This window comes from Pleurodeles waltl, chromosome 4_1 (assembly GCF_031143425.1).
Source record: "Pleurodeles waltl isolate 20211129_DDA chromosome 4_1, aPleWal1.hap1.20221129, whole genome shotgun sequence".
Lineage (NCBI taxonomy): Eukaryota > Metazoa > Chordata > Amphibia > Caudata > Salamandridae > Pleurodeles > Pleurodeles waltl.
This window is the reverse complement of record NC_090442.1, coordinates 784,992,125-785,136,303: the sequence shown is the minus strand read 5'-3', so window position 1 is coordinate 785,136,303 and position 144,179 is coordinate 784,992,125. Positions and strand designations below refer to the sequence as shown.

The 144,179-nt window shown below is 47.7% G+C and overlaps 1 protein-coding gene across 3 annotated transcripts; it reads left to right on the top strand.

Annotated features, from left to right (window-relative positions):
- The first annotated feature begins 60,097 nt into the window (after positions 1-60,097).
- On the top strand, positions 60,098-134,776 carry LOC138288172 (zinc finger protein 208-like). Of its 3 annotated transcripts, XM_069229491.1 has the most exons (4): positions 60,098-60,210; positions 81,031-81,116; positions 98,401-99,711; positions 126,253-134,776. In XM_069229491.1, the coding sequence occupies exons 3-4, from the start codon at positions 98,427-98,429 to the stop codon at positions 131,805-131,807; spliced, it is 6,840 nt and encodes a 2,279-aa protein (XP_069085592.1). In that variant the 5' UTR covers positions 60,098-60,210; positions 81,031-81,116; positions 98,401-98,426; the 3' UTR covers positions 131,808-134,776. The 3 variants fall into 3 exon arrangements, with proteins under 3 accessions (XP_069085592.1, XP_069085591.1, XP_069085593.1); XM_069229490.1 differs by lacking the exon at positions 81,031-81,116; XM_069229492.1 differs by lacking the exons at positions 60,098-60,210; positions 81,031-81,116 and adding an exon at positions 60,537-60,634.
- Positions 134,777-144,179: the final 9,403 nt, after the last annotated feature.

Below are 144,179 nucleotides of genomic sequence, written 5' to 3'. Positions count from 1 at the left end.
CTAATCAGTTTTTACCCTGCTCCCCTTTGGAAGAGTCCAGCCTTAACTGCCACGCCAGGTCCTCCCTGGACCGGAAACAAGCATCCTGGGACCGGTTTCAGGGTATCACCCCTAATCAGCCAGGCTAGCTTGAATCTAGTGACACTGTGAGCAAGGGACCCACTTCTGGGCATACCCTGGCCCCATCGGGCGTGAGGGGAACCAGGGCAAAAGTGAAGTACCAAATTGCCCAGAGAGCTGAAATTCAGTCAGTCCCAGTGGCAGACGTGCAGGTCTGAGCCGGTTTGTAAACTGCACAACGGTTCACATGGGCAAGCGAGGAGGGAGAAAGAGGACTGCTCCCTCACACTGCAAAGCTTTCTAAATCCTCGCTCGTGCTCCACGCCAACATTCAAAGCGGGATTGGAGTCCTGATACAGATGAGGATAAGAAAGAGCAGAGGAGGTAGGTAGCCCCAAAATTGTGTAGGCCGGGAACCTCAGTATCGTGGTGTTAAAGGCTGCGTCGATGTTGTCTAGGACACGTTCCCAAAATTGGGCCAGTTTTGGGCAGTGGCAAAGGAAATGCAACAAAGTGCCTGCTCCACCGCAGCCTCTTAAGCATGTTTTGGAACGCTCTGGGCTCCAGGAGTGGAGCCGTGCAGGGTTAGGTACCAATAGAAGACTATCTTATACTCCGTTTCAATACTGGTCATATTGTGGGTGGAGTGCTGTTCACTGTGGTAAATGACCTCCCATTCTTGAGTAAAAAAGGGTTCTGCCTAATTCTGCCTCCCATCTAGTCTGTCCCAGGGTTGTAGTTACTGGTGCCCCTTTGCTTATTATGGTATAAAGTTATGTGATAAGACTTTTATCGTCCTTTTTGAGGAAAACCCCTTTTTCAAAAGGCGTAAGGGGTCTCTCTGCATGTGGTCAAACTGAAGGTTACATTACCCATTGTCTTACATCTGGTTGAATGAGATAAGCTCTTTGGCATCAAACAGGCTGCCTATGCGCTTGCAGCCCCCTCCATCCAGCAAATAAATTGTTCAATTTGCAGCCATGGTGTAAAGTCTGGGTCAGACAGGATAGGTGTCATGGGGAGGGAAAATAAGTTTGACCTACTTGAAGACCGAGCTTGTCACTGGGGAGGAATACAATCCTGAGCCCGGTATTTATGGGGGGGGGGCGGGGCAGGACTCTTTCCATATGTGAGAGCCTTCTACTGTCTGTTTCATGAAACATCAGTGTTTCTCTGGAGTTGGGCAACCCCTTTCCACAAGGAAGCAAAGCTGTGAGGCCTGGTAATAGCGTAGGAAGAAGAGCACTGCTAGTACCTCATCTTGCATGGGTCGGTAAAGAAGGTGTGTGTGTAGGCGAGGCTTCTTCCCATCCCAAATATACTTATTAAGGTCTGTTTACACAGAGCACAGGGATTGCACAGGGATTGCAATGATACTCCATTGACCTGCACCACGCCCTGGCTGCACCATAAATGCAGTGGACCTATCTACAGAATATGTTGCTAAATACAAAGCGCCTGAGGGTCTCAAATAGGTATGGCCGGTGGACCCTGTCAAACGCTTTTTCAGCGTTGATCGAGAGGAGGAGGGCCTCTCTCCAGGATCTATGGACCTTATCCATGAGGTGGTTTAGGCGTTTTTGCTGTCCCCACATTTGCGAGCTGGACTGAATCCCGCCTGGTCCGTTTCTATTAGGCTGGGCATTAGAGGGTTAAGGCACTGGACCAAGATGCTTGTAAAGAGTTTGGCATTGACATTCAAAAGGGATATGGTCCTGTAAGACCCGCATAGGGCAGGATCCTGGCCAGGGTTTAGGATTACAAAGATGGAGACATCGAGCATTAGTAAGAGAGCTAGTGTCAGCGAATGAGTTGAAGAAGAGGCATGTAAGCAAAGGAATCATGTCTTGACAGAAAACTTTCTAGACGAGTGGCATAAAACTGACCGGACTAGCACTATGATAATGTTCAGACATGCAATGGCCGAGATGACCTCCTTTGCTCGGATAAGGTTGTCCAACCTTTACAAGTCATGGTATGGAAGGGTAGTAAGCGATATCGACCCAAGGTACTCTGAAGTCTCCCTGTCTTTTACACCTTAAACAAGCTAGGAAAGCATTCTAGAATACCCTCCCCTCTGTTATGAAATCAAACGCTGGCTGTACTTTCTCTGCATCGAAAACACGCATAAAGAGCTGGCCACACTCCCAATGCTTGTTTTGAGGCAGAACTGTACATTCCTCTGATAAGACATTCTCAGCCTTGTGATCTTGTATCTAGACCGCATCCCACAAGATGTGTTCCAGCATGGTGAAGAGAAAAATATGTTTTTACTTGTGCTTCCCTACACCTGCAGCAGGGCACAAAATGAAATCACTCGCACAAAATGGAGTCGATAGTCAAACATGGAGTCGGTGGTTAAATACACAGCATTACACGCCACCCGTTGACCATTGACTCTAATAGCATACTGGTTTAAATTCAATTCTTTTTGATCGTAGTATATTGATTAGATTAGGTATGCATTGTACACAGCAACATATCATTTTAATAACCAGTCCCACCACCCGTTATCTACATCTTGCCTCACCCCCTTCACCAATTCACGTAAGGCTCCTGTGTGAGACTGGATAGATTTCAAATGATCTGATAGGTTAAAACAACACATTCCTTCAAATTCTGAGCAGCCGTGGTCATGCTTTAGAAGCAAGTAGTCAATGGCTGCCCTGTTTTGCAAAGCAGCTTTTCTAGTGCCTCATATATCTAGTAATAGTTCTGTCAAAGCAATAGATGTATGATTAATATTATTAATTATCAAACATGCTAGTTTGTTAATAACTTGAGTATTATAAACAGCTAATGCTGGAATTCCTACCATAGAAACACCTAAGCTTACATATTTTGATCTAGATAATACCTGCAGATTATAATTGCAAATGTTCCACAACCCTGTCCAACTGAGTCTGCACCTGTTCTTGTGTTTCTCCCTGAATCATCACGTCATCAACATTGTGAGACTGCTGCACCCCTGGCATGACAGCTACTTTAGCCAGGTGCTCTGCCACCAGCCGGTGAAAGATAGTGAGGCTGTGTACATACCCAATAGGCAATTTTAAGTATTTAAATTGTCTCCCAAACCACAAACAACTGAATTACTCTTGGTTCTCAGGGGCCAGTGGTATAGTGACAAAAGCATTGGCAATATTAATTGTCTTATCCTATGTCCCTTTGTGTTTTTGTATCCTTTCAATCAAAGTGACGGTGTTGGAGGCTGCTGTGGTCAAAGGGGGTATATATTTATTCAGTTCTCGATAATCAACGGTCATTCTCTAGCTCCTATCAGGTTTGTGCAAGGGCCACAAAGGATTATTCCACGCAGTGGTGACTGGGGCCACCATCCCTGCTTCTACTATATTCTGTATGGTCTTACTTATCTCCTCATGCCCTTCTGGAATTCTGTACTTCTTTAAGTTAAACAACATGGTGGTTGAGTGAACCTTTACTGGGGGTATCTTCAAATGACCCCACCCACTGCTGCCGATGAAATGTATCCCTTCGATCCAAATTGATAACACCAATCATCCAAATATAAAATCATTCCCTTCAAAATATCAGTTCCAAGAATATATTCAAAGAGGGGCACTATTAAGACAGTGTATTCTCTTTTTGGTATTCTTCCTATTTTCATGTAAACACTGGTTTGCACAGTGGGGGTTTCTTTTTCACCAGCTCTGTAATGGTGTAACACTGTCCTTTAAACTTTTTTGGATTTCCAAATATCAAAGAGGCGTCCGCTCCAGTGTCCACGAGGGCCTGGGCCTGGACCTTCCGGACATTTCTGTTTTTCCAGTAAATTTCTAAATCAACATGGGGTCTATTATCCTTGCAAGCCCATCCCTGTACCAGAGTTTGACCTATTTCCTAATCTGATTTAAACCTGTTGACCTTCGCCCAGGTAAAGTCCAGATATATGCTTTCATACCTGTGAGGAGATTCCTCTCCTTCCCTGATCTCCTCAATCATCCAATCAATATTCATATCCTCCTCTTCCTCCTTCACCCTTCCTCCTGAGTCTCTGACTTGTTTGCTCTGACTCACCTGCTTCTTATCATGCTTATTCACCTTTCTCCTCTCCTTTTTGTCCAGCCCTCACTTTCAATACATCTCCCACAGACTCTTGGTGTTCATTCCATCTATCTGTTCTTTCTTGACACCTTCCTTCAACAATGCCATAAACATATCTCTTCTAGTTACTCTATTATTATCTGTGCAGCTTTCACAAAGGGAGGTTCTTTCAGGTTTCATCTGCTCTCCCACCTCACCTTGCTCATTAACTGCCTTAAGTACATCTTTTAAGGGATTACCTGTATGGTTTATTAACAGGGTCATTATCACATGTTTGTCGGCTGAGGGAGCCAACCGAATCATTTTGTTTCACACTGACTGTCAGCGATTCATCCAACAAACGGTGAGCATCGTCCAGAAAAATGGCGGTTTTCATACCCTCTTCCTTAACTCTCTGCAATGCATCTCTTAAGGTAAACAAGGGCTTGTCCTTTTGTGGTCAGTCTGACTTTGTAGGATATTTATGATTACACCCTGTGACTGTTAACTGTAATAGAGTAATTTGATTGTTTCCCTGATAACCCCTAAACTGCTCCTGTACAGTGGGGTCAGTGCTAAGTATACAGAATTTTGGTGCGTCTGCTACATCTAACATCACTCCAGAAGCTCCTGTATCAAATAATCGCACTATCCATGTAAGCAGTGAATCCCCAGGTTTCTGCCAAAATCTGTCTAAGGTGTCATTAATCTCTTGCAGAGTTAAATCCTCCAGGGAGTCCACCACATCCCCCTGAGGGTACTGTGGGCCAGTTTGTATCTTTCATCTGTGTATGGGCTGCGCACGAACCACTTTCCGCTCTTCTGTCTGACCCTGACCAACCACTGTTTTGACAAGACTCTTCTCCAGAGTCAGAAAACTCAGAGGAATCCCAAATATTTCCCTCCTACTCCTCCGGATTCCAGTCTACCCTGTTTGGCAATAGCTAAATTAACCTTCTTCCTATTAAACCTTTATCGTCTCTTCTTGTGTTTATACTGAGCCACACGCACCACGGCGCTCTCAGCTACTGTTTGGTAAGTTTCCAGTTTTTCCAGCAACAATTTATTCTGACATAACACTGTGGAAGTATTTTTGGCTTCCACTTACTATTTTTCCAGCTGTTCACGTTCCTGTTCTAAATTAACACATTTCTTATGCATTTTATGATAAGCAGATAAGAGGAGCCAACGTCTGCGTCCTAAAGTAGTAAGCTCCCTGCCTTTTTCTCCCTCAGCACTTTCTGCAAACAAGTTAATATATTTGCTGGCTCAGCTTCTGCTATACATGCATTCCAATTCTCACACAAACCTGCACATTGTGCCCACCCGTGGGCAAGTATATGATACAGGACTATTTCCAAACAGGTATTTCACTTGGTATCTGGGAAGCTCCCTACGCCTTTTTGCCATACATTTTTCACTTTAATCTTGTACTTTGTATCCTGCAAAGTGACTCCAAAATGTTTTGATCTCACTTAGACTAAGAAGACACAATGGCAAAAGAATGCAACACTCTTAGTCTAATGAATTTATTAAGGCACTTCCCAAATACCAAGTCACACAAATATATGAGAACATGCATATAGCTCAAATTCAGCACAACGTGTATACAAGATGAAAAATATATTTAGTGGTCAAGATTTAAAAAGAAATATGCAATATATCAAAAGAGCTTGAATGCATAAGCTAAATAATCAAGATTTAAAATGCATCACCATGGGGGTAAGCACCATTATCCTCATCCGCCAGACTGGAGGAACCCTTTCATCAGCCACGGCAAGAAACCCCCCTCTCCCTCCCAAATGGAATCAAGCGATCCTGGGCAGGGGGGCCGCTCCCGCCTTAGCACCAAGTCTCCCTCTCTTTTATACCTTAAACAAGTTAGGAGAGCATTCTAGAACACCCTCCCCTCTTTTATGAAATAAAAGGCTGTCTGTACTTTGTCTATGTCAAAAAACACTCAAAAAGAGCTGGCCACACTTCCAATGCTTGTTTTGAGGCAGAACTGTACATTTCTCTGATAAGACATTCTCAGCCTTGTGAACTCGTATCTAGTCTGCATCCCACATGATATGTTCCAGCACGGTGAAAAGAAAAACATGTTTTATGCTTGTGCTGTCCTGCACTTGCAGCAGAGCACAAAATGGAATCACTCGCACATAATGGAGTCGATGGTCAAACATGGAGTCGGTGATTAAATACACTTAGCATTACAAGGCCTCCGTTTTTTGTGCATCTGTGTAGACCACAGTAAATGGGGTGGTACAGATCGCGTGAATGGAGCCTGTGTGTATTTTGGTCCACAGACAATGTGCAAGCATCTTACCAGAGCGGTTTCTCCCTAAGTAGAATTTGTGTTTGAGATGTGCCATGGTGTATTCCGCACGGTCGAGATCTAACCTTTTAAGGAGTAGTCGGGTCTTTTCTAGTTCCCTCCATACTCTAGTGACATTTATGTTTATTCTCATGTTCAAGGACTTTCTGTTCTAAATTTTCATGTTTTTCTCTTCGGTAACGGTTTTCGGCTGCTGAAATAGCAATGAATCTCCCCCTGGGGAACTGATGTCAATGCTTCCCAGATGGAGGCCCGGGGCGTCTCCATGGTGTCATTATTCTGTAGGTAGTCAGTTATCACTTGGCACAGTACTTTGCTAGAGGAGGGATTGCAAAGCAAGCTATCTCTAGGGCACCAGTGTGAGAGCCTGGTCTGGGGAGACCTAAGCCTCATTACCAGGGATTGGGGGAGGTGGGGGCGGATCGGATAGATTTCTATGAGTGATTGAAATGTCATGTACTAATGTCTGAATGACTGGAGTTTCTAAAAAATTAGTCAATCTGGGCATAAGTTTTGTTTGCTACAGAGAAGTAGTTGTAGTATTGTGCCATGGGATATGCTGTGCGTCAGACATCTCTAAACCCACAATTTGCTGACTGGGTTAGGCCATGGGCCAAAAAGGCTCCTGTTTGATTGTAACGTTTTGCAGAGTGGTCGAGGTTTGTGTCCGCCTCTCAGGTGCAGCAGTGATTCCCGCAGTCAGGTGCAACCCAATCACGAATGGGTGAAACCCCACTCCCGTGTTCAGCCATGATGTAGGCCTCACATGCACAAGAAGTGTCTGGCATCAATGACGTGAGTCTGAAAGAGTTAGTTGTTCGTTGTGCAGTTCAATGCACGCTGCAGCTGTTTGAGGATTCAGATCTGTTTAAAAGAATGGTGCAGCAGCGCGGATCATGGTGGGTGTTGAAAGATCGTGAGTCTAACACCGGAGCTGTCTTAAAACCAAATCGCCATCTTGTAGAGCCTGTGTCATCCTAGACAGTTTGTCTGAGGCTACCATCTTCGCCAGACACTTTTTGAAGAATGTGACAGGGTCTGCTCCTTCACCTCCCTCTGGAAAGCCTACTATATGCAAATTGTTGTGGCAGGACTACCCAGTTCCTGAACCTTAACAGTGAGTGAGCAAATTTGACCACTGAGTCTGTTACCAATGGCTGCAGTTTCTTAATCACACTTTAATTCTCAGTAACGCAGTCCTGTAAGCTTGTCTTAATTATCCTGCATCAGGCTTAGTTCAACTACCACAGCATCCACTCTGGCACTCAGATCTTGCCTGCTACTGCCTCTACAATTTTGTCCAGCATAGTATCAGTGTGTTTCGGGGTTCCGGTGACTGCTGAGGTCTCTTGGTCAGGATGAACCATCATGGCTGCACCACGACAGCCCTGCGATTAAAGTCCCATTCTACCCTTTCGTCCCACGGTCAGCTGCCGCTAGCCGGTCGGCCAAGTGGTTTGCTTCAGCCCCTCTGTTCGCATAGCGCCTTTAACAACTTTCAGTTGGGATGCCACAGATCCACCCAACCCCCCTAACATTGTCATCAGGTGTTGTGGCAGGGTGGCCCGAGCAGTCCATGCAGAGTGTTATTGGAAGTATTCAATCATTGTGGTGGGTTGCAGTCCTTCTTTGCAGTGGATCTCCTCTGTGCTGTCTGTGGATCTTTCCGCTTCATGCACCTCTACTCAAAGTCTCAAGGAAGCACTTTCACCTGGGGGGCACGAGCAGTCCCACAGTGCGGCAAGGAAGGTGCTGAACTATCCGTAGTCAAGGGGACCTTTGAAATCCAGTCCATCTACAAAGCGACGCCAGTGAGCTCAGGGGGTAGTTCACTATTATGTTCTCACTGAGTCACTAAGCTTGTGTTTGTGTCACACTTTTTTTTTTTTGATAAAGAGATTTTATTGATTTTGCATGAAACCATAAAGTGTACAACTCAACATGATGCCAACGGGTATTAAACAATTATGGCCGAATCCTAAGACCCCGCTACACATTGTTAAAAAGGAAAATATCGTACACAATCAAGAAACCTAAAAACCTGCCAAGCCCTCCCACTTCCCCCAGATCTTGTTATGTTTATTTACGCAACCTCTGGCCTCATATACAAGTTTCTCTCGTTGCGCACACCAGTCCACTCCCCGTCTCCATTTAGTCAGTGTCTGTGCATTCCTGGCCTTCCACACTGCCATTATATCCCTCTTGGCCACCAGGCATGCCACCCCTAAGGATGTCCGGTCTGCTCTTCGCAGCCCAATGTCTCCCATAACCCCCAGAAGGAGGGGCAACGGCAACCTCTCCACCTCTTCTTGTAGTACCCCAGAGATCTCCTGCACAACCGCTTCCCAATAAGCCGCTATTATCGGGCATACCCATACCATGTGGAAGAAGTCAGCTGTGGGGCTCCCACAACGGGGGCATTCCGCCGAGGGGCGGAGGCCCGCTCTGTGTAGTTTGTTGGGCGTGAGATATGCAGTATGAAGAAAGTAGGTTTGTATTAATCGAAGGCGCGTGGCCATAGTAAGAGAGCGTGGAGCCATCAGAGCTTCTGTCCAGTCCATTTCCTCCATGGGACCCACCCAATCCTCCCACCTTTGGCGAAGTCCTCTTTGGGGGTCCGCCGCGACGGTAGTTAAGGTGCGATATATCTGGGAAACCCCTCCTCTACCCAGGTTTCCCATCAGAGCCTTGGCTTCCATGGGACTATGCTCTGGTATGATGTCCCCTGCTTGTATGTGGACTAGTAGGGCGTGACGCACTTGAAGATACCGGTGGAACTGTGTCTTGTTCAAAGCGTATTGTTTCTGGAGGTCCTGAAAGGATCGCATATGTGACCCTCCCCAGATATCACCCAAAGTAGAGATTCCTATGTTGTCCCAGTTCTGAAAGCCCTCCAGGCCTGCCACATGTACCAGCTGCATCCCGTGCCATAGTGGGGTCTGTTGGGTAAGACGACTCCACCACCCCGTCACTTTCTGAGCCGTCCGCCATCCCAGTAGTACCACTTTGGTCACGTCTGGGACATCTCGGGGGATCGGATTCCCGTATAGGGTGCCGAAGATCCATGGGTAGCCCATTGTCTGTAGTTCTAGTTGATATGCGGGGTCTGTCCACCCACCCCCCACCCAGTCATTAATTACGAGTGTGTGCATCGCTAGGTAGTAATATTGGATATTGGACAAACCCAAGCCCCCGTCGTGTATGTCCCTCTGACATGTTTTAAGCGACAATCGTGCCCGAGTGCCGCCCCATATGAATTGGCGCGCTAAGGAGTCCATCTCCCTGAACCATCTCGTGGGGATGGGCAGTGGAAAGTTCTGCAGGAGGTATAGGAGCCTGGGGAGGATCATCATCTTGTACAGCGCTATTCTGCCGAGTAGATTCAGGGGAAGCGCCTTCAAGCGCAAGAGATCGGCTTTGACTTTCTTTGTTAGTGGCGTGATATTAAGTTCCCACGCCAACTCAGGAAGAAGTGAAATATGTATTCCTAGGTATTTAAAGCTGTTTCTCCAAACTGGGATGTTTCGTTGCCAGTCTATACAGTCTCGAGAACGGTGTAGGGGAATTAGCAAGGACTTGGCCGGGTTCAGGGTCAGTCCTGAGGCTTCTGCGAAAAGTCTCAGGATCTCCAGGACGCGTGGCCCGCTTTTGGGTGGGTTAGAGATATATAGAACATCGTCCGCGTACAATGCCACTCGGTCCTCCAAACCGAGAGGCCAGTGCCAGCCCTCAATCAGTGGATCGCTTCTCAGTAGTATCGCCAAGGGTTCTATTACTAGCACAAAGAGTAGAGGGGATAGCGGGCATCCCTGCCGAGTGCCGCGTCCAATGGGGAACGGGTCGGAGACTACTCCGTTCACCCGGACTCGGGGAGTCGGGTTAGAGTATAGGAGTTTCACTAGTCTCCGGAATTTAGGTCCGAGCCCGTTCTTATGCAGGACCTGTTCGAGGTAAGACCAGTCCACTGTGTCAAAAGCCTTTTCAAAATCAAGTAAAAGTAGTGCCAAGTGCTTGTGTGACAGAGTTTTGTGGTGCGCCAAGGCCAGATGCAACCGCCTGATGCAGTGCCTAGTACTACGGGTAGGCATGAAGCCACACTGGTCAGGGTGCACCAGCGTGGGCATTACCTCCTTCAGTCTGGAGGCAAGGATCGAGGAGAGTGTCTTGATTTCAACATTTAGGAGTGAGATGGGCCGGTACGCAGAGCAGTGTCGTGATGGGGGTTGGGTTTTGGGGATCACTACAATCGTCACTTGGTCAATCTCAGTGGGGAAACGGCCTTGGTTTTCAGCTTCGTCATACATATTAAGTAGGTGGGGACCCAGGATTTCGCTGCATTTACTATATAGTTCTGCTGGGAAGCCATCTGGACCTGGGGTTTTGCCCGTTGCCAGGCTGGATATTGCATTGCTGATCTCTGCGAGGCTAATGGCCTCCTCCAGTCTGTTTCTCGCCTCTGGGGACACCCTAGGAAGGGTAATATCATTTAATAGTGGGGTCTCTCTCTCAATGGCGGGGCGCGGGTGCTTGGCATATAGACGAGTATAGTAGGAGGCGAAGCTATGTGCAATTTCTGCAGATGTTTTAACAAGAGAGCCTGAGTCCTCTAGGATCTCGGGTATAATTCTGTTGGCCATGGGGCGGGTGGCTAGCCAGTGCAGCAGCTTCCCGTTTTTATCCCCCCATCCATAAATTCGGGCTGATGAGGCTCTCCACATGTGTTTGGCGGTCTCCAGCATTATGTGTTTGATATCCTCTCTCACTCTAGTCAGTTGCCTCATGGTAGAGGCCGAAGCCAAGTTTGCGTGCTGGCGTTCCAGTCTTAGGGCCTTGGCTTCCATTTCAGAGATCTGGGAGTTCTGGTCTCGTTCACGGGACCGAAGGGTGTGCTTGGCGTGCCCTCTAAGAGTGGCCTTACCAGCGGCCCATATTATTCCTGGGGATCGAACCGAACCTACGTTTAATTCAAAGTATTGACTAAGGTGACTCCAGAGCTTCTGCGTGTAATCTGTTGGGTGTGGTCTACTCCGCCCAGTCGGATATGTATTGGCGCATGGTCCGAGACCCCTCGAGGGAGAATCTCCGCCCCCGCAACGTTTAAGAAGTCCAGGGCTGGCATAAACACAAGGTCTATTCTGGATTGCGTCTGGTGGGCCGCCGATGTGTGTGTGTGTATTGGCGCTCTCTGGGGTGCCAGGTGCGCCACACCTCGCACAAGCCGAGGCTCTCTGCCCAGCTGCTTAGGGTTGAAGCCCTCTTAGATCTACTGGTGGTGATCTCCCCAGATACGTCGAGAACTGGGTCAAGAACCGCGTTGAAGTCGCCTCCCAGTAGGGTGGTTCCTTGGGGAAGTCCTGAAGTCACTCGGTGGAGCGAAAGTAGGAAGGTGTCAAGACCCCCTGGAGGGGCATAGGCGCATACAAGATTTAGCGGGTGTCCCTGAAGAGTCCCCGTGACCACTACGAATCTACCCTGCAGGTCGGACTGTGTGGCTGTGATCACCATAGGTAGAGATCGGTGAAGTAGGATGGCCACCCCTCTAGAGCCTCTGGAGAATCCCGCGTGATACACTCTATCATATCCTCTTCGCGCAAGCATTGGGCATCTGGACCCAAGGAGGTGGGTCTCCTGCAGGAGGACCACGGAGGGGGAGTATCTACGGAGAGTGTGGAATACGGCTGACCTCTTGATCTTGTCTAATAGGCCGTTTACATTCCAGGAAAGGACCTGGGTCATTGAGGGCCAAGCGTGGGATGTGCAGGTGCTATACAAGGTTTAGTGTGCGGGTGTGAGCCTAGGGACGACCATTTCAAACAATTCGGTGGAATCTTAAGATTACAAACCAGGCTAACTAACTTATAGCCCTTTAAAACTAAATCAAACTTCCTCCACCCCCCAAAAAAAAAACCTCCCCATACTCCCACCCCGGAAGCATCTTTCGCCCGAATACCCAACTGGAACCTGACAGCCAATAGAGCTGTCATTGGGGTGGAGTGGTGGACCCCTCCTTTCCTTCGGATCAGTTGCAATTAACGGTCACAAATCGAGCATCCGACACCATACATTAGGAAGTCTCCGGTGTCGTCAATGGCAGTCCCACCGGGGCCTGCCCGAGCACACCAAGTGCGGCCTGTCTCCCCCGCGTCTAGCGAAGGCATTGCACATACCCTGTCAGCCGAGCATCGGGGATTGACTTAGGAGACCGTCCTCTGCCACCTGGGCCGGTGTCTGAGGCCCCGGGAGAGCATCAGAAGCACCCTCAGTCTGTGGGTCCGAGTCTTGGGCCGCCTCATTGTCTGCAGGAGTGTTCAGGTCTTTCCGCCTGCCTCTCCGGGATCTGGTGCGCCGCCGGCTCCTCCGGGGCCCCTCTGAAGAGGAGGGTTCGACACATGGGGCTTTCCCGGTAGATCCTGGGGGACCTTTTCGGGCCCCGATGCCCTCTTCCATCAGCCAGTCCCATGCCTCCTCTGGTGATTCGAAGAAGTATGCTTTCCCAGCCATGAGAACTTTGAGGCGTGCGGGGAAGAGGAGCATGTACGAGAGTTGCATTGCCCTGAGTTTTTGTTTAACAAGCTCATATGACCTGCGGCGGGTTTGAACCTCTCTGGTGTAGTCCGGAAAGATTAGGATTTTGTGATTTTCCCATTGAAGCTCTTCCAGTCTCCTCGCTTCTTTAAGGATATTATCTCTGTCTTTAAAATTGAGAAATCGTGCGATCATTGGGCGCTTCGGGCCGCCCGGAGGGGGGCGAGGTGCGAGCGCCCTGTGGGCTCGTTCAACTGTGAACAAAGGCGAGAGGGATTGGTCCGGCATCCACATTTTGATCCATCTCTCTAGAAACTCGGAGGCCTTGTCATCCTCTATGCCCTCGGGGAAACCGATGAAGCGTAAGTTGTTGCGTCTTGCCCGGTTTTCAGCATCTTCTGCACGACGGTGAAGCTCGCTGTATCGAGTCTGCAGCTGAGCCACTTTGGTTTTGAGGTCAGACAAATCTTTTTCATTCTGAGAAACTCGGGATTCCACCTCCGTGATTCGGTTTACTGCATTTCTAAGGTCTTGTCTGATGAGGCCCATATCCACGCGCACTTCTCCGATTTTGGTTTCCACGGCCGTCTGCGATGATTGGATAGCTTGGAGGATGGCGCTCACTCCGTCTGGGGCCAGACCCCCGCTAGCTGTGTCTCCCCCTCCCCGTTGGCCCGTCGTCGTCGTCGTGAACTGATCGATTTTTTGCTGGGAGGGTGGAGGTTGTTTGTTCGCCTTGTCCTTTCCCATCGTGGCGCCTGGGGTGAGGGTCGAGTGCATCGCGCTCTCCGTACTATGTTTTCAAGCCCAAGATTTCAGTTTGTCTTCAAGTATCTTGGACCAGGGAATGTTTTACCGCGTTGCTCCGCGCAGGGACGGTAGGATGCCACTGCCTCAATGGCGTCCCCTAATATCTTTTACTCTCCCTTGGGCTCTGTGGAAGTGTCTCTTACTGGCACCTTTGGAGGGCCGGGTCATTGGCTCTCATCCGGTGCTCACCCCCTCGTCCCCTCTGCTCAGATGGGAGGGACTCGCCATAGACCAGGGCCCAAGTCACCCCATACACAGGATCTAGTATTTCAGTGGAAGGTCCCGTCTCGCCACACGTTGGCCTCTGGTTTCCAGATCTGTTTCGACAAGGGTCAATTTTCTATTGTTCAAGGCCTTAAATTTCAGGCTGTTCTGGGATGTGTTCCTCCACTACTCGGATCTTGGTCTGCTCCTATCTCTTGCTGTGGGCCTTGGCGAGCCCCCTCTGGGTGAAGGTCTGAAGGGGAGCCGGAGGTGGGCCACCGCGTGTCCCCTTCGCTGTGACAGAGACTGGAGAGGGGGGTATCACAGATCACCGACCCCCCCCCTTTCCTCCTTCTCTCTTGGGCCTTTGAGGTGTGTCTTTGTCTTCCTGGGGGTCCCCGCCCGACTCCCAGCGGGGTCGTGGTCCCTCGCGCGGCCCCAGCCGCTATTACGTGTCAGAGGGGGGCTGCGGGGGGAAGGGCATCAGCCGCGGTGGCGGTCTTCTCGTCTTCGCCTGGCCGCTTCACCTCCGTTTCGCGGGCCCGGCAGGACAAATGGGGGGTCTCGGCCCCTCTGCCCGTTCCTGCGGGACAGCACACAGGGCAGGGCCACTCACCCGGCGCTCTCCCCCTCTGCCGGGGTTTCACTGGCCTACCGGCTACAGGGATCCGCGGGGGAAGGGCATCAGCTGCGGCGGCAAGCTTCCTGTCCCCGCCCGGCCGCTTCACCTCCGTCTCGCGGGCACGGCTGGACAAATGGGGGGGTCTCGGCCTCCCGGCCTGTACCAGTGGGGCAGAGCACCGGGGCAGGGCCGCTCACCCGGCACTCTCCCTCTCGGCCAGGGTTTCATAGGCCTTCAGGCCACAGGGATCCATCGTCGGGGCCCGGTCCAGGCTCCCCAGGGGCTCTCGCCGTTCCCTCAATCCGCCTCGTTCGCCATCAGCAATGCGATCGGCCCGATCTCATCCCAGCCGGGTGCGTCGCGTAGTGGTCGCCATCTTCTTTTCCCTTCCCGGGATCGGCCGGATCTCCGCACGAGCGTGGGATGCAGGATCCTCGTTCGTTAGCCGTATACGACTCCCTATGAGACCCAGGGTCACAGGGGAGCCCGAATCGGCGTCTTTCTGCTCAATTGGACCGCGTTGGCTATGGGCGGATGACGGAGGGGTCCAGAGCACTCTCAGAGTGCGACTGCCATCTTGACGCCCGAAGCCACGCCCGTTTGTGTCACACTTAGTCTCACTCAGAGTGGGCTGTTGGCATAGGCAGATAAAATACTGTAGTGAGCAGATGCTAGCAGGTTAGGCATTCTGGGGGCCTCTAATTGAAGGGGTATTGTGACTTGTTAACATTGTTCCTCCATCAGGGCCTACCATGAGCTTAGTGCAGGTGTAATGTGGCTACCAGCATGATGCCCCCTGCATCATAATTCTCACTCATCCTGCTTCAGAGGTTATGCGGAAGCAAGTGCTAACTCAGCTACAAGAAAGTTCCTCATATTTTGCTGCAATCTGTGCATGCGCCTCAGCAACATTTACAAGCTCCGCCGGGTGTCCCACACCAGCAGCTTCAGAAGCCACAGCCACTGGTGCACACCACAAGGTCTGGGTGACTACAGCACCCAATTCAGTCTCCATGAGAGGGTAGGGGTCGGGCTTTCATGCGTCCTCTGTGGAGGTAAGACCCACTCCGCTGCAATCCCCATGTTCTTAAGGCCGGCACACCACCTCTCAGGTGCAGTGATGATTCTCACAGTCAGGCACGACCCAATCTCGAATGGGGAGGGGAAGCCGCACGCCCGCGCTCAGCTACGATGTAGGTCCCGCAGGCTCGAGAAGTGTCTGGCACCAATGACGGGTGTCCGACGGGGTAAGCTGTTCATTGTGCGGTTCAATGCGCACTGCAGCTGCTTGCAGATTCAGATCTGTTTAAAGGAATGGTGCAGCAGGTGTTGAAAGATCGTGAGCCTAACACTGGAGCCATCTTAAAACTAGACCGCCATCTTGCAGATCCTGGACCTCCCCCCCACAAGTGGTTGATTATTAGCTTACACGTGCTGTTTGGGTTTTTTCCATTTCACACTGGCCCACATCTATGCCCTTAACGAAGGCCAAGGTGCCCTCAAACCCATACTTCAATCCCCGGATGCTGTTATTCCGATTGGGGGGGATGGTACATGAACCTTGTAAGGTACACAGGCCTCCACCACTCTGCACAATGCAGTCAAACAGGAGCCTTTTCGGCCCATGGCCTAACCTGGTTAGCGGATTGTGGGTTGGGAGATGTCTGGCGCACAGAGTATCCCACACTTTCTGGTGGATCACGTTCATTGTGTCCTGGCACAGTGACCATCAACAGGAGCGCCTCCCCAACCTGTAGTGGCTCTAATTATGAACTACAGAGGCAAGGAGGTTTTTGCTACAGGTGTCACGCACAGGAGCCCCATACCATTACAAAAATTTCCATATCTTTATTTTGCCAGATTATACACCATCTGTGCAATGCCGTGGAGCCTCCTTTCTAAGGGTAAAGTGCAAGCTGCGGCAGGCCAGACTAACCTATCCATTTTTCTACCCAGTTAAGCTTAAAGAAATGGTGGGTGGCATTAATTATTTCTTCACAGAACCAGCAGATGCATGGGACTGGGTGGAGCAGCGCTGCTATGATCCTCTGTTCCATCATCACTGACACAATGATCACACCCAGCTCAACGTGTCATCCTAGAAACACCTCCCGGCAGGCCTGAGGCACCTTGATCCAGGGAGCGCTGACCCCAGAGCAGGCAAGAGAAGAACAGACACAGTCTCTGTTGCTGCAAGTGCGATGTGGAGGAATCGTAGGCCCTCACAGCCCAGAGTCTGGAGACCAGAGCCTCAAACACAAAGGGCCTCATTCTGACTTTGGCGGGCGGCGGAGGCCGCCCGCCAAAGTACCGCCGTCAGAATACCGCTGCGCGGTCAAAAGACCGCCGCGGTAATTCTGAGTTTCCCGCTGGGCTGGCGGGCGACCGCCAGAAGGCCGCCCGCCAGCCCAGGGGGAAACCCCCTTCCACAAGGATGCCGGCTCCGAATGGAGCCGGCGGAGTGGAAAGGGTGCGACGGGTGCAGTTGCACCCGTCGCGATTTTCAGTGTCTGCTATGCAGACACTGAAAATCTTGGTGGGGCCCTGTTAGGGGCCGCCTGCAGTGCCCATGCCATTGGCATGGGCACTGCAGGGGCACCCAGGGGCCCCACGACACCCGTTACCGCCAACCAGGTTCTGGCGGTCAAAACCGCCAGAACCAGGCTGGCGGTAAGGGGGTCGGAATCCCCATGGCGGCGCTGCCTGCAGCGCCGCCATGGAGGATTCCTCAGGCCTGGAGAAAACCAGCGGGAAACCGCCGGTTTCCCTTTTCTGACCGCGGCTTTACCGCCGCGGTCAGAATAGGCCTGGATGCACCGCCAGCCTGTTGGCGGTGCATCCGCGGTCCCCGGCCCTGGCGGTCCATGACCGCCAGGGTCGTAATGACCCCCAAAGTCTTATCATTCTACAAGTAGTAAGTCCTCGATGATACTCTCAGAAGTAACACCACAGAGGGCAGACAGCTGGTTGTGAAGGACTGGAAGAGACCCAATATGATCCTTTTATTCAAAGGTGCTTGCAGCCGGATGGGAGCCCAGAGTGTGGCTTGCGGACACTGACCACATTAGTACTATGCTTCTGGTAGACACTGAGAAGACATGAGTATCCCACACCAGTGTACTGTTAGCCACGATGTAGCCAGTATACCAGCCCAGAAACAACACAGGCTATTATGAAGCTGGCTCTTCCTCCGTGCTGCTCCTGGGTGTTCTATGTACTATCCTACGTAATGTTAGAAGTACCCAATGTATGGGACTGTTTATGCACTGTTTGGGCGACCTTGTGTTTTGTGGATGCTCTGGGAAGGCAGTTGAGAGTTCTGGTTTTGCAATTTATAAAGTCATGTACTGGTACAGGGTACTGTTTTGTTTTTTCACGTGCTGCTTCATGCAGGGATTGGTATGCGGGAATGATTGTGCAAATCACTGCTAGAAGCTATGCTTGCGTTATGCCAGTTCCAACTAATGGTAAGAGTTAGCATATTGACGTGGAATATCCATGGAATGGGCACGACATGCAGTGCAACAAAACATCTGAGGGGTTCATAGATAGCACTACTTCAGAAGTATCGTGGGTGAGGAGGACACTAGGTTACAGAAATGCTGGCAAGGTCAATGTTACTGCACTACTTGTTCCGGGTTTGCTAGGGGAGCTGTCATAGGGTCAGGCCATGAGTCCCCTTTCGCTGTGTGACAGCAGAGATAGACCCTGAGGGCCGCTATGCACTAGCTGAGGGGAAATTAGACGGCATGCCTATCCTATTGTGGAGTATATATGCACCCAACATAGCAAAACCAACCTTTTTGTCCTGCCTCTCAGAGACACTTACAGATTGGGCACACATACTGTGGATAGTTAGTGGAGACTTCAGTTGTGTGCTAGAAATCCACTGAGACCACTCTTATCCTCCTCTGCCAACCTCCCTGGTGGTGACTGCCGCTGCACACCTGTCTCAGTGCGTAGCTTACTGGCCCTTAATTGATTGCTGGCAATCGCTCCACCCTACTGCCCGAAAATACTAATATTCAACCCCTCATGACTTGCAGGTAAGGACCAAATACTCTGCGACACAGCTACAAGATCTCAGGCAAGGGGCACGGAGTATCTGTAAAAAAAACCTTTTCTGATCACAACGACTCACAGATATAGTTTGAATGGGGTCTATCCTTGTATCGCCCACTGTATATGCTGGGGTTGGATTACAAGATTCTAATTCAGAGCAGGTTGTTTATATGAATTTATGCCATGATTGGTCCATACCGACCGAATGGTTTCACACCTTGGCGGTCCACCACTCTCAATATTCGGTGCCTGTACAGGGTGATGGAGCTCACGCCGGTTCAGTGGCCATATGTGGCATGCATCCTGCTGGACTTGGAGAAAGCTTTTGACACCATCGACTGGGACTATTTGTTCTCTGTACTGACCAAGATGAGTATTATAGGCAGACTGCAAAGACTTAACCGGTTAATTTACTCAGAGAGTATCACCAGAGTAAAAATCGGCCACTGTATATCACAACTCTTTCCTGTAAATAGGGGCACGCAGCAAGGTTGTTCCCTGTCCTCACTACTTTTCACCCTGCGATGGAACCACGCACACAGCAGCTTCAGCACAGCGGCCAAAACTGGGGAATTCCGCTGAACGGAGAGATGCATGTCGCTTTGTTATACGCAATGATGTTCTGATTTATATCCATGATATCCAAGAGGGTATAACTGACATTCACAACATCTTACAGGCCTTCCAAGATGCTTCAGAGTAAATTGGACAAAGTTCTGTTTATATCCCTTTAATTCACACTGTCCTCCACAGCAGTTCACAGTAGACAAACAGCCTTTACGTTGGGAGGCACATACATTTTGATATTTGGGGGTACACATATATCACGAGACACAGGAATTGATAGATGGCAACCTCACCAAGACCCTTACATTGCTGCACCCCCAAATGGTGTTTTGGAGTATTTACTACTTTTGGTACAAGATAGGGTGTCTATCGAAAATGGTGACACTCCCTCATCTATTGTACTACTTCCATAATCTTCTAGTACACATCCCTGGGTCCACGTTTCACACACTGCATTCCGCCCCGGGTAGCTTTTTCTGGAACAAGGGGAGACAGCGGGTGGCGCTTTCCAGGCTACAGCTGCCCACAGATAGAGGAGGCCTAGGAGACCCAAATGTTGCACACTATTATTTAGCACTATTATTTAGCGGCACAATTCCAATGACTGGCTTCCTGAGAAATTAGGACTACTCACCCTGAGCAGACACTGAGTATGGTTCATCAGACTTTTCTCACTCACGCACGACCTTCAGGAGACACCATTAGGCTAATGAAGGTGGCACGTTTCTGCTTCCACTGTAGTCTTGGGCTAATGCCACAAGTTCCCCCATACTCTCCTGAAATACCCGTAAGTTCCATCGCCCCATTCACTGACTTGATCAGGAGCAAAGGTATGGTGGTATGGGACGATGCAGGAGGACCCTATTTGGACCCTAATTGGGGACCCTCTTTCAGGACGTAGTGTTCATACCTTACAACAGATTACAGGGTGAGAACGGATTATCAGGTGGTCACTTTCTGACTTATGTCTGATTAGTGGCAGAGCTGGGCAGGCTATTGCACATCACAGACACAGAACCAGATCAACACCCACTTGTACATACCCTGTATATCATGGGCAGAAGCCATAGATTCATCATGTGGTTTGTCCGAGCCCTAGCATACACTACACAAGACTCTTTAGCTGCAGTTTGCTCCAACTGGGAAACCAACATGGGCAGAGAACTTACACAGAAAGAATGGTATAGAGCACTCCTAAACCCTAGAAAGCTGTCAAGAAATGCCAAATTTCAATACATACAACACACCATCTTACACTGAGCATATCTCACTCCTAAAGCACTTCACCAGATGTTTGGCTCACCAGTTGGCTGCCCACGCTGCCACCAAGCAGAAGCAGATATGATACACATGTTTTGTTGCTGCCCATCAGCCACTGGATTGTGGAACGCTGTTTCTGAAGCACTGACGGAGGTGACTGGTCGCATAGACATCTGCACGATAGAGGGCTTGTTACTAGGTCTATTCAAATGCTTGTCGACCGCAATAGCTGTGAATCGTTTTATTGACCTTGCACTACTGAGGGCCCGAAGACTCATTGCCATGTATTGGAAGGCTCAGGTATCGACAGACGTCAAGCATTGTTGTGTGGCAACGATAAAGTGGAGTAGAGCGGAAGCACCTACTCCCCACTGCAGGAGACTGGGAAACACTATTGCAGGGACTCCATACATAAAAAGAAGGGCTAGCTGATTGGAAATGGGTACGCAATGGCACCTACACCAGTATCCCTGAAAGCTTGGACTTGATCTTACTCCTCCCACACCAATGTAAATTATAGGGCTCCCCTCCAAAAGAATATACTAGGTCATTTGCTGATAGACATATCGTTCTATATCCAACTGTAGTGACTCTGCTGTGTGTGTAGCAGCATGCTGCATACAGGTAGGAGGTTAGAGATTACTTAGAAAGATGCCTAATGTTGGTGCAATTTATATTGTGTTGATACCACTGCATGACTAGTTTGTACACAGTGTCCTAATGTTTGGTTGTAAGATCTGAACCAAAAGATTCCTGTTGACACCACCATTCTGTAATGCAGTTCTAGAGGCAAGTATATATCCCTTGTATGTATGCTGCACTAACGTTATTACAATTGCTTTACACTTGTCACTATGATGAAAACTAATAAAGTTGGTCAAGAAAAATACTCGACTACTGTGCTCCACAACCTTAGTGAGAATTTCGCCTTTAAAGCCTTGGGATAAGGGCTCGGCACCCTGTACCCCCATTCCGTAGAGGTAGTTGAGATTTTATTTATTGACATCTCTAGTGAGTAGGTGGGTGTCTTATAAGAGGCATATATCACTGGCTGAGCTTTCAAGAAGTGGGGGGATAGTTGATCGTTTGGAAGGGTTATTAAGGCCTCAACACTGAGGCTTGTTACTTTAATATCTAAGAAAGTAGGCAGGAGTATGGTATGGTGTTGTGGCAGATTGGTTAGGGCCCACATTTGGGCTGAGTGTGGGTGACCTGTTGCTCTAGTAGGTAGTACATCCCAGTCATGAAGACTGAAAGAAGTTAAAGAGCGTGAAGGAATACCAACAACAAAAACAATCCCCACAACAAACAAACAATCAAACAATAAACATGTAGAGTCCATTGGGAACAGCAGGAACTGTGTTGGGCTTAGAACACCAGACAGGCAAGTACTGGAAGAAGTCAATACCCTCCGCCGCCACAGGCCAAGGTGAAAGGAGGATGGCTGGGCTTAGAGTGTGTTATGGGGACGCCGTTTAGGAAGCCGGTGCAAGACAAGAGGCGGCTTTGCCTGTCCCAGAGGATAGACTCTCCAGCACTGCCTAGCGTTCCTGAGCCCGCTCCTTCACTCCCTTAACCCTATAGGAGGATGTTTCTTGTGTTTGCTAGATTTCTGCCATTGTGAAGGCCTGGGTGGGGAGGCCCATGGGGAGCTGGGTGCTGAGCAAGGGGGTGAGTCGTCTGAGATGGAGAAGAAACGGCAGACATCTTTAAGTGTCTTCAGCTGGTGGAGCTGTCCTCATAGAAAGACCAGCCTGAAAGGGTACCCCACCTGTATGAAACGTCCTTGGAGCGTAGGAAATCTGTGATGTGCTTGAAATCCCTGAGATGCAGAAGGGTGTGAAGGGGAAGCCTGAAAGAGTCCCATTGTGTGACCTCGAAAATTAATAGGTTGTTTGGATCTGGCCTTTTTTAATATATCCCCTTTAGTTTCAAAATCATGGACACAAAATCATGGTCTGCCGTTGGGTCCATCAGGCCGACCGCCTCTGCGTCCCCTATCCTGTTAAATACCAGCAATGCTCTGCCAGTCCAGAATGAAGCCAAACAGTGCTTGGGTGCAGTACTGTATGACTGAGCCTTCCGATCCCACAGGGACACCCCTAAGATGGATGTTATTGTGGCACAAGTAGTTTTTGAGGTCCTCTGCCTGGGCCCTGAGGTCTTTGTGTTGCCTGCAGAGCTGGATGCAGCATCTCCACTTCCTCACCCCGCATGGTTTTGTTGTCTTCCAGAGAAGAAACCCACTCGCCAACGAAGGAAAGGGCTTGGCTCAGCTCTTGTATATCTCGAGATAAGTCTTCTTTAAGATCTTGGAGATCCGTTTTCAAAGAATCTAAGAGGAAGGCCAGGAAGCCTTGGGTCATTGGTGTCAGGTCCAGGTCAGATGAATCTCTCGGGCCCGGCTGCAAGAGTGACGGTGGGGTTACTGCAGGTCTTTGACAATGGATGAGGTGGAGCAGGTGAGCATCTCCCTCACCGAGGGATCCTGAAATGGTCGCAGAAGGGCAGGAGTGAAAGTCTGCCTTAGGAGCTAGGGGGTCCCTCGTGTCTCTACAGAGGACTGCAGTGAGGCCCCTATGTATAGGGCTGGAAGTTGCCAGAGCTGTCCAATCCAGTGTTATACCTAAACTCCGTGTGGGGGCGGCTGCAGCCCTGATATGCGCTGCTTCGTGGTTGCCCAGCCAAGCTGCCAGCAGTACCCAGGGCCCTCACCACCCGGCCCTCCGCGTGCGTCAACGCTTTATTACCTTGCCCTCGGAGTACCACCCTTTTCCAGGTGCGAGGGCTGTCCGGTTGCGTGCTAAGGGTCCTGGCCTCTGAGGGGGGATGGAGGGAGGGGGTGGCACAAAGACAAGGAGCCACCAGTGCTCCCCTTCGGTCCCAGCACAGTGGATCTTCTGTGTAGAGCTCTGCAGATGCACCCTAGCCTCACAGGGGCCTGCCCCTCCCGCCATTACAAGCGCAGTGGGGTTTGGGGGCCCCCTATTGGACCCTTGCTGAACATGTGAGTCACCTTAGCAGGGGATGGTGGTTTGGGAGGTGCTCTCAAAGGTCCTCACACTGGGGTTCAAGCAGTAGTGCTGGGGTGTACACCTCTCCTGTAGCGCTGCACCCCCCAGGGATCTTGCTGCTTGTTGGGGCCCCCTGACTCACCCTGTTGTCGTGGGCTGCTTCAGGGTTTTGCCACTGTGGTGAGAGGCAGTTAGGTTGTAATGTCCGGTATGGGGGAGGGGGGGGGGAGAGAGGGGGCTGTGCGGGCTTCCATGGGCCGATTGGGACTCTCCACTCTACGTGGGTCAGAGAACAGGTCCCAGCTCTCATGTGGGAGCCACACTCCCGGCTCACTTCATCTTGCCAGCCACACCGGGTTACCATTTTTCTGTTCAGCAGAGTGTTCGTACGCTCAGGAAGACGAGCTGACTTTGCAGGTACCAGCGAGCAAGGTCGGTGGGGTCTAGGGTGACCACCCGTCCGTAAATTTCATGGACTGTCCGTAATTTCGCCCTGCTGTCCGTTGTCCGTGATGAAAGCTTTAACGGATGGCATTTGTCCGTAATTTTAGCCTTTCACCTTAAGGGCAACGGAGGCAGGGCGAAATTAGGGGCAGAGGAGTTTCCCCAGCTGGGCTGGAAGGCAGGGGGTCTCCTGTGCTCTGAGGGAGGGAGGGGCAGACAGATAAGAAAAGGCCTTCTTGCCAGGGGGTCTCCTTCCCTAAAGACATGCAAATGTGGGCAACTGGTAAATCTGCAAATACAAAGGGGCTTGAAAACCTGCATTGACTTTACTAAAAGGAGTCACTTGAAGTTTTCTGGTGGCAAAGATATTTCTTTCAGAGAGGTATTGTAATGGTGTTCCAAGGTGAGCTGTGGAGTGGTTTTAATGTAGTGTTATACAGTTTATACCTAGTGCAAAAAAAATGTATATTATTCAAATCTGTATTTGAGAAGCACTTTTTTTTTATTTATCCAAAATGTATTTGCGCATTTTGTAGCAGCTTTTATTATGATGTAATTGTATTTTTTACAGTTCTTTCAGGTACTTCGGTACCTCATAGTACTAACAAACATTGACAAAGCAATAGGTCTCATCTACGAAAGAGTTACTGGCTTTGCTAATGTGTTTTAGCCATTAGCCATGTTATACACCAGAGTAGCTGCTGTTCAGCATGGCTTAAAGCTAGTGGCATAGTGGTGTGGAGTGGAGTAGAGTAGCATAGGAGCAGTGGCGTAGAGCCCAGTGGTGCAAAGTACAGTGCAGTGGGGTACAGTGCAGTTGTTTGGAGTGCGTTAGCGTAGAGTGCAGTGGTTTAGAGTGCAGTGGCATGGGACAGAGTAGAGTGGCATAGAGTGCAGTGGAGTAGAGTGGCATACAATAGAGTGGCAGAGAGAGCAGTAGTGTAGAGTGGTGCAGTGGCATAGATTGCAGAGTAGACTCACGTTGCAACGAGTGCCGTGGTGTAGTGTAGAGTGGTGCAGAGTAGGGCAAAGTGCTGTAGAGTGGAGTGATGCAGAGTAGAGTGGCATAGAGTGCAGTGGCATAGAATGCAGTTGTACATAGTACATTGGTGTATAGTACGGTGGTGGAGAGTGCAACACTGCAGAGTAGAGTGTCAGTGCAGTGATGTAGAGTGGAGTAGAGTGGCACAGAGCAGTGGCGTAGAGTACAGTGGTACAGAGTAGAGGGCAGTGGCGTACAGTGCAGTTGTTTAGAGTGCATTGGCGCAGAGTGCAGTGGCATAGAGTGGCATGGGGTAGAGTGCAGTGGAGTAGAGTGGCATACAATAGAGTAGCAGAGAGTGCAGTAATGCAGAGTGGTGCAGTGTCAGAGTGCAGAGTAGACTCATGTGGCATAGAGTGTAGTGGTGTAGAATGGTGCAGAGTGGAGTATAGTAGAGTGGTGTTGAGTATAGTGCCTAGAGTGCAGTGGCATAGAGAGAGTGGTGTAGAGTGCAGAGCTGCAGAGTAGAGTGTCAGTGCAGTGGTGTAGAGTGGTACAGAGAACAGTGGCATAGAGTACAGTGGTGCAGAGTAAAGGGTAGTGCAGTTGTTTAGAGTGCACTGGTGTAGAGTGCAGTTGCATAGAGTGGCATTGGGCAGAGTAGAGTGGCATAGAATGCAGTGGAATAGAGTATATTGGTGCAAAATACAGTAGTACAGAGCAGAGTGGTGTAGATTATAGTGGCGGCCAGAGCAGTGTTGCAGAGTGTCAGCTTGCAGTGGTGTATAGTGCAGTGGTCAGAGTGGTATAGAGTACAGTGGCGTAGAATAGATTGTTTCAGAGTAGAGTGCAGTTGCATAGAGTGGAGAGGTGCAGGGTAGAGTGCAGTGGCATAGAATGCAGTGACACAGAGTGCAGTGGCATAAAGTAGATTATTTCACAGTAGAGTGAGGTGGCTTAGAGTGAGAGGTGCAGGTTAGAGTGGAGTTGCATAAAGTGGCATAGAGTGTGATGGCATAGAGTAAAGTAGTGTAGAGTACCGTGGCATAGAGTGCAGAGGTGCAGAGTAGATTAGAATGATGTACAGTGTATTGATGTAGAGTGCAGGGGCATAGAGTTGAGTGTTACAGAGTAAAGTGCAGTAGCATAGAGTGTATTAGCTTAGAGTGCAGTGGCATACAGTGGAGCGTTGCAGAGTGGCAGAGAGTGGAGTTGTGCGGATTAGATTGGTGTTGCCTAGACTGGAGTGGTATGGTGTGCAGGCGAGCAGAGCGCAGTTGTGTAGAGAGGCGTAAAGTGCAGTGGCTTAGAGTAGAGTAGTACAGAGTAGAGTAGAGAGGCATAGTGTGAAGTAGCATAGAGAGCAGTGGCATAATGTGGAGTGGTTCCGAATAGAGAAGAGTGCAGTGGCATGGAGTGGCGTAAAGCAGAGTGATACAGAATAGGGTGCAGTGGTGTGGAGTGGTGCAGAGCAGAGTGGAGTGGAGCATGCATGGTGTGGTAACACACTGCCATTACAGACAACACATTTTTGATTGAAATGACCATTACATTTGCACAGATATACAGTTTTTCAAATCAAACTATATTGTGCACAGACGATGATGTGTGGAAATTGCATCACCTAATGCAATGATTTGTTTTAATCATGTAAAGGTATTTGTTTCCAGCACAGTTCAGAATTAACAAAAATGTGCTTGATTTGTACTTTCAATTCTGAAGTCTATTTAAATGTTGTCATGTGATAGAAAAAACTCTTTCCTAACCCCAGTATCCAGCAAGATTGTTGCATAAATCCTCTCACTTTGAAGTCAGAGAAAGGAAAGTAAACACTAAGTTCCCATCGAAGACAGAGCCTGACATTTGACTTTGTTCTTTAAATGTACAGCAAATATGATAAGATAAGAACAAGATTTACAGGCCTGTTTACAGAAAGGGAGCACTCGGCAGGATACTGTAAATAAGGTTTTGGCAAGGGAAGGGACGAATTCAATCTGCATAGCCTAAAACAAATAAAGCCAGCAAATTGAAAGCAACAAATTGTGAGTTACAAACCACAAGGCCAATGGCAAGCAACGGGCAGAATGCATTAACAAGGAAGCACTATGAATTTACTTAAAGTGACAGCTGTGGGATACTTTGTGGAGAAAGTCCAGTATTTTAGTCCATATCTTGCAAAGGTTTGGCTACATCAATCACCCAGGTAGTATGACAAGAAGACCTGGAGTGGTTTCCATGTTGCAGGATAGGTCTGTACACCCATTCCATCAGTTTGCCACCATTTCCTATGGTACAGAGCTTCTGGCACACCTCTTGTAGGGTTAGTGCTAGGTAGCAGACATGAAATAGGGCATTTCATGATTATTTAAGGTGGTTGTAAGTAAGGAGTTGACCGGGGTGAAGATGGTAGTCTGCCACAAGGGTTTGGAAATTTAGTAGCTCACTGTTCAGAAACAAAGTTCCCAATTTTAAGACACCTGCAACATGCCACTGATGGAGTTGCTCTGAGCACAGCCATCCTGTGCAAGTGGGAAGGCTTAGCAAAGGTACTGCAGGAGCATAGGGTTTCTTCGTGTCAGTGAGTTTACAGGTTCTGGCAAGAGAAAGCCATGCATGATAACCCCGGATGGTGATCCATAGAATGGTCAGTAGGAAACGATGAGCAGTGCATTAAGCCTTCCTTAAAAGTCTTTATTGGTAAACCCCATCTCATGCAGGGAAGTGGGCAGAAAGCCAGTGAGCCACCCATTGGACATATGCAGCTGAATAAAAGCATTCTAAGTCCAGAAGATCTAATCCACCCGCAGTCACAGTTAGCTTTAGAGTGGAAAGAGCTCCCGATGGCGCCGCAGCGACCAAATCAGATGTGTGGCCTGTCTGAAGAAGGAATGAAGGACGAGCAGGGGAAGGTTTGCAAAATAATACTATCATTGGGGTAGCACACCATCTTCGCTAGTGCCACATGGCCTCTACAGAAACCAGAAGAGAAGACCAAAAAGCAAACTGGGCTTGGAGGGACCGTTCGCTCTGCCGAGATTTTCATCCTGGAAATCAGTGTAAGAATGGTAGATATTAATCACTAGGTATCAAAAGGTCACTGGTTCCCAGTTCAATCTGAGATCTAATTGTGTATGAAGGCGAAAACAGTGCCATATGTAAAAGAAACACTAATTAAATTTGAAAAAAATTGAAAATTTTGTTTGTGCAATTTACATCCCAAATATTTTGAAGATTCTATGTGTACTTGACACTTAGGGATAACCCAGATCTCTAGTTTGGCTTTTGCTCAATTTCAAAACCATATAAAGACACGGACTAAGCGGGCACAAGCACTAACAGCGAACCATTGCACCAGAAGAGTTTGCCCAGGTGGATGGGTGTTGATTGTTCAGCCACTTGACAGTGCCCCTTCTGGTTCGCTCCTGTGTGCAGACAACTCCCCAGGTACCCAATACCTTCAAATAGTCTTGGTGGACCCATGTTGTCTGAGTTTAGGAATTGTCCCACCTTGTTCTTCTCTCCTTTATTTATCCAGTTGTTAGCAACAACCCTTTGAATTACTTGCCTTGGATCTCCCATTTGATCTCAATTTCATCCTACTCTTTTATTATCTTTGATTGGTAGTCCAGGCTCCCATTTCTGAGATAAATGTAGAGTCCCAAACATACACTCTAGTGCAGTGAGACTACAGACAAGTTATGGGTACATCACATCCTGTCATTAGGTGTGAGACTGTCATCCACACCATCTGGCCTGCCTCTTTAAAAAAAAATTGGTTGAAAGTCCATGGGCGGTTGGGGTAAGCCAGATGTTTTTGTTTAATTTGTTTAAACTAGCATAAGGTTAATTACCTTAATGTTTCCCAAACTGTTTGCCAGGGGGTTTGAAATGTTCAGAAACATAATCAAAATGTTGCTGTTACTTTCTCTTCAGGAAAGATCGGGTAGATTTGGGTAGGGGTGATGGCCTTGCCATGAAGGGCATTAATTTACTACTGAACAAGGACGTAATGTGACACCTGAATGTAGCACACCAGGAGGCAATCACAAAAGGTCCACAGTGAATAAATAGTGCTATGTTAAAAAAGAGTAAATAAATGCACTGACCACATAGTGAGGCATGGCCTCTCTTGCGTGTGTCTGTAAAATTGACGTTTGTTCTTGAATTTTTGTCCTGAATTTTGACCCTTTGTCCTGAATTTTTGTCCTGAATTTTGACCCTTTGTCCTGAATTTTTTACAGTCCTGTCCAGAATTTGCCTCAGTGCCAGGTGGTCACCCTAGTGGGGTCCTCACACCTGTATGCTCGTCCCGGCCAAGGGGGTGGCCAGTTGAAGTGGTGTCGCTTGGCCGCCAAGTTGAGTGCGTGCCGCTGTCTAGGATTCCCTGTTCTTGTGTTTCAGTTTCGGCTGAGATAGATGTCTCCCCTTTGCTCCCTGTGGTGCTCCGAAGTCGATGCCTGTTTGGGGAGGGGGGTTCGTAATAGAAGGACCCGGTTCATCATTGTCAGCTGAGCGAAAAGGACCAGGCGGTGGAGGTTCGGGAAGCACGTCCTACTCTGCTGCCATCTTGACCACTCCGTCAGCCGGAAATTATTTAGAATACGCCTGAGGGCACGAAGGTGTGCTGCGCCGTATAACCAATTAGCATAACACTACAAAGCTGCCGATGAGCACATGCAAGTGTGCAGTGCCGCGTTAGGAAAATGCATAATACAAATAATAAAACATAAAAATACCAAAAGAGAGAATGGCACGTATCTATGGGTTTGTCAGCAGCAAAGAAAGAGGAAGGACTTTCACACGCACTATTCTTGCATGTTCCCCAATAAGTTAAGCACTTGCCTGACCAAGTGCCTCTTGTAATTCCTCCGAGGTACACAATCTATCAAAGGAACAACCTCGCCGGTAACTGAGAGGAATAACAGGGAGAAACCTTAAGCCCTGTAAACTAGAAAAGGCCAAGAACGTTGGACAGGAAGACCAAGGAAAATATAAGAGATGATAGAGAGACAAAAAGACACAAATTAACACAACCAATAAAAAACAGCCTGAGTAAATCGTTTTTTAACTTGAGGACTGCGGGCAAAAAGGTAACCCACAGGTACACCCTCATTCTTCACCTTCCAAAAGCATGCTGGGTCTGTCTGCGTTTATCCGTTCTCCAACTCCCGGGGGGCCCACTGATTGTCTATTTTATGAAGTACTTACTTCTCCCACCTATATGCTTTGACAGTGGTTATCATGTAGTATTGTATGGAACATGTTCCACATTTTAATTTTTTAGGTCTCGCTAACAGAACTGATTTTACATATCTTGTTTTGACATGTCTTTTGATTGTGGACGACACATACACACATACCTGCCAAGTTTTCAGCTTGCCCATGTGTGACAGTTTCATATTATCAGAATGCTAATGTGTGACGTGACATTTACCTTCATATGTGTAACACTGAGTGATACTTTATCAGAGCTCAGATGATGAGCAGAATGACGGACAGACAGCACAGGGACATAGAGGAGGTGTCAGATTTAAGTGAACAAATATATTAAGACAGAGGGCAGAAATGCATGGGTATCAACATGGCAGTGGGCAAACAGCAGAGTGAGCATGAAGGAAAGGGAATTAGGATTGGAGCAGAACGCATGGGTAATATAAAGGATGAGGACAGAGTACAGGGAGAGGAAATGATGGAGTAGTATGCATAGAGCAGACATATCACACTCACCCTGGTGCTAAAATCACTGTGTTGCTTGTGGCTCCTCAGTGCTCCGGATTCTGTTGCCACCTCCGTGCTCCTTGATGATGCTTTCTGCTGCACCAGGCAGTGGGCAAAGCTGGGCCAGGACAGCAGGCAGGGTGGACAGAGAGAGCCCTCCTCGTACATAAGAAACTCTCTGCACCCTCAGCTTTGTTGGAGGGTCTCAAGTGCTGGCAGTTTGCAGATGTATGCTCCACTCACAGCAGAAATCAGTGAGGTTGGGGGGGAATTAAAGGTATTTGCTGCCTTTACATTTAGTTTAGTTTTTGAGTTGGGCTATGTTGAAAGCCAAAGCACCCATGGGTATGAAAAACTCTGCTATCTCCATGGCAACCTGAATTCTATGTCAGGAACGGAGGCTTCGGATTATGCTTCTCTTTCATTTACTGCAAAAACATAGCAGCCAAAAACAAAGTAAACAACAAACACTACATTACCCATGAGTCTTGTCCACCCTCTCTATGACCCACCAATCATGGCCCATCGGTCACTACAAAGACCACATAACACAAAGTGAGGGGGTGCCCAAGTAAAAAGTCTGTGCTCTCTGGGATGTCAAACAGGTGGGGTGCCTTGGGTAAGGATCACCAATTCCCTTCTCACTCACCCTCCGTGCTCACCAGTTTTCTCAACCCCTTCGACAGGTATCAAACCCTTTCACTCCCACCCAGCCCTCACCTTCCCATCGCCCTCTAGTGGGTGACTGGTTGTAGAAAGGACCATGCCTTGTGAAGCCACATCCCTCCAGGGACTTGGCGCGCTTGGGTGGCCTTCTGTTGCTGCCAACCTTTTTCCCGGTCTCTCGCCTCCCGATGTCCTGCCGGCAAGTCGCCTCTGTCTTCCGGTGCTCCCTTCTTTGGTGTTCGGATCCAGCATCTTCAGTCCTGGTGGCTATCTTTGCTACGCTCGTCTCCAGTGTTCTCCAGCCAATCTCCTCCGATTCTGTGGTGCTGCTTTCATTCTGTCGTGGTCCGCCTATCAGGCTGTAAGTGACCCGGAAGACCTCCTGTCTTTGGGTGGTTGGGACTTCCGATGTTTCCCCAGGGCACAGGTCTCAGTCTTCAGGGGTACTGATGGCAGGGGCCGTGACCGCGACCCTGTAACAGAGGGTTAACTTCAAGAGGATACTAAAACATTTTCTACCTTACGCGTCAAGAATTTTCAATTCTATTAAGGACACGGAGGCGAGGACTATGCTTCTCTCTCCTTGCCGTTTAATAAACTCAAAACACAGCAGACAATGGGAATTAAAACTTTTCTCAAAATTATATTACCCACAATCTTAAATGTGACATCATAACAGTAGCACCAATCATGGCACACATCCTCATATATAAACATCATGGGGCCAAAAACTGTCTACTTTCTTTGCCCAAGACTGAACAACCTCATTCACCGTCCTCCATACAACAAGAACTTTGCGGCAGCATCTGCTTGACATGGTTGTGATGTTGTCCAACCAGGAACTAGATCAACATGGTCCGGAACGAGGAAGGAGGAAACTTGCTTAAGTTACCTGTTCTTCTGATCTGAATCTGGGAATAAGATGGAATAAGAAGGGATAAATGTAATATCTTTTTACAATAGGTGAAAGTCATTCAAAACATCCTAACTTATTATTGGGTGAGAAAAAGTTAACTGCTCTCATTATATCTTGGACATGAGAACCCAAACCAAAGGATTTTAGGGCCATAGCACCTTGTACTGAATGGACTCCAAATTTTGAATTGTCAGTCCCTGCTTCTGTCAGAATCCACTTCACCCAGCTGGCCAAAGTGGCAGATGACACCGGGTAAAAGGGCTTCTGAAGACCTATCAGGAGCTCACCTCCAATAGACTGACTCAGCTCCCTGGTACGATCCTCATATTCCTTCAAACAATGAACAACACATAGCTTAGGATTGTCAGGAAGACTAGGGCAAGTAACTTGTCTAGAAAACGCCTTTGTTCTCCAGGAAATCAAAAAGGTATTGCCTTCGGGAGAATATAGTCTGCCTGAAATATCTAGGGCATGCACGTCGGAAACTCTCTTACAAGAGACCAAACATAGGAGAATGGTCAGCTTAGCTGACAATTGTTTTCTGGACAAATCCGAATTGGCAGGCCATCTCTGGAGGAATTTCAGGATGATATTGACATCACATAAATGTGAATACTTAGGTAATGGTGGATTGGACAGGTGAATGCCCCTCATAACCCTACTTATCAAAGGATGTTCACCAACCAGTTTCCCGTCGATCAGAGCGTGACCTGCTGATATTGCAGACCAATACTTATTAACGGAAAAGTAATCTAGGCGGTCGGATGCCATCTCTCCTAGGAAATTATTCACAGAAGTAATGGGGCCCCCAAGGGATTTTGGTTCCGTGAACCACACCAACCCAACTATTTCTGCCATGTGGAAGAGTAGCGTTATTGAGTGGAGTCTGCCCAGGACACAGATATAAATGTGAGAGATTGCTCTGAAAGGTTTGGCACAAACCAGCATGTCCTGAAATTCGGCAAACCATGAGGGGCAGCCTGTCCTGAAATAGGAGAGGATGTAGAAGACTCGCCAAGTCTGTCAAAAGATTGGGAATCGGGGGGATCTCGACTGGAAGGTTTCGAGACATTTCCATGAGGACTGGGAACCAGGGCTGAGCTCTCCACAAGAGAGTGATGAGAATCAGCTCTGCCCACTGGCCTAGGGCTTGAGATGATACCCTCAGAATCATTAGAATTGGAGGGAAGGCATAATGGAGTGGACCTATCCAATGTTGCAGGAAGGCATCTGTGGCAAAGGCCATGGGATCTGGCCTCCATGAGAAAGAACGGGGCAGCTGGTGAGATAGATGGGATAAGACCAGGTCTATGTGACACTGGACCAATCACACTTAAAGGGCTTGAAATATCAACAGATGGAGTCTCCATTCGCAGGGATCTCTGAGATATCACGAGTTCCAATCGGCCACTACATTTAGATGACCTGGAAGATACTTCGCTGTAACTGAGATGCGGTTCTGTAGACAGTACTGCCAGAATGTTTTTTGCTACTTGGGCTCTCCCAGTTTGTTGACGAAGCGGACTGCAGAGGTGCTGTCCATCTGGAGTAGCACACAACAGATGGACTGGGGAGCAAATGTCCTGATTGTGAAGGAGCCCGCTAATAGTTTCAAGTAGTTTATATGAAGATGGGTTTCCTCTCGTGACCAACAGTTGCAGTTGGAGACGGTGCCGCACCTGCCACCCCATCCCCACTGCTGGCGTCTGATTCCACGATCTCGTCTGGGCGAGAGCTGAAAATGGCTCTGCCGTTTCCTGCTGATATGTGGTCTAGCCACCACTGAAGCTCGTTCCTGGTTTCGGGAGTGAGTGTTATGAGTTCCAAGTATGTGAAATCCCTTTGTAAATGGTGTATCTTTAATTGGAACCTACCAGCCTTTGTAAAAAGGCGTTGGTGGAAAACCTTATTTATGAAGGTTTCGGCCTTGTCTAAGGCCGTGAAAATATGCAGAAATTTTCCTAAATTCTTCACAGATTTGTTGCCAGACAGGATCCCATTGGCTAGGGGGACCCGGTTCTGCATTGGCCAGTTCTGGCAGTTTCGGGTCTATCCTTAAGAGGATGGATGTCTTCTTTCAATGGATATGGCACAGTTAGCATTGCCCAATAAACATAGGGTGCGTTGTACTCAACCTGCGAGGGTGTCAGGGTCGATGGTAGAGCCCGTTTCTTTTGCTGACACTGCTATATCCAGAATTTTACATATGGGACCTGCTAGGTCGAGTGCCTTGTCTTGGCAGGATTTCCAAAATCTATTGATCCCTTTTTTCAGACCTGTTTGAGAAATGTAGCGAGATTTGGGTCCAGTTCTGGAGTCAGGGCTACCTTGTCCGTAATGTTGGGATGGGGACACTTAAAGCAGAGATGGTTTCTCACATCTTTATCGAAACTTTTTCGGGCATAGTCCGCGACTGCGGGCAGGGGTGTCCAATCTGAAGATCTGAGGTGTATGATGGCGTCTGGGGTAAAGGAGAGTGCTGACATGGGATTGGAGAGCTCTCTGGTAAAGGTGGCAGGTCGATCGTCAGTGGAGCAGCAGCGCCACATCTGGGGGTGAGTGGAATTGTCGTTGGAGGGGGGGTGCGTGTGTCTCCAGAAATGCCACCTCAGGGATGGGGGTTAGTAGCGATCTGAGTGCTGGTGGAAGGTTGCACAGAATAACCGTGGCCTGCGGAAAGGGGTTTGGATAAGCGGGACATGGTAGCTGCATGAAGCTTCAGAAGACTGAGGAGATTGTCCCTCTTTAAGTGGTAGGGAGTAGTCTGGCCATAGGGGGGCATCGTCAAGGTATACGTTTTTATGGATCAATTCTGTTTATTAAATCCACCACAAGTCAAAAACATACACAGCTGGATGCCCACAACCATGAGGACCAGCATCGTCAAATGCAAGGCAAAGTGCTAATAGAACACAGCTATTTGCCTAGAACCCTGAGGCCGGCAGCGTTTTCAGTGGAAGTGGAATAACTGTGCATTAACCATAACTAATACACAAACATAAGGAAACCAACAGTCCCCTCCCCCCCTTCCTCCTTGAAGCATTCATGATTTGGGGATTTCAATAAACTCTATAGACTCCAGGCCCGCCAGAGGGGTGGGTGGTCGGGCATTGCGTGTTAGTGTGGGTGATGGCTGTTAGAACGGTTCGGGAACTAAGTGCAATAATTTGAGATATAAAGGGCATGTTAGTTCTCTGAACTCGGTCAATAAGATGCGTATGAAAGATGCCCAATTTAAGGCGTATCTGTCTAATCGTTGATCCAGGGCCATCGATGTCTGCTTGTTTTGCTTTTCACCAATGACCGAGCTGACAAAAATCTCTGGAATGCACTTCTTAGTTCAAAGAAGACATTTATTATTTCACTATGCAAGGTTCATAAAAGGAGATTAGCATGTTGAAAGCACATGTTTAAAAAGAGTCACAGCAATGAAATGAAAACACACCAAAATGATTCTCCACTGCAGTATACACAGCAAATATCTGTATCTATATTATAATGCAAATAATGAATTAAAAATACATCACCCTAGAGCCTGTCAGGTGCTTCATCTTTCTCATGCCAGCAAGCCGATGACCCCGTTCGACTGAGAGAAAGAGAGGTCCTCACGGGAACTCTGTATCAGGCATTCAACGTCTGACTCCTGATTGAGGCCACTCCAACCTTCACTGTCGCACTGGGTCTTTTTATATCTTAAAACACCAAAGGAGCATTCTTGAAAAAACCCTCATTTTGCAATTCAAACATGTTGGCTAGTTTAGGTATGCTTTGAAAATAACACTTTAGGGTTTGGCCACAATCCCAAGATGTCAAGTCAAAACAAGGCCGTTCCCTGCCATCTGAGTACATCCTTATCAACCAAAGCCCTTGGTGAGAAAAAGCACGAAAACAAGACAGAATGCACAGTTTACAATGTGGAAAATTACAGGCAGCCTTTAACATGGTAGTATCTAATGCTACGATAAAGTCAATAGGCAGAATGAATCTAAGGCTAAACCGAATACAAAATGTAGTCTGTAACTGGTGAACACTGGACAGCTAATCCAGGTGCAAAGTGGTGCAACACAAAGTCAGTGGTCAAAACACATATTTCACTACACTTCTCCATGCCCAATAGCTGCCACAATTTGCGAAGCCAAGAGTTATGGTTGGGGTTCTATTGGTGCCACAGAGGGCCAAAATCACCTGGTGTGCAGCTCACAGGGCTAGGGCCATTTGCTTGCCCCTACTGCAGCGTAGTGGGAACGTCAGAGGGTTAGATAACCCCAGGACTGTGTAGACCAGGAACCGTGGGATGGAGGTGTCAAAGGCAATGTCATTGTCGTCCAGCATGTGAGTACAAAAGTGCGTACGTTTGGGGCAGTGCCGGAGCAGATGCAGAAGGGTGCCTGTAGCGCCACCGCCTCGCTAGCACTCTGTGGAACGGTCAGAACTCCAGGCGCCTAGTCGGGCCGGGGTTAAGTACCAGTAGGATAGTATCTTATATGCTGTCTCAGTGTTGGAGGTGTTGTGGGCAGAGTGCTGCACTCTGTAGTAGATATCGAACCAGTTTGAGTCGAATAAGGCCCGACCTAGTTCTGTTTCCCAACATTTTTGTCCAGGGGTCATGAGGGAGCTTAGGCATTGGAAAGGAGAGTGTATTGCTCAGAGATGAGGCGTCTGTCTGACTTCTTCTGGATCAGCCATTTCTCAAAGGGTTTTAGTGCTCTCTCTGCAATGGGAAGCACGGAGGGGTGGAGCACCCAGTGGCGGACTTTGAGGTACCGGATTCTCTCAGTTTCTCCAAAACAATAGTCTTCCTTTAGTTGCTCAAAGAGGATTATCCCCTGAGGGTGAAACAGCCAACCGATTTGTTTGCAACTTCCTTCCTGCCATTTCGCGAAACTATCTGTCTCAAGTCCCGGAGTAAAGGCTGGGTTGCCGAGGATTGGAGTCATTGAAGAACGGAAGGTTGTTAGACTTGCCTTCACCGCCACTACATTCCATACCCGGAAGGGCATTTGTGACCGGCGAGGAGTGAAGTCCCCATGCTCCATGTTTTTGGGGAGCCAGGGCTCCTTCCAAATATGTGAGTCGGCCACCGCCTGATCCATGAAGCATAAGTGTTTTTCCACGAGGGGCCTATTCCATTCAACTAGGAACCGTAGTGGAGAGGCCTGGTACAACTGCTGCGGGGAAGGCACAGCTAAACCTCCTTCCTGCGTGGAGTGGTAGATTGCAGACCGTTGAAGGCGTGGTTTCCTACCCCCCCGCCCCCACACAAATAAACCTGTTGATATCAGCTTGCATGGATTGAAGGAGTTTCTTTGGTGGTGACAGTGGAATGGCTTGGAAGAGGTAGAGAATGCACAGCAGGGTGATCATCTTGATGGCCGTGATCCGACCAAACGAGGAGAGCCAGAGGTGCTCCCAGGAGTCAATATCTGCCTTAACTTGCTGAGCTAGAGTACTGCAGTTGAGAGAGACCAAAGAGGGGAGAGAGCCGGCCAATTGGACCCCCAGGTAGGGTAGGTGTGATGGGGCCCATTCGAACGGGAAGAGAGACCGTATGCGGTCTCAGTCTGGGTGGGCACAAAGAGGTTCAAAATAAACTATTTTTGCTTATTGACCTTAAAGCCGTAATATTTGCCAAAGGTTTGGAGTTCAGAGACCAGAGCAGGGAGCGAGGTCAGTGGGTTTGAAAGAGCTAGTATAACATCATTGGCGTAGAGGCTAATCGTGTGTTGTTCACCTCCAAATGAAATACCTGTGATGTCAGGATGTGAGCGGATGCGTTGGGCCATTGGCTCCATGTAAAGGGTGAAAAGAAGGGGAGACCGGGGGCACCCTTGACGTCTGCCCCTGCCAATGGGGAAGGGCAAAAGAGAGAGCCCATTCAACCTCACGGTGGCTCTGGGGGAGCTATAGATGCTTTTATCCAGCCACGGAACCGGGGCCAAAGCCGAAGAGCTTGAGGGTTTGGTGCAGGTAGGGCCAGTGGACCCTATCAAAGGCCTTCTCTGTGTCTATGGAGAGGCAAAGGGCCTCCTTCAGGGATCGCGATATCTTGTCCATCAGGTAGAGGACACGTCTAGTGTTGTTACCACATTGCCTTGTGGGTATGAAACCAGCCTGACTGGGCGATATCAAACCTGACATGAGCGGGTTCAGCTGATAGGTCAAGATGCCAGTGAAGATTTTGGCATCCACGTTGAGTAAAGATATTGGTCTGTAGGATCCACAAAGTGTGAGTTCTTTGCCAGGCTTAGAATGATCCAGATTGAAGCCTCTAGCATGGAGTCTGTGAGGGTTCCAGATGTTGCGAAAAAATTGAGGAGTGTGAGGATCAGAGTTAATCTAGCAGGATGTCTTGTAGAATATAGGGGAGAAGCCGTCAGGGCCTAGGGATTTCAAGGGCTTGAGGGCGGCAATTGCAGAAATGACCTTTTCAGTCTGGATGAAGGAGTCAAGTGAGTCTGCACAATGTGTGGGAAATCCGACAAGTCAGCTGGTGCATCGGGAATTTTGGGGTAGAGAGCTCTGTAAAAGGTTTGAAAGGCTCGGCAATCTGCGAGCCAGAGTGTACCTCTATGTGAGGGGTGGGCCATATGGTGCGGATGATCCGCAACTGAATTTTAGCCCGGAGGTGGTGGGCTAGCAGTTTACCGCTACGATTGCCTCCCAGATAGTAGTTGTGCTTAAGGCGGACGAGGGTGTATTCTGCCCTGTCTAAGTCTAAGCGCTTAAGAAGGGCTAGGCTTAAGCAAAGAGTCTCTGAGTCACCAGGTGGGAGGGGGAGTGTATGAGAGTTTTAACTCTAAGGTAAGACTAAAGGGGGGGGGTCCGAGAGCGATCTAGGCTCGATGGTGGAATCATTAATGAGTTGGTGAAGTGCGGGGGTTGTAAGGAAGTAGTCAATGGGGGCATATGTTTTATGGGCCACCGAATAGTATGTGAAATCCCTTGTGGTGGGGGGGTGAGTACGCCAGACATCAGCGAGGCCACAGTCAGAAAGCCACCATACCCCTTATGGGGAATAGAGCACCTATTTGGTCTGAGCTCTGGGCAGAGTGGTCCAAGGCGTTACCCAACACTAAGTTTAGGTCCACGTCTATTAGGATGGCCGCATCTGGTGTCTGGAGGAGAGGCACAAGCTTGTTAAAGATGAATGGCTCTTGTTTTTCATTTGGTGTATAGATGCATGTCATTGTGAAGTGGAGAGACCCTATCTGAAGGTGGTAAGCTAGGAGTTGTCCTTTGATCTCCACATGTTTAGGGACTATGCCTCCCCGGAAGCGAGAGGAGAGTTATATGGCAACCCCACCTTTCTTGGAGTGACCTGAGAACCACATCTGCCTGGGGAACCAGAGGGAGCGCATGAGAGGAGTGTCCCTGGCCAATAAGTGTATCTCTTGAAGGAGGCAGATGTGTTTTTGGAGCGCGCTAGCAGGGATAACACGGCCCGGTGTTTTACTGGTTTATTAAGGCTTCTGAAGTTGCGGCTTAGGATTTTAAGATGTGAGTCATGCCTCATTAGTGCAGGTGCAATCTTACCCGGGTCCAATCTGGAAATGTGCATATCCAGGACGCCTGGACCTGCATGTTGGCCCCCCTCCCACCAGGCCCAAAGGTTGAAGGGTATCCCCATGTGTAGTGGAGGAATAATACCCATAAAAAATTGAAAAGTGAATAACAACAAACTCAGAATAACAGTTTGAAAAAAGTCAATTGACGATGATTTCCATCTGGTATGGTCGAGCCAATAAGATTGGGCGTCAGCTCAGTCGCCGCTGAGGTCAAAGGGTATGTCGATTTCTCATTGCTAGAAACTTTTCTCCCTCACCCATTCTGTGCCCCATGGCCCATGGGCTTAATTAGATTGGGAGAGGTACTCCACTTCTAGAGGTGCCCTGGGTCAGTCAGCATCCGCTGCCAGGGTTTGGAACACTGATTGGCGTTCTCTGGTCATTGTTGCAGGATCCGGCTTGTTGCGGGCTCTGGTCCCCTCTAACTTTCGCCAGAGCGTGGATTTAAGTTTTGTCTGGCATTGTGACCGTTTGGGCTCTCGTTAGGAGCAGTATTGGCTATGCCCAGGGGGCCACAAGCCTCCGTAGGAGAGGGAAGTTAAACTTGTTTGCCATTATGTCAGAAGATGAGGCGAAAGGGATGGCCCCAAGAGTACGAGATCCCGCCTGCTGGAGATGTGCTGTGACGGGGCAGAACTCCCATCTTTTTTTAAGTGATATCGCTGCCATGTCTTGGTACAACACGGGGGAGTGACCCCTAAAGTATATTGGGTGAGCCAGCCTAGCCTGGTGGACAATAGCTTCTTTCAGCTGGAAGTCATGCACACGTCAGGATGTTAGCAGGCAGGGATTAATCTGGTCTGATGTACCCGATGTACGCGATCCAGCTGGATAGCTACGTTGTCTGAGGATCCCAGGATATGGCGAAATAGGACTCCCACATATTCTCTGAGGTCTGTGCCCTCGGTGCATGATGGGACTCCCCTGATTCTCTTGTTTTTCCGACTGGAGCAGTTCTCCAGGTCCTCTGAGTGAGCCTGAAGTTCGATCTGTTGCTCCTTCAAGTGGAGGACCTCCTGGCATCCGGCCTCACGGTCCTCCATGGCAGATATCCTGTTGCCGATTTCTTCCAAGTTACGTCGTACTTCTTTTAGGTCTGCTGACAGGTCCCTCTTCACCACCTGGATGTCATCTCGGAGAGAAGAGAAGAGGGTCTCCATGAAAGACCGGATTCATGGTCCCTCTTGATCCTTCTTGACCGGGGGAGATTCTGTACTGCTGGCCAGGGGTTTGCCACTTCAAGGTGGAAGGTATCCTTCTTCTAAGAGACATCCTTTTAACAAATGATTGGATGGTCAGATTGGATCTGAAGGATGCCTACCGCACGATCCTTATTTTTCCTCTTCATCTGAGATTTCTTGAGTTTTCTTGGGGGGATCAAGTGTACTAGTTTTGAGATCTCCTCTTCTGTCTATCCTCGGTCCCAAGGTGCCTTACAAAGCTCCTACAGCTAGTAGTGGAGATCCTTCACACGAGAGAAGTAGACATGATCATCTATTTGGACGACATCCTGCTGATAGACCAATCCCAAATGCAACTCAGATTAAACTTGAACATGACTTTTGCTCTCCTCCAGGGTCTGGGATTCGTCATCAACAAACGGAAATTGAAACTGATTCCAACCCAACAGATAACATTCCTGGGATTCCTCATCAATTCAGTGACAGCTTCACTGAGCCTCCCCAAATCGAAGAACAACAAAATACAGAAAGAACTCCAAACTGTCCTATGACGAGACAGAATATGTCTACACCAACTGGACAGAAAAGTGGGATTTCTGTCATCATCCATCTAGGCCATATTTCCAGGACCTCTGCATTATCGAGCCCTCCAGTATCTGAAAGCTACTCATCTTCGAAGGGGACTAACATACTCAGAACTAGTTGCTGTGTTTCGAGAAGCCAGGGTGGAACTACAGTGGTGGATAAATCTTATGGAAGCCTGGAATGGAATGGCGATATTCAAAATTACACTGGACAAATCAAATCAAATCATTAGCATTTATAAAGCGCGCTACTCACCCGTGCGGGTCTCAAGGCGCTAGGGACAAAGGGGGTGGTTATCGCTGCTCGAACAGCCAGGTCTTTAGGAGTCTCCGGAAAGCGGAGTGGTCCTGGGTGGTCCTGAGGCTGGTGGGGAGGGAGTTCCAGGTCTTGGCCGCCAGGAAGGAGAAAGATCTCCCAACCGCCGTGGAGCGTCGGATGCGAGGGACGGCGGCGAGTGCGAGGCCAGAGGAGCGGAGGGGGCGGGTGGGGACGTAGAAGTTGAGGCGTCTGTTGAGGTATTCCGGTCCCTTGTCGTGGAGGGCTTTGTGTGCGTGGGTGAGAAGTCGGAAGGTGATCCTTTTGCTGACTGGGAGCCAATGCAGGTGTCTCAGGTGTGCGGAGATGTGGCTGCTGCGGGGTACGTCGAGGATGAGGCGGGCCGAGGCGTTTTGAATACGTTGTAGGCGATTTTGGAGTTTGGCTGTGGTCCCGGCGTAGAGGGTGTTGCCGTAGTCCAGGCGGCTCGTGACGAGGGCGTGGGTCACGGTTTTTCTGGTGTCGGCAGGGATCCAGCGGAAGATCTTGCGGAGCATGCGGAGGGTGAGGAAGCAGGCGGAGGACACGGCGTTGACTTGCTTGGTCATGGTGAGAAGAGGGTCCAAGATGAAGCCGAGGTTGCGGGCGTGGTCTGCGGGGGTCGGTGCGGTGCCGAGGGCCGTGGGCCACCAGGAGTCGTCCCAGGCGGACGGGGTGTTGCCGAGGATGAGGACTTCAGTTTTTTCAGAGTTCAGCTTTAGGTGGCTGAGCCTCATCCAATCTGCGACGTCCTTCATACCCTCTTGTAGGTTGGTCTTGGCGCTGGCGGGGTCCTTGGTGAGGGAGAGTATAAGTTGGGTGTCGTCGGCGTAGGAGGTGATGATGATGTCGTGCTTGCGTACGATGTTGGCGAGGGGGCTCATGTAGACATTGAAGAGTGTCGGGCTGAGTGATGAGCCTTGAGGTACGCCGCAGATGATCTCAGTGGGTTCTGAGCGAAACGGAGGGAGGTAGACTCTTTGGGAGCGGTTTGCGAGGAAGGAGGCGATCCAGTCCAGGGCCTGGTCTTGGATCCCGGTGGAGCAGAGGCGGGTGATTAGGGTGCGGTGACAGACGGTGTCAAAGGCAGCCGAGAGGTCGAGAAGAATGAGGGCGACTGTTTCACCGTTGTCCATCAGGGTTCTGATGTCGTCTGTGACTGAGATGAGGGCGGTTTCAGTGCTGTGGTTGGTTCGGAATCCGGTCTGTGAGGGGTCGAGCAGGTTGTTGTCTTCCAGGAAGGTGGTCAGCTGTTTGTTGACGGTCTTCTCTATTACTTTGGCTGGGAAAGGCAGAAGGGAGATGGGGCGGAAGTTTTTCAGGTCGCTCGGGTCAGCCGTAGGTTTCTTTAGTAGGGCGTTGACTTTGGCGTGTTTCCAGCATTCGGGGAAGGTAGCAGAAGAAAAAGAAGAGTTGATGATGGTCTGGAGGTGCGGGGCGATGATGTCGTCGGCTTTGTTAAAGATGAAGTGCGGGCAGGGGTCCGAAGGGGCGCCGGAGTGGATAGAGTTCATGATGGATTTGGTTTCTTCCGTGCTGATGTGGGTCCAGTTGTTGAGGGTGATGGTCGGGGATGTGGGTTCTGTGGTGTTTGGTTGGGTCTGGTGTCCGAAGCTGTCGTGGAGGTCGCTGATCTTGTGATGGAAGAAAGTGGCGAGGGATTCGCATAGATCCTGTGAGGGCGTGACGGCGTTGGCGCTGGGATTGGAGAACTCCTTGACGATGCTGAAGAGTTCTCTGCTGTTGTGGCTGTTTTTGTCCAGTCTGTCGGTGAAAAAATTCCTTTTGGCAGCGCAGATCAGGTGGTGGTGTTCGCGGGTAGCGTTCTTGAGGGCGGTCATGTGGTCAGCGGTGCGTTCCTTGCGCCAGGCTTTCTCAAGTGCGCGACAAGTTTTCTTTGATTCTTTGAGGGTGTCAGAGAACCAGAGGGGTTTCTTGGTGTTGTTCTGTCGCTGCGAGCGTTTGAGGGGAGCAAGGTTGTCTGCGCAGTTGGAGATCCAGTTTGTGAGGTTGAGGGCTGCGTCGTTGGGGTCGGTAGTGAGGGTGGGTTGGTTGGCGGCGAGTGCGGAGAAGAGTTGCTCTTCAGGGATCTTGTTCCACTGTCGGCGAGGGATGGGTTGAGTGCGGAGGTGGCGGGTCTCGCGTCGGAATGTGAAGTGGACGCAGCTGTGGTCGGTCCAATGAAGGGCGGAGGCGTGGCTGAAGAAGACGTGTTTGCTGGCGGAGAAGATAGGGTCGAGTGTGTGTCCGGCGATGTGGGTGGCAGTGTTCACCAGTTGTTTGAGGCCGAGGTTGTCGAGCAGGATGGTGGTGTTGGGGTCGTTGTTTTGTTCCAGATGGAAGTTGAGGTCGCCTAGGAGGATGTAGTCCGGTGAGGCGAGGGCATGCGGGGAGATGAAGTCGGCGATGGCGTCGCTGAAAGGGGCGCGAGGTCCGGGAGGACGGTAGACGAGGGATCCTCTGAGGGTGGTCCTCGGGTCGGTGCGAATCTGAAAATGCAGGTGTTCAGCGGCGAGAGGGGAGTCTTCAGTGGAGGTGGTGACGCTGATGGAGTCTTTGAAGACGATGGCGATACCTCCTCCTACTTGGTTGGTGCGGTCTTTCCTGGAGATCTTGTAGCCTTCGGGGATGGCGGGGGCGATGTCTGGAGCAGAGGAGGCGTTCATCCAGGTCTCCGTGATGAAGGCGACGTCCGGTGCTGTGGAGTCTAGGAGGTCCCAGAGTTCAACGGCGTGTTTGTGAACGGAGCGAGCGTTGACTAGGATGCACTTGAGGTGGTTGATGGCGCGTGGGCTTGTGGTCGTAGTTGTTGCGTGGTGGAAGATGCGTTTGCAGGAGTTGCAGGCGAAGGGTCCATGGGTGCGTTTGGGGTGAGCTTGGAAGCAGGTGTTGGAGCGTCCTGGGTTGAGGGCATGGAGGGTGGTGGGGTCGTAGCGGATCAGCGGGGCTTGGGAGAGCTGGGGACCAGGGGTCGTGGCGCTGGGCGCGGACGGGCGCAGACGGGCTTGCCTCTGGCGCGCCTCTGGCGCAGCGGCCGCCATATGAGGTAGGAGGGGGGGGAGGGGTCAGCTGGGGGCGAATGGGAGCTGGGGGGCGGGGGCGTGCAGGAGGTCGCGGCGGGAAAGCGCGAGGGAGGGGGGGACAGGTAGAGTGAGAAGAGCTGGGGGAGGGGGGATTAAGGGTGGAGGGGGGAGAGTGTTAGGAGGTTTAGGAGATTAGGGAGAAAGATAGGTGTAGGGTTGTGAAGATAGGGGAGGGGGGTTGTAGAGGTGGGTGAGGGTGAGAGGTAGAGTGAGGGGATAGGAAGATAGGTAATAGAGGGGGTGGCGGGAGGGGGGGAGAGATAGAGAAATAGGTAGAGAGAAAAGGTAGATAGAGAAATCGATAGATAGGGAAAAAGATAGAGAGATAGGAAGATAGGAGGAGGTGGAGAGTGAGGGAGTTGGATAGTGGGATAGAGAGATGGAGAGATAGGTAGATAGGAGGAGTGAGGGAGGTAGAAAGTGAATGGGTTAGATAGGGGAGATAGATGGGGGATGCGAGTGGGGGAGGGGGATAAGGCAGGAGCAGGAGGGCAGGCGCGGGGAGAAGAGGACGGAGGAGGCAGAAGAGCCGAAGGCAGAAGACAAGAAGACAAGAAGAACAGAAGAAAAGAAGAACAGAAGAAAAGAAGAACAGAAGACCGGAAGGACTGAAGACCGGAAGAGCAGAAGACCGGAAGAACAGAAGAAACACAGAAGAACACAGAAGAACAGAGAGGAATACAGAAGAACACCGAGGAAGACAGAAGAACAGAGAAGAATACAGAAGAACACAGAGGAAGACAGAAGAACACAGAGGAAGAAAGGAGAACACAGAGGAAGACTGAAGAACACAGAGGAAGACAGAAGAACACAGAGGAAGACAGAAGAACACAGAGGAAGACAGAAGAACACCGAGGAAGACAGAAGAACACAGAGGAAGACAGAAGAACACAGAGGAAGACAGAAGAAGACAGAGGAACACAGAAGAACACGGAGGAAGATACAAAAAACGAAGAAACAGAGTGCAGAAGACCACAGCAGAAGATGAGGAAGAAGAGAAGAGGAGAGAAGACGGGGAGAAGAGAAGTACAGAAGAAGAATACAGACGAGGAGAGAGGAGGAAGAACAGAGAAGAAGAAAAGAGGAAAAGAAGCAGGAGAGAGGGTGAGTAGCGCGGGGCAGAACGAGGGGCTGGGAGGTGGGGGGTACTTACTGTGAGGTGGGTCTCAGGAACTCAGGAACCTGGAGGAGCTGCAGCGGCAGGGGGAGCGACCTACCCTTGGGTCAAGGGTCGCTACCACTGTCGCGCAGCGGCCGCCATATGAGGTAGGGGGGGGGGAGGGGTCAGCTGGGGGCGAATGGGAGCTGGGGGGCGGGGGCGTGCAGGAGGTCGCGGGGGAAAGCGCGAGAGAGGTGGGGGGGACAGGTAGAGTGAGAAGAGCTGGGGGAGGGGGGTTTAAGGGTGGAGGGGGGAGAGTGTTAGGAGGTTTAGGAGATTAGGGAGAAAGATAGGTGTAGGGTTGTGAAGATAGGGGAGGGGGGGTTGTAGAGGTGGGTGAGAGGTAGAGTGAGGGGATAGGAAGATAGGTAATAGAGGGGGTGGCGGGAGGGGGGGAGAGATAGAGAAATAGGTAGAGAGAAAAGGTAGATAGAGAAATCGATAGATAGGGAAAAAGATAGAGAGATAGGAAGATAGGAGGAGGTGGAGAGTGAGGGAGTTGGATAGTGGGATAGAGAGATGGAGAGATAGGTAGATAGGAGGAGTGAGGGAGGTAGAAAGTGAACGGGTTAGATAGGGGAGATAGATGGGGGATGCGAGTGGGGGAGGGGGATGAGGCAGGAGCAGGAGGGCAGGCGCGGGGAGAAGAGGACGGAGGAGGCAGAAGAGCCGAAGGCAGAAGACAAGAAGACAAGAAGAACAGAAGAAAAGAAGAACAGAAGACCGGAAGGACTGAAGACCGGAAGAGCAGAAGACCGGAAGAACAGAAGAAACACAGAAGAACACAGAAGAACAGAGAGGAATACAGAAGAACACCGAGGAAGACAGAAGAACAGAGAAGAATACAGAAGAACACAGAGGAAGACAGAAGAACACAGAGGAAGAAAGGAGAACACCGAGGAAGACAGAAGAACACAGAGGAAGACAGAAGAACACCGAGGAAGACAGAAGAACACAGAGGAAGACAGAAGAAGACAGAGGAAGACAGAAGAAGACAGAGGAACACAGAAGAACACAGAAGAACACGGAGGAAGATACAAAAAACGAAGAAACAGAGTGCAGAAGACCACAGCAGAAGATGAGGAAGAAGAGAAGAGGAGAGAAGACGGGGAGAAGAGAAGTACAGAAGAAGAATACAGACGAGAAGAGAGGAGGAAGAACAGAGAAGAAGAAAAGAGGAAAAGAGGCAGGAGCAGGAGAGAGGGTGAGTAGCGCGGGGCAGAACGAGGGGCTGGGAGGTGGGGGGTACTTACTGTGAGGTGGGTCTCAGGAACTCAGGAACCTGGAGGAGCTGCAGCGGCAGGGGGAGCGACCTACCCTTGGGTCAAGGGTCGCTACCACTGTCGCGCAGCGGCCGCCATATGAGGTAGGAGGGGGGGGGAGGGGTCAGCTGGGGGCGAATGGGAGCTGGGGGGCGGGGGCGTGCAGGAGGTCGCGGCGGGAAAGCGCGAGGGAGGGGGGGGACAGGTAGAGTGAGAAGAGCTGGGGGAGGGGGGTTTAAGGGTGGAGGGGGGAGAGTGTTAGGAGGTTTAGGAGATTAGGGAGAAAGATAGGTGTAGGGTTGTGAAGATAGGGGAGGGGGGGTTGTAGAGGTGGGTGAGGGTGAGAGGTAGAGTGAGGGGATAGGAAGATAGGTAATAGAGGGGGTGGCGGGAGGGGGGGAGAGATAGAGAAATAGGTAGAGAGAAAAGGTAGATAGAGAAATCGATAGATAGGGAAAAAGATAGAGAGATAGGAAGATAGGAGGAGGTGGAGAGTGAGGGAGTTGGATAGTGGGATAGAGAGATGGAGAGGTAGGTAGATAGGAGGAGTGAGGGAGGTAGAAAGTGAACGGGTTAGATAGGGGAGATAGATGGGGGATGCGAGTGGGGGAGGGGGATGAGGCAGGAGCAGGAGGGCAGGCGCGGGGAGAAGAGGACAGAGGAGGCAGAAGAGCCGAAGGCAGAAGACAAGAAGACAAGAAGAACAGAAGAACAGAAGAAAAGAAGAACAGAAGACCGGAAGGACTGAAGACCGGAAGAGCAGAAGTCCGGAAGAACAGAAGAAACACAGAAGAACACAGAAGAACAGAGAGGAATACAGAAGAACACCGAGGAAGACAGAAGAACAGAGAAGAATACAGAAGAACACAGAGGAAGACAGAAGAACACAGAGGAAGAAAGGAGAACACTGAGGAAGACAGAAGAACACAGAGGAAGACAGAAGAACACCGAGGAAGACAGAAGAACACCGAGGAAGACAGAAGAACACCGAGGAAGACAGAAGAAGACAGAGGAACACAGAAGAACACAGAAGAACACGGAGGAAGATACAAAAAACGAAGAAACAGAGTGCAGAAGACCACAGCAGAAGATGAGGAAGAAGAGAAGAGGAGAGAAGACGGGGAGAAGAGAAGTACAGAAGAAGAATACAGACGAGGAGAGAGGAGGAAGAACAGAGAAGAAGAAAAGAGGAAAAGAAGCAGGAGCAGGAGAGAGGGTGAGTAGCGCGGGGCAGAACGAGGGGCTGGGAGGTGGGGGGTACTTACTGTGAGGTGGGTCTCAGGAACTCAGGAACCTGGAGGAGCTGCAGCGGCAGGGGGAGCGACCTACCCTTGGGTCAAGGGTCGCTACCACTGTCGCGCAGCGGCCGCCATATGAGGTAGGAGGGGGGGGAGGGGTCAGCTGGGGGCGAATGGGAGCTGGGGGGCGGGGGCGTGCAGGAGGTCGCGGCGGGAAAGCGCGAGGGGGGGGACAGGTAGAGTGAGAAGAGCTGGGGGAGGGGGGTTTAAGGGTGGAGGGGGGAGAGTGTTAGGAGGTTTAGGAGATTAGGGAGAAAGATAGGTGTAGGGTTGTGAAGATAGGGGAGGGGGGGTTGTAGAGGTGGGTGAGGGTGAGAGGTAGAGTGAGGGGATAGGAAGATAGGTAATAGAGGGGGTGGCGGGAGGGGGAGAGATAGAGAAATAGGTAGAGAGAAAAGGTAGATAGAGAAATCGATAGATAGGGAAAAAGATAGAGAGATAGGAAGATAGGAGGAGGTGGAGAGTGAGGGAGTTGGATAGTGGGATAGAGAGATGGAGAGATAGGTAGATAGGAGGAGTGAGGGAGGTAGAAAGTGAACGGGTTAGATAGGGGAGATAGATGGGGGATGCGAGTGGGGGAGGGGGATGAGGCAGGAGCAGGAGGGCAGGCGCGGGGAGAAGAGGACGGAGGAGGCAGAAGAGCCGAAGGCAGAAGACAAGAAGACAAGAAGAACAGAAGAACAGAAGAAAAGAAGAACAGAAGAAAAGAAGAACAGAAGACCGGAAGGACTGAAGACCGGAAGAGCAGAAGACCGGAAGAACAGAAGAAACACAGAAGAACACAGAAGAACAGAGAGGAATACAGAAGAACACCGAGGAAGACAGAAGAACAGAGAAGAATACAGAAGAACACAGAGGAAGACAGAAGAACACAGAGGAAGAAAGGAGAACACCGAGGAAGACAGAAGAACACAGAGGAAGACAGAAGAACACCGAGGAAGACAGAAGAACACCGAGGAAGACAGAAGAACACAGAGGAAGACAGAAGAAGACAGAGGAACACAGAAGAACACAGAAGAACACGGAGGAAGATACAAAAAACGAAGAGACAGAGTGCAGAAGACCACAGCAGAAGATGAGGAAGAAGAGAAGAGGAGAGAAGACGGGGAGAAGAGAAGTACAGAAGAAGAATACAGACGAGGAGAGAGGAGGAAGAACAGAGAAGAAGAAAAGAGGAAAAGAAGCAGGAGCAGGAGAGAGGGTGAGTAGCGCGGGGCAGAACGAGGGGCTGGGAGGTGGGGGGTACTTACTGTGAGGTGGGTCTCAGGAACTCAGGAACCTGGAGGAGCTGCAGCGGCAGGGGGAGCGACCTACCCTTGGGTCAAGGGTCGCTACCACTGTCGCGCAGCAGCCGCCATATGAGGTAGGGGGGGGAGAGGGGTCAGCTGGGGGCGAATGGGAGCTGGGGGGCGGGGGCGTGCAGGAGTTCGCGGCGGGAAAGCGCGAGGGAGGGGGGGACAGGTAGAGTGAGAAGAGCTGGGGGAGGGGGGTTTAAGGGTGGAGGGGGGAGAGTGTTAGGAGGTTTAGGAGATTAGGGAGAAAGATAGGTGTAGGGTTGTGAAGATAGGGGAGGGGGGGTTGTAGAGGTGGGTGAGGGTGAGAGGTAGAGTGAGGGGATAGGAAGATAGGTAATAGAGGGGGTGGCGGGAGGGGGGGAGAGATAGAGAAATAGGTAGAGAGAAAAGGTAGATAGAGAAATCGATAGATAGGGAAAAAGATAGAGAGATAGGAAGATAGGAGGAGGTGGAGAGTGAGGGAGTTGGATAGTGGGATAGAGAGATGGAGAGATAGGTAGATAGGAGGAGTGAGGGAGGTAGAAAGTGAACGGGTTAGATAGGGGAGATAGATGGGGGATGCGAGTGGGGGAGGGGGATGAGGCAGGAGCAGGAGGGCAGGCGCGGGGAGAAGAGGACGGAGGAGGCAGAAGAGCCGAAGGCAGAAGACAAGAAGACAAGAAGAACAGAAGAACAGAAGAAAAGAAGAACAGAAGAAAAGAAGAACAGAAGACCGGAAGGACTGAAGACCGGAAGAGCAGAAGACCGGAAGAACAGAAGAAACACAGAAGAACACAGAAGAACAGAGAGGAATACAGAAGAACACCGAGGAAGACAGAAGAACAGAGAAGAATACAGAAGAACACAGAGGAAGACAGAAGAACACAGAGGAAGAAAGGAGAACACCGAGGAAGACAGAAGAACACAGAGGAAGACAGAAGAACACCGAGGAAGACAGAAGAACACAGAGGAAGACAGAAGAAGACAGAGGAAGACAGAAGAAGACAGAGGAACACAGAAGAACACAGAAGAACACGGAGGAAGATACAAAAAACGAAGAAACAGAGTGCAGAAGACCACAGCAGAAGATGAGGAAGAAGAGAAGAGGAGAGAAGACGGGGAGAAGAGAAGTACAGAAGAAGAATACAGACGAGAAGAGAGGAGGAAGAACAGAGAAGAAGAAAAGAGGAAAAGAAGCAGGAGAGAGGGTGAGTAGCGCGGGGCAGAACGAGGGGCTGGGAGGTGGGGGGTACTTACTGTGAGGTGGGTCTCAGGAACTCAGGAACCTGGAGGAGCTGCAGCGGCAGGGGGAGCGACCTACCCTTGGGTCAAGGGTCGGTACCACTGTCGCGCAGCGGCCGCCATATGAGGTAGGAGGGGGGGGGGAGGGGTCAGCTGGGGGCGAATGGGAGCTGGGGGGCGGGGGCGTGCAGGAGGTCGCGGCGGGAAAGCGCGAGGGAGGGGGGGACAGGTAGAGTGAGAAGAGCTGGGGGAGGGGGGTTTAAGGGTGGAGGGGGGAGAGTGTTAGGAGGTTTAGGAGATTAGGGAGAAAGATAGGTGTAGGGTTGTGAAGATAGGGGAGGGGGGGTTGTAGAGGTGGGTGAGGGTGAGAGGTAGAGTGAGGGGATAGGAAGATAGGTAATAGAGGGGGTGGCGGGAGGGGGGGAGAGATAGAGAAATAGGTAGAGAGAAAAGGTAGATAGAGAAATCGATAGATAGGGAAAAAGATAGAGAGATAGGAAGATAGGAGGAGGTGGAGAGTGAGGGAGTTGGATAGTGGGATAGAGAGATGGAGAGATAGGTAGATAGGAGGAGTGAGGGAGGTAGAAAGTGAACGGGTTAGATAGGGGAGATAGATGGGGGATGCGAGTGGGGGAGGGGGATGAGGCAGGAGCAGGAGGGCAGGCGCGGGGAGAAGAGGACAGAGGAGGCAGAAGAGCCGAAGGCAGAAGACAAGAAGACAAGAAGAACAGAAGAACAGAAGAAAAGAAGAACAGAAGACCGGAAGGACTGAAGACTGGAAGAGCAGAAGACCGGAAGAACAGAAGAAACACAGAAGAACACAGAAGAACAGAGAGGAATACAGAAGAACACCGAGGAAGACAGAAGAACAGAGAAGAATACAGAAGAACACAGAGGAAGACAGAAGAACACAGAGGAAGAAAGGAGAACACTGAGGAAGACAGAAGAACACAGAGGAAGACAGAAGAACACCGAGGAAGACAGAAGAACACAGAGGAAGACAGAAGAAGACAGAGGAACACAGAAGAACACAGAAGAACACGGAGGAAGATACAAAAAACGAAGAAACAGAGTGCAGAAGACCACAGCAGAAGATGAGGAAGAAGAGAAGAGGAGAGAAGACGGGGAGAAGAGAAGTACAGAAGAAGAATACAGACGAGGAGAGAGGAGGAAGAACAGAGAAGAAGAAAAGAGGAAAAGAAGCAGGAGCAGGAGAGAGGGTGAGTAGCGCGGGGCAGAACGAGGGGCTGGGAGGTGGGGGGTACTTACTGTGAGGTGGGTCTCAGGAACTCAGGAACCTGGAGGAGCTGCAGCGGCAGGGGGAGCGACCTACCCTTGGGTCAAGGGTCGCTACCACTGTCGCGCAGCGGCCGCCATATGAGGTAGGAGGGGGGGGAGGGGTCAGCTGGGGGCGAATGGGAGCTGGGGGGCGGGGGCGTGCAGGAGGTCGCGGCGGGAAAGCGCGAGGGGGGGGACAGGTAGAGTGACAAGAGCTGGGGGAGGGGGGTTTAAGGGTGGAGGGGGGAGAGTGTTAGGAGGTTTAGGAGATTAGGGAGAAAGATAGGTGTAGGGTTGTGAAGATAGGGGAGGGGGGGTTGTAGAGGTGGGTGAGGGTGAGAGGTAGAGTGAGGGGATAGGAAGATAGGTAATAGAGGGGGTGGCGGGAGGGGGAGAGATAGAGAAATAGGTAGAGAGAAAAGGTAGATAGAGAAATCGATAGATAGGGAAAAAGATAGAGAGATAGGAAGATAGGAGGAGGTGGAGAGTGAGGGAGTTGGATAGTGGGATAGAGAGATGGAGAGATAGGTAGATAGGAGGAGTGAGGGAGGTAGAAAGTGAACGGGTTAGATAGGGGAGATAGATGGGGGATGCGAGTGGGGGAGGGGGATGAGGCAGGAGGGCAGGCGCGGGGAGAAGAGGACGGAGGAGGCAGAAGAGCCGAAGGCAGAAGACAAGAAGACAAGAAGAACAGAAGAAAAGAAGAACAGAAGAAAAGAAGAACAGAAGACCGGAAGGACTGAAGACCGGAAGAGCAGAAGACCGGAAGAGCAGAAGACCGGAAGAACAGAAGAAACACAGAAGAACACAGAAGAACAGAGAGGAATACAGAAGAACACCGAGGAAGACAGAAGAACAGAGAAGAATACAGAAGAACACAGAGGAAGACAGAAGAACACAGAGGAAGAAAGGAGAACACCGAGGAAGACAGAAGAACACCGAGGAAGACAGAAGAACACCGAGGAAGACAGAAGAACACAGAAGAACACAGAAGAACACGGAGGAAGATACAAAAAACGAAGAGACAGAGTGCAGAAGACCACAGCAGAAGATGAGGAAGAAGAGAAGAGGAGAGAAGACGGGGAGAAGAGAAGTACAGAAGAAGAATACAGACGAGGAGAGAGGAGGAAGAACAGAGAAGAAGAAAAGAGGAAAAGAAGCAGGAGCAGGAGAGAGGGTGAGTAGCGCGGGGCAGAACGAGGGGCTGGGAGGTGGGGGGTACTTACTGTGAGGTGGGTCTCAGGAACTCAGGAACCTGGAGGAGCTGCAGCGGCAGGGGGAGCGACCTACCCTTGGGTCAAGGGTCGCTACCACTGTCGCGCAGCAGCCGCCATATGAGGTAGGGGGGGGAGAGGGGTCAGCTGGGGGCGAATGGGAGCTGGGGGGCGGGGGCGTGCAGGAGTTCGCGGCGGGAAAGCGCGAGGGAGGGGGGGACAGGTAGAGTGAGAAGAGCTGGGGGAGGGGGGTTTAAGGGTGGAGGGGGGAGAGTGTTAGGAGGTTTAGGAGATTAGGGAGAAAGATAGGTGTAGGGTTGTGAAGATAGGGGAGGGGGGGTTGTAGAGGTGGGTGAGGGTGAGAGGTAGAGTGAGGGGATAGGAAGATAGGTAATAGAGGGGGTGGCGGGAGGGGGGGAGAGATAGAGAAATAGGTAGAGAGAAAAGGTAGATAGAGAAATCGATAGATAGGGAAAAAGATAGAGAGATAGGAAGATAGGAGGAGGTGGAGAGTGAGGGAGTTGGATAGTGGGATAGAGAGATGGAGAGATAGGTAGATAGGAGGAGTGAGGGAGGTAGAAAGTGAACGGGTTAGATAGGGGAGATAGATGGGGGATGCGAGTGGGGGAGGGGGATGAGGCAGGAGCAGGAGGGCAGGCGCGGGGAGAAGAGGACGGAGGAGGCAGAAGAGCCGAAGGCAGAAGACAAGAAGACAAGAAGAACAGAAGAACAGAAGAAAAGAAGAACAGAAGAAAAGAAGAACAGAAGACCGGAAGGACTGAAGACCGGAAGAGCAGAAGACCGGAAGAACAGAAGAAACACAGAAGAACACAGAAGAACAGAGAGGAATACAGAAGAACACCGAGGAAGACAGAAGAACAGAGAAGAATACAGAAGAACACAGAGGAAGACAGAAGAACACAGAGGAAGAAAGGAGAACACCGAGGAAGACAGAAGAACACAGAGGAAGACAGAAGAACACCGAGGAAGACAGAAGAACACAGAGGAAGACAGAAGAAGACAGAGGAAGACAGAAGAAGACAGAGGAACACAGAAGAACACAGAAGAACACGGAGGAAGATACAAAAAACGAAGAAACAGAGTGCAGAAGACCACAGCAGAAGATGAGGAAGAAGAGAAGAGGAGAGAAGACGGGGAGAAGAGAAGTACAGAAGAAGAATACAGACGAGAAGAGAGGAGGAAGAACAGAGAAGAAGAAAAGAGGAAAAGAAGCAGGAGAGAGGGTGAGTAGCGCGGGGCAGAACGAGGGGCTGGGAGGTGGGGGGTACTTACTGTGAGGTGGGTCTCAGGAACTCAGGAACCTGGAGGAGCTGCAGCGGCAGGGGGAGCGACCTACCCTTGGGTCAAGGGTCGGTACCACTGTCGCGCAGCGGCCGCCATATGAGGTAGGAGGGGGGGGGGAGGGGTCAGCTGGGGGCGAATGGGAGCTGGTGGGCGGGGGCGTGCAGGAGGTCGCGGCGGGAAAGCGCGAGGGAGGGGGGGGACAGGTAGAGTGAGAAGAGCTGGGGAAGGGGGGTTTAAGGGTGGAGGGGGGAGAGTGTTAGGAGGTTTAGGAGATTAGGGAGAAAGATAGGTGTAGGGTTGTGAAGATAGGGGAGGGGGGGTTGTAGAGTTGGGTGAGGGTGAGAGGTAGAGTGAGGGGATAGGAAGATAGGTAATAGAGGGGGTGGCGGGAGGGGGGGAGAGATAGAGAAATAGGTAGAGAGAAAAGGTAGATAGAGAAATCGATAGATAGGGAAAAAGATAGAGAGATAGGAAGATAGGAGGAGGTGGAGAGTGAGGGAGTTGGATAGTGGGATAGAGAGATGGAGAGATAGGTAGATAGGAGGAGTGAGGGAGGTAGAAAGTGAACGGGTTAGATAGGGGAGATAGATGGGGGATGCGAGTGGGGGAGGGGGATGAGGCAGGAGCAGGAGGGCAGGCGCGGGGAGAAGAGGACGGAGGAGGCAGAAGAGCCGAAGGCAGAAGACAAGAAGACAAGAAGAACAGAAGAACAGAAGAACAGAAGAAAAGAAGAACAGAAGAAAAGAAGAACAGAAGACCGGAAGGACTGAAGACCGGAAGAGCAGAAGACCGGAAGAACAGAAGAAACACAGAAGAACACAGAAGAACAGAGAGGAATACAGAAGAACACCGAGGAAGACAGAAGAACAGAGAAGTATACAGAAGAACACAGAGGAAGACAGAAGAACACAGAGGAAGAAACGAGAACACCGAGGAAGACAGAAGAACACAGAGGAAGACAGAAGAAGACAGAGGAACACAGAAGAACACAGAAGAACACGGAGGAAGATACAAAAAACGAAGAAACAGAGTGCAGAAGACCACAGCAGAAGATGAGGAAGAAGAGAAGAGGAGAGAAGACGGGGAGAAGAGAAGTACAGAAGAAGAATACAGACGAGGAGAGAGGAGGAAGAACAGAGAAGAAGAAAAGAGGAAAAGAAGCAGGAGCAGGAGAGAGGATGAGTAGCGCGGGGCAGAACGAGGGGCTGGGAGGTGGGGGGTACTTACTGGTCATAGAGTCAGGCGCCTTGGCTGGGGAGCCAGCTGCAGCAACATATCGATTGGGGGCAGATGGTCAATGGAGGAATTACAACTAGATATAAATTGCCTGGAACTTCATGTCAGATCCTTGGCAACACAATCTCTTACCAGGGACAGGGTTTCCCTGCTGTATTATTTTATGGACATCTGAGTGGTTCAATATATCAACCGCCTGGGAGGAACAAGGTCAAGGATGCTTTCGGACTTGGCAAAGGATTTCTGGCATTACTGCCTACAGAAACAAATCTCGGTCACAGCGGAATAACTGCCAGGTATTCAGAACACAATGGCAGACTGGAACTTCATAGACAGCAGCAATTGGATCACACAGTCTTTCTAGCCCTGATGGGCAGATGGGGTCCGGGCAATCTAGACCTTTTCGCTTCTTGATTGAACTGTCAATAGCTTGATATGTGAGCTGGAGACCGGATCCAGAGGCAGTAGCGGTGGATGCTTTCCTGCAGGACTGGTCGATGGCATTTCCATCTTTTCTGATGATTCCCAGGGTGACGGCTCAGGTCAGGCGGCAAAAAGCATCACTAGTAATAGTAACACCGATTTGGAAATCGCAAGCTTAGTTTCCGACGCTGATGGAACTCTCCTGGGATCTCCTGATAGAACTGCTCTTGTTCCCTTCGATCCTACGGAACCACCATGGTTGCTCACATCCGATGGTCCTTCAAGGTCACTTGTCCATTATGGCATGGAGGATTTCCAGAGACGATGGACAAACAATCATCTTTCAGCAGAAGCTGCAAACTTTATCCAACAAGCATGGGATTTGGGAACCACCAAGAGATATCAATCAGCTTAGAAAAGATGGCATAGTTGGTTGGTATATGGAGAAACACCTTGATCCCTTGGGGGCAGAAATTACTGATATAATATTTTTTGGGGGCAGAACCAGCCCAATCAGGTCTAGCATATGGTCAGGTCAGCTATATCTTCAGGTCATAACACCATTGATAGTAAACCCATTGGGGAACATCCATGGATTTCCAAGCTTGTGAGAGGTATTCGCCTCTCTCAACCTCCTTAACCCAGATATACATTTCTCTGGGACGTTAATGTGGTTTTGAGGGTTTTATTGGGTTGGAGAGAAAATCTATATTTTTCTAGGAAAAAACTTTTAGCCAAATTAGCCATCTTCCTTTGTCTCATATCATGCAAAAGGGTCTCAGATATCCGAGCTTTGGATATTTCAGCCAGTGTTTTCACCTCAGAAGGGGTCACATTTACTATATCCAGAAGAACCAAGAATAATACAAGGTCAGTATCCTACCCTGCTTTTTCTTATCAACCTAAAGTTATGTGTGGTTAGAGGCATTAAAGCATATGAGGATATGACAGCTGAGATCAGACCACCAGGGAAGAGACAGCTTCTCATTGCTATGCAGAAAACCTTTAAGGCAGTTTTTTCTCCCTTCTTTGCCAGGTGGGTACAATGGATCATGGCAGAAGCCGGAGTGGATATAGGTTGGTTTGGTGCTCATTCTACGAGGGAGCCATGACATATAAAGTAGTTCAAGTGGGAGGCAGACTTGATGACATTATGAACGCAGCAGACTGGTCATTTGACTCAACTTTTTAAAAGTTTTATTTTAAACCAATCTCTGAGGCCGCATCTCTGGTGGTAAATTAGCTTTTGAACATGCATAATCCTCGCCTCCGGTCCTGACATAGAATGAAAAATGTCCTAGCTAACTAAATGAAAAGTTTCAATTCTAAAAAGGACAAGGAGGTGCTAGCGCACCCGGTCCTTAATAAGTAAACTTATAAGAGGAAGCGTATAGGTCGATGAACCTTTTGATTTGCATGGAGTATCCTGGCTACGGTGTAACCAATGTTTATCACAAATCAATACACAAACCAATAACCATAAGAAAAACATTAATCAGTATTTAGTAACATCAACATTCATGAATAACCACAACTCAATATATGTTTTAACAATTTTATTTCCCTATTAGTTACAATACTAAGGCATGAGGGTAATTCAAACTTTATTCCAATCAACTCAAGATTAATTCATTAGTGACACCAATAACATAATCTAATCAGAACTTGAGAAACATGCATTCTAATGTTTCAACGTAAGCCAATAACGATGAATATGTTAACATGAGTAGCAGAGTTCAGCAAATCAGTCCGTCAATCATTTGTCACCGTATATGTCAACGTCTTAGAATAGGAATCTACCTAATCCAGATTAGCATTAGCATGCGGAACTTCATGTGAAAAAAGTTTAGAACATGAATTTGGAAAAACATATAGCTTAGGAGAAAAACTATTTAGACAGCACAGTTGGTACCTAGAAAGAAAGGCACAAGGTATTTAGTCACATTGTCATAGCTACCTATCCACGGTATGGATCAGCAACAAAGTCAGTCTTCGTCTTCAGGTCATCAATCGATCAGCATCACATCAGGGTCTCAAAAGCGTGAGCTCAGTGACAGAATCTCGAATCTCTTCCCCCACAATATTGCATCAATTTCGGAATAAGGTCTCTCTCTGGACATCTGCACCTAACATCTCTGAACTCTCCCCTTCTGTCATGTCATTATATCAAAGTAGCTCAGCCTATCCCCCAATTCCTAATTGGTCAATTAATCCCCAGTTATGACTCTGTTCAATTGTATATTTACTCCAAGTCTATGAATTTTAATATTGTACAGTTCTCAGATTGCTAGTTGGTTCACCTTGCGAAGTTCTCATCATCTGGCTCGTCAGGTATAAAAAATGTTGCATCTTCTTCTAAAGTCAGTGTCTCCATTGTTCGAGTCTTGGGAAAGGACATCCCATCTGCTTTACCCCAATTTGGATACAAACTTTTATTCTGTCATCTCCTGTTCATCGGTTCACGCATAGGATTTTTGCTGAGCACATTTTTATTAAACAATAAGCGCTTCATGGTCAGTCCAGTACATTAGCTTCTCTACATTGCGTTAATAATTCAGCTTCTGCGTGAAGCCTGCAACTTTGGCTAAGTTAACTCTACAATATAATACAAAACATATGTTATATATCTCAATATGACATACTACTACAGTATTCAATACGTTTTTCTATATTTCATACGTTATTCATTTTATTAGTACATTTCTGAATCTTGGTGATCGCTCTCTGAAGGCACATTTTCAAACGTGTACATTATTTTTATTTATTTATACCTTTTTTTTTTATTCAACATACATAAACATTCATTAATAATTTTAATTATCATATCTGCTTTAGCAGAGGTGTGTATTATTCCACTCAGGGACATCAAAAAATTGTCTCCTGACCCTCCCTCTATAACTCTGTTCTCAGCAAGTACATATTTTTTTATGGATTCTGTTATACATTTTATCTGAATGAATAATGTGATATATGCATGGGTATGACAATATTATTTTTTTCCTTATGATTGTGTGACGAGTAATTTTTCATTGGCATAGGTAACCAGCAAAGGTTAGAATTGGATAATCATTAAAGGTTAACTTCCTCCAGTGAAGAAGAGGAACAGGAAGGGACCTAACGCACTTGTATACAACGGACTGTGTTATGATCTTACTGTGGTTATTATGGACACTAACTCCCAAGGCTTCCTGGTATATGTAGCTGTTATGTTGATATGTTTTTCTTTATACACGTTCTTTGAAAATTCTGTTTTAATAAAGTGAGGAAAAAAATGCATAATCCTCGCCTTATTGTCTATAATGTAATTGAAACTTTCCTTTTATCTAGGAAATTCTTCATTCACCCCCTCGCCTTAGTGGGCTGGGCTTGTTTCGGATTTATTTCTTTGGCCGTTCGTGCTTATTTTTCAGGCTTTGCCAAGAGTGAAGGCTTTATGGGTCACGTGTGAGCGTAACGTCAATTATTATGCGACTTCATCCTAGCAGATGTGAGGGAGTAGCTACTAAGTGTGTTTTCGTGAACTGCGTGATCTTTCTCCAGAGGAAAAAACCAAAATAGCGATTCTGAAGGGATAGGAAATAGGTGAGATTTATTCAGTACACCGTAGGTGCACAAGATGAAAATCCACCAACCCTTATTTACAACGAAAGGTTTTATATATATATATTTAAAGAAAATATTATACTGCTAAAGACTTTTTCTGCTGCATAGGATATGTGTTCCAGTAAAGAGTATTCCATAGAGTGTTTCATTTTAAGGGACATGCTGGAAATGCGGCTGAGGGAGTGTGTAGAATCGGAGGTTTTATTTGCCAGCTACTTCTCCAAGGTGGCAGGAGTTTTGGGTGGGGAGAGTGGTGTCGGAGTGTGTAGGACACAAATTTAAAAGGACCTGCTGGGAATATTTGTGTTGCTTGAATATAGAGTGGATAATCTGGCAGCGATATCTCGGCCATGCTGTTGTGTGGTGCGTCGGTCTGTCGCATCTGCTGCTTTGTTCTTATAATGTAAGCGGAGGGGTGGGAGGTACATGTGTGTCTGTGTTACCGCTCAGCCTTTATGAGTGATGATGCGTGAATGGGATATTCAGTGTGGAATGTCGACTCAGTCATTCGGAGACTGGGCGGAGAAGTCGATGGCTGAGGGGCTTATTGGACAGTTTATATATTGTATACGTATTCCCCTTGGAGCCTACATAGAACTGTGAAATAAAGAAGTACGTGGTTAGGCGAGCCCTGCCTCTTTACTGTAAAGATACATAAACTGCAACACTGGTAGCGAGTTCGAAAACTACCTTGTGAGCACAGAAGAGATGGCAGTTCAGCTAATGAGAAAGAAAAGTGAAATTGAACACTCTGGACACCCCACCCCTGTTTTTTATTTTTTTTACTCATCAGAGGGCCTCAGATTACGTACATGACTTCGGAAGTGTTTTTGCACTTGGTATTCAGTTGACGCGTAAAACGCTCTGTAGCAGCAAGGAATAAAGTCAAAATCTGGAGAGAAGGTTCTAAGAAAAACACCGTTTGGTGACGTTCTTTCTTGGTGGAAATGCTGCAGGGCATAGTGGCATTGCTTAGCGGTTGTCAAGACTTGCATCAGTGACTGCATTTGAAGGTGCCACGAGCTGTCAATTATCTGCCTGACTATGTATGTACATCTGAACACGAAAGTTGTCCATTAATTTGCTGCCTTAGCGTAACATGCATTACAGTTCAGGACAGTGCAAATCTCTGAGTGAGGAGCTATAACCCACTTGTAGACCTTCTTCGAAGTTCAGCTGTTAAGTGAAGTCAAGGTCTTGTGGAAGAATATTTGCGCAAGCGCCGGGAGCTTAATTTTTTAAAAAGAAAGATGTTATTACTTTTAGTTGTGTACAGAAACTTGCAAATTCAGACCTTGAATGTCGTATGTTTTCAGTGGCATGTTGGGAGATCAGTTACACTGATGTTTATTGCCGTGAGGCTGAAAGGATACTGGTTCTATACAGTTTTCTAACTTCATTTGCTTTGAAACAGTGTCATCACTGTAAAAACTGCCTCCGTTATGGAGGCTGACTCCAGTCTCATAATTTACAAGAACGCCCGTGTGCACAGCCTAATGCTTCCCTTGGTTTATATCCAGTAGGGTATGAAGGAGCGCATTGTTTACATAGAAGTTATTGCGCAACAATTAATAAAGGCGTTTTGCATGAAGCGACGTCTTACTTTTTATGCTGGAATTCATCAAATGCTTAATAAGATTATTATCATCACCAGGGGAGCACTTCATCACTGCATGCATTTCCGGTTCACCCTGGAGGCCGAGCTTGATTTTTATTTTTCTGTTTATTGCATTTTTGTGTTTTGTACGTTTAGTATACAAGTAATACATATTACAATTAATACAATACAAGTAATTCAATACACGTGTATATATATTACAATTAAATGTAAGACATATGGCACATAACGTATCTATGAGTTAACATCAGATTGTACTGGTGCAACAGGTAAAAGACTCAATAAACGATATACATGAAACAAATAACAAAAGCTGTAACCAAACTGGGAATACCAGCGCCGCGGCATAACAGGTAGGCTGACCAGGCATCTCCGATTTGCCGGGACAGTCGTGGAATTTCATCAGCTGGCCTGGCAGATTTTGGGAAATTTAGCTCATGTTCCGATTTTTAGAGAGGACCTACTGAAAATGGTGGGAGGTTCCAAAGCAGGGATAGTGAGCAGCTATTATAAAAAAAGCAATTTAATTAACGCGCATATTACTGTCTTTAAAAATTACATTTTATTTATGTTCTTAGTGCCCCATTTCTAAGTGTGCTGTCATTTTGTGCGCAAGGATGAAGTAAAATTGTAATCTTCTATTTTTGTGAAATATCCCAGTTTTTGGTTTTGAAATTCTGGTCACCCTAAGGAAAGGGAAAAAGGTAGGATCCTTACAGAGAGACAGTGTCAGTGAACGAAGAGGAAAAACAGGAAATTATCTGTTGTATCAGGTAGGAACCTACTTAGAGGAGAGCAACAGTCATTCCTGGCAATAGCTTGATAGTCGGGGAGTTCACTGGAAATGAGGCCTCCCCTGGTGGCTCGTCGGCAGGTGTCAGAGCAGTTAGGAAGTCGGCTATGATGGCGTCCCAGCTAACTGCTAATGAGTATTTTCGCAGTCCCCACGTGTCTTTTCTGTGTAAGGCAGCACTTTCAGCTTGGGCCCAGGCTTGTACGAGAGCGCTTAAGCAGTGAGAATAGGAGGTGCTGGTGACTTCTACCTGCTGGTGATCAACCTCTTGGCTAGGAGAAGTCCCAGGTCTATGAATGGAGCGATAGCTCTGTATTTCTTGTCCCTATGATAAAGACCTAACAGGCAGACCTCCCGAGTGTGTGGTACAGATTGTTCCGTGCAGGTTGCGAAGCATGTGGTGACACCCAGCCAGTACTTGTGAAGGGAGGGACATTCCCAGCGCATGTGTATCAGTCCAGCGTCAGGGAGGAAGCAGCGGGGGCAAGTGGCATCGGTACAGTGGCAATAAAGATTTATCTTGTCGGGAGTGGAGTAAACCCTGTGGAGTATGTAGTACTGTATTCGATGGAAGCGTGCATTGCATGGGACAAGTGCAGGTTATTCCACATAAGCTTTCCCCTCCTTAAATGTGCAGGGGCTGGCCAGGTCTGTTTCCCAGCAGCGACGTAGAGGAGTCAGTGGTAGTGCAGTGTGCGTGCGCAGTGAGTCAGCGAACCACCGTGTCAAGTGGTAGTCTGTTCCCGTGACCTAGAGATATGAGACAGTGAGGTGCATTGGACGTTTCTGCTGCATACCCCCATGGGCGTAGGAAGTGTGGGGGACGCGGGGATATGTCCCCCCAGATTTTGGAGTGGGGGGGACACGGGGGACAAGGGTGGGGGGGACGAGGGGACAGAAGAATTTTCCCTTCTGTTCTGTAATTCGCAGGGCCATTAGCGCCTCGTGAAGCGCTACCTATACTGGCCCTGCACTTGACCTGTGACCTGCCTCCTGGACACTTGCCCTCTGCCCTTTTGTTGTGCTGCAGCACACAAGGGATTCCTTCTCACCTTGCCGCCACAGCTGCCTGCAGTCTGTACTTCTGAGAACAAAGGGAGACGAGAGGCCCTTTGTTGATTGCTGTCTGCACCCCGTCCCTCCTGAGCCCTACCCTTCCCTTCCCTTGAAAATCGAACCCTGAAGACAGCAGCAAGATTTGAGAAGGTAAAGAGGTTTTGTTAATGAAATAAAGTATTGCCAAGTAACTCCCTTTCTTTTTAAATCCAGTGCTGTGTTGCAGAGTATCTCCCTTTCTCAAAACAGTGTTGTTGAGTTACTGTGAGATATAAGCCGGGCAGGCTTTAGCACGCTGGTGGCACCCTGTGCAGCAATGTTTGTTAGGGCACCCGTTTCTGTCACCTCTCTCTCACTCTCTTCTCTCCTCTGTCTCCAGCTTGCCTGCCCCAGAGCTAATTATTGTCCCCTAAGTTGACATCCTGCCTCCCCAACATTTCGGTCCCCTGTCTCTCCCTCAGCCTTCCTGGTATTTGTGAAAGCCCGCTCTAAAGGCCAAGGGCTGCCTGTAAATCTCATTTCCTGCCAATGGCCTGTGGATGGAAGCCAGCACTGGGGCAGCTCACAGGCTTTGCAGGACTTCACAGGCTGTGGTGGTACAGAGCCTGGCACTGCTGGATAGACGTCAGATAGACTAGCACACAGCACGGGTCCCAGGAAGAACCAGATGGCCTGAGAGATGGACAGGGCTAGGTAAGGCAGCAGGGCCGGCTCTAGGGCGATGCAACCGGTGCCGCTGCACCGGGTGCTGACTTAGGATGGGGGTGCTGTGATTGCAAGTATATTCTGACTTTAAAAGCACCTGCTGGGTGTTCCTTGCCATCAACAGTTTTCAGGCAACAATAAAAATCTCAAGATAATTCCGGTGATTAATGGTCTTCCTGAAGAGAGATTGAAGTTTTGTCTAGTCGGAGTTTTGACTCATCATAACGTACAGGGTTACTATGCCTGCTACAAAGAACGTCTACATGCAGATCACAAAGTCTATATAATGTGAATAGGTCAGTGGGTTACTGCTTTTGTCAGATGAAGGAAAGTACCCTCTTTTTGGCATGGTTACCCCACTTTTGACTGTGTTCACTGGGATCCTGCTAACCAGGACCCAAGTGCTCTCTCCCATTAAATTTGGTTGTTTGGACCACACACACCCCACATTTGGCGTACTGGTGCCCCTTATAAGTCCCTAGTATATGGTACCCAGGGCATTGGGGGATCAGGGGTTCCCCATGGGCTGCAGCATGTATTATGCCACCCATAGGAGCCCATGTAAACCATGTCTGGAGGCCTGCCATTGCAGCCTGCGTGAAAAGGTGCATGCACCCTTTCACTTCAGGTCACTGCACCAGGTCACTCTAAGTCACCTCTATGGCAGGCCCTCCTAGCCAGAGGGCAGGGTGCAAGTACCTGTGTGTGAGGGCAAAACTGGAGGAGCGGAGGTGCCCCCACGAACTCCAGCTACATTTTCCTGGGCCTCGTGAGTGCGGGGACGCCATTTTACGAGTGTACTGGACATAGGTCACTCCCTCTGTCCAGCTACATAATGGCAACTCAGAACCTGGGCATGTTTGGTAACAAACATGTCAGAATCATACCCCAATCCTATTGTCAGTATTGTTTGTATGATTCCATGCACTTTGGGGGCTCCTTAGAGAATCCCCAGCATTGCTCCTATCAGCTTTCTAGGGTTTTCCGGGCAGCCCATGCTGCTGCCACCCCTCAGACAGATTTCTGCCCTCCTTCTGCTGCTTGAGCAGCTCATGCCCAGGAAGGCAGAACAAAGGATTTCCATTGGAAGAGGGAGGCAACACCCTCTCCATTTGGAAATGGGTGTTACAAGGGTTGGGAGGGGTACCCTCGCGAAGCTAATGGTATGCTCTGAAGGGCCCTCCTTGCATAAACCAGTCTGTACCAGTTCAGGGACCTCAGCCCCTACTCTGGTGCGAAACTGGACAATGGAAATGGGTGTAACCACTCCCCTGTCCATCACCACCCCAGGGGTGGTGCCTGGAGCTCCTCCAGGTGGCCACTTGATTCTGCCATCTTGAATCCAAGGTGGGCAGAGGCCTCTGAGCATCTGAGTGGCCAGGTCAGGCAGGTGACGTCACAGCCCCCTCCTAGGTGGTCACCCTGCTAGGTGACCAATCCCCCTTTCTGGGCTATTTAGGGTTTGCCTCTTGGGTGGGTCCTCAGATTCAATGTGCAAGATTCCAGCAGGACTCCTCTGCAACGTTTACTTTGACTTCTGGCCACTGGAACTGCAACTGGACTTCACAGGAACCTACAATCTGCAGCTCCAGCAGCGACTTCACCCTGCAGCATTGTTTCTCCGGCTCCTTCCAGCAACTGCAACATCAGCCCGGCTGTGCTTCCTCTGAGGGCAGCAAGTCTTCAGTCTTTATGAGAAGAAAGAAGGAAAATTCCTTGGAGTGAAGGAGTCACTTACCTGCATCTGCAGGCACCAACTGCAACAACGACTGGCTGCGTGGATCTCCTCTGCTCCTGAGCTGCGTGGATCCTGCATCAGGGGGTGATAGTCTGGAGTGGTCTCCCTGGTCCTCTCTACCAGCTGTCCAACTTTGGAGTAGGTAGGTCCTTGCCTTCCCATGCAGGACAGTACCCCCATGCACCGCGTCTCTTGCAGCTACCAAGGCCTGTTGTTATCTCCTCCAAGGGATCTTCAGGCTCCATGTAGCCCCAGTCCCCAGCACTCTTCTCTGTGAAGCACAGCCCTCAACGTGCTTCGCCTGCGACATGGGACCTCTCTTCAGGTGTGCTGCGTGGGCCTCTCTGCAGCTCCTGGGTTCCTTGCATGTAGGTCTTCTGTGGGGGCTGCCTCTCCTTCTCCAGACTCTCTGCCTTGCTGAGGGTCACCTGGGACTCCCCTCCATGGGTTAAGTCCCCCTGGACCTTGCTGGTCCCCGGCAGCTCCACTTTTGTCCTACTGCGACATTTGCCTTTGCCAAGGCTTGCTGGTTGGTTTTCCACACCACAGACTGACTGCAATTCTTCATCCCGCATGGGACGTCGACTGCATCACCTAGGAACGCTTCATCTGCTCCAGTGCTGCACTGCTGACCGTCTTCATCTCCCGGCCGAGCAACTCCTGCTTCCACAGATGGGTGGGTAGTGGCTCCTGCCACGACCGGACACTCCTACGTAAACTGGACTTGGTCCCCTTCTTTTCCAAGTCTTCCTCTTCCAGGATCCACCTCTAGCTTCTTGCAGTCTTGCCTGCGTTTTGCAATATCCTTCTCTGAAGTCCTTTTGGTGGATTGGGGAAAAAACAGTAACTTACCTCTTTTCTCCTGGTCACTGGAGGGCACTCTGGTACTTACCTTTGGGGTTTCCTAGTTCCTGCAGCTCCCCTCTACAGATTCCACTTCCTTGCGTGGGGACCCAGCTTTCGCATTCCACTTTTTTAGTATATGGTCTGGTCCCCCCTAGGCCTTCAGTATTGCCTATTGCTTTTCACTATTTTCTATTGCTTTTTATGCCAACTTCTGATTGCTGCTGTACATATGATAGTGTGCTACTTACATCCTATTGGGAGTATTGCCTATCTAGTGTTTTCGTGTTTGTGTTACTGTAATAAGGAACCTTTATTTTCATAACACGTGTTTCTTTCATGTGTGTAAGTGCTGTGTGACTACAGTGGTATTGCATGAGCTTTGCATGTCTCCTAGGTAAGTCTTGGCTGCTCATCCGCAGCTACCTCTAGAGAGCCCTGGCTTCTAGACACTGCCTACACCTCACTAATAAGGGGGTACCTAGACCTGGTATAAGGTGATAATACCATAGGTACTCACCACATACCAGGCCAGCTTCCTACATCAGAGAGCTCCTTTTTTGTCCCCTGCAATTTATAAATTAAAACTGAATATAGAACAGTGAGCAATGAACTTATCAAAGAGCTGCATGCAAACATCAAGGTATAGATTAGAGCGTTATGATTTCCCCCCACTTTTTCATTAACTTAATGTTGCAAAACAAGTTAATTTGAGCGCAAATCAATTCTTATTATTAAAGAAAGCCCCCAACCATGGTGTTATGTTTTAAATTCTGAGTTTGCGCTTCTCCAGATAAACCACTCTTAAACTATACCTGCTACCAGTATGGATGACCTATGACACCTACACCTTGTCGTCCTCTGTCTTATGTAACATTTCATATACACTGATTTACACATATATGATGATTGTCTCTGCGTAATATCTGTGTGATGTAAAGTGCTTTGACACCCTAGACTGGTGTGAGGGCTGAATGATGGAACAACACATGCGTATATCATGCATGCCTTAACATCGCGGTCTCAACAACGACCGTGTCTTTACTACTCATGCCTTTACAACGAATTTCGCTGTAAAAGAATGTTTGGAAAAGAAACATGCATGGTAAATTCTCCCCGCCCTGCCCCCTTACACCTGATACCATACTCCACCCTGCCCAATCAGTTAAAACTGCCCCTGCCCTGAGCCCTAACCCCCCCCGCCCTGAGCCCTAAAAGTAACCCTGCCCTGTCCTAAAAACTACCCGCCCCCACTCTGAACCCTAAAACCTACCCTGAACTGCGCTAAAAACTACCTTGATGCCCCTGCCCCAAGGAACCCTAAAACCTACCCCACCATGTCCTAAAAACTACCCCGACCCTACCCTGTCCTAAAAATGAACCCGACCTCCCACCCTAAACCCGGCCACAGCCCTACTTACCTCTCTCTCCTCTGCTTCTTCCTGTTCCACCCGGACAGCTAGACCGCTCTCTATGCTGTAACCACGCATATGCGTGGTAAAGACATGTGTGGTAAAGGCATCCATGCTAGCCCCATATTTGTGGTAATGGCAGCATGGTCAATGCATTGCATTGCATTGATTGCGTTGTAAGGGAAATTTCCCAGTATGAGTGGTGGTATAAAACTAATGAAATGCATCTGAGAGAGAGTGGTGATGGATAGTAGTGAGGAAATCCGTGGCAGAGGTGGTCACTGGGGGGTGCCAACAGCACTAAGGCCGGCCCTGTCAGACAGTACAGCAGTTCACAGGAAGGGGGCAGCACAGAGACTGCCACTTGACAGTCAGACAAGGACCTAGCAGCAATCATAGGCCTTACTGGCCTTCACAGGCAGGCGGGGGGGCCAGAGACTGACACAGCCTGACTAGAAAGAAAGCTCCCAACAGGCAGCACAGTGCATGGCAGGCAGCATAGGAATCGGCAGGAAGCACTGCGCCCAGCAGGCAGTACAGGCCTCTTAGGACTTTACACAGGCGAACTGCAGCACAGAGCTTGTCGCTGCCTAATAGGCAGCCAAGGGCCCAGCAGACAGGGAATTGACGGTCTCACAGGACTCGACTGGAAGCGACCGCCTCCCCACCCATCACCCCCCCACGGCAACCCTTCTGGGTGCAAGCTTTGTGCAGGAGGCCCACCTCAAGGTTGTCCCTGTCCCCCCCAGAAATTTTGTGACTCCTACGCCCCTGCATACCCCGCTAGAATGCAACTTGTGTCCTAACATGCAATTGTGCAGTTGAAAATGACCAGATGGGAGTCCCTCGTCTGCCACTAGGTCCTCGAATGGTATAAGGGAACCATTGTAGTACAGATCCCCCACTGTGTGGATGCCTGCCTCATACCAGACAGTAAGTTCCCCAACAGAGGTGGACCGTTCTCCTCCCGAGGTACCCAGTAGTGGAAGGGCTGGGGCATATGGCTTGATAGCGTGGAGGATGAGAGCTTGTGTGTCTGAATAGTACAGGTGGGATACCTATGGTGTGTGAGCTCCCTGAGACAAGCTTGAACTGTTGATGAATGTTTCGGCGCCCGATCAACAGATCCACTTGTTGCATAGTAGGAGGCATTTTGCTCCATTAGAAATAAAGTTTCCGTCACTGTATGGGTGTCCTTTGCAGGAGTTTAATGTAAGAAGGTCATTGGCTTCTAAGTTACTATTTGATGTTTCTTACAAGTCTGTCACTTCTCATGCTTGAAGTCAATACATTTGTTTCTGTGCTCACTCCTGCTTACAAAGGATCTGTTATGCCTTTCTGACTTGTTTGCATGATTATTCTTTTTCTAGCCTGCTGGAAACTGTCAGTAGTGGTTTTGGGCAAGTCATCCCATGCCAGTGTTTACAGAAACAACATATGTCGTTGTTAGACTGTACTGTAATGCGTGCTTCCTAACTGAAATTCTCATTGTGCTCATTTTACACTCCTGTTTTGTTTCAGATTGTGCATTTCCCAGCTGAGGAATGACATGAAATTCATTGTGCTATACTTGGTAAAAGTTAGAGATGTGTGAATTGTAATAGCCTTTGTATAGATACTTGTTCTGCTTCTGTATACCTATTGACACGTATTTTGGGCACATCTTTACATTTCCGCTGATATGGTCCATATGCTTGTTAAAATAATTAATACACTCGATTTTGTTGATAGGACGAGCCAAGTACCAAATTCTGCAGACAGGTGTTCCTAAAGAAAACTGAGAACCTGATATTCTTGTTCTCGTGGTTGTAGAGGAATGAGTACCCATATTGTGCGAGTAAGAGGGGAATGAGAGTACCTGATTCAACATGTGTTTATAGGAGAATGCAAGTACCCACTTTTGTGGATGAGCTAGTAGCGGAATGGGAGCATCTAATATTGTTAAGCTTTTGAGAGGGGAATCAGAATACCTATTTTGTGCATGTGAGAGGGGAAAAAAGAGTACCAAATCTTTGCTGATGCATTAGTAGGGGAGCAACAGTACCCAATATTGTTATTAATGGAGTTGTAGGGGAATGAAAGTAGCCAATATTCCTCATGTGTTAGTAGGGGAACCAGAGTACCCAATATTGTTATGCACATGCCCTGGGAATTGGAGTACCTTTGATTATTCTTAGTGAGGGGAATGAGAGTACCATCCATGCAGTACAATTGGATGCATTGATTATAATTATAGGGATTTGTGGTTGGTTGCCCTTCAGGATTCATGATCAAGTGTTATACATTACATATGTTAGTGACTGTGTGCTCAGCGAGTGTTTTAATCCCTTCGCTGCCAGGCCTTTTCCCCACTGAGGTGCCAGGCCTCTTTTTTGGCTATTTGGGGCAGTTCGTGCTTATGCCATCATAACTTTTTGTCCACATAAGCCACCCACACCAAATTTGCATCCTTTTTTCCCCAACATCCTTGGGATTCTAGAGGTACCCAGAGTTTGAGGGTTTCCCTGGAGGAGACCAAGAAATTAACTAAAATACAGCAACTTTTTTTTTTTTTTTTTTAAATGGGGGAAAAGGGCTGCAAAAGAAAGCTTGTGTTTTTCTTTCTCCTGAAAATGGCATCAACAAAGGGTTTGTGGTCCTAAAGTCACCATATTCCCAGGTGTCAGGAACAGGCAGACTTGAATCAGAAACCCACATTTTTCAACACAATTTTGGCATTTACCTGGGATCTACCCCATTTTTGCTATTTTTGTGTGCTTTTAGCCTCCTTCCAGTTACTGACAGAAATGGGTGTGAAACCAACGCTGGATCCCAGATAGCTAAACATTTATGAAAAGAAGACAAAATTCTGAATTCAGCAAGTGGTAATTTGTGTAGATCCTTCAAGGCTTTCCTACAGAAAATTACAGCTGAAATAAAAAAAATATTGAAATTGAGGTGAAAAAAAACAGACATTTCTTTCCACATTTTACTCTGTACCTCTTTCCTGCAATGTCAGATTTTCAAAAGCAATATACTGTCATGTCTCCTGGACTTTTTTGGGTGCAGGGATATATAGGGCTTGTAGGTTCATCAAGAACTCCAGGTACCGAGAGCCAATAAATGACCTGCACATGCAATGGGCTTTCATTGTATATTGGGTATACTGCAATTTATCTGGTAAAATATAAAGTCTCAAAAATAGGTATCAAGAAAATCTTTGTATTTCCCAAATGGGCACAAGATAAGGTATTGAGAAGCAGTAATTATTTGCACATCTCTGAGTTCCGGGGGCCCCATACTAGCATATGAATTACAGGGCATTTCTCAAACAGACGTTTTTTTCACACACTGTCTTGCATTTGGAAGGAAAAACATGTACAGAAAGACAAGGGACAATAATACTTGTTCTTCTATTCTGTGTTCCCCCAGTCTCCTGATACAAATGGTACCTCACTTGTGTCGGTAGGCCTAATGCCCGCGACAGGAAACGCAACCTGGACACATCACATTTTCCCAAAAAAACTGACCTGTTTTTTGCAAAGTGCCTACCTGGGGATTTTGGCCTCTAGCTCAGCTAAGAAAACCTAGCAAACCTTGATATTTTTGAAAACTAGACACCTAGGGGAATTCAGAATGGGGTGACTTGTGGGGCTCTCACCAGGTTCTGTTACCCAGAATCCTTTGCAAACCTCAAAATTAAAAAACAAAAAAAACAAAACACTTTTGCCTCACATTTCAGTGAGCAAAAGTTCTGGAATCTGTGTGGAGCTACAAACCTCCTTCTACCCAGTGTTACCCCAAGTCTCCTGATAAAAATGGTACCTCACTTGTGTGGGTAGACGCAGTGGCCGCGTTAGGAAATGCCCCAATACACAATGTGGATCTGGGACCAAAAATGTAGGTGCCCTTCCCCTCTGCAAAAACAGGTAGTTTTGTAATGGATTAGTTTGATGTGTCCACATCCTTATGTGATGTTCCAAACATTAAGACTGTGAAAAGAAATGCAAGTTGGTGGCATGCTTCATCATCGGGGTCCCACCCGAGACACCTAGCATGTCACCGGTGTGCTTCGACGCCTGATTACTGTGTTTTTTTTTTACCACACATACTGGTTGGATTTGGCATGAGGGTGAGTGATTGTTCAGTAGACCAAATTTTTCTAACAAGAGATTTTACAAAATTGAAATGCACTGTTAATAACTGAAAGGCCAAAAACTGAACCAATGACTCACAGCTCGTGAGCTGTAAATTCGCAACATGGCACCAACCGCTTTACAGTCTATTCACACACCTTTCATACATGACATGTTCAAGACCATTCATGCCGCCAACCGTGGGTCCAGCACCTTACAACACTCACATCAACAGACAGCGGCTTTCAAGGGCTCATCACTTTCATGCACCCACATGCCTGACACAGCAATCACACCAGCTGATGGGAGTCTGTGGACTGGCGTTTGGCTAGCAGTGTGTTGCAGTGGCCAACAGCAAGTCACTATTTTCACCGCCAGCCAAGCGCCACTCCACGCACGCCGCCATCACTTTTTATTTTTTTTTAACAAAAAAGAAAACACTAATTATAAGTACAAAACTACAAACACAAAATAAAAGCTCTAACTAAATACATGACAGTAATGCCAACTGTTTAACTGAACATATGAAAATATAGAACAGTCAGTTTACGCTCACGGTATTTACCAAAAATTATTTTTAGTGTGGTAACGTCTGAAACAGCTGGCCACACACAGCCCAGGCTTTGGAGGATAATCGGGGCAGTACATCCGAGTCTCCCTCCGGATACCTCTTTGGGCACAGACTCTACATTTTTGAGCGGGAAAGTCTTTTTAGGGGGTACGAGGAATCTGATCAGGAAAGTGGTGATCTTTCAATCTAGCCACATCCTCCACCACTACTCTAGGAACTCTTGCTTGTTCCACCACAACAAGGCTGTCTATCATTGACTCCTGAAATAAAAATAAAAAATCATCCTTGATTCAGGGGAACAATCCTTAAACACACTAAAAGCATTAAAAGTTGCTTAATTAAATAAATAGATGGCCAACTTTATATACCACACGTAAGCCTTACGAACAGCAGTGTAAGGTTCCAACCTCTGATCCAATCTATCAACACCCCCCATGTGCTTATTGTAGTCTAAAATGCACACAGGTTTGTGTACTTGAGGAACCTGACCCCAAACAGCCACAAGTGAAGTACTCTCACCACGGATGGTAATTAGCATGTAGACAACCCTCCTGTCTGCAAATTTCAGAGCTAGCAGCTCACCATTCCGCAAGGCACTACACTGTCCCTTCTCAAGGTTTTTATAGACGAGCTCCTTTGGATAGCCTTTCCGGTTAGAGCGGATTGAGCCACAAGGAACAGTGTCCACTCTGAACAATTCCTTGAACAACTGCACTCCAGTGTAGAAGTTATCTACATACAAATGGTTACCTTTATTAAACAGTTGTCTACCAAGTTCCCACACAATTTTCTCACTAACTTCAAAAGAGGGCGGACAACCATAGGAGTCAATACTGGAATCCCTACCAGTGTAGACCTGGAAATTATAAACAAATCCTGTACTACTTTCAGACAGCATATACAATTTAATTACATACCGTGCACTCTTGCTAGGAATGTACTGCCTAAAAACCAAACGACCCTTGAACAGGACCAAAGACACATCCACAGTTATTTCTTTGCCAGGAACATAGACCTCTGAAAAATGATCTACAAAGTGATCAAGGGTAGGCCTAATCTTAAAAAGAGGGTCATAATCAGGCTGATCTTGTGGCAACAAAATGCAGCATCCGAAGAAGAAATACCAATCATAAGCCATGGTTGCAGGTAATGGAGCCGTTGCCATCAAGGGACTAGTAGCCCAATAAGAAGCCAATGACAGCTTCCTTATCAACCCCATCAAAAAAGTCAAACCCAGGAACTTTTTCATCTCCTCCAGAATTGTGGTAAACCACTGGGTAGCTCTAGACTGTGGCCTAAGTCTGGCAGCGTTGTCCTTCAAATACTGCTCTGCATACTAATTACTCTGCTCAACAATCTCTTACAAAAGTACTTCGTCCATAAACAACTCCAGTGGAAAACTTTTCAGCCCCAGGCTGCTGCACTATTGGCACATCAGTGTCCTTCTCTAAAACAGGCCCTTCATCAGAAGATTCCTCTCGGACAGAAAATTCACTGCCAGAATCTCTTCCTCCTCTGCCTCAGATGCAGAGTCCGTCTCATAATCATGATCAAAAGAAGACTCAAAAAGCATACCAAAAACCTGCTGAGAGGCCACTCTGCGACAAACCATGATCCTTTCTAAGAAGTGTAACTTCACAAATATGCCAACAATAACCAGCACTGTCTAAAATAAGTAATAAACAAAGTGTGGCTTTATAACAAAGAGTTATGTACCCAAAAACAATACCACTTATTTGCCTGAAAGAGCTAGACTCACCAGCAACTACTCTGCACAGACACAGCAGTCACCAATGATATCCCACTAAAAAGAAAAAAGAACAGAAAATTAGACCTGAACCAACACAAATATCGTTGTGCACAAATCTAAGGACAATTTCACACACAATCCCGCATTTAGTACACCACCTACAATCATGTCATTGTTGCATGGCAACAATACTCTTTTGGAGTAAATTGTTTTTTCTTACCTAAAACATGCAACTACGCAAACTGCAGGTCAACCACTGCCAAAACTGCAAAGGGACACAGGAAAGGAAGCAAAAGCTTTGACCTAGAACAAAGAAGAGAAATAAACTGTTATGATCACAAATTCACAAATGCAAATACTTTGCCAGTTGACAAACACCCCGCCACCAAACATTTAGAAATTTTTCCTTTGTATTTAGTGGTTTCTGCCCCCTTGGGGGCAGATGGGCCTAAAAAAAAACAGGCCGATCTGCCCCCAACAGGGGCAGAAATGCCATAGATAATATTGCCCCCCCCGGGGAGCGACCCTTGCCGAAGGGGCCACCCCCTCACAAAACACACACACAAGATCCCTGGCGCTAAGTGGTTTCTGCCCCAATTGGGGGCAGATGGGTCTAGAAAAAATAGGCCGATCTGCCCCCAAGGGGGTAGAAATGGCCAACAGTTGAGCCCCCTTGGGGGGCCGGCCCTTGCCCATGGGGCCGCCGCCGCACAAAAGAAACAAAATTTAAAAAAAAAACTGCTGCCTTAGTGTCTTCTGCCCCCCATTGGGGCAGACGGGCCTAAAAATAATAGGCCGATCTGCCCACAAGGGAGGCAGGAATGGCATAACTAATATTGGCCCCTCTTGGGTAGCGACCCTTCCCCAAGGGCCACCCCCTCACACAAAACACTCTCTTTCTCTCTTTTTTTTTCCCCCTCCTGGGGCTAAGTGGTTTCTGCCCCCTTAGAGGCAGATGGGCTTAGAAAAGCCCTTTAGGGAGGCAACCCTTGCCCAAGGGGACACCCCCCCACAAAAAACACACAAGATCCCTGACGCTAAGTGGTTTCTGTCCCCCTTGGGGGCAGATGGGCCTAAAAGAAATAGGCTAATCTGCCACCACGGGGGCAGAACTGCCCAACAGTGCTTTGCCCCCTTTGGGGGGGACGACTCTTGTCCAAGGGACCGCCCCCGCACACAGAAAAAAACCAAAGAACAACAATCCCTGGCGTTGCTGTGGCTTTTGCCATCGGCCTAAAAAATAATTGGTCGATCTGCCCCCAAAGGGGGCAGAAATGGCGTCAAACATGTTAGTCCCCCTAAGGGGAGCGAACCTTGCCAAAGGGGCAGCGCCCCCACATATGAAACTGACCAAAAAACAAAATCCCTGGTGTCTAGTGGGCATTCCTGCTGCCCGTTCACTGTGCGATCGGGCAGCAGGAATGCTGAAAGACACATCGAGGGAAAGAAATACCCTTTCCTTTCCCCTGATGCCTCCTTTAGAGGAATCCTCCCTCCGCCTGGCCGGAGTAAAAACTTACCTCTTTCCTCCTGGACGCGCTGGAAGCAAATGGCCTTCAGCGCATACGGCGGCCTCTAATGATGTCAGTGCGCGATCACGTGGTGATGTCATTAGATTCGGGCAGTAGGGGTGGAAGGGGAAGCAATTCCCTTTCTATCCCTCCCCAGCTGAAGGGGGTGGAGGCTCACAGAGGGAGCGCTAGCCAGGTGCAGGACCTAACGGTTACGTCCTCGGCACCTGAGCAGTGCTGCCGAGGATGTAACCGTTACGTCCACGGCACCCAAGGGGTTGGGGCACCTGGAAAGATAGTAGTGTGGTTGTAATGAGGGGCACAGTAATAACCATGGTTTAGTGGATGAGTACCGTGATGTACAGTAATGTGGTTTACGTTGTTATGTGAGATACAAGTAATGTTTGTGCACTAATTGTTTTTTTTCACAGTTCTTTGTCATTTTTATAGGTCTCTAAATGTTACAAATGGGTCATAAAATCATGTTGACGTACATGGCACAGCACCACCAACAATAATATGCTAACATGAGAACATTGTTATTCCACCACGCATTCATAAGCCTAACAACTACAGGTAAATTGTAAACTATCCACCCTCTAAGTTCCCCCTTTACATCACCCACCCACACAGTCAATATGTTCTGATATAATTATAAAACCTCTATAGTGCTCTTCAGAATACATAATCACACATTATTAAGAGTGACAAGCTGTGGTCCATCGGTTCCCTACTGTGTACACATGGTTCAGCTGTCTTGTCTTATGTAACTATTCATTAGTTCCTTCCTCTAAGGCGGTTTAGTTACAGATTTGGGGTTGATTGCTCTTGGGAGTAGTTCCTAGTCAAGAATCCCTTTGGGCCTAGATGTGCCTTCTGTTGAAGGAGAATTTGCATCTGTCAGCCTTGGCAAATTTATGTGGATCTGTTTCCATCGCCATAGTTAAGGAGCTGCTGGTGATCTCCAGTTCATGGCTATCTAGCATTTAGAGAGGGTGCCAGATCTATACATTTACTGATGGTTCTGTTGGTTTTAGTCATAATTATAAACACTAGCAAGCACATTTTTGGCAAATTCATTCCTCTTTTTTTGCATCCACTCTTATAAGTATTTAGTGACCGCCTTCCACCAGCACCTTATGACCCAGCAAGACCAGACCATATGGCCGAAAACTGTCACTTCCTGACAGCAGGAAAGGTATACCAAGAAGGTCTCAGTATACATGGTTTGCAAGAATGCAAGCATTTTGTATGTCCTTTGGACATAATTAAATTGAATAAGTTTTAGCCGTACATTTATCAAAATGTGGCAAATGTGCTGTGGAGCTCAGTTCCTTTCTGCATCAGTGCTTCATCCATGTTTTCTTCCTATTCAGCCTTTTTGGAAGTCAGGATGGTCCTTATCACTCTGTAGGCAAGTGTGATAAAATATCTGCTGTTCCCCATTGTCCAAGGAGCCTGCGTGAGTGTGCTTGTTGGTGGGTCCGACCTGTCCCCCTATCTAAGGGCTATGGCCTTGGTTAATTTTGCATGGGTCAAGAGCTGCCCAGGAGTAAGGTCATGCACTTGTGGCACTTCAGCAAAAGACATGAGATTGCTGGATTCAGAAAGATCGCCTAGTAATTTTATCCCTGTTTAGGACCAGAGGGATGTGTCTTTCCTTTCTGCCAGTTGGGTGAAGCGCAGGAGCATCCCACATGGAAACCTCTGGTGCATATGAGGTCACAACAGGCCTCCTGTGCCAGTTGTACCATGCTGTCCTCTGCAATGTAGAGGTGGTCTGCACAATGCATTTCTTGGCCGGGACATATTCACTAATATCCATAGGGGCTAAACTACCAATCAAAGGGGCAAGCTCAAAGAAAGCGCTTAAACTGAACCATTCCAACACACTGTGGTTGCGCAATACTTATCTTCTTGTGAGGAGAAGGATATGTGTACATGTGCATTGTTGTTATTCTTGTAAGGAAATATGATATGTTATATCTATGCCCTATGTTACTGCTCAGCCTGTAACATTGATGATGCATTAATGAAATGTTAAGTGTGGAATGTTTGCTGTGAGTCGTTTCAGGTCTGGATGCTGAGCAGAGAAGGCTTTGCTCCTGGTGAGGTGTCCTGTTGATCAGCTTACATCTCTTATAGGTCTTCCCTTTGAAGCGTACATGGAACTATGAAATAAAGAGGTATGATCCAATGATCTACTCAATTCTGCCTCTGGACTGCAAAAACACACGATCCCTCACGCCATCTAAAGAGTGTTTGTTTTTTTTGTTGGGGGGGGAGGAACGGTGTGATGTGCTCATTAACCCTGTGTGGGTGAATAAATGTTCACAGCTGTAGGAAGCTGGCTCTGTATATACTATATCAAAAAGCAATATAGTGTGCACAGAGTCCAGGGGTTTCCCAGAGGCTTAACAGAGGCTAAAGTAGTTAATACTAATGCTCTCTTTTGTGGTAGTGTGGTCGAGCAGTTAGGCTTATCAGAGGCTAGCGCAAAGCATTTGTTGTACACACATAGGCAATGAATGAAGCACACACTCATTGACTAACTCCAGGCCAGTGTTTTTATGTAGCAAAAATATATTTTCTTACTTTATTTCTAGAACCACAAGATTTGAGTTGCAGGGGAGTACATTTGCAAGTATCCAACAGTTCCGGGGCAGTTCTGGAGTCCTTTGTTGGATTTTCTTTCTCGACAGGGCCACTGTCCACAGGAGTTCATTGTCCTCTGGAGGCAGACAGTCCTCTTGAGGCTTTAAGATAGCGCTGGTTCTGAAGGATGCGTCACCTGTAGGGCTGGGCCAAGTCAGTTGGTGTCTTCAGTCTTCTCTGCTGAGGGGGTCAGCTTAGCAGTCCTTCTCATTTTCTTCTTCTTGAGGTCGCCAGGAATCTGATGAGCTAGGTTCAGGGGAGCCCTTAAATCCTGGATTTAGGGGCGTTACAGGGGTCAGAGGGCAGTAGCAAATGGCTGCTGTCCCTGAGGGTGACTAATCCCTTCCAGTTTCTACTGCCTTTGGGGTGGGGGACACACACTTAACCCTACTGGTACCTGTCCTCCAAACTAAGATGGAGGATTTTGCAAGGGGGGGGGGGTCACTTCAGCTCTGGTCACCTTAGGGGTGATCCCAACTGAAGTGGTCACTCCTCCTTATTTTCCCTAATTTTCCCGACGGACTTGCTTCCAAAAGTGGGTCTTTGTACGGGGTGCGGCATCTCCACTAGCTGGAGTGCCCTGGGGCACCGTAACAAGAGGCCTGAACCTTTGAGGCTCACCTCCAGGTGTTATAGTTCCTGCAGGGGGGAGGTGTGAAGCACCTACACCCAGTGCAGGCTTTGTTTCTGGCCACAGGGAGCACGAAGGCTTTCACCCCATGTGGTCAGAAACTTGTCTGGAAGTGGCAGACTGGCACAGACTAGTCATTCCTGCACTAGACGTTTGGCTACAGTACAGGGGGCATCTGTCAGATGCCGTCTGAGTGCATTTTTCAATAAATCCAACACTGGCATCAGTGTGGGTTTACTGTGATGGAAAGTTTGATACCAAACTTCCCAGTATTCAGTTAAGCCATTATGGAACTATGGAGTTCGGAATGATAAACTCCCAGCCCATATACTTTTTATGGCCACACTGCACTTACAATGTCGAAGAATGGACTTGGGCACTGTAGGGTCATATTGCACATGCAGCTATGCCCTTTCCTGTGGTATAGTGCTTTCTGCCTTAGGGCTGTAAGGCCTGCTAGAGGAGTGAATCACCTATACCATAGGCAGTGGTTTGTGGGCATGACACCCTGTGAGGTATGCCATGTTGATTTTGTCTTTGTTCTCCCCACCAGCACACACAAGCTGCAAAGGCAGTGTGCATGTGCTTGGTGAGGGGTCCCCCAGGATGGCATAATACATGCTGCAGCCCTTGGGGACCTTTCCTGACCACAGGGCCCTTGGTACCATGGGTACCTTTCACAAGGGACTTAACTGCGAGCCAGGGGTGTGCCAGTTGTGGAATCAATGGTACAGTTTTTGGGAAAGAACACTGGTGCTAGAGCCTGGTTAGCAGGGTAACCAGGGCGAAAAGAGCACTTTCCTACAACAGAATACACTGAAATACTCTGCACAGACATGTTTGTGAAGAGAGGTTTGAACCATGGATATATCATGGAGGGTCAATAAAGGTTTTGATACAAATTTCGGTAGGTGGATTCTGCATTTGCCTTGGTATATAATTATTATATACTTAAAATGTGTCCTTAAATGTCTAGTTTTTTTTCTTATTGCTGATGCTTTTGCACTGCCTATAGAGATGTAGATCTTTTGTCAAGTAGGTTTCTTTTTATTTTTTGCAGCGCCAGATGTCAAACTTGTTTGCTTGTATTCAAGGAAATACATAGTTATTGCCCTTGTTTGCTGTTTTCATTCAAATTGCTTGGTGGGCCAATTCAGTGAACACTTTGTATGGTTGCACGTTAGCAGCTCGGGAAGAAGAGTTTCTAGAAACATCATCATATCTTTTCGTTCTTTGCCTTCTTTTGTTCAGAAAAGTGTTATGTAATTTCTCCTGTTTCTGTTTTTAAGGTCTTTATGGGCTTTCTGTAGTTGATAAACTTGATATTCCATTTATTGTCCCCCTTGCCAGAAGTGTTGTAACCTCTATTATTGCTTAATTTTTGGTGGTCTTTCTTTCTAGTTTCCCTTCAATGATGTACAGTCATTGTGGAAGCGGATGCCATAAATGGTTTTAACGTCTTGAATTCAGCCGGAATCATTGAGAGGGTAAATTCTTAATTTGGCTTCATTGGAGATAAGTGGTTGTTTTTTGGTCTATTGTTGATGATATTTATTGTGTTTGTAAAGTCATTTTTAGCTGTTTTCTTTTCTTGTAGTATTGCAGGTGATATAGCCCTAGGTTTATCATCTGTCTAAATTCCTTTTCGTGGACTTCTCTTGCCATGTTGAAACTTTTCTATTAATGTAGCTTCCTTCTTGCTGTTTAGTTTAATGGTTGAATATGCGATGGTTGAGTAGTTTAGTGTGTATGTTTGCATGCTTACTTCCTCGTTTTGTTCAATAATTCTGTCTAGTCAGCGGGTTTCAGTAAGTATTTTAGGGCACAATGCTTTAACTGGTCACTTGGAAATGTCCCCTTTGTTCTGCAATACCAAGAGTCTTTCAGTGGTATTCACACAGTATTTCATAATGTTTCACAGTACGCTTTGATAGTTTGTTTCTTCATAGTGTTCCCTTCTATTCACTGTGATCTGTTTTTGTTTGAAATCCTTTGAGCCTTGACACGACACTGATACTACTAAACAGAGTTCCCTGACTTGACTGCCCTTTAAAATGAAAATTATTTTTTCAAAATCACCTTAGCATTTGTAAAACAGCGTTGTATTGACTTAGGCCTGTGGTCTTTTCTCACCAACTTCTCTTTGTTTTTCTGCCCCTTTCATGTGCTTCCTCCATTCTGTGTCTTTTCACCTCTCCTGCTGAAGCCTTCTCATGTGCAAGTACACTGCCTCTATACCTCTGTTCATCTTCTTGATTTCTTTGCTTCAGCTTGCTTGTTTTGCAGTTGTTCATAGTGCAGTTTTTTCATGGTTGTTTTTCTGACTTGTTTTCCGCTGGCTGGCACCCATTGTGTGGTACGGATTGCTGTGTGCTTTCTGCACATTCCTGCTTGTTGGGCTTTGAGTTTTCCTTTTCCTCTCCTCATTTCCAGTCATCTTCAGATGTCACTCGTTCTGTGTAATCTCCCGCGATCACCAGGAGAGCAGTTTTCCACCATTTTCTCTATTTCGTGTGCATGCACTTCCTGTGCTTATGAAGGGTAGACTGGAGGACTGTTAAGGGTTTCCTACTGAGATTCAGAGATCTCTCGGAATCACTTCTGTCTGCTGACAGTAAACACACAGATGTTATTTTACTGTGTTTAGGGTGCCTTTTTTAAGTTTTGGTTTGAAATCGCCCATTGCATTGGAGTGGCTGAACTGTGGCCTCAGGCCCTTCTGAGCATCTTGGTTTTATGATTACTAACCTGACACTATTATTTAGGAACACATTTTGTGGAAATTATGTGGGGAAAGACCGCTGCCGCGTGGCCTTAAATGTCATGCAACGCCCCCTCCTAGAGGGTGGTCTCGGCACACCAAATTTTAGCTTTATTACGCTGCCTCACAGCTGCAGTGGCCCCTAAAATGGCTTAGTGAGACGTCCAGTGCGGAACGGGAGATGGTGAGGGCACGATTATGCAGAACTAAGGTGTACACTTGGCTGACTGATAACACATGTTAACCGATTTAGGCGAACTAACATGATAATGACAGCTAATGTGTGCTGGCGCCGATTTGTTCAGGGTGCAGACCCACATCCCTCCATATTCTGCCAGAATTCTCATAGCCCAGATCCCAGGCAAACCGGCCCTGAGCACGAGTCATGTCTTGGCTCTGTGGATGGAGGCAGAGATAGTTGCAGTAGGGGACTTTTTGAGCAAATGATCCTTTATATCCTTTGCAAAAATTATAGACACCACTTCTTTGAGACCAGGGCATTTCTTAACATACCTTGCCATTTGTCAAGTGATACGAGACACCTGGGGTGACGGAGATGTGGAACCACCACAATTGGCCATCCTGCATACCCTGCTATCAAACGTGGGCCAACACGAGCTATTTCACTTCTATACAAAGCCTAAACACGAGTACTACTGTGCCCATGAAAAGGAGCACAATAGATGGTCATCGGTCCTTCCCCACTCGCTAACCTCCAAAGACATAGAAAAGGGCCCTCCAACATGTGAAGGAGATCTCGCATCACCCAGTTTAATTTACTACATCAGGCCTATTTATCTCCCCAGTGCATTAAGCATACGTTTCCTACACCCAAATGTCCAAGATGCAGCCTGGCTGAGGCAGGACTCTATTACATGGTATGGGACTGCCCCTCTCTTTATTGCAAATGGCAAACTATCATCACTATGATAGCTGAAATGATATATCACTTATGGCCCCCTTCTTCTGAATCCTCTCTGCTGGGAATTCGTCCCAGTGGCAGGAGGGACAGGTATGTACACAGGTTCATTGATTTAAAATGTATTTTGTTTAAGCCACAAATATAGCTATGCAATGGAAGGCACCCACACCGGCAGTAACTATCAAATGCTAATTCAGTGGGCAAAGGCAGAGGCGAGAGTTCTGCGTTCTCTGAGAGACAGGAGCCTGCTGCACACAGGGCCTGAGTGCTGGAACACCTTTTTTGTAAATGCTGAGGGCAAAAATAACATTCACTCACCATGAGAAACTCGTTCAGTGCAGTAACGTTATCATCACTCAGTCCGTTGAATCCCCACTGTGCAGCATCCCCCACCAGAGCTATTAACAATACCCTACCAATACCATGAGGTATACGTAGTACCGGGGGTTCTTTCCCTCCCCCCTCCAAGCTATGGTATCTCCTACGTTTTCATAATGATCCTTACACCCACTATGACCAAGCTGTGTTTCCCCTATATTCCCATGAGTACAAGGGACTAATACCTCTTCTTCCCCGATTCCTCAACACACTAATTGCCTTTTGTATGTTAGAACTTGACTATTGACCTGACCACTGGGACATATATCCTCATTGCTACAAAGAAGTGTGTACTGTACATGTGTATCTTACTAATATGTGAAGATCTTCTCCTCTACACTCCTCTACCTTTCCTTCCCATATATCTATTATGTTTACTCTGCTTATCTGACTTTGCAATTGTTATAACAGTTGTAATACAAATCAATAAAAACAGCTTTACAAACAAAATAGAAATACGTTTTTTAAAATAGTTTTCCTATTTTTAAACGAATACCTATATTTCACTGACCAACCAATGCATGTCATAACAGACTAGCACACGAACAAGCATGATTGTTGTTCAGTAACTGCTCTTTTCTGGTTTATTCCAGGTCATGGTAAACTAAAGATCTCATCATGCTAAGAACTTTCACTCTTGAACTTTGATAAATTGATACTTTACAGAGAGTGTGACTAAAGACACTGGCTCAAGGCATGTACTTCCCAACAGAGCAGTACAGTTTCTTGACCCTAGGAGTAAAACAAATTAACAAGATAAGGTTACAGTGACTCAGGGGTACTCGTTGGAGGATAGAAGCCGAAAGTTGTGAGACAGTGCAAGGCAGGGAAGAGATCTTTACCTAAACTGGAGAATGAGAGACAAAGAAAACCATCCATGGCCCTGCTGCTCTGTGTCCTTGTCTTTTTCACTAGAAGTTTTGAAGACCAAGATATGTTGTGGAGAGTCAATTTCGCACTGTTCTTGTGGTTCCCAAAGGTCTATGTTGTAAGAAATAAACAAACCAGTAAACACTCCCAGCTCAGGGGATGTTTGGTTTGCACACCTTCATACAAAATAAGTGAGCGCCATTCATTTATACTGGTATATTAGTACACAAGGGTGTACCCAAAAGTTAGACTCCGAGCCTGGGAAAATTCAAGTAACAAAATCATTGATGCCTGCAATTGTTTAAAATCTAATCCTTATAAGGACAACTAATGTCATAGTGCACTGAATGCATTTACTGCTTTAAATCAACACAATTAAGCGGGCAATGAATATGAAATAGACAAAATGTAAAGAACCAAAAGTAAACAAATTTTAATATATACAGCATGAGTTAAAATGTGTCTAGTAAGTAAGTGAAAAACACATTCTCAGTACTCAAAAGTGTTTTATGAAAAATCATTAAAATACATTTATGTTTGTGTGACAAAGCAATCCACACAACCAAGGAAAACCAATCTTCGCTTGTATCTTATGTTTCTGATGGATACAACTACCTGTGGATTCCTCACCTCATGAATACTCCCATGGCGCCAGCATTCTACGGAAATCTTCTTACTAGTCTCTGCACGTCGACGAGGACGTCACTGTCTCGCACGCGACGCCGTCTGACGTCATACAGGCAATAAGAGGTCCTCGACGACGTGCGGACGTCAGTTCCCTTTTTTCCGTGCATTCGAAACGGTTATCTTCGAGGGAGCAACTGTTACTCTTGCGGTTACAGTGTATATCTTGCTGCGTACTCTTTCTCTGTGGAAATAATGTCGCAGAGAAAGTCTGGATTTAAGCCTTGTCGTGAGTGTGGAGGCAAGATGTCGGTGACGGATCCTCATTCCGATTGCCTTTGGTGTTTGAGCTCCGACCACGACGTCTCGACTTGTGATTCATGTCAGCACATGAATCCGAAGGCCCTTAAAGAACGTGAGGCGAAGCTGTTTATGGCCAAGTCAAAGGAGAAGCATCACAAGAAGTCTTCTCCAAAACATCGGCGTCATCGAGACTCCCGGCGCCGTAGAGAATCTCGGCGTCATTCAAGGGAGGCTCGTTCCAGGTCTCCGGATCGGCGCCGAAAGACATGGGAGGTCAGCCCCACGGTGACGCCGCATCCTTCGACGCCGTTGCCCTCTCCGGCGTCACCAACTTCGCCTGGACAGGCGTCGGTGATTGAGGTATTGGAGCCTCAATTGTTTTCTCCGGCGCAGACGCCGAGGCCGGAGTCGGGGTCGCCTCCGAGACAGGCACCCCAGTATCCGGCTTTTCCCACCCCTGGAGCCGATAGTTCCGCATTCTTGAATGCGATGTATGCCATCTTCCAACAGATGGCTCCAGGGGGTGCTCCGGCTGGGCCTTTGGCCTTTTCTTTGGGTGATCCTGCGCCTCTTCGGCCGGCACCCTTTATGCCCTTTCTCCCGTTTGGGAACGTGGGCTCGGCGCCAGTGTCGGCGCCGGTGGCCGCTCCGGTGGCTTCGGAGGGATTGGCCCCAGGGATTTCCATCCCGTCGACGTCGAGATTTCGGCCTGTGACTCCGGTGGGTCCATCTGTTTCAGCTGCTCTTCAGTCGGCGCCGAAGTTACCCGTGGCGCCGGATGCGGCGTCGGTGGCTTCGGAAGATCGGCGCCGATCTCCGACTTCGGCGGAGGCATTGTCGACTCCGCGGATTGAGCAACGACTGCATTCAAGGAGGCGTGCTCTCCGGGTACTAGAAGAGCAGGAGTACCAACGAGCCCTAGAGGAAGGAGAGCTAGAGGACTCGGGTGATGGGCTGCGTGGACTGGAGTCGGCCAGTGGGCTGGACACTTCCCCTGAGTGGGACCTTTCGTCCCCGGGGGAATATACTGAGGAAGCTGCTTCCTTTCATACAGTGGTACGGAAGGCAGCTAGTTTTTTGGACCTGCCTTTGCCGGTGGTGGAGGCAAAACAAAACCTTTTGACGGAGGTGTTGCATCCGGCCTCAGCCGCGGCGGAGCCTCTGTTACCTTTTAATGACGCTCTGCTGGATCCGGTTTTAGAGGTGTGGAAGAGGCCGGCATCTTCCCCAGCAGTTCACAGAGCCGTGGCCAGGAGGTATCGGACGGCTCCAACTGATCCTGGTTTCCTATCTAGGCACCCTACGCCGGAGAGCTTGGTAGTGCAGGCCTCCTGTTCGTCCAAGTCAGCGCCTGGTTCTTTCCCGACGGTGCCTGGGGACAGAGACTCAAAAAAGCTAGAGGCGCAGTCGAAGAAGATTTTTTCGTCCTGCAGTCTGGCGTTAAAGGCCACTAATGCGACCTGTATCCTGGGGAGGTATATTCATGCTCTGATGGATGACATCTCCTCTTCGTTTACAGAGCTTCCCCAGGGTCTTTTGGATCTTGTCTCTGATGCCCAGGCTGCTGCGACCCAAATTATCCAGACGGGACTGGATACCACCGACTCGGTAGCCAGAGCAATGGGCACAACTGTGGTGGAAAGGAGACAGGCCTGGCTCCGTAACTCGGGCTTTTCGGCAGATGTACAGTCCACATTGTTGGATCTCCCGTTTGATGGGGACAAACTGTTTGGGGCTAAGGCTGATTCGGCCTTGGAACGTTTTAAGGAGAGCAGGGCCACGGCTAAGTCGTTGGGACTCCAAGCTCCTTCTTCCACGGCCTCTTCCAGATTCTTCAGGAGGTTTCGTGGATTTGGGCGTGGCTCTTCCTCCTCTTCCTTTCGGGGAAGATATCAGCAACCTGCCTCTTCCCACCCCTATAGATCTTTTAGGGGGAGGGGTAGGGTCCGCACCAGGGGAGCCTCTCAGCAGCACTCTGCCTCTTCCTCATCCTCTGGCGGGGTGCAGCAGGGGAAGCAGCCTTAGGCTTCCACCATTTCCCACTCACTCCTCTCCTGTAGGGGGAAGATTACAGCATTTTCTCACCAAATGGGAGACTGTTACGTCGGACACTTGGGTTCTCAGTGTTGTGGGAAAAGGCTACACCCTTCCCTTTCGGGAGTTTCCGCCCCTCATCCCGCCCCGCCCTTCGTATTGTTCACAAGAACACCTCCTGTTGCTAGAACAGGAGGTAGAAGTCCTCCTTTTAAAGGGCGCGGTGGAGTTGGTCCGGAGCAGGAAAGGGGTCAAGGAGTTTACTCAAGGTATTTCCTGATTCCCAAGAAGGATGGTCGTTTGAGACCAATTCTGGACCTGAGGATCTTGAATTGGTTCCTCAAGCAGGAAAAGTTCAAGATGCTGACCCTAGCACAGGTGCTTTTGGCGTTGAACATGGAAGACTGGATGGTGTCTGTCGACTTGCAGGATGCTTACTTTCATATCCCGATACTCAAGTCACACAGGAAGTATCTCCGGTTTGTGGTGGGATCGCAACACTACCAGTTTGCGGTCCTTCCGTTTGGTCTTACTTCAGCACCTCGAGTCTTCACGAAGGTGATGTCGGTGGTTGCGGCAGAGCTCAGAAGGAAGGGGATAGCAGTATTCCCTTACTTGGACGATTGGTTGATCAAAGCCAAGTCCCCGGAGCTTGTGTTGCGTCATCTGCAGTCAACAACCCAGTTGTTGTTCGACCTGGGCTTTTCGGTGAACGAGCCCAAATCTCACCTGGAGCCCTCTCAGCGCCTCCTGTTCATAGGGGCAGTACTGGATACAACATTGGGTCGGGCCTTTCCTCCGCCTCAGCGGATTCAAGATATTCAGGATTTGGTTCCAATGTTTCGAAATGGAGCGGTAGTTCCAGTCCTCAAGGTCCTTCGTCTGCTCGGTCTTTTTGCCTCCTGCATTCTGTTGGTCACGCATGCTCGCTGGCACATGAGGGCTCTTCAGTGGTGCCTCCGAAGGCAGTGGTCTCAACACAGAGGGGATCTAGAGGGTACTGTCAAGATCTCCAGAGATGCTGCTGTGGATTTGAAGTGGTGGATTGCAAGCAACAATCTTTCACAAGGAAAGCCGTTCCAGCAGTCGCCACCAGTGGCCACAGTCATAACGGATGCTTCCACTCTAGGGTGGGGAGCTCATCTGGGGGATCTGGAGATCAAAGGTCTTTGGTCTCCAGAGGAACAGATTTTTCACATCAATCTGTTAGAGTTACGGGCTGTACGTCTGGCTCTCAAGGCCTTCCTCCCTTCCCTTCGTGGTCAGTCGGTACAGGTCCTAACGGACAATACTGCCACGATGTGGTACATAAACAAGCAGAGAAGCTCTTCGACTATGGTCCTGGGCAAAGGACCATCGGATTTGCTTGATAGCAAACCATCTGGCCGGAGTCTTGAACGTGCGTGCGGACAGTCTCAGTCGCCACTTCTCGGCAGACCACGAGTGGCGTCTCCATCCAGATCAAGTCCGTTTAATCTTCCAGAAGTGGGGGTTTCCTCGGGTAGATCTGTTCGCCACTCGAGAGAACGCGCATTGTCCGTTGTTCTGCAGCCTTCAGTATCCGATGCAGGAAGCGTTGGGGGACGCGTTTCAAATGACCTGGTGCGGCCAGTTGCTTTACGCGTTTCCTCCCATACCCTTGATTCCTCGAGTATTGAGGAAGATTCGCCAAGACCGGGCTCTAGTAATTTTAATAGCTCCGGATTGGCCAAGGAGGGTGTGGTACTCCGACCTTCTCCAACTCTCAACGTGCCCGCCGCTCCGTCTCCCTTTCAGGGCAGACCTCCTCTCACAGTCGCAGGGGCAGGTTCTACACCCCAACCTCCAGAGTCTGCACCTACATGCCTGGAGATTGAACGGGGCAACCTGAGTTCCTTCTCTCTCCCGCCTGAGGTAGTGGATGTTATATTAGCGGCCAGGCGACACTCCACTAAATCTATCTACGCTAATAGGTGGTCTAAATTTGTTGCGTGGTGTGGAGAGAGGCAGATTGATCCTTTACATGCTCATCTATCGGACGTTTTGTCTTTTGCTCTATCTCTGGCGCAAAAAGGTTGTGCAGTGGCTACCATTAAAGGTTATTTATCGGCCTTGTCAGCCTTCATATGTCTTCCAGACCAACCATCTTTATTTAAATCCCCTATTGTTATCAGATTCTTGAAAGGTCTTCTAAATCAATATCCTCCAAAGCCATTCGTTATGCCGCAATGGGATTTGTCCTTAGTCCTGACTTTCCTTATGGGGTCCCCTTTTGAACCTATGCATTCTTGCCCCTTGAGGTATTTGGTTTTAAAAACAGTCTTCCTGATAGCTATAACATCAGCAAGGAGAGTGAGTGAGTTGCAGGCCTTATCAGTAAAACCCCCTTATACAACTTTTTATGGGGATAAGGTGGTGTTGAGGACCAAGGCTGCTTTCCTCCCGAAGGTTGTTTCACCCTTCCATTTGGCTCAGGCAATTACTTTGTCCACGTTCTATCCTCCGCCTCATCCTTCCAAAGAGGAAGAAAGACTGCACCGTCTGGACCCAAAGAGAGCGTTGAGCTTCTTTATCGATAGAACAAAGGATTTCAGGCTGGAGGATCAGCTGTTTATTGGATACGTGGGCAAGAGGAGAGGAAAGGCAGTCCACAAGAGAACACTATCCAGGTGGGTTGTTCTTTGCATTAAAATATGTTACTCTTTGGCAAAGAAGGATCCTCCTGAGGGCATTAGAGCTCATTCCACCAGAGCTAAGTCGGCCACTTCGGCCTTAGCCAGAGGTGTTCCTGTGGTCGACATCTGCAAGGCCGCAACTTGGTCGTCCCTTCACACTTTTGCAAAACATTACTGTTTAGATTCTGAGGTTAGAAGGGACGGCCATTTTGCACGGTCAGTGCTGCAGGATTTCTTGGTTTGACCATTTAGGCACCCACCGCCGGGCGTGGTACTGCTTTGGGACTCTATTCATGAGGTGAGGAATCCACAGGTAGTTGTATCCATCAGAAGAACGAGTTACTTACCTTCGGTAACGACTTTTCTGGTGGATACATTAGCTACCTGTGGATTCCTCACGGTCCCACCCGCCTCCCCGTTGCCTTTATGGTCTTGCCAAGTAATCCTTGAGTGTGCTCCTCTTGGTCTTTGAGGGTGCAATAGATGTATATATATAATATATTTATATATATATAGGTATATGTGTATATATCTTTATGTATATACTTGGTGTGTGTATATATTTTAAAAGAGAGAGTTTTATATATATATATATATATATATATATATATGTACATAAAAAGATTTACAGTTATTCATACAATGTGGTGTATTTTTACAATATAATGGATGTTGCTTTGTTCTTTCATTGCATTGCCTGGTTGTTCTCATGCACGTAAAAAATGATTGGTACTGACGTCCGCACGTCGTCGAGGACCTCTTATTGCCTGTATGACGTCAGACGGCGTCGCGTGCGAGACAGTGACGTCCTCGTCGACGTGCAGAGACTAGTAAGAAGATTTCCGTAGAATGCTGGCGCCATGGGAGTATTCATGAGGTGAGGAATCCACAGGTAGCTAATGTATCCACCAGAAAAGTCGTTACCGAAGGTAAGTAACTCGTTCTTTTGGATTACAAAACTGACATGAATATATCACTTTTTGGTTCATAAGGTGGAAGTCAACGGCACGCGTCCTCATTAGGACTAGAGAATTTGGTAATAAGCATGAGGAGAAAGCTGGAAAGAAGAGAGAAAGGAACAGAATATTGAAGGCTGCCAAGGGAAGGTCAATAAATTACTGGTATAAGAACAAGAGACACGAAAGTAAAAGATCAGTGTTTTCTAATTTTAGGAGAAAAGGAAGTGGAACTGCCCATTGGTTCTAATGCAAGTTATTCTGCTGCATTTTCCATCCCAACGATACAGGTTGACTACTGTTATGCTACTTTCTGCCTTAGCACATACTCACCTTCCCTATGGTTTCACACCAATTGTTCTAGTTCCCCATTATTAGGTTCCGCCACACATTACCTCAGACATGTCTCCTTTTCATCCTTAACAAGGTCCCTGCCTCACTGCCTCAGCTAGGATCCACCTTCAGGCACCATCGTTTCTGGTGTATTGTCCACATTTCTTGCCTGGCACCTGCATCTTTCTGTGTAATTCAGTTGGTGCCACTTATTTTCCTTCAGTTCTCTTCTTGTTCTTATGTAAACCAATTAACCCTCTTCTTCTTTTCCATAGGCGGTACGTTTACATCTACCTCCCTTTGTCTGTGTTCTTCTTTATGCCAGCTGTGCCCACATATTCCCTCACGTACACATTTCTCCTCTTCTTCCCTTTTCGCCTGGGTTTCGGGAACATTAGCCCACTTCTTTTGTAAGTGTGTCCTTGCTCTGGTACCAATAATTCCTTGACCTTCCCTTGGTCTCTGACATTCTATTCTCGTCTTTCTTCTTCTTTCCAGCTTTCTCCTCAGGCCTGTTACCAAAATATCTATCCCCGATCATGACCTGTTTATCTCTTGGTGATGACAAACAACGATTTTCAACTTATGACAAAACTGCAATAAATTCAGATTTTTAAAAAAATCATTTGGACTTCTTTTTCACATTATTACACGTTTATTGTAAGGATTTTGTGTGATTCACTTTTGAGCAAAGAGCACACATTAATTTCGCTAACTCACTTTACATTTTACTCACATTACGTATATTAAAGTGAGCGTTTGCTTTTTCCACCTCTCATTTTGTCTATATAATACTGATATTCTGCCTAAATGTATTTATTTAAAGTATGTGGTTGTGTTTAGTGCATTACAACTTTATCCTTATTAATATTAAATAGTAAAGAATTCCATGAACTACTGTTTTTGTTACTAAGTTCTTTAATATGGGAATAGCTGATTATTTGTAAAGATATACCACTTCAGAATATCTATATTTCCCATTCCCGGGCCTTAGCAGAGTTCTATCAGTTTCTTAGTTCTTACTCCCCTTAAGTAGATTTCCCCACAACCAAGAATATATGTTACTTATGGACTCAGTTTTCCACCAACGTTTGTTTCTTTTTTTTGGCGTAAAGTATTCTGTCTAGCGTTTAAAAACGTCCCCAGAAGCTCGATCTTTGATCCTTGAAGTACCTGCCATTCACTGCGAACTGCTGCTGCTGCAGATTTCTTGTTTTGCAGTGAGCGCTTGTGCGGGATGGTTACAAGTGCATTTTTACAGTTTTATTGTACTGGAAAAGAACAAGCAGATGACTGGAAAATAATTGAACAAAGCCTTACCACCGGCAATTGCTGTGTATGCATTGCATTTCATCATTTTTGTTCACTCTGCCATTACAAAAGAAAACCAACTACATGTAAATCAGTCATGGCCTCGCCTCCAAAAGGACAGTCCAGCTGAAACTGCTATACATACAAAACAGACAGTGCCAGACATATTTTGAATTTTTTGGTCCACAGCACATATACAGTTGCCTATTTTCTTGTAAAGAGGGCTATCTCCTACCGATTAAGGCTGGGCTGTCCATATTTGGGTGGAGCAAAGACTAATTTGTATGTAGTAGGTTCTGGTCTGCGAGAGCACAGGTTAGCAAAAAGTGAGTGAATTTATTGTGCCTAGAGTTATTACGAGTGATTCTGACTAATTCAAACACGTCCATCCATCACCTCTTCACTTCATAGTTGCCCCACTTCACTTCATAGTTCACAGGAGCCCCTTTGATATAAAGTCGTCCTCAAGCACTCAAAATAGTTTTCCTGAAGTTCTGCCTGCGTTTTGGAAATATCCAGTTTTACTAGAGCAGAGGCCATCCGTTAACGCTCTGAAAGTTCACAGAATTGTGGGCCTTTTGGAAAAGTTTAATCTAATTCAAAAGACGGTATGTGGATAGTGCACAAAAAGTATGTAGCACAACAATAAAAGACCACTTGCACTCCTTCCTTAGCAGCAATTGCTGCAAGAGGGTACCAAAAGATAGGAGGCAAAGTGGCTCCTAAGATACATATGTTTGCTCCTGTTGTTCTCATTTTAACACCCCTTCTCAGATGTTTGATGCCATCTTGACTTGCAGTATGTTCAATAAAGTAAATCCACTTGGAGCCCTTAGCATTTATACACTACAACAATGAGCTCAGAAGACCACATGCAATTGATGTTATGTAGGCTCAAAATACAATTTTAATTGAGTTTTTATTTTTGTTTATTTGCTTGGAAAAGTTTGTGATTCTGGGCATATCGCTTTGTTTGTTTCTTCGATGCTCTACTTGCCTAAAAACGTAATATGCCACGAAAGTGTTGCATAAAAACTGCATATTTATTTTACTTTTCTGTCGCTAACAAACAAGTCTTCCCCAATCTTTTGAAAAGTGAGGTCCTGTAGTGATATTTGTGTTTTGACCACTGACTCCATGTCGCAACACTTTGCACTTGGCTTAGCTGTCCACCGTCACATTAGCGGTCACAAGTTACAGACTCCATTTTGTATTCAGCTTAGGCGTAACTTCACTGCCGCGTTAAAGGTGCAAGTATTTTTCCGTACAAAACATGTTATGCAACATGTTTTCTATTCTGTGTCTGTGTGTTCTTTCTCACCAAACGGCTAGGACATAACGTGGCGGAGTCATTCAGTCAGCAAGATAAGGATGTACTAGAATGATGTTTATGGTACAGTAGGGAGCGGTTTAGTTTTGGGAGGGACACCTTGGGAAACTGGCCAGTTCTAATGTGTTGTTTCAAAACTGACCTTAAGTAGCCAGCATTTTTTAACTCTTTTCACAGAGCGGAAGGGGTTTCCTAGAAATCTCCTTCCTGGCTTGTTTAAGGTATATAAGGGACCCAGGTCGACGGTGGGAGATTCAGAGACCTCAATCGGACATGAGACGTCGAATGCCTGATATATTTCCTGTGAGGGTAGATCCCTGTTTCTCGTTGCAGTCGAACCAGGGTCAATGACTTGCGGGCATGAGAAGGATAAAGGAGCAACTGTGCCCCAGGGTGATGAATTTTTACTAATTATTTGCTTTGCATTGTGTGTGAATATATATGTCAATATAGGTATTTGTATCTTTGCATGTATATATTTTCTGTTTATAGATTGAAGATTCTTTGTACATGTTCTCACTTTATTGTTGCACATTTTAAAGGTGCACTTTCGGTTGTACTGACCTTCCTTCACGAGCCTTGCAAAGTGATTTAATAAATGTCTTTTTTAGACTAAGAAGTGCATTCCAGAGATTCTTTTTGACTCTTTTCAGTGTGTGTATTTTGGCTCAGTCAGCAGTAAAGCAAAACGGGCCTACTAAGAGTTTAGAATACAGCCTATAGACTTTGTGAGCTTCCTTAACTCTTTGCGTCATAATTTATTGTCATATATTATTCGATTCATCTACCTTCATGATTTCAAAGGGAGTGGCATTAGTAACATGGACAAACAGTAGTGAAAACAGTTTAAAATGAAACACTTATTCTCTATAACGTGGGTACAATGCAGACTGAGGTTAACCTTCCTAGGATGTTGACCCTCTTATCAACCATTAGCCTGGAATTAATGAAGTTGTGGCCAGAGGCTGAACATTTTTGGCATAATCAAATCTTTATGGAATCCCCATATTGTTGTTCAATATCTTTGTTTCTACCCAGGGCATTATTGATGCTGTCTAGTGTAGGAAAGTAACCCTTTTTTTTTTTTTAGCATGGTACCCCCACCTTTTGCCTGATTGTCAGTGTGTTTGACTGTATTCACTGGGATCCTGCTAACCAGGACCCCAGTGATTATGCTCTCTACTTTCCAACTTGGTAACTTGTACCATTTTGACTTCAAATTTGGCATACTGGTGCCCCCATGTAAGTCCCTAGTATATAGTACCCAGGGCATTGGGGTGCCAGGGGATCCCCATGGGCTGCAGCATGTATTATGCCACCCATGGGGAGCCCAGGCAAAATGTTCTGCAAGCCTGCCATTGCAGTCTGTGTGAAAGGGTGAATGCCCCTTTTCTCACTACAGGTCACTCCACCGGGTCACTGTAAGTTACCCCTATGGCAGGCCCTTCTAGCCCAGAGGGCAGGGTGCGAATACCTGTGTGTGAGGGCACCCCTGCACTAGCAGAGGTGCCCCCACATACTCTTGTGCCAATTTCATGGACTTCGTGAGTGGGGGGATGCCATTTTATGCGTGTACTGGACATAGGTCACTATCTATGTCCAGCTACATAATGGTAACTCCGAACCTAGGCGTGTTTGGTATCAAACATGTTGGAATCATACCCTAATACTATTGCCAGTAATGGGAGTATGATTCCATGCACTCTGGGGGGTCCTTAGAGGACCCCCAACATTGCTCCTACCAGCTTAGGGTTTTCTGGGCAGCACAACTTCTGCCACCCCTTAGACAGGTTTCTGCCCTCCTGCTGCTTGAACAGCTCAAGCCCAGAAAGGCAGAACAAAGGATTTCCACTGGGAGGGGGGTAACACCCTCTCCCTTTCGAAATAGGTGTTTAATGGCTTGGGAGGGGTAGCCTCCCCAAGCCACTGGTATGCTTTAAGGGCACATTTGGTGCCCTCCGTGCATAAGTCAGTCTACACTGGTTCAGGAACCTCCAGTCCCTGCTCTGGTGTGAAACTGGACAATGGAAAGGGGAGTGACCACTCCCCTGTCCATCACCACCCAAGGGGTGGTGCCCAGAGCTCCTCCAGAGGGTCCCTGGGTTCTGCCATCTTGAATCCAAGGTTGGCAGGGACCTCTGGGTGCATCTGACTGGCCAGGTCAGGCAGGTGACGTCAGAGCCCCCTCCTGATAGGTGGTCACCCTGCTAGATGACCAATCCCCCTTTCAGGGCTATTTAGGGTCTCTCTGTTGGGCGGGTCCTCGGGTTCGGCTTGCAAGATTCCAGCAGGAATGTGCACTCCCCTGCTAGTCAGCTTTAAAGGGTTTACCACCCTTTAAACTCAGCCCCCAGGCCTGCTGCTAGCAGCAGATGGCTGCCCCTGTTGCATCCCCCCACTTTTTTTGGAAGCAATGGCGTGAAACCAGTCAAAATACATGTAGAGTGGTCAGTCCTGGCATGCACCACCTCCAAGGTGTTGCATGTGCAGTGACCCCTATATTTCATTTTCCACTTGCATGGAATGAAAATAGCCAATCAGGTGTATGGAAGCAACCTCTGCCCACAGGAAGTGATCACTAAGTGGGTGTAGCCACCCTACGGTAGATGACCCATTGATCGCTACTAGGTACCCCCTAAAACGCCCACTAAATACAGTATTTAGTGGGCATCCCTAGACCAAGAAATCCGATTCCAAGGACAAAAGAAGACCAGGAACAAAGAAGACCGAAGGCTTGAGAACTGAAGTCCTGCTTCACCAAGAAAAGGTGCCAAACCCTGCCTCCTGCACTCAGGACTCAACAGTCACCGCTGAGGGGTTGCTTGGACATTGGACGGACTCTCCAAACCCCCAGAGGACCTCCACGCTTCACAAATCGACAAAGATCTCTCTCTAGAGTAAAGGCTGAAATCGCTCTACAACATTAAGAAACCAAAGACCTAGTGAAGGCAACTTCACTGACTGGCTGCTGACCAAGGAACCAGACCCACCGCCAGACCAAACTTCGCCTGTTGGATCGAGAGGACAAACCCTGCCAATGTGCCAAGTTTGGTGGCTCTGCGCCCTCTAGTGGCCAGACCGTGCAGTAGCCCCAGGTACTGGTCACCTCACGTTGGACAGCCCATTTTGGACTGTAAAAGGTCTAGAAGGAAGCAGCAGTTAAGGGACTTCAGGAACGACCCTGACCTCCCACCAGAGTGTCCCTGCTGACCTGCAAGCGACCCTCAAAGAGACCTTCCTCCTGCTTCCAAGGGCACCTTTGCGCACAGCTCCTGGCTCACCAATTCGCTCTGCACCCTGCCGCCTTGTGCCCTTCACCAACGATCTAGCTGTGCCCTAAGGGTCCACACCCCTTGTGACCTCGACAGTCCAAGGAGACCCACCGGACATACCTTTTAAGTCCACCTGTGCAGCACGTTTCCAAGTTGTTCCCCTCAATGGCCTAGCACCAGCTACAGCGCCTTTCTGCCGCTGCTCCCGCCAAAACTGAGAGCCGCCCGAACTTCTCCAGCTGGTCCATAGTGCTCACCGACAACCTCGACATCTCTGCAGAAGGAGACATTTGTAAACGCACTGCTTGATTTTATATGCATTTTCAAAGGATGAGAATGTTATCATGTAGCATTGGTTGGCAACTAAGAAGTGCCCCTGGGGATGTAAACATTAATTTGCAAAATAGAAATAAATGTTAGTGTTTCCTAGTACAGCCAGTGTAACCTGTCTCTGTACTTGTACCTTCCGCGTACTTTTGATCTCTGGGATTATTTGGATTTGGTTGTAGTATAAATGGTGTTCTGGAGCATGAAAATTAAGAGAAGTAATGTATTTTGCCACTTTCACTTAGAAAAAGTATGACAGTGTGAGAGTAATCTGTCAGCACTTATCACTGCAAGAAGAACAAAGGCAACACATGCCTATAGAGTGAATGTTATTGTACCCACCCTAAAGGTATAAGAAAAAACAATTATAAAAGCAAAAATACATAATTTCCTAGTTAGATTATATGGTATACCCAGTGCTGTTGCACATATCTTGACATAAACCTAACTAGAAGAAAGTCCTAGACAGGTCCTTAAGATTATTAAAATGTTAAGAAAAGTTTGAGGCACAGAGTTGGAGTTTTGTATCGTATGGTTTCACCTGCATATTTAGTCACATAGAAGGCTTATTTTCCCTGTTACCTATCTACTTTCATCTTTTTTTGCTATTATATTGTTGTTTGTTCTACATCATTTATAATTATTCTAGCAGGCCCTAACAATGAATTCTGCAAAATATCTCTCTTCCTTCCTTAGTGAAAAAACCTTTGTCTATAGACATAATGTCAAGCCATGTGAAACATGAAGAACCTGTTGTTCGGAATCACAAGATCTCTGAGAATGGAGAGATGACGAAACCAGAGGGGTCATTTGTGCTAAAGTCTCAGGAGATCACAGACAGAACGCATCCCGAAGATGAAAAGCGTCAAAGAGCAGTCAAAGAGCAGTCCATGGAAAGAGAAGCACGTATAGAGCAAGAGGCCTCTATCCTCGAGCAGCAGGACTCGAGGGGTGGAGAGACTCCAACAGTGAATAATCCATCTTTCAAAGAACATGACTCAAGCAATGCTGAACATTTTGAATGTCAAAAAACCTCTGTCCTAAAGCAGCGGGATTCAAGAGAGGGAGAAAAGTATAAAGAGCGAGAATCCGCTATCCTACTAGAACAAGATACAATTGACATGGAGCCTAAAGATAGGGTTGAACCACCTGTCCAGGAGCAACAGGGTGTTGCAGACAGAGAGACACTTGAAGACGAGAATCTATCTGCCCTAAAGCAACAGGAAGCTACTAAGGTACTAAGTCTTGTGGGAGATGAGTCGTTTGTGATAGAACTACATGAGATTATGGAAGGAAAGAGTCATGATGGAATTAAGCCTTGTTTAATAGAGCACCAGCCATACACGGAAGGAGTATCTCTTAAAGGAATGGAACCATGTCTCCCGGGGATGCCAAATTCTGACATGATACAATTTAGTTTGAAAAACGACCACATACAAATGCCTTCATTTATTCATTCATTCATTTCTTTCATTCATTCATTCAACTCAAATGAGGAAGAGGTTCATCTAGGGAACGAGCAATCTGACCAGGGGAAGGCAAAAGAACAATGTGTCCAGGAGCAGGCAAACCTCACAGAAGCTCTTGAAGGAGAGAAGCCATCTCTTTTCGTTTATGAAGAAACTAGGATGAAAGGAGAGAACATAAATGATTTGGGAAGGAGAAACACTGGGAAAAAAGAGAGAACCTCGGGTATACTTCAGATGGGTGCAAAGTTACAAATGGGAATTAATGAAAAAGGCAGGACTTCAGGGGAGGAGAGTACACAGAAATGTAGAAACACTCTAAAGGAGAAGAAGGTTACAGAAGAAATAACGTCTATTGTTTGTACCCAAAGTCCCCACAATGGAACACCGATCATACAAGGAGGGGACGAATCTCACTGGCATCGACCAGACTGCAGAGAGAGTAACAATAAGACAGTTGCCAGGAACTTGCAGCACTTAGTGGAGAGGAAAAGCTGTTTGAATGTAATTGAATTAGGGAGCCACGAGGGAGCACGATCAGGTATGTATGTACTGTTTGAATTTACTTTAAAGCAGTTGTTTCTAATTATTATTGACATCTCAGTTGAACTGACAAGCAAGAATTACTTTTTATTCGGATCCCCTACAGCCCAATTCACATGTCTGACTGCTTTAGATTTGATCTGGTCTTCCCTGACGCACGTGGGGCAAAGCAGAACTCAGCAGCTTTTATTTTTAATTATTTCTTATTTCACCCATTAGTGAGGTTTCTTTCGAGCAAACCAGTCCTGAGGGCACCAGAAAACATTTCCACATTTTTCTAGAAAAACAGTGGACAAGGTAGCCCTTATTTGCAGCCATTTGTGGAAACATTGCATGTTAAATAATTCTCACGTACTTAAAAATAGTTTTTTCAATGACTGCTGTGATTGAGTTGGAACAAAGTCCAGGAGTACTGTAGATCCTTTACGTACGTACATACATGTGTGCGCACACACTTTCGTCTGGATTAAGGATGGGGTTCCACAGGCTGATGTCGGTGTAGACCGCCAGTATCTGGAGACTCATATACTGTGCCCGTGGTGAAGGCCTCTGCCTACGTGCTGTGCACTACAGCAAGGTTGAGGTGCCGGTACTGGGAGTTGCAGTGAAGCGAAGATGCAGCAGAGGGCCACTTGTGATTTGTTTCCCTTCTTTGGCTCTTGGAGATCACAGGCTGTGACCACGGGCTTGGTGGTACTGATTGGCTATTTTGGATTGGGATGATGCAGCTTTGACGCACACCGAAATCATAGAGGCTGCCACATTTCTTAATCACCAGAACCAGTCTCATGCAGTTCTGCACTCTTACAGTGGCTTTTGCCCCTTGTGTAAAAACTGTAGAACTGCACCCTCCTGTCTTGAACTTGTATTCTTGCATTGCAGTTTTAAAGGGTAGTGAAACTTTGACATGGCATTTGAAACTTTGCTGTCCTCAAATCCACATAGTATGTGGGCTGGATGGCTGCCTAGATGTTGGACCTACTCTGTGGGATTGTTCTGCCTTCTTATTTTTCTGGGATAAACTCACACACTGCTATAACAGCTGTGAATATCCTTGCCTCTTCTTGTGTGACCTAATACCTATAGAGTGGTCCGATATCTGATCCAGCTTCAAATAGACTGGTGATCGGTCCTAGATTTTATTTTCCTGAGGATGCAGTGCAGCTTAACTCGTATCAGAAAGCAAAGTTTCCAGGCAACTGTTGTTTTCAAATATGCTGTCTGGCACCAAAAAAACATCACAAGCGCCACAGTTAAAATAGCTGCAGTTACACTGAAATCCCTCATGGCAGAACTGAAGAGAGTAAAACCTCCTGTAAAACAGTGGAATTTTCACAGGTAAAACCAAACACAAAGTCAAGTTGATACTTATTGAACTTGCAGCATTCAGATCACAACTGGACATGTTAAATGTCTGAATGCCATGGAGTAAAAAGTGTTAAATGTCTCTGATTGGAGAAACAAGATATGGAGTCACAAATGAAAGCAAAGCTGGACTCAAACTCATCCCTCCACTCTGTCTCCAAAGAGAAGATGCAAGGGCTTCTGATGTAAGTCCCACTCCATTGATGTCGCCAGTCATTCAGTTGATAGCTCAACGAATCCCAACATTCCCCTAAATAATACCAACATTCCCCAATTTTCTAAGGTCTTCATGAAACTCGCAGCATATAGTGACCTTCAAGGAGGCCATGCTAAAAATCTTGGGTGCACTTTCAGCTCGGTCTGGTGCTACTTCGTGCACCATAGAACTACAGGGCTTGCAATTGGTTTACTGCCATCAGGTCTAGCTCTGCTGTCGTCCGTCCCCTTGGTATACTTTACTTGGCCTGTATAGTTGACAGCACAGACTGCTCTGGGCCTAAGGTCCGCACTGGTCCCCACTACTCTGATGCCAGTAACAGTGCCACTGGTGCTGGAAAAATGAGCCAGTGCTGACACTAGTGTCGGACCCTGAACCAACTTTGGCTTGAGCCCCACCGTTGTTGTGCTATGAAATTGCAAACGCGCCACTCATTGTCATGTACCCTGTCATGTAACCTATTGCCTCTTCTGTGTCGCATCTACCAGAAGAGCAACCGTTAATTTTTCTGGTTCAGACACTGATCTTGTCAAAGAGTAAGGGCTCCTCAGGATGTTGATGAGGGTGATGGCTTGCTCCCCCTTCAATATAATGATTATGCCTTAAACACTGATCACAGAATGCGAATGGGCTTGACTCCTCGTCTGAGACAGAGCTTTTCTGTTTATTAGGGCCACAAAGGAAAGAGAGTGCCTGATGTTTAGTGGTGATCTGGAGGGCAGCTAAGGAAACAGAATTGCAACTGCCCTACCTTGTGATCAAAACAAATGTTCGAACAGAAACTATTTCAGATTGGGCGAGTGACTTTTGAGCCCTTACTCCCCTTTAATAATACCCTTAATGATATTTTGCTGTCTACTGGTCGAAACCTTGTTCTTGCTAGCATCTGGACAGGGAGGTGGCCAAGCGTCTCAGACGCCTTTTGATTGGGATTTTCTCGCCAAGGACTCACTCCAGTGAGTGTTGTTGTACATGCCTTAACCAGTAAGGTGAATCTGAAATCATTTCTGACTCCTCCTCTGGATATTAATCCAACAGTATTGATACTTTTTAGCAAACACTTTTTCTCCCGCCATTTCAGCACTGTGATCTGTAAATGCTGCTTGTCTGCTGAACTGTTACATGCACCCTGTTTGAGACATGTCCAGTAAGATTTTTCAGGCAGTCCCGGAAGACGTATGGGCCTCTTTTGCCCATACAATTCACAGTGAGCAGAACTCAACAAAATAGATTATCTGTGCACGTCTGGATACTAAGCCTTGTCTGTGGAGGTCAGTCTGAACCAGTGGTATCCTTCACTTACATATGTGGAAGTGATTCACATGATCCTCAGACAATGTACAAATGTTCCTCTTGTGTAGGAAGTTGGCTCTGTATATACTATCTCAAAGTGAGAGATAGTGTGCACAGAGTCCAAGGGTTCCCCTTAGAGGTTGATAGTGAAAAAATAGATAATACTAATGCTCTATTTTGTGGTAGTGTGGTCGAGCAGTAGGCTTATCAGAGGGTAGTGTTAAGCATTCGTTGTACACACACAGGCAATACATGAGAACACACACTCAAAGACTTAACTCCAGGCCAATAGGTTTTTATATCGAAATAAATTATTTTCTTAATATATTTTTAGAACCACAAGATTCAAATTTTAGGTAAGTACATAAATTGTAAGGTACTTCACACAGGTAAGTATAGAACTTTGATTTAAAACAGTAGTGTACACAGTTTTGGTAAAAATGGCAAATAGCTATTTTAAAAGTGGACACAGTGCAAAAATCAACATTTAATGCAGGGGGGTAAGTATTGGTTAGATTTTTAAGTAAGTAAAGCACTTACAAGTTCAGTCTCCTGGGCAGAGGCAGCCCACTGTTGGGGGTTCAAGGCAACCCCAGAGCCACCGCACCAGCAACACAGGGCCGGTCAGGTGCAGAGGTCAAAGGAGGGCCCTGATAACATAGGCGCCTATGGAGAACAGGGGTGCTCTGGTTCCAGTCTGCCAGCAGGTAAGTACCTGCGTCCTCGGGGAGCAAACCAGTGGGGTTTTGTAGAGCGCTGACACACACAAGCACACAAAACACACCCTCAGCGGCACAGGGGCGGCCGGGTGCAGTGTGCCAAGTAGGTGCCAGGTTTGTCGTAGAAAACAATGGAGGGACCCGGGGGTCACTCTGGCGATGCAGGCAGGGCACAGGGGAGCTTCTCGGGCCAGCCACAGACTGGGCTAGGATGAGGGCCGCTTGCTGGTCACTCCTCCACTGCTAGGTGATTCCTCTCGGTCCTGGGGGCTGCGGGTGCAGTGCTTGGTCCAGGCGTCGGGTTCCTTTGTTACCAGGCAGTTACCTCTGGATCCTCTATGCAGGCGTTCCTGTGGGGGTGCAGGGAGGTCGACTCAGGGCATTCACACTGTTGGAGTCGCCTGGGAGTCCTCTCTGCAGTGTTGGTTGTCCTGAACTCGAGCCGGGGTATTCGGGTGCAGAGTGTGAACACTCACGCTTCTGGCGGGAAGTTGGAGTCTCTTTAAAGTTGCTTTCTTTGCTTTTGTTTCTGGACAGAGCCGCTGTCCTCAGGAGGTTCTTGGTCTTGTAGGTGCAGGTCAGTCCTCTGAGACCTCAGAGGTCACTGGTCCCGCTGGATGCGTCGCTGTGCAGGTTCTTTGAGTCTGGAGACAGGCCGGTAGGGCTGGCGCCAAGTCAGTTGTTGTCTCCGTCGTCTCTGCGGGCTTTCAGGTCAGCAGTCCTTCTTTCTTCAGGTTGCAGGAATCTGATTTCCTGGGATCAGGGTTGCCCCTAAATACTCAACTTAGGGGGGTGTTTAGGTCTGGGGGGCAGTAGCCAATGGCCACTGTCCTGGAGGGTGGCTACACCCTCTTTGTGCCTCCTCCCTGATGGTAGGGAAGCACATCCCTATTCCTATTGGGGGAATCCTCCAAAACCAAGATGGAGGATTTCTTAAGGCAGTGGTCACCTCAGCTCAGGACACCTTAGGGGCCTCTTGACTGGTGGGTGACTCCTTGTTTTTCTCATCATCTCCTCTGGACTTGCCACCAAAAGTGGGGGCTGTGTCTGGAGGGGCGGGCATCTCCATCTGCTGGGATGCCCTGGTGCGCTGTAACAACAGGCATGAACCTTTGAGGCTCACCGCCAGGTGTTACAGTTCCTGCAGGGGGAGGTGAGAAGCACCTCCACCCAGTGCAGGCTTTATTCCTGGCCAGAAACCCGTCTGGTTGTGGCAGGCTGGCAGGAATTGGTCAGCCTAACACTGGTGTTTGGACTGGTATACAGAGGGCATCAGTGTAGCCATTATGGAACTGTGGAGTTCATGTTTGACAAACTCCCAGACCATATACGCTTTATGGCTACCCTGCACTTACAATGTCTAAGGTTTGGCTTAGACACTGTAGAGGCATAGTGCTCATGCAACTATGCCCTCACCTGTAGTATAGTGCACCCTGTCTTAGGGCTGGAAGGCCTGCTAGAGGGGTGACTTACCTATGCCACAGGCAGTGGGTTGAGGGCATGGCACTCTGAGGGGAGTGCCATGTCGACTTAGTCATTTTCTCCCCACCAGCACACACAAGCTGTGACGCAGTGTGCATGTGCTGAGTGAGGGGTCCCTAGGGTGGCATAATACATGCTGCAGCCCTTAGAGACCTTCCCTTGCCACAGGGCCCTTGGTACCAGGGGTACCAGTTACAAGGGACTTATCTGCATGCCAGGGCTGTGCCAATTGTGGGCACAAAGGTACAGTTTAGGGAAAGAACACTGGTACTGGGGCCTGGTTAGCAGGATCCCAACACACTTTCAATCATAACTAGCATCAACAAAAGGCAAAATGTTAGGGGGTAACCATTGCCAAGGAAGGCATTTCCCTACATCATGGATATGTTTTTTGGATCCTGCCTCTTCGGTGAGAAGGCAGACTTTGCGTTTGAACGCTTTAAGTACAGCAGAGCTATGGGATGCTCCTGGAGGCTGTTGACCCCTGCCAAACAGTTTCAGTGTTGGTTCCAAACGTTTAGAGGTATTCCAGAGGGCTGATACAGAGACAGCCTTCCTAACCGCTGAAGCAAAAACACACCCCAGTCCTTTTGAGGCTGTGAATGTGGGTCTGGAAAGCAGCATGAGGGCCAGCAGGGCCCTCAATCCTTCGGTTCCTCTTCCCGTGCTAAAACAGTCTCTAAATTGCTTTAGTATTCCCTTAGTGGTGCATGAGCAACTGGGTGGAGGTCAGGCCCTGGTTTTCCTTTCCACCCCACCCACTATTCCTCCCACTCCAGAGCGAATATCAGACGAGCACCTGGCCTTTCTCCTACAGGAAGTATGGCTGTTGCTCTCTAAGTGTCCATCAAAGAGTTGTAGTACTTGGAAAGAGAATGGGATTGTTACTTTAGCAAGTTCCTGGTTTCAAAGAAGATTGGGGCCCATAGGCCTACTCTGGACCTTCGACCTCTGAATGTCATTCTGCGGAAGGACACATTTAACATGCTCACACTGGGCCAGATTCTGGGCCTGATTCTGACCCCGGCGGTTCCTTACCGCCGGGGCCAGGGTCGGCGGGAGCACCGCCAACAGGCTGGCGGTGCCCCGCAGGGCATTCTGACCGTGGCGGTTTTGCCGCGGTCAGAAGTGGAAAACCGGCGGTCTCCCGCCGGTTTTCCGCTGCCCATTAGAATCCGCCATGGGGATTCTGACAACCCATGCCGCCATCCTGTTCCTGGCGGTTCTCCCGCCAGGAACAGGATGGCGGTATGAGTTGTCGTGGGGCCCCTGGGGGCCCCTGCAGTGCCCATGCCAATGGCATGGGCACTGCAGGGGCCCCCATAAGAGGGCCCCACAAAGAATTTCACTGTCTGCATTGCAGACAGTGAAATTCGTGACGGGTGCCACTGCACCCGTCGCACCTTCCCACTCCGCCGGCTCAATTCTGAGCCGGCGTCCTCGTGGGAAGGGGGTTTTACACTGGGCTGGCGGGCGGCCTTTTGGCGGTCGCCCGCCAGCCCAGTGTAAAACTAAGAATAGCCGCAGCGGTCTTCCAACCGCGATGCGGTATTCTGGAGGGAGGAAGTCTGTCGGGCGGCCTCCGCCGCCCGCCAGACTTAGAATGAGGGCCTCTGTCTGTTCTGGACGTAGGTGAGTGGATGGTGTCCTTAGACCTACAGGACACACATTTTATATACCTATCCTACTATCCCACTGACATTGTGGGGTTCATTGTAGGCTGGGTGCATTTTTAGTTTCCTATCCTCCCCTATGGCCTCACCAGCACCCCTAGGTTATTCACAAGTGTCAAGGCACACTGTGATTGTTCATGCTCTGTGTCTGAGGATGTGGAAAGGGTAAAAGATAATACGCTGACATCAGTCCGAAGGGATGGCACTTTAGTGCAACTCCACTCCATCATTTCTGGTGCTGCCCATCAAACGAAAGCCAGGGATACCAGTGTTCCCATACCTCGATGAATGGCAGTTGAAGGGGTGGCTTGCCATTCAGTCATGGATCACCTCCAGACAATAGGTGGATATTTTGACATTATTGGGGTTCACGATCAATGAGCCGCAGACCCACATGACTGTTTTGCAGAGCCTTTCATTCATTAAGGCAATCCTGGACACAGTTTTTTTGTTTTTAAAAAAAATATTTTTATTAAATTTTTGCTTTAATTCTGTTTCCAACATTTACTAGTCACATTATATAGGTATAATAAATCAGTAACGTTGCTGTTACACAGATTAACACATTAACTTAACAACTTAACTGAGGTCATTATCGCGCATTAAATGAGGAGTACAGAGTTGGTTCCTAAACAGTCGCTCGCCAAGATGTGAATATGGGCACTTTTCCACTACATCAGGTATATACTCTTGTGAAACTGGTGCTTATGCGCTGCGTGGGGGAAGATCTAGAGCGGAGGAGATGTGCGTGTTGAGTGTGGGGTATATAACTTGCGTTATGATGTGGAACCACGGCTCTTCTGTGGGCGATCGTTATGGATCACCCTTGGCATACATTCAGGTGCAGGGAGGTGCCAATCATTCCGGTGATTCTCATTTAAAGAGTCCCTAGTTGGGCAGGGTGGAAAGCCGTCAGGGCTGACAACTATTTGCAGTTATTCGAGTGCATTAGTTTAAGGCGGTTTCTCGTCGCTTTTGGCGTCCAGTCTATCTACCAGGATCTCCCACGCCTCACTGCCCGTCTGCCGGGGTCCCATTTTTGTGTTCCTTAGCACCTTCAACTCTGCGCTGGCCCATCTTAGTGTCGTACTGTGCCAGGAAATCAGGTCTGGGGCGGTGGCCGACTTCCAGTTCATTGCTATCAATCTCTTGTACATTACGAAAGCTAGATCAATAAACTTATGTAGGTGCTTGTGCTTTTTGTCTCTATTTCTCAGGCCTAATAAACATGATTTAGGCTCTACTGTGAGTTCCAGGCCCGTCAATTCAGATACCTTTTCCACTATTGCGCTCCACTTTACACGCACTAGGGGGCAGTCCCATACCATGTGGTAGAAATGTGCCAGCGGGGCTCGGCACCTTGGGCAAGCTGGGTCCGAGGTAGGGAACATACTTTTAATCCTGGCTGGAGAGAGGTACGTTTGGTGTAGATAATTTAGTTGTGTATATCTGAACCTAGGGTTTCTCGATACTCCCTTAGTGTGTAGTAGGGCACAAGGCCATTCCTCCTGTGTGATCGGGAGTGGGAGCACCTCGTTCCACTTAGTTAGTGCCTTCCCCAGAACGGGTGCCGTTTCTTTATTCAGTGCTTTGTACAGGTTCGACACTATTTGCAGTTGGCCGTCGTATTGCAGCATATGGTGTAATGCAGTGGAGGTCGTGGGTTCCTGTTCTCCCGAACCCCACATCTTCTTTATAGTATGGCATAGGGCATGGTATGTCATAAGTTGCCCTGGGCTTACTGCTGTGAGGTCGTGTATTTCTTCGAAGGTCATTAATTTCCCTTCTCGAAGCAATCGCCGACCTTCTCAATGCCCGCATCTGCCCATACCGCCAAGGACCTTCCTCTGTCTCCTCCGGCCCAGACCGGGAGGGCTCCTAGTTGCACTAGAGGGGAGTAGGGGAGCGCGTGGCGTCCACCCTGAATATACCTCTTCCAGCATGCATGTGCTACCTGCAGTTGTGGTTTGCCGGCTATTCCCTTCGGGGCTCCGGCCGCCATCCATGCGACCAATGGTGTGCCACTCAGGTTGGCCAACGCCCCTGCTGACTCCGCTAATGTGGGTCTATGTATCCAGTCCAGCACCCATTGGAGCTGGGCTGCCGCATAGTAACGCTCGAAGTTTGGGGCACCCATGCCTCCCTCGGCTACTGGGCGCTGTAGTGTGGCGAGGGCAACGCACGTTCTGCCTCCTGACCAGATGAGTTGCAGCAGTGCACTGTTTAGTTCACGAAAAAAGCTCTTGGGGACTAGGAGTGGCAACGCAGAGAAATAATATAGGAGCCGGGGGAGTATCAGCATATTTGCTATTGCAACTCTGCCCATTGGTGACAATGGCAACTTGCCCCGGAAGCGAAGTGATCCCTTAATGGAGGCAAGTGCTCTCCCCAGGTTACAGTCTCTGAGGTCCTCCGGTTTATGGTATATTTGGACCCCCAGGTATTTAAATGAGTCAGAGCACCATCACAGGCGCCCAGACAGGGTTGTAGCTCGGTTTGACAGTGTCCGTGCGACAAGGGGAAATACACACAATTTTTCCCAGTTTACTACCAGTCCGGACATTGTGCCGAACTCGGCAAGGAGTGTCATTACTGATGGTATTGTCTCGCTTCCGTTACGAAGGTATATTAAGGCATCGTCTGCGTACAGAGATATTATGTGTTTCGTCCCGTTCCTTAGTATGCCCCATTCCTCCTCCCTCGATCTCAGGCGAGTGGCCAGGGGTTCCATGGCGATAGCAAATAGCAGAGGGGATAGGGGGCATCCCTGCCTAGTGCCTCTTGCAATCGGGAAACTTTCGGATACCGTTCCACCCGTTCTAACCCTTGCTCGTGGCCCGGAGTACAATGTCTGCACCCATTGTATAAATTTTGGGCCGATTCCCATTTCCCGCATGGTATCGAATAGGAAATCCCACCCCAACGTGTCAAAAGCTTTTTCTATGTCCAATGATAGTACCATTTCGTCATGTGCCCCTGTGGGGGTGCTTCCCATCACTCCCAGTAGTCGGCGAGTGTTTAGGAATGTATTTCGTTTGGGAATGAAGCCGTTTTGATCCTCGTGTATCAGTGTGTGGATGACCGGGGCAAGCCTGTTGGCCAATATTTTGCCCAGAATTTTACAGTCGGTGTTTAATAGTGATAGTGGTCTATATGATTTGACATCTGTGGGGTCCTGTCCCTGTTTGGGCAGGACCGCTATCACTGCTTCTCTCTGTGTGGGGGGCAGTGCCTTGTGTCTCCAGGCCTCTTCGTATACTTTTAATAGATGGGACTTCAGGAGGACCGAATATTTCGCATAGTATTCCATTGGGAGACCGTCCATACCTGGTGCCTTGTTTCTTGGCATTTGTGTTAATGTGGCTTCTAGTTCCGCAGCGCTCAGTGGGGCTTCTAGTGCTTCGGCGTGTTCCTGAGATAGTTGTTTTAAATGAGCGCCAGTTAGGAAAGTTTATGAGCTGACCTGGTGTATAATCCGTGCGTTTAGTGTATAGGTGCGTGTAGTAGTCCCTGAACACCCTGTTTATATCTGCTTGCGTGGAGACCCACTCATTATTGTCTAGTTTTATAGTCCCTATTGGGGTCTGTTGCTGGGTTCCCTTTAGGAGCCAAGCCAGCAGTCTGCCCGACCTGTCCCCCTCAGATTGTTGGCGCATTAAATGATACTTATAATCATGTTTGCGGAGGCGGGAGTCCGCTTCATTGTATTTTATGCGTGTTTCTTTTAGTGTGGCGTATGGTACTTCATTACTGGCTATCGCCACTTCGAGTGTTCTCAGTTCCTTCTCCAGTTTGCTTATCTCCGATTGTAGGGCGCGTCTGACTCCCCAAGTGGATGCCATGCAGAACCCTCTTACCACCGCCTTGTGTGCCTCCCATTCTGCTGCTCTTGTATTTGCGGAGTCAGAGTTTACTTCCCAGTAATGCTTTAGTGCTGTGCCTAGTCCCTCTGCGTAGGCCTGGTCTTGGAGCGCTTCTGGCTGCAACCGCCATGTAGAAATTACCTGGCGGGTCGCACCTCAACCCAGGGTTATTTTGAGCGGGGAGTGGTCCGACAGTGTCGTAGCTAAATATTCTGACACATTCATCAGCACGCATATGTCAGTGGTGCCCCAGAATATATCTATTCTTGTGTGCACCTTGTGTGGCACAGAATAAAATGAGTATTCTCTCTGTCTGGGGTGTTGTATTTGCCAGAGGTCATGGAGTCTCATGCCGTCCGCCCATTTCTGTAGTGGGTTCTTGGTGTTTCTGGATATTACTGCTGATTTAGGAGGGGCTGATCTGTCCAACTCTACGTCAGGAAGACAATTGAAGTCACCCCCCCATATGGTGGGCGCTGCTGGGTTGTCTAGTAATGCCGGGGTGAGCGACTCCAAGAATCTCGCCTGCGCATTGTTGGGTGCGTATATCCCTATGAGAGCTAATTGTCTCCCATCTAGGTGGCCTTCCACTATCACATACCTGCCCCCTGTGTCAATCTTGTGCGAGGTTCTGGCAAACGGGACACCTCTTGCTATCCAGATCAACACCCCCCTGGCATACGCTGAGTGTGTTGTGCCTGTGACCTGCCCGCCCCATTCCGTCTGAATCTCTTGTAATTCATCTTCCATTAAGTGTGTTTCTTGTAGGATAGCTATGTGGGCCTTTAGGCGCTTGAGGCGTGCATGCACTTGCGCTCGCTTGCTCGGTGTGGACATTCCCCTTACATTCCACGTAATTATCTCATATTGTTGTGCGTGTGCAACGGTTTGTTGAGCCATGTTTCCCAGTGTGGTGTCGTGTTCATTTGCTCCCTCTTGGGTCCTATTTCCGTCCAGCTGTCTGCGCATTTTACTAGGTCTTTGTCTGAGGCTGGCGAGCGCGTTAGTGTACCCTGCTGGCAGTGTTGACCTCGTCTAACCCCTTTAACTCCCGCTATCCCCCCCGCCCTGTTTACTAATTCCTGTAACTGATTGCTACCACTCAAACTTAAAGAAAAAAGGAAAAAAAGTAAGAGAAGAGACCCATCTTTGTTGTTTGGTGGGGTCAGTATCCGTTCGGACACTCGTGGGGGGGCACTCATTCGGGACGGGTGTGTCACCTATGCGGAGCACACACCCTTCCTCAGACCTGGTCTGTGAATGTGCACGTGCATTGGCGTGAGCACCCCTGGGAGGGCCCTCTCATTTACCCGTCCCCCCGCCCCTCCCCTTTGCCGCCTATTGCGCTTATACCCCTATGATCACTGGTGAACAGTTTAAAAAGATACTTTTCGGAGCCAATGCGGTTTGTGTTACGATTCCTGCTTTAGCCGCTTTGGGATTCTGGACTCCTAGTGTCCTGTCTAGTTTCTGACAGTCTCACTTTGACTGCATTGTTCAATTCACAGTTGGTCTGCTGTTCTTGGAGTGACATCTGGGCCCCTGAGCGCTTCCGTGATTGTTAAGGTTGAGTTGGTCGTTTCCGAGTCTGATGCAGATGTACGGGTCGTCCGGAGTGTCTCAAAGGGGTTTTGCATGAGTATCGGAGTTTCTTTTAGTATTCTCGCTCTTTCTTCTGCCGCCTGCTTCTCAGTGGGCTGGCCCCTTGAGCGTCTCTTGCTGCGTTTCCTCATTGCGGTGGTGGTCCATTCCTCCTCCTCGGGTGCACCCTCGTTTGATTGCGCAATGCCTTTGGCGTGCATCCATGTCCAGGCATCTTCTGGGGATGCGAACATATGCGTGCGGTCATCTAAGCTCACCCTCAATTTAGCTGGAAAGAGGAGAGCATACTTAATGTTGTGCTCCCGGAGTCGTTGTTTGATTTTCACGAAAGAGTTCCGCTTGTTCTGTACTTCTTGAGTGAAGTCCGGGTATGCGTGGATCACTGCATCCTCGAATTGAAATGGACCTTTATTGCGGAAACGCTGTAGTATCAGGTCGCGATCCCGGTAGTTCAGGAGTCTCACTATTAGAGATCTAGGAGGCTGACCCGGGAGTGGAGGTCTGCCCGGGATTCTATTTGCTCGTTCTACCGAGAAGAACTTGGAGGGGGAGCCATTCAGTACCTCCTTGATTAGCCATTGCTCTGCTGTTAGTTCCGGGTTCTGTTCTGGGGGGAATTCCGGTATCCCCACTAGGCGAATATTGTTACGTCTGGATCTGCTTTCTGCTTCTTCGGCCCGTCTCCAAAGGATCTTTACTTCCGCGTCCAACCGTTGTATTTGTTTCTGATTATCTGTTACTGTTAGACCTGTCGCTGTTAGGGTGTCCTCCGTTGCTTTCACCCTCTCTGACAATTTCCGGTGGTCCACTCTAAGTAGATTTAAGTCTTGCGTTACTGCGTCTATCTTATATTCTAAGGAAGATTTAGTGTCCATTATAGCCTGTAATACTTTTTCGAATTGCGGCGAGTGCGTTTGGAGTGTGTTTTCGAGTGATTGCAAGGTTGTATTTTGCGGTTGTTCAGTGTGCGCCAGGCCCGGCGTATTTTGCTCCTGGTTCTTTGACGTCCTAGATTTCCCAGCCATTTCTTCACCTTGCGGACGTCGCGTTCGACCAGAGATGGAAGGACTGATTGGATATAATTTTCGGTGGCCGTGTGTTTTCGGGTGCGACTATGCTTCTTCCAGGATGTGGCGTCTTTTTTGCGGGGCTTTTTCGTTTACTGTGCGAGGCAGGCCCGAAGAGTGATGTGAGATGGCGCTGTGACTCCTACGGCAATTATGAGAGGGGGGGGGGAATCGGCCCACCCCTCCGGGGAGACCCCAGGCTCGCGGGTCCGGCGGGGCACAAGATGTTGAGTGTGTGAGCTCCACGCCCCCTGTTAGGTGCCCCCCACGCTGTCCTCCTATGGGGGGGGTGGGGGATGCTGGGGGGGGCCGCGCCGTCTGCGTGGGGCCACCTCCGTCCACTCACGATTCGAGGACAAGTCTCTGGGTGCACTCCTGCGTGGAGGGGAAAAGGTGAAGAAAGGACCGTCCCCGCGCTGGGCACCCCCAGCCGGTCCCCGCTGGGGCCGGGTGCCGTCTCCCACGACCCCTGCGTACAGGAGGGGGGGGCGAAAAGGGGATGTGGCCGTCCGCCTGTGGCAGGCGCGTCGCACTTCACCCATGGTCACCGGTGAGCGCCCCTTATGCCGTGGTCCACAAACACTGGGGCGGCCCCCCCTTTTCAGCCCGCGGCCCCCAGACCGAGCGCCGCAGGCCGGGTCACAACCCCAAGGCCAGTTTCAGCTCCACGCCGCGAACCGTAGGTAGGGAGGGGGAGCGGTGCGCGGCGGTCGGCAAAAGGAGGCCGAGGAAGTCCGCTCCAATGTAGTGCCACGCTTTGGCAGCGGGCGCGTCGTCGGGGCCACAGATGCCCCCCAAAAAGGGGAGGGGAGGGGGGGAAGCCCCCTCTCTTTTGCTTGATTTCGCCAATCCTGCTCCCAGCAGGATCGGCCTGGGTTGAGGCGTGGAGCTCCTGCTCCGTTCGTTGCTTGGTAGGGAGGGTGGGGGAGGGAGCGGAGTGTCGCCCCCGGCAGCCAAAGGCCCGGGAGGGCCGGACCAGTGCTCGGACCCCCACGTTTCAGTCCCGGGGCTCAGAGACTTCCAGCCGCCGCAGCCCCCTCCTCACCTGTTCCCGTCCTTGGGATCGGGAGCCGCTTCGCCGGGCGCCTCCTTTGTGCCTCTGGATGTCCGCGATAGGGTCGACGTGGCTCCAGCCGCGCTCCGGCAGCAATTTGTGCGATCCTCGGGTCCAGGGCCGCCCCGGGGGCTGGCGCGTATCGCCCTTGTTGATGCGCCCTGCCCGGGGGTGCCCGGCAGGATTTATCGTCCAGGCCAGAGTCGGAGCTCCCTTCTCAAGCGTCCGACTCGGTCGCCATCTTGGCTCCGCCCCCTGGACACAGTTACGTTCTGGGATTTCTATCCATCACAACAAGCCCAGGACTTTTACACTATGATTCCAATGATTCAGGCTCTGTCATGGATCATTGTTAGAGCGACTCTGAAGGTTCTTGACCACGTGCATCCTCTTTGTCTGCCTTGCCAGTTGGCAGATGCGTGCTTAGAAATGGAATTTGATGTTCCAGTAGGCCCAGTGTCAATGCAATCTCACCAATGCCATCTAAGTCTCCGGGGATAGGGATCAAGATTTGCAGTGGTGGCTGTTCAAATGCAATTGGTCCAGTGACAGCCCCCCTCCCTTCTTAACCAGATCTGATAGTGGTGAAGGACTCATTCCTTCTGGGTTATGGAAGTTATTTGAGGGAGGCAGAGATCAGGGAACTCTGGTCTCAAGAGAATGGCAGCCTCTACATCGGTCTGCTGGAGTTATGGGCCATTCAAAAAAATCAGGAGCAACCTGGCCCAATTTGTCCTAGTGGCTCTGGATTGGGCTAGGAGTGTGTGGTACCTGAGCCATCTGGGCATGAGTATCTGTCCTCCGATCAGTCTTCCACTTAGCGAAGACCTCTTTTTTTCAAAAACAGGACAGGTTTCTCAACTCAAATCTACTCATTCTAGACCTAAATTCATGGAGAATGAGCTACAGCAGTTGACTGCATTTGATTTGCTGCCTGTAGTATTGGATGTCATTCTTGCCACAAGGACCCTTTGATGAATCCATTTACGCCAGGTTCTAGGGCAGATTTGCAGTATGACAAGACATTTGCAAAATCGATCCCTTATAAGCTTAGCTTGTGATATACTTTTTTTGTTTTGTCTTTTATACAGCAAGGTCTTATGGTGGGCACTTTTAAAGGTTACTTGTCTGCCCTTGAGCTACATTTGCTAGACCAACCATCCTTGTTTACACCATCTGATTGGATGACATTTATTAAATATTTGATACCCATATCCTCTCCTAAACTATTTGCGATGGCAAAATGGAACCTTAACTTGGCCTGGCCATTTCTCACGTGTATGCTATTCAAACCAATGCACAGCTATTTTGTGCACCTCCTGACCTTAATAATGTCTTTCTGAATGCAGTTACATCAGTTTATCGCAAGAGTAAACTACAAACCCTTTCGGTGCAACCGACCTACACCCCCTTTTTCCCGAACATATTTGTGCTGAGGACTTTGGTGGCTTTCCAACCTTAAGTTGCGACTCTCTTCCGCGACTGGGAAACCTTCACTCTACCATTGTTCTTTGTTTCCCTTCACCTTCTAAAAGAGGATGAAAGGCTCCATTAGTTAGAGCCCAAGAGGTCTTTAAGTTTCTATATCGATTTTACCACGTTTTGAGTGGATGATCAGTTTTTTGTGGGGTTCTTTGGAGTGAAGAAAGGGAAGGCTGTGCAGAAGAGGACCTGTCAAGGTGGATTGTCATCTGCATTAAGATCTGCTGCAGAATGGCCAAGAAGCAGCCCCAATGAGGTCTGAGAGCCGCTTTCACTAGAGCTACGGCTGCTACCACTGTACTGGTACAGATAGTTCTTTGTGTATCTGCCAGGATACAATGTGTGCATCTGTGAATATGTTCATGAAGTTGAATGCTAGATCCGGCAGAAATTACATTTCACCCACTCGGTCCAACAAGACATTTTGGTCTGAGTCTACAACACAGATCCTCCACCTCAATAGGTACTGCTTTAAAGTAAGGAATCTGTGGATAGAAGTATCCATCAGAAGAACAAGTTACTCACCTTCTGTCATGCTTTTTCTGGTTGATACTCTTATCCCACCACAGATTTCAAACCTTGCCACCTGCACACCTTCTCAATTTTTGGAGTGGTGTCTTTTTAACATCTAAAAAAGTTCTAGGTTGATACTGGGCACACTATTAACAGCTATTGTTCACGCTCCATGTCTGAGGATATGGAAAGGATAAATAATAAACTGGTATCAGTACAGAGAGATAGCCCTTACCTGCAACTCCACTCCGTCATTTCTGGGTCAGTGCTATGAAAAAGTTTTCCAAATCCAGTTTGGCAACAGGGAAGTCTTCTAAAGTGAGGAATCTGGGGTTAGATATAGTGTCCTCAAGAAATAAAGGTTACTGACAGTAAAGAACTTGTCAATAACTGGCAAAAAAAAATCTGAGAAGCTAGTCGGAGTGCCTCAACTCTGAATTTACTAGAACCTACATTTCTCTAATCCTGAAAGAAGGCAAGAATCCATTGCTCTATGCAAATTATTGTACCATCTCTTTACTTAATTGTAATGTTAATATGCTAGCGAACATTATTGCTACAAAGCTGGGGAAAGTCATCCCATTACTTGTACATTGGAATGAAGTGTGCTGTGTATCTGAATCATCTAAGTACCACTTGCGGACCTTTATACAACTTATTTGGCAAACTAGTCATGACGAAGAAGAGCAAATGATGTTGATAAGGTATTTGATTAAGTTGAGTGGGCCTATGCATTTTTCTCATTGGAAAGCTTTATAAACACGGTCAACTGGCCGTCTTGAGATCCCTTGGCCTCCAATCAGATAGAATCCCAATCAGAAGAGGGACCAGGCTAGGTTAATGACTAGACGAAGCTAGCTTCTCCTTATCCCAGCCTCTTTTTGTTTTGGCTTTAGAGTCTTTGGCCTGAGCTCCTAGTAGTTTGTCCATGATTAGTGGGGTTAATACTGTAGTTGGAGATCTTAGGTATTCTGTGCAGACAACATAAACTGTTAGTATCTGCCCTGGTACTTCTTTGCCTGCACTAATGGTGACCATTTCCATGTTCTCCCTCTTCTCCGGGTATAAGATAAACTGAAATCAAAACAAGGCTTTACCCATGACTCTCCATTTGACAGATGGATGTCTTGCTAGATTACTATTCAAATAAGCAAACTAGAGCTGTCCTTACTGGGTAGAATGCAAATGGTCACAATGGTGATGGCGCCAAGTTTAATTATGCCTTTGGCGAGCCACCCATCAGAATTATCCACTAACTTCCGGCAATCTAATGACTGCCTTGTTAAGGTCTGTGTTCTGGATGGGAGACTGCAAGATTGAAACTGTATAAAATGTTTGTTTAGGTGGATTATTTATTCCCCATGGTGAGCTTTATTATAAATCTCAGCTACCTTCTCAGTTGGCAGTTCTCTTTATTTTGCTTCTGGTAATGCCAGACTGGCTGCTTTTGGAAAGCTAGCTGCAGAATGATATAAGAGGCGCTTGAGTCTTGTTAAGACGTCAGAAACTCTCAAGAGTTAATGAGGATTCAATACTTTGAAGGATTCTGCAGATATGGTTGTTCTCAAATAAACATGTTGGTCTTAATGTCTTTTACTTCTTAGTGAACCTTGTAGGACAGCACCTATTTGGTCATGGGGGTGCATGCGTTTCATTGACGAGCCTGGCCTCTGAAGGTACGCTGACCACCAGCCAGGTTCCATCTGATGGTTTTCTACAGCTCTTTCTTGAGCTGAGCATGGTTTTCCACATTGGCAAAAAATGTTGTTGGAATAGGTTATTGAACAAACAAAAACAAATAATGACATTTGCCATAACTGATTCTGTTCTACATTTATATCTTGTTACGATGCCGGAAGCTTCAAGAAACCGATCAGAGACGTGTACAAAACACATATTGGAGAAAACCCACGGAACAATTCCTTGGAGTCAGATGACCGACCCAACTTCACAGAAACTAAATTGATGAGTAATGTTCAGAGCATGTGACAGAGGTACAAGAAAAGCTCATCCAAAATTCATTTTTTTCAGGATGTTACAAAACTGGCACTGGTCTCTTTACAAACTTCACAGAGCACACCTGAACCATAGTCCTACTGCTGGTTTTGTAGTTAACAAGACTGAGACATACTCCATGTAATCTAGTCTTGCCACATTTAAGTTCCTTTTTGACCGTCCGTTTGGCACACTTTCAAAGACAGCAGTAATCTCCCTATCATCTCATCCCTGAAGCTAGTGATCTTGCACAAGACATTATTGGACTTACTAACCACAGGAACTGATAGATTGATCCAGACTGGTAAAAAAACTACTCAAGCTCCTTGGAATTCAGCCTTGTCGGCAGTGGCGCAATATGATTGTTATATTAACCCTTTAATTACATTTTGGGTCCCATAAACTGATGGAGATACTGCCCTTACTGTGATTTTCAGAATGATTCCTGTTTGATACGCTATGCTACAGAAGTGTGAGCATATGCTATTGTATTTGTATTATATCTAAACAGTGTTGCTTAGCTGTTGGTATGCCTCTCAGAGTCATGACTGTTAGAGATCTGGTTTGTAAGAAATTGGATTATTATTTGCGGTGGGTGACTACCCATCTCAAGGAATAATCGCAACTCTTTTCAGGGTGAATCCTCAAAGTCACTAAATTAACTTGAGCTCAGCCCCTGCCAGCTATGGCACAGAGCAGACAGGCTGAACTTTAAGGCAATTTATAAAGTATTTAAGCAGTACCAAAACATTAATAAAGTCAAAATGCCAAACAATAAAAATCCCTTACGAATTAGAAAATGGATTAAAATGTAATAAACAAAATTACATCAAAATGCCAAAAACCCAATAAGGGGAAGGAGAGATATGATAGAAAGTGTGCCAAGAAGCACAAAGCTTAAATGATAATCAATGAGTGTGGCAGACCGGGACCTAGGTGCAATTTGAGGCTGACCATGAGGGAGCACGGCTCTGATACACCAACAAGGTTTGTCCTGGCCAAAGAGTTTACCTTCTGACTTATCCTTTTAAGTCCCGTCCACCACAGGAGTTTACTTCTAAAGCACCCAGAACCTCAGAGAAGGTACTTAGATACTCATAGCATGTCTGGCAGAGGCCTACAGGAGTGACCAGTCCAGGTCCAGTTGCCACTGTCAGCTGGGAACTTTCAGGTCAGGAAAAAGTCTCTTGCAGCTTGTTGCCTTCTTGTATCCACATAACAGTTTAGTCATCTGACCCTTGGAGTCCACTTCTTTGTCCAGGTTTCAAGAGGAAGCAGGTCCAGTCCTTCAGGGCTCCTATCAGGTCATAGACTGCAGGTCATGTCCTCTTCAGATCTTCCACTGGTCCAGAAAGCATTCTGAAATGGGTATCTGGAGATACCATATTTATGCCTGGCAGAAGCAGGTGGGTGGGTGTGACTCCTTGCCCCTCTCTAACCAATGGAATAAATGTCTGCTGGACTAGACACACCAAATTTTGCAATAGGTCCTGTTTGGCTTACTGCAAACCAACCCAAAATACAGTTTCTAGTACAGATCCAAGATGGTGAAAATCTTCGGCTACACTCAACTTAAGCTGTGTGACCTTGAGAAGTGTGAGGAGGATTGTACTTTGGTAATCCTAGTGTCCTCCCACATCTAACACTAATATCCGTTTGGAGGAACGCACTATACCCACAACAAACCCAGAGACAGAAGTCTGATAGGACAGCAACCAGACAGTGGATACACAAGAATTGTCCTTACATTCTGTCTCTCCCTTTAAAGTGTGCCCCAAGTGTTACATGTGGCTCAGCAGACCTACCAAGCATGATTTGACGCTGTCTGCCAAAGAGATGCCCACAGCCCTCACCCTGCATATTCTGTGGAGTTCAGAAGTGTCTTAAAATGGTAACTAAGTCAACTTTAACGTCAGCTCTCAGCAAACAGTTAAATACATCATACGCCAACACCCGCACCATCCTTTACTTTTCACACAGTCGACCCACCTTCCTTCAGACCTGCATCAACACAATGTCATACGACAACCACAGACATACTGCCATAAGCTAATCATCATGTATGACAATAGAAGAGCCCTTATATGTGCATGTAAACACTATTGTAAGAACAGACACCCCATCTCACAACTTCACAGCTTCATTTATAATTACTACCAAGTAAAATACTTCCATATGTACAACATTAAATTGCCACACAGCCACCAAGTTATACTCCTTCACAAATCATTGTACCCTATATACCTAACTTAATGGATCTAAACACATACATTAGTACACACTTACAGTAACCATAATAAGGCAATATTCAGTATACCATATGTCAGCACAACAGTCATACTCATACACAACAACCATTTACTAATGCGAACCAGTGTGAGTACAAGAATTTGGTTTCACAATTGCACGTCCTATTGCACACTAATAATGATTAAAAAAAAAGTGTCATTTAAACAAATTACATTGCAGACTTACTCTTGTAATAACACAGGTAAAACAGCCACCCCATATACCGAAGTATGGAAAAAAGTGATGGGTGGAATGCTTAAATGAATCTCAGCCATTGGTAATACCTTCAGGCTGCATTTCAGTGTTTTGTTATTTTGCACACCATGCTGCTTCAGTTTGGACCCAGCTATTTGCAAATCAGTCTTTGTGAGAGGGCAGTTTTTACTACCTGGTTCATCCACATTTTTTGCTTTTGGACCACCTGTTTTTTTTTTTTTTTTTTTACCTTTTACTGTGAAGGAGCTCCATAATTTGGCACTCACCCTCAGTAAACTCATTGCAAAATGGACTGCCCGTGTTTACTGCAGGTGCCTCCTTGTTAAGCAAAAGCTTCTGTGACGCAGCAAGAGTAGGAGGCCCAGGGCTGGTTATACATGATCACGTGTGCACACACGTGCACCCATGTGATGACTGCGTGGGGAGAATTCCTGCTGTGTGCATCCCAAGGTAGCCTGGCGCAGAAGGGGCCATGCAGAGTAGGTGGTGATCAGGAGTAGGCCTTATGAGATGAGCGTAAACATGTGAGGGATAGTCATTATGCTTACTGTCTTCATTATATGCCAATGGGAAGGGCTGCCCTAGGGCACAACTCCAGTTCCCTAGGGTCCACAGACTCCAGAGTTGCACCAATGTACACTGCAACCTGTATGAAAAGAACAATGCAGTAGGTTACAAAAGCATATCTGTACAGCCTATGGGTCATCCAGGATTTGCATCTTTCTCTAACTCAGCTCAGGATCAGGGCCAATTACTGCTCTCCGCAGCTGCAGGAGGAGAGCAATACATCAACTAGCCAGCTGTCATTCCATGCCAGGAACCGGGCATGCACCAGGGCCCTCAACAAGGGGGGGCTGGGAGAGGCCCTGGCAGGAGGGTCAGGGAGGAGAGGGGCTGAGTACCTCAGAGCACATGTGGCAACTGACTTCTGGACAACGCTACTTGGAGTCATCCCAGAAGACTGTGCTGGAACGTTGGGACAGGGGGCGGAGAAGGGGTGTGGCACATCCGGATAGGCCAGAGGCACAGCCCTGCTGGACACTTCCACCTCCCCTTAAAAAGTCTTGCACAGGTTAGTGACCTTTCTCTTGGATGTGCTTCTCTGCAGAACACTGGGACTGAAGGCGGGTGTCATGGACAACTGAAAAGATCCTCCTGACTGCCCACTGGGGAAAGGACTCTGCCCCTGAATGACCCCAGACCCCGTAACGAGGTAAACTGGTCCCCTCACTCCCTCTGTGGACCAGTTGGGGGAAAGACTGGGCCCTGGCGCAAGGAGAGTGCACTGCCCAGAAGAGAGAGAAGCATCCAAATGGAAAGCTGGCGCAGGGAGTCAGTTGGACTGGTTCCCTACCAGGTTGGGAACCTTCTAGGCCAGGAAGCCTAAAGAAAATTTTCCAGGTGGCAAGGGCTCACCCCCAGGAGCAATATGAGCAGAAAATCATCAAAAATGGCCCCACCGGCCCGCTATATCCCTGTGTAAGGTTTGGCTAACTTTGGCTCTTACTGGCCGGTGATGAAGTGCATGTGGCTCTTCTGCCAACCTCCAACTTGCCCCCAGGGTGGGCCAGGGCCCGGGAGCTTCCCCAAAGAATATCTGGGCCGGGGAGCACCATCTCGCTTCCTCGATGGTAGAGGGGAGGGGCCAATGATCCCATCCCTGGGCCCCCAAGCAGGATATGTAGTTGGGAAGCGCCTTTGCGCTCCCTGTGAATATGGCAGTGGAGATGTGGGTGGGGCCGACCGCCAAAGTGAAAGTCAGGGAGTACCATTGCGCTCCCCGTAAAGATTGCCATTAGGGGCCTAGGACCCCATCCCTGGGCCCCAGAAGAGAACTGGATCGGAAGAGTGCTGCCGCGCTCCCCCCCTTGTAGGTGGAGGAGAGGCCCAAGACCCGATCTCTGGGCCCTGCATCGGCCTCCGGCAACCAAGAAGGTGTCTGCTCGCAGGAGCTGGCAGAACGAAGCAGAGTGCCAGCTCCCGGGGCAGCACTGGAGTGTGCTGGCTGTGTGGGGGAGCGGGCCCCGCTCCTCAACTGAAACTTACCTTATGTGGGGGATGTCCGGGTGGGACCGGACACCTCAGAGGGAGAAGTCACTGCCGTGTGAGGCCACCAATGAACGATGACACAGAGCGGCTCTCCCCAACACAGCAGGAGAGCCAGCATCAAATATGCATGCTCCTAGAGGAGCGCCCCATAATGCTTTGCAGGGCCCGGCCCAATTTTCTCGTCAAATCACTCTTTTTTTCCATATAGGTGACCCCAGGAGAGTGAGGTCACCAACAAAGGATCACGAACTGTGGGAGGAGCTGCAGCAGGCGCACAGCCTCCCCCCAGGAAGTTATAAAAATGTCCCTACCTTCAGTTTTAGGGGACTTTGAAATAACCCCTTAAGGGTTTCAATGTGTTTTCAAGCTTAGTCCCAGCTGGGGCTTTTGTTTATGGTGGTGGAACTGCACCCTTTAGGGGTGAAAATCATTGCTGCAGTCCTTGTGGCCTGAATGGTGATAACAACAGATTGTTATAATGGTGTACACCCTCTAGGGGTGTGAAAGGCTGTAAGTACATGTGATTTTACAGAAATGTAGTCCTTTTGGAACTATGGATAAAGTGCAGCACGTGGTGCTGAATATGATTAAAAACGTATGACTACAGCAATGTGGCCAATAACGTGATGTGTATGGCATTATGAAAAGGCACCCTCTGGGGGGCAAGATGGTATTACACAACCGTTAACAATCAGATGAGTTCCTTTTAGGGACGGTCAACTGTGCATCATTTATATGTTGAATGCTTCATTGTAGAATATGATTAACCTTTGCCCACACCCTTTAGGGGTGTGGTTAGACTGCATAGACTGAGAGTAATCATAACAGCACAAATCATTACAACCTGCCTATACATGTTTCTTTTTGATGCTTATTGGAGCAATGAAACTGACAGCCACTAGTGATCAAAGTAGATGTTCTTAATTGCTAGTGTTAGGTGCTCTCACTCCAAAGTACAGTCAGATATTACAGTGGAATACAAGTGAATGTTTTGCCATGTGGGTTGTTGGTTTATATCTCCGTTTGGGAGAGACAAGAATTATTATGCAGTGTCATCCAAAGTAATTCCCATCAGCTTGTGTATATTTGTAAACTGTGGCATTGTTTTGAGTAGTGTGTGTGTAATAAATGTACTTTTCCTTTATCAAAAGAAAAAGCACGGACTAGACAATCAGTGAGTGTTATTCTTGTCTGCTTGTGAATGATGATTAATATCCCACACCACCTCCCTTGAGTAAGTCTTGGACTGCTCTGCAACGCTACCCTATTACAGTCAAGCGATACAATGGGGAATTTGGTACCCATTGGTGGTCGAGTATGGACTCATTACTTGGGCAGGCCACACAACTAACGACCGACCCTCCAACAGTCTTGACCCAGCTCCACTGTGAATATTCCTGCCAGAAATTCCAGGACAGGTCTTCACTGAACCGGAACACAAACAACTCAGTACTGGCTTTACCCTCTTCTGGGCTTTTCAGTTGGCTTTACTTTGGATTCTGTAGCACAGTGAGCACGGGACCCATGTCGGGACAGACTTGTCACACTCTGGGCTTTCTACTAAAGTATACAAAAAGTGATGGGTGGAATGTTTGAATTAATCTGAGCAACTGGTAATTACTCAAGGCCGCATCCCAGTCCATCATTATTTTACACACCATGCTACCTGTAGGACAAAACCAGTCGTGGGTTGCTTTTGGTCTGGCTCACAGGAAACCTGAATTAATTAACAGAAACAAGGCTGATTTGCATATGGTTGGGTCTAATATGAGGTGGCATATGGACCAAAAAACGATGGAGTAGGATGTGGCACCAAGTAATTACCAGTGGCTTAGATTATTTCAAGTATTACTCCATCACTTCCTATTTACTTCCCAATCATATACACATTGCACTCTTAACATAGCTAGCATAAATCAGCCAAACACACTTCCGTTCACAAACACATCTACCATTATATACCCACACCACTATCATTATAGACCAATATGCACCCTTACCTACTTTTTACAATGCTCACCAGTTACACTTTAAAAAACGTCACCCCATCAGAGAACATTTCATATACTTACAAACTGAATCCCTATCAACCAATAACATTTAGGAGAGTTTCGACTTAATACAGCGGTATTGGGATCCAAAGAGAAGGTAGGCCTCTTAATTTGGGACTTTCTTTACTTTGTTATGGGGAAGCCACTATAAACATATAATTTCTAGTGAGCAAATAATAATAATAAGTACCAGTACACACACTGACAAGGTTGACACACTTGTGTGGAGGTGTATGTGTGGATATCACAGAGGAGCAAATGCTACTCGGGAGCTGTTACTGAGTTAAGGAATGAAAACAAACTTTCTAATTTTTTTTAACTTTTTCCATTTGCAGAACCTGCAACAAAATTGGCACAAGCTCAACCAGTCTAACTATGAATTGTCATTACACATTTTGCACAGTTTGGTTAAGTGGGCAAACGTTATTAAAAAAATAAATCTTTGGATGTTCATACCAAATACCCATGTTCAATTTTGCGCTCTCCTTCATCCTAGACTACTCCGTAGATTTAGCCCAAAGCCAAAGAAAAGTCCTCCCAACTGTTGTGATAAAATAACGTTGATGTTTAGTACCATAATGCACATCATTTGAGGCAGCTTAAGTGATGCAAGGTTTTGCGTATTATAAATGACCTACCACACAGGACTTAGGGGGTCATTACAAACTTGGCGGGCGGCTACCGCCGCCTGCCAAGCAGTAACCACCGTGCGGCCGCACTCCCGCATGCCCCATTATTACATCCCCGCTGGGCTGGCGGGCGCAAACCATGTTTACGCCCGCCGGCCCAGCGGGGATGAGGCCGCAACATAGGAGCCGGCTCCTAATGGAGGCCGTGCTATGCAGACAATGAAAAGCTGGCCGGGGCCCTGTTAGGGGGCCCCTGCTAGGGGGCCCCTGCACTGCCCATGCCAGTGGCATGGGCAGTGCAGGGGCCCCAAGGGGCCCCAGGACACCCCTTACCGCCAGCCTCTTCCTGGCGGTGCAAACAGCCAGAAACAGGCTGGCGGTAGGGGGGTCATAATCCCCAGGGCAGCGCTGCTTGTAGCGCTGCCCTGGTGGATTATCACCGCCGGGGCTAAAACGGCGGGAAACCGCCGGGCCCGGCAGTGCGACCGCGGCAGTGCGACCGCCGCGGTCATAATACGGGTCTCCGTACTGCCAGCCTGTTGGCAGTACGGACGCCACATTACCCCTGGCGGTCTCTGACCGCCAGGGTCGTAATGACCCCCTTAATCTCATGACAAATACATATGTTAAGTTTGCTTGAGTATGTAGGTAACTGCAGTTTTAAAATAGGCATGTGACACTATCAAAAATGGTCTTTCACTAGACTACCATGTCTTGGCACTTAAGGGGTTAAACTCAAGATAGTCCAGTTCTGTTTTATTACAGAAAAGTGCATAATTGAGGACAATCAAATGAGCCTATAGGGGCAAATCGGGTTGTGAAAAATGAGGCTTTTTTTGTGAAGATTTTTGTTTTCACTTATGTTTTTGTCTCCATAATTCCTAATCATAGCATTGGTGCTCTAGGTGGTGTAAAAGTATCACAGGTGTTCATAAACATTGTAATGATATCTAATTTCTTAATTTCTGTCAAACCAACAGAAACATCAACTGCTGAAAAACTTGCTCCAAACGAGCTGCTTTCAGGAGAAGTCCCTGAAACTGATTCACACGTTAAATGCATGGAAATATTAAATAACAGTTTGGAAAAGCAGGAAACTCCTACACACGCTGATGATGTTCAATTCAGTGTCTGCAGAGGAAGCCGCTTTCAGTTTTCCACTGACAAATGGAGACCATCCACCAAACAACAACTAGACTCCGGCCCTTCACTTAAGAAGACACTGCAATCCAAACCATCCACGCAAATTAAGCAGAGGTCCAATACAAGAGAGGAACTGTCATGCAGAGAGAATACTAAGATGACGTCGGAGAACCTAAATGCTGCTAAAGACCAGGCTATTTCTATAAAGGGAAAAACATATAGGTGTATTAAATGGGGGATTTGGCTTGGTTGGTTAACAAAGTTGACGGCACACCAACAAAGGCACCTAAGTGTAAACCCCTTTCAGTATGAGGAATGTGACTTTGCTTTTAAACACTTTCCACATCTGCAATTCAACCATCAAATGCAATCATTAGCAAAACCTTATACCTGCATCTATTGTGGAAGGAGTTTCAGACAGTTATCAAATTTTAACAGGCATGCGCGAATTCACATAGGTGAGAAACCATATTTATGTTGTGAATGCGGAAGGTCCTTTAGATTGTCATCATCTCTTTTAGCACACCAACGGGCACACCTCCAAGTGAAACTGTATACCTGTATAGTATGTCGAGATCACTTCAGTAATTTATTAGCATTAGCCCAGCACCAGTTGACACATGCAAGGAAGACATTATTTGCATGCAGTAAATGCTGCCAGAGTTTGATTATTTCATTATCGCCAAAAGAACACCAGCAAATCCACTTAAAAGGCAGTTTGTTTACATGCAGCAAAGGAGGGGATCCTTTTAATTTCCATTTGGATTTTACAAAGCATCAGAGATACCATGAATGTGATACTGAAATTGCCAGTGTGCATCACTGTACAAAATGCAGAAAAACATGTGAAAGTAGATTTGCTTTGATAAGACACCAGATAGTTCATACAAGAAAGTTCCTTTGTTCGATATGCAGGAAGGTATTCTTATGCTACTCCTCTTTAGCAGTTCACAAGCAAGTCCATTTAGGATTGAAACCTTACAAATGTGCTGAATGTGGTAGGGCTTTTGACAGGTCATCCTATCTAGTCATTCATCGGAAAATCCATCGGAGATTACAGACAACATGCACACAATGTGGAAAGCGTTTCAGGAGATTGACATCTTTAAAACGACATAGGCAAGGTCACAAAGTACTTAATTCTGGAGAGATTATCAAACATGTGAAAGGAAACACCAACAGAATTGCTTACTTGCCGTCTTTATCCCAACATTATACTCACATAAATTCAGCCCAGTGTAGAGAAACTAAATGGGGAGACAAAGTTAAATCAATTACTTATGATGAGTCTGGAAAGATGCGCCATCGAGTACACGAAAAGCCGAGTGATGCATGCTATGACTGTAAGAGGAATTATTGGTTAATCACTTCCTTGATGAAACTAAAACATGTGTACTTGAGAGCCAAATTTGACATGTGTAACTACGTTAAAAAAAGATTCATGGAATTTCCAGCTCAAATACAGCTCCTACCCGCAAAGGTCAAGGAAAACCGTAATGCTGGTGATGAAGGTGGGACAAATGCTAAGCAGGTTTTGAGCACCAGCAGAAGTCTGCAAAGACATAGAGAAAAACAACCAATTGCCAGTAATGATGTCAGGAAACGTCATAATCACTATTCACATATTAAGGTATTTAAAAATTCTTCCAGGTCTGAGAAACCATCAGGAAGTAGGCACAAATGTAAAGATTGTAAGAGGACATTTCGATGTAGATCTGTTTTGATGCAACATAGGAAAATACATAAAACAGGAAAGCCTTACAAATGTCTTCAATGTGGAAAGATGTTCAGTTGGCAGTCTAACTTTGCAGTACACTTACAAACCTATAGAAACGGGAAGCCATACAAATGTAATGACTGTTGTATGACATTCATCAGTTCAACTCATCGAAATGTATACCGACAAGCACACACTGTGAAGATGCCATATAAATGCAAAAAATGTGGGAAAACTGCTAGAGTGTCTACCTCAACCAAACCCAAGCAAACTCACAATGAGGAACACTTATGCAATGAATGTGGACAATCACTAATGTTATCCGCTCTGACCACAGGCCTCCTAAAACACAAAAAAGCTGAATTAGAGAAAGAAACCCAACTTGAACATTGTGCTCCCCATAAACCAACCTATTTTTGTAAAAGGTGTGGAAAGAATTTCGAGCATTCATTACATCTGGTAAGACACAAACAAATGCACTTGAGAAAAACACGATACCCGTGCATTGAATGTGGAAAGAGTTTTACCCGTTCAACATCTTTGGTAATTCACCAGCGAATACATACCGGAGAGAAACCTTATGCATGCAGTGAATGTGGAAAGAGATTCACAGACTTATCAGGCCATTTGAGACATAAGCGGGTGCACACTGGAGAGAAACCCTATTCTTGCAATGAATGTGGTAAGAATTTTAAGCAATCATCAAGTATAGTACACCATAAACATAAACACAAGAAAGAAAGAAATTATACTTGCAGTCATTGTGGAAAACATTTCGTTCATGAAACAAGTTTAAGAAAACATGAGGAATTCCACATTTCACATAAAATGTTGCAGAAAAGGAATACATTAAAACAACCTAAAAGTACAATTGTATGTAGTTTAGATTTGGTCAAACGCCTCCAATCTCATAGGAGATATAAAGTTAAAAACAAAAACAAAGTGCACCTTACAGGCATTGACCATGAGACGAAAAAGCTACACATATGCACTGTTTGTGGAAAGTCTCTTAGCTGGCAAACAAACCTTACAGCGCATATGAGAATACACACTGGTGAGAAACCATATCAGTGTGAAGAATGTGGAAGGGCTTTCATTAGTTCTACACATCTGACTCTGCACCGCCGCACACACACAGGTGAGAAACCATACAAATGTAATGACTGCAGCATGTGTTTCACCCAGTCTTCAAGCTTAAGCAAACACCGGCGAACTCACACTGGAGAAAAACCATACTTGTGCAGTGAATGTGGAAAGACATTCACTTCCTCATCTGCCCTTTTGTCCCATCAGCGCAGACACAAAAAAGAGAAATCTTTTACTTGCAGTGATTGTGGAAAAAATTTCAAGCGCTCTTCACACCTTGTGAAACATCAGAGAATACATTCAAGAAAAAAAACTCTTCCAAGCTACGAACAAAGTGAGACTAGAGGCAAAAGGTACACCTGTAAGAATTGTGGCATGTGTTTCAACCGCATATCGCACATGATCATGCACCAGCGAGTACACACAGGAGAGAAACCATATATATGTGATATATGTGGGAAGTGTTTTAGCCAGTCATCCAGCCTCAACAAGCACAGGCATATACACACTGATAAGAAGCTACACACATGCAATGAGTGTGGGAAGAGTTTTAGCCAAGCAGTCTCACTAACTACTCATCAACAAACTCACAATGGGGAGAAAATTTATCAGTGTAGTGAATGCGGAAAATGTTTCAGTGAGGAATCTGAACTCTTAGACCATAAAGAAATCCATTCTGAAAAACATGCATACAAGTGTATGAAATGTGACAAGACATTTGAAAACAGCCTATCCTTTGAGGTGCACAAAAAAGGTCACACAGTAGAAAGAATGATTGGTGCTAACAGTGATAAGTGTGTTATCAAAACATCTGCCAGCACTGGCCCTCAGGAAATTCCCCTAGGGCAGATGTTATATTCTTGCAATGAATGCACAAAGAGTTTTCGTTTGTTGTCAAACTTAACAGCACATTGGCAAATACACAAAAGAGAAAAGCCATACAAATGTGATGTGTGTGAAATGACTTTTAGTCAGTTATCACAGCTAAACTCTCATCAGCGAACACACAAAGGAGCAAAGTCTTATACATGTGACGAGTGCTCAAAGTGTTTCACCCAGTCCTCATCATTAATTCGACACCAGCGAATACACACTGGTGAAAAGCCTTACAAATGTGGGGAATGTGAGAAGAGTTTTTGCAGACTACCTACCTTGATTTCACACCAGCGTGTTCATACAGGAGAAAAAACATATAAGTGCACTGAATGTGGTGAGCGTTTTAGCCAGAACTCAACATTTTTAAGACATCAGAAAACTCATGCAGATGGAAGTATTTACAGATGTAATGAATGTAAGAGGATATTCAAATACATGTCAACTTTGAAAATTCATCAAAGAACTCACACAGTGACAGATCTTTGCATTAACAGTGACAATGATGACAGTGTTAGTAAGGCAACTGCCTTAAAGGTTAACAAGCAAACTGGCAGTGATGATAAACCATTTGCTTGTACAGAATGTGGAAAACGATTCATTTGGTCATCAAACTTGGCTGCTCATCAACGGATACACACAGGAGAGAAGCCCTACAAATGCAATGTGTGTGACATGGCTTTTGGACGACTATCACACTTGAACATGCACACACGGAAACACACAGGTGAGAAACCGTATGCATGCAATGAATGTGGGAAGACATTCGGTCAAACGCAAACCCTTGCCAGACATCTTCAAATACATACAGGGGAAAAACCGTACACTTGCAGTGAATGTGGGAAGAGTTTTAGCCGATCTTCATCCCTGTATGTTCATCAGCGTATACATGCAAGAGAAAAAGTGTATAAATGCAGTGAATGTGATGCAAGTTTTAGCCAGTCATCAGCCTTGGTCACACACCAGCAGACACACAAGGAGAAACCATATGCATGCAATGTATGTGGTACACGTTTTACTCAGATCTCAAATCTTCAGATTCACCAGAAAACCCACACAGCTGGTTATTCATACAAATGCAAGGAATGTAATAAGATCTTTAAGTACAGCTCATCACTGCGCATGCATGAGAGAACCCACAAGAACAATAAATTATGTGTGGACAATAATAATGAGGGAATCATAAACAACTCAGCAAACTTAGAAAAAAAAACACAAACTGATACCATACAAAAACAATACACATGTTCTGAATGCGCAAGAAGCTTTGCACGCTTATCAATGTTAAATAAACATAAAGATTGTCACACTAGAGAGAAACAATACATATGTCATGAATGCGGTAAAGAATTTAATTGGTCGTCCTCGCTAATTGCACACCGACGTATACACTCAGGAGAGAAGCCACACAAGTGCAATGAATGTGATATGGCTTTCAAAAGTGCATCACACCTGACCATGCACCGCAGAACACACACAGGTGAGAAGCCTTACACCTGTTTTGACTGTGGGAAGAGTTTCACCCAGTCTTCAACTCTAGGTAAACATCAGAGGATTCACACAGGAGAAAAATCCAGTCTATGCAGTGAATGTGGAAAGAGTTTTAGTCGTTTATCATCCTTAATGCGACATCTGGAAACACACTCTGGAGAGACCACAACCTGTTCAAACAAAGTCTACCAGGAAAAAGCCAGTGTTTCTGAGAATTCCAGGTAAAGCATACAGTCAAGCTATTTGGTTCCATAAAGTGAAATGACAATCTCTTAGCAAATCAAATGAAGATTTGAACGCTTCAGGCTTTTTCATGACTCCTGGGATAAGGCCCCAGGGTGAGCAACAAGTCTAATGTCTGACAAAAAGCACCAAACCCATAAATGAGACCAGATGAAATTGGAGCAAAACATTGATAAAAATACAATGCAAGATTATAGATTTTGAACAGGAGATGGGACATAGAAATACATTTTGGAGGCAGAGAAAGCTGTGACAAAACAGAAAATAGACTTGAATATATAAAGTACGTTATTCATCACTTTCCAATTGTATGCTACAGTTTTGTAAGACAAAGCAGTATTGTATCCCACGTTGGTTTTATGTAATTTAACTGTGATCTCATGTCTGCCACTGTTGGCTTGCAGGTATGCCTATAAATATGGCTAGATTCAAACATATTGATCCGTTTTCATACTTGAACGAGCTTGCATTGGACTGAATAGAGAACATTGGTAAAGGTAGGGGAATAACCAGAAAACTACTCTTCCTGCAAAAAAGAGAAACAACCGGTTTCAAAATCTGAATAAATGTAAGGGCCCTAGCAAGCATGGTGGACTATAAAGAGGCATGGGCAGGAGTGGGTTAGAAATTGGGACTGAAAACTCCTGTAGATACATTGAAATGGCTGCCCATCATAGCAGCTCTACAAAATGGCTCAGTGCAAATCGGAGAAAAAAGAACCCCAATAATGCTACCAGTTGTAACTGGAGAAGATCACATAGTTTGTAACTTTCTTTGCTGCACTCAAAGGAAACCAGCTGAACACAGAATAAGGAAAATGCACAGCTGACTAATCAGTGCATACAGCTCCACCTTTTTCAGTGCTGGAGACTAGAGTGCTACATCAGACCAAATTGCATAATCCTATATTGACTTTATCTCCTCAAAATTGCAGAGCTAACTACTAGAAAGTAAACTGCTTAAAAATTGTGCATTGAAGGATCTGTCTCTAACAGTGCTTTTTGGCTGCGTTTGAAAGGCATAAAAAGTATGAAATAGCAGAAGATGCAGTTAGTGTCTGTCGAGCAGAACAGGGACAAACCACTAGTTATGGGGTAGATCTTAAACTTGACTTTTGAAACAGTACATTTATATCAGATGCTTAATGACTACATCTGTGACAACACATTCGGTTTGAAGATTATAAAGTTTTTTGGAAGACACTGTCATATATACCACAATATTATTGTATTCCTCCTATAGTGAATGCCAAATCTAAACACAACATAAAAATCAAGAACGACTTTATACAAAATTGAAAGAAATATGATATTCACAACACTGTCCACGGGAAAGTCAGCATCCATTAGAAATCATTGAAGGAAGTATGTGGTAACAGTGACTCATCAGCCAAAAATAGGCCAATACGATGGGCTTGCACTGAAAATATAGCACACAGAATTATAATGTAGTCCTGTCCATCTTGACAGACGCTGTAACTGTTGAAATTCTTCCACACCTTTTAGAAAATGCTAACGTGATTTTTAAGGTCTACACGATTTCTGTATGTCGATGCACTTTGTAGAAAATCTGTTTACATGCTTATCACTTGACAAATGATTTGAAGATTATACGTTGACACAATAAACACATGAATGAAATGCATATTTAAAGTGGCAGTGAGACGGCCAATTATCGTGTCCGAATAATTGGTGGAAGGATGCGTTTAGACCCAAAGGAGTGCCATGATGGTTTGTGCGTGATGAACATTCGCCTACAGATACATATACATTTTGAGATATACAGCATGGGAAGTATGCAATCAGAGCTCAGCTGGTGAACCTGGTTTACATTTTAGCGCTCATTTAATTCTAGTTTTCTCAGCAGTTAATACATTTTAGCAGTTATGATGATATTTGTTTGAGTAGCGTGCTACAGAGTCTGTTCATTTAATATTTCAGACAGTAGTGAAAAAATAACTTCCATCGCGGAAGGAGCTGTATGCCCAAACATGTGAACAGCGTCTGTTTGTTATGAATCTTGTGTTATTTTGCCCTAATCAACCAGCCAAGTTCACATTTCTGTGTTAGCTTCCTTGCTCTGTAACACGTTCAGTTTTTACTTAATGTAATGAAGAGCACGTTTTTTGTCATTCTCAAATCTAAGGTCCCCTTTCTGCACTTCTTCCGAATATGTAAAATAATTTGCAGTTTAAGTATAAGCTCAGGTTTGTCAGCCCAAAGGTTTCAATCCTGACTAAAATTCTGTATGATATTATTGTATCGTTTTCTCGTGGACTGCTGACTAAACCTTCTAGTTCAAGTATAGGACAAACAAGCTGAATTATATAACACTAGCCTCTTTTTTTAATCAAATTAAACGAGGTAAGTATTACACTTTATACGCTCTTATGTGAAGAGAGTAGCCAAGAAACTGTGGACTGTAAAGGAAAACGTAGTTTAAATATTGTGAATTCTTTCTGTTCTGGACGAGAACTCATTTGTTTAAGAATGCTTCTTCTACCATATTTTGTCTTTCTAATTGTATGCAGTGGATAAGTATTTATTGCGTTTCCTCAGTGCTTTGTAACTGGTTCACAGTATGTAAACGTTACAGAGTAATTTTAAATTATATTTATGTGGTGAGTTTAGAGGACTATTCATTTTCAGTTTCATATTCAATTACTGTTTTGTACTGTTTATTTTATTGATAAGAAGGTCAACAATAGAAATATATTTTAATTCCATACAAGCATTTTAAAATATCATCATAATACAAGTTACATTTTCCATGAAAATGAATATAAATTAAAAACGTGTTTATCAAGGTGGTGTACAAATGAACTGCATGCCATCCTGAGTACCCGTCAGTTCATTATGCAGAAACATTTTTAGAAGTGGCAGCAAAACGGATGTATTAGACGTATTTTGTAAATCTTTTAAGTATTGACCATAGATTCTTTTTCCCATGTCTGCCCCGTATTTCCAGTAGTGGCCAATAACGGGATTACCTTTAACCAAATTGAACTCTCGTACAAAGAGCTATGGAAAGTACGTAAAAAGAGAGTCATTCTTCAGCCAGGGATGGGCTTGATGAGAATTCTGTTTGAGATGTGGAGCTATGCCACTATCACCTCTCACTCTCCACAACACATTAATACACATTTATACAAGATCTCCATTGGTGAAACCTCTGTAGAGACTCCTTTCAACAAATTAATATTTAGGAGTCTACTCAACTGAAAATTAATGTTGTTTTTATTGTTCAGAATACTGAACACGTTTCTCTTTTTTTCCTCATTACTTGAAATAAGTGAAATGTCACTTCCGTTGACACGGAGGACTTTTACCTTGAGCCAGATACTATTTAACACACTCCTGATCTCTATAATTGAACTGTCTTACCTGTGTGCCATGTCTCTGTTTCGTGCCAAATAGCTCAGTGTGTCTCTTTTCTCTGTTTTCTACCCCTTGGTGTGAGCCTCTTTGCTCTGTATGTCTCTTTTCTTGGTGCCGCTCTGCTCTGTTTTTTCTTCCTACTTTGTGTGTTTTTGCTCAGATTTAGGTCCTATGTTTTGAGCCTCCTTGCTCTGTTTTGTGCCTCTTTTTGTGTCTTTCCTCTATCCTACAGCCCTTTGCTTTGTGTCCTTTGTTTATGCCATTTTTCTGTAGGACTCCCCTTCTTTTTACCACTATTTCCCTCTCCCGCAGCCCTCCTTAACTTTTTCCTGCTCACCTGCTTTCCGGCCTCCTGTGCCCCTCAGCCCCACCCACTGTCTCATGCGCTCCTTCCTCCTTTCGGGACCTGCTTAATGGTCACAGCATGGCGGACCCGCAATCAAGCAAATACCACTTCTAGCTTCAAAGGACATACCTTTGCCTGTACCACTGTCCAGACGAGGCCCTTTCAGACCTTGCTGTAGCGCCTTGAGGTTTCTGCCACACACCTTCCCTGGGGGTTGCTCTCTCTCTCAATTGTTTGCTTTCTCTCACTCTTCCTCAGTTGGTACCTGCCTTGGTATTCTTGCCATGGTTCTTCTTTCTCTTCACTCAATCACTGAAATATTTTTCTGCTTAGTGGTATCGCTCTGTTTGTTGCCCTTTGTTTTGTGCCTCTTTGCTCCATTTTGTGGCCTTTGTTTTGAGCCTCTTTGCTCTGGTTGTGCCTTCTGTTTTGTACCTTTTCTCTGTCCTATAATCCTCTGTGCCATTTCTCTTTGGTACTGCCCTCCGTTTTCCCACCCTTTCCCCATGCTCCTTATCTTTCTTCTGCTCTTCTGCCTCCCTCCAACCCCCCTCCCAGGACTGCACCAGGTGCCAAAGACAAGCCTGTCTGCACCTGTCTGTGTCTGGACAGACAGACTCTAATGACAGCTATTCGACTCTGCTCCTCCACTCCTTCAGTACCACCACTATTCGCCGAGCTGCTTCTGCATCGCACCACAACACACAGGGACCTTTCTACTGAGTCTGCTGTAAGTTCTCTTGCACTCACCCACCTCTTCCCACTCCTACACAGATCACACCCAGTACCCCACTCTCATATCCTCAAACAGACCAGCCACCACTCCCACATCACCCTGCATTTTCATGCATGCTCCTCAATACTCGCTCACTTACCAAACATGCACGAAGACCTGGAACCTACTGCACAACCATGCACTGTACCTGCTCTTCCTCATAGCAACCTTGTTGAATCCCACAGCAGCGCAGGCATTGCCACAGCGATCCTGCCCGGATACAAGAACAGCAGCAGTGGCCTGGATGGTGGAATCACCATAATCTTTGAGAACCCACCATGGTCACCTGGAGTGACCACGCCCTAGTCAAGTTCAGCATACCCGCTCCTTTCCAACAAACATAAACCACTGCCAGATATGCCCATCCTAACTGGAACAACATCTGGGACAAGGACTGGACCACTGCCCTCAACATCCATCAACCAGAAAACAGCAACAGCCTCCACTAAGATGTGAGAAATTTCAGAAACTGGATCACCTCCTGTGCCGAAGCTCAGGCACTCCTCAAACACAACACAACACAATACAACACAATACAACACAACAAGATCCAGACCCCAAGTCAGCTGGCACCACTTCAAACAGCTGAAGGGTGGATAGGGAATGAGCAAGGACAATTGCGATAAGAGTGCTCTCAAGTCAGCCCTGAATCGTTACCACCAATTGATCCAGACAACCAAATGCACTGCCTATTTAATGGACTGCTTTTACCCCAGCACCAAGAGAACCAAGGAAATCTTCACCATTGACAAAGACGTAACCTCACTAGCAGCCACATCCAACTGCACCCCCTCTTTTTCCCCCCACACTCAGGATCTATGCTATAATCCTTCCCTCTCCTTCAGCAACAGAATCACCACCATACACCGCAACTTCGCCCTGCTACAGGCCATGAGACATTGCAAACCAATTCCCAATCTCATCCAAGGAACCTAGGCTAACCACATAGCATGCAACCTACTTGGAGGATAATGCCATCATCATGAAGTCCATTCACCCAGGGGCCCCATCGGACCCTTGCCCCCACACGCCTATTGCAGAGGACTTCTACCCATCAGCACCATGTTCACACCCATCAGAACACCTCCTTCACATCAGCAGCCTTCCTAGATGCATGGAAGCACACACCGATCTTTCCCCCTCAAATCTTGCCATTTACAGACTGATCTCCGTGTTCTGTACCCAGCCTCGTAACTGGAGAAAAGCATCAACAGTCTCCTCACTGAATACCTCAACTTTTTTTTTTTTTAAATATATTTTATTAACTTTTCACTGTTTTACATATGTAATACATTTCGTGCCATTAACTGGTTTCCATTAAATTCACATTTGTAACTTGCAGCATAAAAGTCCCAGTATGTTTGATACGCTTATGATTCTTAAATGTTCACTCGTTCCGTGTGTGTACTGGAAACCTAGTTTACTCTTGTGTCTGTTTAACATTTTTAACTAACAAACCCTATTATTTTAACGTGGTGGCGCTATTGTGAGACGGTGCCCTCCATTGCTGGGGTGATATCTTTTTTCCTCTTATTTTCTTTTTTTTTTCTTTTTTTTTATTTTATTTTCCCCCAAAGAGGTCGGGCCGGTGCCACCCCAAATCCTTCATCTCTACCCACTCGGTCTTGGATAACTGTGCCTTGGGACGGGTCTGTTTATCCCCTATTGCGTAGTGTTATGCTCGCCTGTTTCCTTCGCTTTTCCATCCCATGTGGTCCCCGACCTTCCTCCCAATCCCTTTCACCTCTAGCGTTACCTCCAACTCGCCCTGTTGCTTCATGTCCCATATCTCTGGTTATTCTGGTCCCACCCCTATCTCCCCTCCTTCTCTTGTCCAATTGTCCCATTCTAATAATATTTCTTCCCAGGCCGGAGCAATAGGGGTTTGGCGCAGGCCCCTCGCTTCCTCGCTCTTTAGCACTTGTAGTTCGGCTCTAGCCCATTTCGTCACATCGCGCCTCCAATCACCCGTTGTTTGGCGCCTGGGGGACTTCCAGCCCAGCATGATCCGTCTCTTATAAAGAGCCAGTGCAAGGTCTAGAAAGCGCCCCCTCACCCTCCCGAGTGGGACACCCAATTTCACACCCAGTAAGCATATAGTTGGGGATAGGGTCAGCTCTACTTCCAATACTCGTGTTAGGTCCGCTAGCGCTGCAACCCATCTCTGCTGGAGTTCTGGGCAGTTCCACACCATGTGATCAAAGTCTGCGCTTACGTCCTCACATCTGGGGCATGTCTTTGGGGTTCCACCGTAAATTAGTGTCAGTCGGTGCGGGGTAAGATATGTTCTATGAATATAATTGTACTGTATGTACCTCAACCGGGTGTTTCGTGAGACCGTCCGGGGGTATGCTAGAGCCCTGCCCCATTCCGTGTCCGTTAATTCCCTGCCCACCGTCCTTTCCCATCTTTCTCTCTGGGGCTGCAGTGCATCCAGTGCTTCCTCATTTTGGGCCCTATAAATTTTAGCAATTAAGTGGGATTCCCCCCCAGATACCAATAGGAGATGTAACACTCTGTGTGTGGGGGGTTCTGCATTAATCGTCCCCCAGTGTTCTTTAAGTGTGTGTATTAGTTTCCGATGTTGGAGGAACTGTCCCTTTGGGACTCCCGCTTCTGTTAGTTCTGTGAAGTACCTCATCATCCCCCTCTGAAGAGCTCCCCCACTGTCACCACACTTGCCTTCTTCCAGGGTCCCAGCCCTAAGCCCACCAGGCTCCTCTCATCAGTGTCTTCCCTCAGCACAGAAAGCGGTAGCGCCGAAGAGTATGGCTGTCCTACCCCTACTCTTCTCTCACTTCTCTTCCAGCATGCTGCTGCTACTCTCGTCATCAGACTGTCTGCTTGCTTAGTCCTTTTCATGCTTATCATATGAGCAGCAATCCTCTCTGTTCCAACCTCTCCATGTGTGGTATATCTGTCCAGTTGTCCCCTTCCGCTCAGCCATCCTGCAACCCATTGTAATTGGGAAGCTAAGTAATAGAATTCAAAGTCAGGGACTCCCAGACCCCCCAAGTGCGTTGGCCTACAGAGTGTCAAAAGTGCTGTGCGCTTGCGGCCGTCGTCCCATACGAGTTCCCTGATCAGTGTATTGAGTTCGCGGAACCACGTCGTTGGGATCAGTAGTGGTAAGTTTGCAAAGTAGTAAAGTAGGCGGGGCAGTATTATCATTTTAGTCAGTGAGACCCTCGCCATCATGGTTAGCCTCAGGGAACGCCAGAATCTCACAGAGGCACGTAGGGATCGGAGCGCCCTTCCAAGATTACCGTCACGTAGGTCCCCCATCTCATGGAACACCTGTATGCCCAGGTACTTAAAGGTCCTTGGCGCCCAGCCCACATCCATCGGGCACGAGACGGGGCGGTCACAGTTCGTCAGCAAAGGGAAGACATATGTTTTGCCTCTATTGAGTCGCAGTCCCGACAGGGTCCCGAAGTGCTCCAAAGCCTCCAGAGCCCAGGGGAGTCCCGTCTCTCCGTCCTTGAGGTAGATAAGTATATCATCTGCATAGAGGGAAACTGTATGTTCTACCTGCCCCCATTGTATCCCTTTACCCGCACCGTCTCTTAGCAGCTGGGCCGCCAGTGGCTCGATGGCCAGGGCGAATAGTAGAGGTGACAGTGGGCATCCCTGCCTGGTGCCCCTGTGTATTGGGTAGGTGTCGGACACCGTCCTGCCTGTCCTTACCCTAGCCAGGGGGGATGCATATAGTAGATCCACCCATTTTACCCAACCCTCCCCCAACCCCATTTGCCTCATCACTGCTCTCAAGTAATCCCATCTGATCGAGTCAAAAGCCTTTTCAAAATCTACGGCAAGTAACACACCTGCCTCAGGTTTCACTTCCCTGGGCATATGCAGGATAGCGAATAGGCGCCTTAGATTGAGGGATGTGCTCCGGTTCGGGACAAACCCGTTCTGGTCCTCATGTATCAGCGTGGGTAAGTAGACGAGCAACCGGTTGGCCATGACTTTGCTGAGTATTTTGAAATCGTTGTTCAACATTGACAGGGGGCGAAAGTCAGCAACCGACGCCTCTTTAGACTTGGTTTTGGGTAGGGGGATCACCAGTGCTTCCCTCAGCGTGGTCGGCAACTCGCCCCGGCTCAACGCCTCAGAATACATTTCTACCAGTCGGGGGGCCAATAAGGTACCGTACTTCTTGTAAAAGTCCATGGGTAGGCCGTCCGTCCCTGGGGTCTTCCCGGGTGCTAGTTGCGATATAGCATCACACACCTCCTCCGCTGTCACCGGGGCTCCCAGTCCCTCTCGCTCCTCGTTTGTCAGCATTGGCAGGGGGAGTTGTTGTAAAAATATATCAAGGGCGGGGACATTCAGTTCAACGGGTTTCCTATATAGGTGAGTATAGTATTCTTTAAAGGCGCCATTTATAGCGCCCGGGCTATGTCTTCTCTCTCCGTCCATGGCTATCACCCTTGTAATAGGCTCACCCTCTCCTCCCGGCTTTGCCAGCCACGCCAGCATTTTACCTGATCTACCCTCCTCCGAGTGTATTGAGGCCAGGTATTTTTTTCATATTATGGCACCGGAGTTGCTCTTCAGCCTGGGAGTGGGCTCTCCTTGCCTGGGCATACCTCTCCTTTTCCTGTTCATCTATTCCCTGTCTCCGTTCCCCTTCATGTATTTCCTTCTCTAGTCTAGTCAATTCCCGTTCAAGTGTACGTCTCACCCCGGTTGTCTGTCCCACACAATACCCCCTGGTTGTTACTTTAAGAGTCTCCCACTCTATGGATCTAGAGTCAGTGGATCCTTTATTAATTTTAATATGGTCAGCTAGGTACATGCGAAGTTCGTCTCTATATGTCTGGTCCTCCAAGGCTCCAGGAGCCAGCCTCCACATCGGGATGGGAGGCCTATCCTCCTTCATTCTCCAGGTCACTAGTAGGGGGTTGTGATCAGACAGCGTACGTCCCAAATACTCAGAGAGGACCATTCCTTGCATTATTGTTGCTGTACAGACCACTCTGTCTATTCTAGTGTGTACTCGGTGGAGTCCTGAATAGTATGAATAATCTTTTTTAGCAGGGTGCTGTTTACGCCATATGTCTAGTAGTCCCCATGTGTCTAGCCATTCCCTTAGTCTTTGGGCTACTTTACATGTCATTGCTCCGGACAGTGGTGGGGTAGAGCGGTCCAGATCTGTATCCAGTACACTGTTGAAATCCCCACCAATCAAGAGACCTCCCACCCGCTCCCGCGTGAGTTGGCCTGATAACCGTGTCAAGAAAGGGACCTGATCCTGATTAGGGGCGTATATGCAACTCAGGACAATCGGCAGTCCGTGTAATCTTCCCTCTAAAACCACAAACCTGCCCTCGAGATCGATGTTGGTGGATTCTACTTCAAAGGGGACCCCAGCACGTACCCAGATCAGTACCCCCCTGGCAAATGCCGAATATTCCGTGGCGAACACCTGTCCTCTCCATCTGCGCCTTAGCTTTTCCACTTCCCCGTTTACCAAATGGGTCTCTTGTAGCAACGCCACTTGAATACCCCTCCTTTTTAGGTAGGACAGTATTTTATGTCTCTTGTTTGGCGTTCCCATCCCTCGCACATTCCATGTTAGTAGGTTATACTCTGCCATGACGGAGGGGCAGTCGCACCATTGCTTTCCCGGCCCGCCCCAGTGGTCGGCGTCCCCTGGGTGACTAGATAACTAACCCTGACAAGCCACCTCCCACAATGCGCCACCAAACCCAACAAATATGTAACCCAACTCCCCTTCCCCAGGGCGCCTCTCAAACGGAGGGCTGCCCCAAAAATTGTGCAACCGTGCAACTCAATCGAACATTTAAGTCTAGTTCTCGCCAGTCTGTCGGAAAGGACGAGATTCTGGTTGGGGGGGCCATACCCGGAGGGGCCTCATAATCGCGTTCCTTCCTCGCCTCGGGGTTCCTTTGTGTACTCCAGTATCAAAGTTCGTCCACCGTCTGCGGGGTCACCCTCAGGAGCATCACCGAGCAGGCCGATCCCCCCGCGGAAGACACCACCGTGTCGTCTGATTCTCCACCTGAGCCCTCCAGAGGTGATTCTTCTCTGCTCATAGAAGCAGCTGCCTCTATAGCTGCCTTTTTCCCCATCTCCTTCTGTGACTGGGTTGGCGCCAAGCGGAGACGGCCCCCGTTTCATCGTTTTCCCGAGCCTCGACGGGCTCCACCCCCACTCGGGCTCCCACTCACATATCGTCCCACCTGGACCCCCCGAGCCTCCAGCCATTCCCACGCCTCCTCGGGGGTCAGGAAGAATGTAGTCTTACCGTCTATTGCCACTTTCAGATTGGCCGGGAAGAGAAGCGAGTATTGGATTCCCTCGTCCCTTAAGGCCCTCTTAACTGCCAGGAATGAAGCTCGTTTGGTCTGGACGTCCAATGTGAAGTCCGGAAACAATGTCACCTCCCCGTTCGCCACCTTAAAGGGGCCCACCTCTCTGGCTCTTTGTAGGAGGATGTCTCTGTAGTGTAATAGTCTGGCTATTACCACGCGAGGAGGCCGGCCCGGGGCCTCGAGGGCACCCGGTGCGCTCGCTCCAGAGTGTAGAAGGGGGTCAGGCAGCCCGGCGCCACGACTGTGCGCAACCATTCCTCCAGGAATTTCATCATATTTGCACCCTCAGCCCCCTCCGGCAATCCCACTACACGCACGTTGTTCCTGCGGCTTCTTCCTTCTGCATCCTCTGCTCTTTGCTCCAGTCGTGCAACCCTGCCCGCAAGGTACGTCACCTCAGCTTTTAGGTCTTTTTGTTGTGGTGCAATTTCGGCCAAGGTGTTCTCTGTTTCCTTTACTCTGTCCACCAGTCTGTGGTGGTCTGCCCTCAGTAGGCCGACTTCAACTGCGACCTGATTGATGTCGCGCTGTAGTGTGGCTTTTGTATCTTCTATTGCACCCAAGATCTTGTCTAAGGTGTCCTGTACTGTGGGTTGTGGAGGGTCCTGTGGCTCCCCTCCTCTGCATTCAGCGGGTGTTGTACTGTCCATGGTTTTACTTTTGTGGCGGTTCTTGGGTGACATTAGGCGTTCAGGGGGGCGCGCCGCGCTGACCAGGGCGGCTGTTGTTATGTTCGCTCTTCTGTTCGGGTCCTCCCCTCCTGATCCAGCCCGGATTGGGTTGTGTCCCCCGGTCTGTGCCTTCACGAACTGCCGGGAGGTTGCCTGTTTTGTTTCTTATGCTCAGGAGGTCCCTTGTGCTCTTGGGGTGTCCCGGATTCCCCCCACCAGTCGGTCGTTCACACTCACCAGGGCTCAACAGAGGTCCGTATTTCCTGCGTTCTCCCTCACTCAGCGCAGGGTTCTGTTCCACTTGACTTTGTTTGGGGGGACCCCAGTCGGGTCGCTGTTTTTTTTTTCTTTTTTTTTTTCGCCTCCCTCCCCCTTTTTAAGCTTTATTCAGCAGTCTTGATTGCTTTATTTTCTTTTTTTTTTTTTCTTCCGGGGAGGGCTCTCCTGATTTTCCTCCTCGTTGTCTGTATTTTTTTTTTTTTTCTTTTTCTTTTCCCAGAGCTTTTCAAAGCTAAGGGGGCAGCGCGCAGGGGGTCCGAAGTCCAGCTCCAATCTGTATTATGGGCTCTGGCCGCCCCTCGACCCAGGGTCCGCCGGCTCCCCTCGCCGCCAGCGCCGAGTCCGGGCTGTGTCTCCGGCCCCGGCGCGCCCCCAGCTCACCTCAAGCTCGAGCTGTGCGCCGAAGCCGCTCCCCGGTCCTCCGCTGCCGTCCCCGGCCGGCCGTTGCCATCTCCGATTCCACCCGAGTAGGGGGCCTGTCCTCAGCAGGTCGCGCGCCTGCACGCCAGTCCCCGGCTTTCCAGGGCGGATCCGGCCTCCTGCTTTGATTTATTTGTTAAAT

Coding starts and splice junctions, on each gene's coding strand:
- LOC138288172 (XM_069229490.1), top strand. CDS start 98,427: ATGTCAAGCCATGTGAAACATGAAGAACCTGTTGTTCGGAATCACAAG. Junction 99,712..126,252: donor CCACGAGGGAGCACGATCAG/GTATGTATGTAC, acceptor TCAAACCAACAG/AAACATCAACTGCTGAAAAA.